Genomic DNA, 144,179 nt, shown 5'->3' on the forward strand with positions numbered 1-144,179 from the left:
AATCTCTCCTCTTTTAGTTTCAAATCATTCCCCTTTGTTGTATCATTATCATTTGATTAATGTAAGGATAATCTTCTCTTAGCGAAGCACAGATTTCCTTTCTTTGAAGTAAACACTCAAAGAGCTTTAGGATTTATACTGCAATGTAAAAGCAGTGAAAGCTTTATTTTTTCAAGATTCATATCTCTTCTTTTAACCACATATAAACTCACACCATGTAGTTATAAACTTTTGGTGAGATGCTGCAGGGAGAGCTTGGAATTGATGTTTCCGAAATTCTGAGCTGTGGGTCTAAAGCCAGGCTGACCTGCTTCAAAGAGGGTTGCAGATGAGGAATTTTGCTTCCCCTCTCTCTGTTTTTGCTGGATGCATTTACTTTTGTCAAATAATCTCAAATGGAATAGGGAGAAAGATGTGCCTTATTTTTCCTTTCCTTTTTCCCCTGTTATCCTGTAACAGATCACTTCAGTTTGTGACTGTACTCACTAACGAATTGAAATTATCTCTGTGAGAATAGGGATAATCAAAGAGTAAAAAGAAGAAACCATAGAGATTACAAGCTGGAGTCTAGGCAGTAAAACATATATGATTCATACATTTTATGAATTTTTAAAGTATAATATACTTGATTGCCATGGAGAAAAAGAGATGCAAAAGGTCTATGGGATCTATGAAGATAGTTTCGCAGCCATTGTTTTTTCAAAGGTCTCCTAACAGTAAAACTTGAAAGGTTTTTTCCAAAACTGTCTGGAATGACTCTGTAAGCCTGTATGTGCAAAATAACCACTTACAGACATTAAAAATAAAAATATTTTAAAAAAATCCACTCTAGCACTTCTGGAGGCCAAAAGACAATTTGGGAATAAATACTGGACCCTTTCTTTACTTGATGCTTTGAATATTATTATTCCTGACTTTTACTACAACTTTAATGTTAACTTTTAGATGTGTTTATCTCTGAAGGTTTTCAGGTCTTGAGAGCTGGCAGGGCTTACCCACTGTTTGATTGTCCAGGGCAGAGTTGACACTTGATAACCCTGTGCTTCCTGTCCTGTTTCTTGGAAGCCCAGTTCACTCTACATCACCTGGCCAGCATCTAAACACTTCTATCTAACATTTATGGGATTTAAAACTATGTTTAATTGAATAAATTCTCACTTAGCTCATATTCTTGAGAGAGGCCAGGTCTGCAAAGTGTTGGTAAGAGCTACCAGGCTGACTCCTGGGGTTGTGTTCCAGCACTGCTCTGAGCTGAAGCAGATCCTTGTGCCTCATTGTCCATGTGCAGCTCCCTTGGGCATTCCTGCCTTCATTCCTGCCTTCAGTGCTGTTGACTGGGCAGTGACACCCAGGACAGTCCCTGGCTCACAACAAGGGCTGATGCATAAGGCACTGGAGCCACCAAGGGCAATCTTCTCCTTCCCAAGCCTACTGTCTCTTCAGGACTTGGCATTGCTTTGATAAACACACACCACCAGCAGCACATAAATCTTCTCTTTCTGTTTTTCTTTTCTTTCTGCAAGTTGCTTTTCTGACATTCTGTTTTCCTCAATCCTGATGGGAACATAAATGTTTAGTAATACATAACCTGATGTAATCTGGCAGAGATGTCCAGTGTCTGGAGTGTTTGGTTCAGATTTAGACATTGTTTCTCCCTCTAAAATGGACTCTTTCATTCCAACAAACAACTGATTCACCCCCCTCACCCCACCCCTGAGCATAGTACAGTGTTGAAGACTGCTTTAATAGAGGAAAAAACTGTTTTGTCATTAAATATAAAGATGAAAGAGAGCAAGCTGCCAAGAATGGTTGTGATCCCTGAGCTGGTGTCATCAGTGAACTTCTAGTTAAGTGATAATGTAAGTACAGAAGCAGCAGTGGGGGCAGTGCCACATAAAATTGATTCAGGTTGCTGGTGGAAATATAGAAGATTGAAACAAGTGCTGAATAAAGCAGATCAATATGTTACCTGACTGCTGAGAGTAATGCATTGTAGAAAATGCTCTGGTTCAATGTTTTCCATGGCAAGGTAGTTGCCTGGAATTCGGTGGGGGAAAAAGTTGCAATTTCCTGTAGAATATGGATTTAGGTAAAACAGGGTAATCAACACATATGCAAGTCTGACTTCCACTGAGGGAATTGTCTACATGTAATAGTTGTGCAATGTTCTCACAGAGGAGTTACAGCACCTTAATGTTTAGTGAACTTGTAGTTCCTTTAGAGCACTGCCTTAATGGCAGAGCTTTTTCCTGCCCTAGTCTGCTCAAATATGGCTGAATATGAATTCCAGTGAGGTTTGGACAGCTAAATTATCCTTAAACTCCATCTGGGCTTAACATGATCCATTGTACATATGTCATGGGCTGCTTCCCTGTGCCTGTCCAGCTGTTGCACAGCTCCTGAGACAGGAGCAGGGAACTGGGAGAAAAGCAAGGGCAGGTTGTGCAATTTTCATTTACTGTGTGCTATAATACCAGAGAAACGTTTGTATTTGAAATCAGAGGTGTTTGGAACAGCAAAAGGATAGAAAAAGAATGAGGGATAATTACACTGAATTTGTGCTTTGTCTTTTATTTAAGAAGTGTTTTAAGTGACTGACAAATACAGTGCTTGGAAACCTTCTTGTATTAACCCACATCTCCACCTGCATCCTTTTCAGCTCCAATGTACTTGGGAAAATGTTATAGGTTTATGGGGATCTTTTTGTTTACTTGATGGGATTTAGGCCCCTTTATATTTCCCTATAAAGTTTTCTTGGACTCAGACAGCAAAGAGAAACTTCTGAAGATCTTTGAATAGATTACTGTAATTATGGAGCAAGGAAGAGAAGATACTTCTGCAGTTCTAATTTTAGTTTCACTAATGGAGATAAGAGGAATGTTATTCCTTTGGATTTGCTCTAATCTGCTTCTTTTTGTGCCTGTCCAGCAGTGCTGGCCATCCAGCTCCAGAGCACTATAACAATCTTAGGTGACTTCATCAAATCTGAGCAACTTTCTTAAGGCTATTTATCATTAAAGCCACTAAAACATGCAAATCTGCAATGGGTTCTGTTAAACTTCTACTTCCTACCTTTGTGTAGGTGTGATTTAAGGGCAAATTGCTGATTACATTTTTTTTAAGGGACAGAATTTACTTGTTCTGAACTCTGCTCCCAAAGAGAAAAAATTCTGAAACACTTGTAAAGAGGCCTTCCTAAGGAAAAGCTCATTTTGCATCATTTCAGTCAAGAAAAATAGAATGAAGAAATCCCTAAACAGCCGACTGGGTACTCAGAATGGCAATATTTAATTAGGAAATCTCTGCAGGTGTTGGTACTTGCCATTCCCACAGTATTCACATTCCAGCTCCTTTGTGAGGATTTACTAATGTTAAAAATAATCTGAAAATAAGAAATACAGCCTCTAGGACGGTATGTGTGGGAAAATCTGAAGGAAGGATTCCATGGGAACTTTGACCAGGCTCTCAGTTGCTCTGCTACCTGTTGATCTCCAGCTTGGCTGAAGTCTGTGTCTGCTCCTGGTCTTGGCTGGTGCTGTGGGAACATAATTTTGTTTCCTTTATAAATAAAATAAGAAGCCTCAACTAAGGATGTTTGCAATATTGGTGTCAGTGTAAGAATGTACTGCAAAAAGCTTTCTGTTAAGTGTACTATGAACATAATAAAAGCACTCTTTATAAAGTGAAACTGTAGCAATGGAAAAAAGGGTCTCATGGAAGGTTTTGCCACCCTAAAAATAGATGCTTTAACTATAAAAGTGGCAACTCATCCTGTTTCATTTGTTCATTATGAAAAATTATTGGTTGTATTGGTCATACCACTTCCAGTGTTTATTTCTGATATATGATTGTGAACTTATTCTACTATGTGAACTAATTCTGTGGAGATGAGAGAATTCATCTTGGGAACAGCTAAATGAAGCAAATTCCCAAGAGCAACCAAGGCATTGTGTCTAATAATGAGCCTGACACAGAAAAGTACTGGCAATGTAATTTGACTATCAATCACTTGTCATCTCTGGAGCATGTGAAGCTTATGGCAGCTGCAGGAACAGCTGTAACCCAGGTCTATTGTCCTTGTGACCATCCCATGTCTTTCTGAAGCCTATTAATGGCATTTTTAGGGCTTGAAAACTGGATGGTGGTAATATAAATCTGAATATTCTAAATGACACTGGCTCATTAGGCAGTGCTTTCTACAATAATATCTAATTTTTGAGAGTTCACTTGGCAAAAGAAAAGACATTTGAAATGGTACAAGTGTTAGAGCTTTACAAATGCAAGCAGCGTTTTCCCATCGAGCACAAAGAGGGAGGAAAATACTCAACAGATGTATCTAATTGCTTCTTCTACTCCATGCACTTCATTCCTTCCAAATGCCTGAGGGAAGACTTGGCCTTTATGTGAGGGTAAGGCAAATAGAATGTTGGGATCCAGGCCTGGACAGCTCCAAACGGACCAATATATTCCATGGGGAGATAAGGAAAGGGAAGAATTTTGTTTCCTTACCTGATTCCACTAACAGCAATATCTGAAGAATGAGATTCCTCACAAAAGTTATCTTGCACTCCTGGATTTTCTGGATTTAGGCTCCACCTTCTTCCTGGCTGAATTTTACTGTTTACTAATTTCTTAACCATTTTTTACCTTATAGATTTTGAAGTCTTTAGAAGAAGAGTTGGATTTCTCCAAGGCACCTGGAAACAAGGCTAGTGGCTGTTTTCCATATGGGATTTTTATTTAATTAAAAGGAAAACCCCCCCAAGTATTGAAGACTTTTGAAAATGAAGAATTTTGGAGGCAAAGAAAGAATTAATTTTAGCTCCAATATAAGCTCCATAGTCCAGTCCCAGGAGCCTTAATCCTGGTTTGCCTCCTTGCTCTTGATTCAGTGAATTGAAGACATTTAATATTTTAACATTTCTTTCTTTATGTATAAGCATCTGCTAAACTTTTTGTAGGGTATTTTTTTCTCTGCATGTCAAACAAAACTTTACAGGCACTGTTCATTTTCCCAAGCTCTAGTCAGTTTAGTGCAGTATTTTGGCTGAAAAGTTCATGTGGTGTCGATGACAAGCTACTGAACCTTAAAGATAGGTGGCAATTCTGAGGATAACTATATTAAACTATATATATAAATTTAAGCTATATATAAATATATGTGTTACCACATATATTCTGCTCAAAGGTTGCTCCTCCAAGCAATTTATTTGCTTCAGATAATTTTTCAATGTGGAGAGCATTGGTTAACACAGGGTTTTTTTTATTTATTATAAATTTATTTTCTTTCCTCTTCCTCTTTTTTTTTTTTTTTAAGGATTTCTGGCTCAAAAATAAAAATCTGAGAACCTGCTGAATATCAAAGGCTCTTTTCTTGCATGCCGCTCCTTTTACATTTATCTGCTCCACCCCACCATTCACTGTGAAAACAAAATGCTCTGTTACACAGCAAGGTACAGTCTGGGCTGAGAGCAAAGCTCTGCTGATGTTATAAACCTTAAAATTTCAACAAGTAGGTATTTGATGTGGAGGGAAAGAGAAAGAAATCAGTGGTGCTTTGGGATTTCCTGCCATTAGTTCTTTGTGTCTCCTGCATCAACACTTTTTTTGAAAGAATCTTTTTGAAACCTGGGCAGATGTGAATGGTGTATCTGACTGATAAATATCATCAAATTAAAGTGAGAGATTGATGGTTATTTGGTACTTGCAGCTGCTGAAGACACCAGAAAGCCAGTGATATTTGGGTAAGCCCACCCATATTTATATGATTTCACACCTCCCACTAACAATGTTGCTTCTGTTTTATAATATTTGTGTTGGTATTTTAACACGTTTATCAAAACAACAATTGTGTGTCCTCTAATGCTGTGGATATCAAAATGCAGAATTATATTTCTGGTCTTCTGCAGTGATTCTAGCCTGTGAAATAATTACAGAGGATTCAGTGTTATGGGTTAGTACTTAATCTTCCAAATTTAGTCTTTCATTTTGAGCAGATAAATGAATTTTAAGGGGCTTAGCCTTCCAAACTGAGATGCTGAACTTCACACGCCAGCAGCAAAGTAACTCTGGTAAAGCTCTAACAACACCTGAAAATAAATATGTATTTATATCTAATAGAGAAAAGTAGAGCATATATTACCTTGTTTAGCTGGGCAGGCAGTCTGGACAAAGGTGATCATAACGGTGACATGTGGCAGTGTCCCAGTTCAGCAGTGGTACCAGTTTATCCCTGTGTGGGTGTGACCAAAGCTGTGCATTCTAAACCCTCTATGCCATTTCCCAGGAACTGTTACCAATGGCCCATTGGCAGCACCTGCCCAGGGCACACCTGACCCCTCAGGCTGAGAGCTGGCTGGGAAAGAAGCCTGGCAGAGGAGCTGGGAGAACTCCCCTCCAGGGAGTCCTTGGCACCTCCACACCCACCTGAGGGCTCAGCTCTGCTCATGGGCCAGCAACGATTCCAAAATCCCCCCTGACTCCCAGAGCCAGATCACCCAGTGTGGAACTCCCCACTCTGGGGGAGGGACTGGGGGCTCCCACTTGGACCTGAAGGGATAGAATCTTGGGGACTGGAGACCTCTGGGACCACTCGTCAGACCCAGAGGAGGAGCAGAACCTTGACAGGAGGAGTCCACCACTCTCGACCAGACTGTGACATCGTCTGCACCAACAGGTTTTTCCCTTCCTTTCTCTGCTGGAATGCTTGTCTCAGTTTTCCCCTTTTTAAACAAAAGGAACAATGCTTGGATGTCTTGTGGACTGCTTGAACATGACACCTGAAGTATATAATAGAGAAGATGAGTACTTCCATCTCACTTATCTTGTGTCATTTATGTTTTTCTTCTGCTACTTGGAGATCTCTTCTTCCTTCTTCTTCCTCATCACCAAAAGCTTGTATTCTCTTTTTCCCCTTCCTTTGTTTCCTTACAGTGAAAAGTGTGGAACAAATTCCAAGTGGTGTGTAGTCTACAGCAGATTTTTGTGATTTTTGACATTGTTTTCCTTCACATTCAGTATTTTTAAAATGACCGTTTTGAGAAACACCTAAATGGATACACGAACTTGCCAGCCCTCCTTATAGACAGCTCTGTGTGTTGATCAGAGCATTTGAATAACACCTTTTCATGTTTCAAAAAACCCTGTAGAGCCCTGACCCTGAAATGAGGTAACTTTTGTGAGTCTCCTGAATGCAGAATGGCTGAGAAAAGGCTCTTCCTTTGGCTCCAGTGTCAGGAGCTGTTACTGCAAACAGATGAAAAGCTCACATTGGCTTATTCTATATCATTTGTGCTACAACTTCTGCTCTGAGTTTGAGTGTCCAATAGAAAATGATCTTTGTGAGCAAAAGTACAATGTCAAATGCATGTTTTATTGCAGTGAAATGGGCTGTTCCTCCCAGAGGTGCTGAACCATCCCTGGCACTGTCATGGGGTATCCATGGAGTGGTCTAGAAGTGCTGTATAGTCCTGTTGGTTCTGTCATCTGCCTTTCAGTTTAATTTCACCCTGATCTTGAGAATTATAAACATTCTACACATTAATTATACACATTAAAAAGTCATGTGTGTTACTTTAATTAGTTAAGTGATTGTAAAAATATGCAGTGTATTTTTACCAAGCAGCTTTACCTACAATAAAGCCTAAAACCATCCCACAAGTTTATGCTGAAAGACACTCAACACTAATTAATTTACTTCTCATGAAATAATTTTACTTCTAAATCCACTGCTATTGCTTAATTTTGAGATTTATTCCTTGGTCACTTATTTCTTCTTGATTAAAATATATCCTGATTACTGGTGAACTGAAAGGCTTTGACTGTTCAAGAACTGACATCACAATGAGTTTTTCAACTTGCAGAATTGCCTGGAGCAGATCTGCTCCTTCAGATTTGTATTTCCCTCTCTATGGTAGCTTGATTATAATATCAAAATGCCCACATCTTTCTTCATGCATATGCTCATTAAAAAAAATAATAGCAAGATTATTCATCAAGGTCCACAAAATAGAAATACTTAAGTTTCATGCAAGATCATGGAAAGTGTGCATTCCACTTCTATAACTACAGAATTCCATGACTCTGACCCTGCCAAAATCCATGTACCTTATTTTACAAACTCAGCTTTGCCTGTGAAAGGAGATGGGATCACCTGCAGTGCATCAACTTGAGGTGTACATGTGGAATATAAAACCCCAAAGCCTCTGCATTTCTGTGTTAATCCTGGAATTTACTGTCATGTAAAATGCTATTCAGCAGGGAATTGATTTACAATGATGTCAAGGAGACAAAAATAAGACTCTTTACTGGAGAAATGTATAAGTAAATATATAAAAACTGAATCTAGATGAACACAAATTAGATATCAGTTGTGCAATTTATTGGTTTCTGCATGGGCTTAACTGGTTGCTGTATATAGTCTGCTGCACTGGAGGTCAGGCAGGTCCTAAACAGCATCTGTCTTTCATGGAATAAATGAATAAATTATGTCTGTTTACCAGAGGATGTTTGGGAATGTTTCCCTTGGCAATCATGCTGTGTTGTAAACCAATATGTTCAAATATCTGGTGGATCTTCCTGTTCTAGGGAAAGGTTTTTAATTTCACTTGGTTGGTTGCTTTCTTTAAAAAGAGTCATTTATGCCAATATCACAATGATATTATTAAGACAAATTAGATTTATAACATTTCTAATTATTGAACTTTACTGAGTGAATAAAGCAGCATGAAATTATTTTCTAATAACTGGCTTTCAACAGTTCTGCATTAAAGCCTAATGAGCTGATCCTCTACCTGAAAATGCTGTGGTTTGCTTTAGATGAGACTAATGTTGAGCTGAAACTGGATTCCATCAGCAGTTCCTGCCTCCTCCTCCTCCTTTCAGAAGGCATTGGTCTTGAAAGTATTTGGGAAAGGTTATTATTTCAGATAAAATAACATAACTTCCTGCACTCAGTGGAGCTCTGATAGAATGCAACCCCTGAGAATCTGCACCTCTATATTTAATTGTCATCCAAATGTTTCAGCCTGAAGAAGAAACTTGGCTCTTTCAAGGAAAAATCATTTTGCTCTGCTTTTGCTGTCACTTGCAGAGAAACCAGTTAAATTCCACCTCCCATGGGAGGGAAATTTGGGCTGCTGGTTGTTCCTGAGCAGAGCTGTGTGATGCAGAAAGGCTTTGGACTGAGAAATGAATGACCCTTTGATGCTGAGGGGTAATAAGCTCATGTCCTTCCTCCATCTCATGCTGACCAGGGCTCATTTTGGATTTTTGGGGTTTTTTTGGGTGTGTTGTTTTTTGCTTATTTTATTTTTAAAGATCACATAAGTCACCTGGCTAATCCTTACCCCAAGGAAATGTAAATTTGAACTGCAATTGTAACACATTTGGGTTCTCAGTCTGGAGAAGTGAGTCTCTTATCCTTCCAGACTCCTGAAATTTTGTTTGGCTGTGGAGTGTGTGAGAGGAAGGTATGAAAAGGAGGGAGAAACAGGAATTTCTTACACTTACATCATTGTTGAAAGTGATGTGATTGTGAGTTTTGTTACCTCAGATGCCTCTTCTGCAAGTAAATACTGGTAACTGAGGACAAAATGTGACCTTCTGCATCCAAGAATTGACAGGGTGTTATAATGAAAATTGTCAGAATCTAAATTTGGCTGTGATAGGGTAATTTGAGCTGGTTTGGGAACTTTTCACTAATTTATTCACAAAATTACCCCTTTATAGTCACACTGAGAGATACCTTTTAACAGATGCAGATACACGGCTAAAAATTGGAAACACACATTGTCAAGTTAAAGGGAGAAGGGAGACAGAAATGCAAAGATTTCTAGTTTTAACTGTATTAATTAAAAGTTATTAGCTGTAAGCGCTTCCAGACAATCAAATCCTTATGTCCCCAACACTGTCTTTTAACTGACAGCACACCGGTTGGAAGGGGTTCTGATCTCTGATATGAAGCCACACTTCAGCCAGGGAGAAATTATTAGCAATAAGCACCTTCAGAAACATTAGAGCCTTATGAAAACCAACATTGCCCAACCACAGGGCCAGCACACAGGTCAGAAGGACTTCTAACCCCTGCTATTGAGGCAACACTTAATAGCAACAAGAGAAAAGAACCTTTCTCACGATAGCTCCAAAATAACATTTATTAATACAGGTCAGTGGCAATGACTATGTGGGTTACTCAGTCGGTGATAACATTGAGCTGCAGGATTGTACAAAACACCCTCAAAGACACCGGCACAACACACATTTCAAGGGCCAACCCAGCAGTATAACCACTCCCACAGCAAACTTAACTAACAGAGGATTACTAAACAGAAACACAACAGTTCAACACCACCAGTAAACACACTCAATAACCCAAAAGAAAAGCAATAGGAAAAATAGAGCCGCTTCCCATTAACACACATAGACCCAGTGAGCTATAGCAAATTATAATTAATAAAGTATAAGAAGATAAAGTAAGAATTCAGTTGCTTACCCCTGTAATGTTGATAGAATGGGGAAGACAGGGTAGCTCTCAGGTTGCCCTCCCAGAGGTGGAAAGTTTTTCTCCCCAAGTTGCAGTTAAACTGCACTTCTTTTTATATCTTTTTTTTTTTTTATTTTCTTCTTCAGGTGGTTGTGTGGCTAATAGTCAATCTACTGGAGGGGTGATGGTAATGCAGATGCCTGAGGCGAGGTAAGCCCTAGAGCAGTCATAGAAGATATCGCAAAGGCGTGCTATTTCTTAACACTCCATCCTTTGTTGATCTTATCAGTTTGCCTTCCTTTGTCTTCTGCGGGGAGCCCCTCCGGGGGGCTGAGGTGTCTCCCTCAACCCATCAGGCCTTATCAGGGGCCATCACCCCACACACGTGAAGAGACAGGAAACACATCTTTGAAATTACTGGGTGTATTTCCTAAACTAGAATAAAAGGACTTCATGTTAATGCAGTGCTGTCTAGTGGGTGACACGGTGTGATATTGCCAGGCAATGATACTGATGTCTAAGAGTAAATGGCTGCCTGTTCTTAAAGAAAAATATTCTTCCTGAAAAATAAGAAGCATTTAAAAATAGTTTTGACAAAGTTAAATGCTGGAAAATAAGGTCTAATCTGGAGACTTTGTGTTTGTTGGATAGCAAAAGGTTAGCAATGCTAGCAATGTATGACCTTATAATATGAAGGTGGTGCTGATGGTGTGGCTGTGCTGCCTCAGATGAGCCTGTGTGCTCATACTGGTGTAAATACTGATATTTTAGTTAACTAAATGCTGATAGTTAACTATATGCTGATATTTTAGTTAACTGCAGTCTCAGCAGGGTCACTGCTTGTTACACTGTGTGTGTATGTGAGGTCTAACTGATAACCCAATGTTAGCAAAGGGAATGTTAACTTTCTTCATTTCATATATAAATATCCCATAACTTAATATGTTTCAATAAATCTGTTTTCCTGCAAAACTAATGAGTGCCTTTGAAGACCTGACACTGTGTGATCTGACACTTTGCTGCTGTCTGATGTACCTCAATCAGTGTGAGGGTGAAGGGCATTTTAATCCTCAACCTTTTAGTCCGTTTCCTCTCCCCACACTCCCATCAGCAGAGGAGTGTTGACCTTAGGGTTAATAAAACTGCTACTCAGCCTTGCAATAAAACATCTCCGATGTTCTAAAAAAGCACTAAATTCCCTCTTGTTAGTGATCTTATTGAAGAATTTTTTGGACAGACCTTGTCTTCCTTGGATTGCTTTGAAGCAGGTGGGGACAGACCTAGACCCCGAGCACATCCCCTCCACTGCTCCCCTCTGCTACCTAGGGGCTCAGTGTCCTTTTCTTATTGATCTCACTCAAATGAAACACTGAAATTAATATTTCCATTTAAATCTGACGAGGAACACAGAAGAAAGTGAGAGAGGTAGATTTCAGTATAATTTACAGAACTGAATAGTAGTTCTCTATTTTTTCCTATTTTTTTCTATTTTTTTTTAAATTATTTTATTTTTGGACTACTCTAACCCTTGGCTCATCCACAATGTTGGGGACCTGGATTCAGCCTCTACTTCTGTCTGAGGACATGTCAACCAGTATCTCTTAACCTTCCAAAGAAGTGTCTTAGCTGACAGACACTTGTTAACACTATTAACAGACACTTGTTAACACTATTCCTCTTTGTATAAGCTACAAAGCTATTAGTCACAGAGCCTTAGGGACAGGGTACTCTTTTGACTTCATTAGGGATTTGAGTTTTATCATCCTAGTGCTGAAAGTTCTTTTGCAGGGGTGGGTGGGGGGACGGTATTAGCATTTCATTTTCCTCTTCCTTCTTTTGGCTTGACTTCATGGGTCTGTGGCAATGAAGAGTTACTGGAGTCCTTACCTTGAAAGTAAAGGTGGGTAATGGGTTTGTTGCAGAACTCATCAGCAGCAAATAATTTGCTTGAATTTTGCCTCTCTTTAGCTGTGATGGGCTCCCTCTCTTTCTGTGGGGTTGAATGCTTCTCAAAGAGCACCTGATGTTCTCTGCCTGATAATCAGCTCTCTTGGTGAGCAGTAATTGGCTGGAGAAGTTGCCTGCTGCCTGGTTAGATCAACATTGCTTTTGCAGTCTGGAGGGGACTAGAACTAAAAGTAGCAATTAAATAATAATTATGAGACATTACCTTTTTGGATGATATCTGCCTGGCTTGCTTCCAGAAAACTGTTTCCTGTAGGTGTATTCACTGTGTGCAGTATGATCCTTTGGGGGCTACTCACATAAATAAAATTGGGGCATGCAGACATAAAAAGAGGGAAAAGAGTGAATGTTAGTTCAATAATAATTTTGAAGTGTGTTCCAAGTCCCTGTAGAATGATGTGTAAGGAACTGATTTGTTCGTAGTACCTGAAATTCATGGATACTTGATATTTGCTCTGAAGTAGCTGATGTACAACAGCAGGATGAGAAGTCCCTGCTTCATGGAAGGTGGATCCCAGGTTAAACAGGATCTTATTTTCCAGAGGCCTCCCACACAAGCTGAAGAAACAGAGATTCCTGAAGTGCTCAGGACCAGTTTGTGTTGGCACACAGGACACAGCTGTCTTGGAGCCCCTGCTCTGACATCTGCAGTCCCCACCATTGTCACCTCTGTTATCATTCACTGCTCCTTTCAGCTGCAGCCCCCAAATGCAGCTGAAAGAAGTAACAGCAGCATCCTCTGGGCTTAGGCAGCTTCTTCAACACACCCACAATTTCTTTCACTGCCCTTGCTAAGGTGACTCCTTGCTCAAAACCCCCCAGAAAACAGCCAAACACCTTTGGAAATCCACACCTGAGAGTTTGAGCTGAACAAGGTACTGAGGGATCTCTGCTGTGGTTTTCACTCTGCTCTCTTCATTGGTGAAGGCTTGGTGGTAAATTACTGCCCAGCTTCCATCTGTACAACCTGTGTTTTTAACAAGTGTAATGTTTTCCCAGCCCATTCATTTCTCTAACTGCACACCGTGGGTCACACCATTCCTGGCAGGTAAATGCACAAATGGAATTGAGCTGCTGTGCCAGTGTGGCCAAGTCCTTCCCTCTCAGGATGCCTTTCCTGAGTGGCAATGATTCCCCCCACAGAGTCATTTTCTCTGACAAATCTGAGTTTTTCACAGGGTACAGCTGTACAAATTGTTTCTGGAGACTTCCTTTTGACAGGGCACTTTTCTAAAATGGGTTGAAATCACAAAAATTCAATACTTGGCCTTTTTCTGGGTAAGCATTTGAGTCTGGCTCAGGGTTGAGCCAGACTGCTGTTGGTCACAGGGCACTTCTGCTGCTGTTGGGAACCTGTAAACAACCCCCTGTATCCCAGTGAGTACCACACTTTCAAGGATGCAGAACTACTTTTGATCTTCTGTAAGTCACACAGAGCTCCTTAAAATCTCATATCCTCTCAACAAATGGTGCTTTTGGGGAAGAGTTACTGTAGAGAAAAGCAAACCATGAACCAGAAAAATGACCAGGAGAAAGACTTTCAGGAAGGATTAGTCTCACAACTAATTTTGTCCTTTAGATACTTTTGTCTTCATTTCTATTTCCAATTAATAGTTATGAATAAAAGGTTTGTCCTTGCATACTATATTAAACCATCATCTGGCTAATATAGTTTTAGCTCACTGCTTTTTCTTTATTCTGTTGTAGATCCATGCTTGGAAAAATCTTGCTATATGCTGTATGCTCATTTTCTCTGTTTTTACCTTCAGAGTCTGCAATTTCCTTTAATCATCACATACGTGTTTGAATCCACTTGGGCAGTGAACTTTTGACTCTGCAGTGAATCTGTCCCAGCAGATTCTGCACTAGGCCCATGATATCATACAGAACTCACTGCTGCATTATTTGGTGGGGCTTTGCAATTATCAGACACTACACAAGCAGACATTCAGCACACCTGTGTCGTGTGTTCTACTTGTTTGAATGTCTTGTGGTACCTTGAATGAGGCAATGAACTAAACCTGTCTGATTTACCAGCCTCAAAACCCAAGTGTATCTTCTGTGTTAGTTCAGTGTCTGACTCAGCACAGTTAGACTCCTGTAGAGGCTCTGTTTAGACACCAATAATTGAGTAATTAGAAAATATGTTTACACAGATGTAAGAATTGCACGAAGGACAATTTGAGGTTTTAAAGACTTGAAGGTGAAGAGAGAGAGAAAACCAAGAAGAAAATGGCAAATATTTTTGCTTGCTGGAGCATCATCCTTGCTATTCTAGAGAAATAAACTCCTTGCTATTCCTGTCTTGCTATTGCTTACGGGCCAGAGCTAATGAAAATTTCATCCCCTCACTGATACTCTACTTTCAGGAGAGTTCCTGAAGATGTAATTTTTAGGGTTTCATGTCAGAATTTGGAAGACTGTTTTTCCTTGGGGCAAAGCTTTTGGGAATGATTCATCAAATCAAGGTATTTTTGGAAGATGTAAGGGCAGGTGCAGCTGAAGGCAAAGTCACATTTTCATGTATTTAGAGGTCTCCTATTCCAAATATGCTCTGGGGTTGTGTTCATTCACCCTCACCTTTAAAAAAGAAAAATCCCAGCCCCAACACTTGCTGTCCTGTGTGCAATTTGCACATGTAGGGGATTATATTAATTCAGAGGGCTCAAAATCTTGATAGGATCAGTTCTGATTTAGTCCTGACACAGCAGCACAGTGATGGATGGCTTAAGGAGCCGCTAGAAAATGTCTTGTCCACTGCTGTTAACGTGAGCCCTTTCCTTGATCAATCTCTGCCAGAATGGTGGATGTGGAACACATCTCTGTTGGCCCTGCAGCAGTGTCCTGACTCAGAGCCTTTATGGTGCATTCCTTATTTGTGCAGCTCCTCAGCGTGCAGAGACATGGCTGTGCAATGTGACATGTTACATTAGCCTGAGTTCTGCACGCAAAGGGGAGAGCAGAGCTGGTGAAGTGATGATAATAAATTGGGAAGGTATAGGACAATGATGGCTATACCACTCTAGGGAAATGTTCTGACCTGAATGTTGCAACAGATATGCTGTGCTGTGTTTCAGAAAAAAAATAGAGAACTGATGACTTTTGGTTCTGCCTTAACTGGAAGAACTAGAAACGGTTGCAGAGTTGTTGAAGAATGGAAAAGTGTCTATAACAAAGGGTTGATTTAAAGGTCTATAGAAGAGGGTTGCAGCATTTTAGCTGTGAATTAAATCAGCTTCTTTTCTGAATATAGACTAGGTGGCTATCTCAATCTAGCTGCTCTGAAAACCTGCAGGAGCAAGGAGGACAGTCACCAGCACAACAGTGGCCAGTCAAAAGCTCTTAAGATGCTTGGTAACCTCTTCAATCACTTGCTCTTTCTCTCTGACTGTGAAAATCTCAGGGTGACAGGAATTCTCTGTATCCCACCATCCCAGTCACTGAATAGGGCAATCTGAAATCCTCAAAACAAAACTCAGGTCTCTGCTTGACAGCCATACAGATCTGAGCACAGCAGAATCATGGTTAGCTGTGACCTACCCGTGTTTGCCTCATGCATGGAAGGAATCAGAGTATCTTATGTTGGAAGAAAGCCATAAGGGTCATTGAATCCAACTCTCTGGGCCTCACAGGACTACCTGAAACTAAAACATATGACTAAGGACACTGTGCAGGCTCTCCATGAACTCTGGAAGGCTGTGACCACTTCCCTGGGACGCCTGTCCCAGTGTCCAGCTCTTCACTCCCAGTGAAGAAGCTTTTCCTAATGTCCAAACTGAATGTTTCTCTGATGCAACTTCATTCCATTCTGTCTCCTGTTGCTGGTCACCTGAGAAAGGAGATCAGGCCCTCCCTCTCCCCTGCCCCTTTTGAGGAAGGTGCAAATAGCAGTGGGGTCACCCCTCAGCCTTCTCTTCTCCAAGTGGAACAAACTAAATTATCTCAGCTGCCTCTTGTAAGTCTTGCCCTTGAGGCCATTTACCCCGTGGTCACTTGACACATTCTCATGGTTTGGTGCCCTTAAAAACTGCCCAGATCTCCCCACAGTGCACTCAAGGTAAGGCCACACAAGGGAAGTGTGAGAAAATCAGCTCCCTCAGCTGACTGTTCCTGCTTTGCCTGATGCACCCCGGGGCATGATTGGCCCTTTTGCCTGCCAGGACACAGTGTCGACTCATATTCAACCAAACCAAACCCCCACATCTCCTTCTGTAGGGCTACTGTCCAGGTCCTTGTCCCCCAGTTTGTTTGCAACAGATATACCACATCCCAGGCAGAAAATCCATCAGTTCCTTTTGTTAAACCTCACATGGTTGGTGGTTGGTGATTGCCCAGCTCTCTTGTCTATCCAGAACTCTCTGTAAGGCCTCTGTGCCCTGAAGGGAATCCACAGCTCCTCTTTTTTTTTGATATCATTAGCAAATGAACTCAGTGTACATTCAAGTCCTGCATCCAGATTATTTGTAAAAATATTAAAGATTGTGGCCCTAAAATTGAGCCCTGTGGAACCCTACAGGCCTGCAGTCTGATGTCACCTCAGTTACTACAACCCCTTGAGACTGACCCAGACAATTCCTCATCCAGTATTTTATCCACTTTCCTATCTGTGTGCTGGACAGCCAGTCCAGAAGGAAACTGTGATAGACAGTATGGAAAGCTCTGGTAAAATATGACAAAACCCACATCCACTGGCTTCTCTTGGTACTTAGATGGGTGATGTTGCCACAGAAGGAAGTTCAGTTGGTTGAGCAGGATTTTCCCTTCATGAAGCCATGCTGGTTTGACCAGTGATTGCATTGTTGCTCAAGTGGTTTTCAATAATTTCTAGAATAACCCTCTCCATGATTTTACCAGGCCTTGAAATGAGATGGACAGGCATATAATTAGCAGGGTCTTCCTGCTTACCCTGCCTGAAAACTGGGACAATGTTTCCCATCTTCCAGTCGACTGGGGCCTCTCCATATGAACCCTTTGAAATAGGCCCATGTTCTTGAACAAGTTTCCTTTGTGGGAGAGAGGCCTTCTCTATTTTTTATTAATCCAAACTATGCATTCCACTGCATATAATTCCTTTGTTGCCAGTTAAGGGGTTTTAATTGCCTTGTGACTCCTGAGTAGGACAGGATGAACTCTCTAATGATCTAAATACCGACAGGAGAAATCAGTTGCAAGGAACGAGGAAAGTGTTTTCCTTTGTATGAATTTTCAACTCTAATTTCTGTTGTAGTCACCTAATAAAATGCAAGTATGCCAGCACAATGCCAAGAGGCACAACTGAAAGCTCAGAAAGTTCTTTTTTGTACTTGATAATACGGAGGAAAACAAATCCAAAATTAAGAGCTGTGCTGTAGACAACAAGGGGAACAAGGTAGTTTATCAGTAGCTGTGGAGGGCAGTGATAAGAGAGATGTTCATTTCTTCAGGTGAATTCCTAATGAGGCTGTGGCTGCTGTTCCTCTTCAAGGGCAGAAAACTGGGGTGAGCAAGTTCTGGTCTCTCTAACAGATAATAGACATTCCAGCATGGAATCAGCAAAGTGATGCAGAAATCCAGACCCTGTTGCTAAAAATTGCCTATAGGATGCTTTATTTGCCATACAGAACATGCAAAGCTCTTGGAATGCATCACATTCCAGCTGTTGCATTCAAGTTGTTTGCTGCCATTATGAAATGTCTCTGTGGCATCTCCTTTCTTACAGCAAACACTGGGGAAAGCGAAAAGAGCACCTTTGTGGACCTGCAGGTTGGGGCTGTTTAAAGGTTTTCTTTCTCTCTTAAAAAGCAATTAGAAGACAAACTGATTTAGAAATTGTGGTGCTTCTGTATACAAGATTTTTTTTTCTCAACAGGATTAGTGGGCAGTAGTTTAGTGTGTGAGGGCCCTAGACCATGAGCTGATAGCAGTTTTATTCCTGTGCATGTCTTTGCTTTATTCATTGCTAACCAAGGTCCTTCTGTGGTTTGGTAGATGTGTCTTAGGACTTAGAACAGCCACACGGGACAGCAGCCTGTGTGTTCTGAGTCACAGGCAAGTATTTTGACCACTGATCATGTCTCCTTTGAAGTGCTGCAGCTCTTTAAGCAGAACTCAAGTTCCTGCAATGTGTGTTCAAAGCCCAGCACTTCCCACTGCAAAGCTGAGCCATTGCACTACTGCAGGATAAAAAAAAAAAAAGCAGAGAGTGTAAGAATCCCTCTTCCCTGCCCCCTTTCCCAAAATCTCCAACTGCTGCAAGAGAACAAGCCATGAGTTTTGTAGTTTTATACTCCTGAGCCACTGCTTTTACTGGTCCTTTAGATAAAGGAGAGATGGGCAATGTTCCTTTCTCAGGGTATAAAATGTCACAAGAGCTGCAATAGTCTAAAAAGCAGGAAATCAAATATGCAACCTGGAAATAATTAGAACCCTCAATTACTTAAACTATAAATTGAAATCAAGTGGCTGCAAGCTGCAGTTGGTTATTTTTAGATCGCTTTGAGGGTTTGATTACTTAAAGTCCCATCACAGCCTCCAGTATTTATCCCAGAAATCTATTTTAAATTTGATCAGAGACTGTACAATCCTCCAGAGATTGTTCTTATGTTATTTAGAAGTTGAGAGGCTGCTCATATTTGAGCTTTGCAGCAGCAGTGTGTGTAATGCCAATAGTAATTCTGGATAAATTCCTCACTGATTCTACACTTCTACCTGTTCCAGTATGCAGTGAGAGCAGGAAACCTTCCAGTGGTGTGAGAGCAAAAGCAGTGAGGCTGCTTTGACTACCTGCAGGATGTAAGGCTTGCAAGAAGATGTAATGAATAGAGAAAGGTGGGGAAGGGAAATCAATGAGAGCTTAAGAGAACTCATGAAGTTATAAGAAGGTGTGCCAGACCTCATGGTGATATCAGGTCTCCTGACATTGAGCACAGGGTGATATAGAAGGTAGAGACATTCATTAGTGTGACAGAACTGCTGATACAGAGCAGTAAATCAGCAATTAAGCAGGCAGCTGAGATAGGTAGTGGGGTCAGAACAGGGGGGATGGCATCAGTAGGAAGCCAGGCCCAAGAATTATGCTGTCAGCAGACTTCATTTTCCTGGGATTTATGAAGAGCCAGGACTGTTAGTATGAGCTAATTGCCTGAAGGTGCATTAGTTGACCATAAAAGTATTAGGTCCTTGAAAGGTGATTTTCAGGGCACATTCAGCTTCCCTCACTTAATGTTTTGAGGAAAACAGCAGTGATATATAAATTTTTATATTCAGATGAATAGTATGTAAAAAAGAAGGTAAGAGTTTCCAAGTATAAGCATTAATAACATGACTTGAGTATCAACCTCTAGATTATTCTTAAAATTATGGTATCATTTTACTTATTCCTGTGCTTAAGCCATCAATATATGCTTGATTTAAATTTTCAAGCTTGTTCCATATCACTGCCTTGAAGATAAACCCTGTTCCAAGTTAATTTGTTTTTATTAGAGACCCAACTTTTGAAGCCTGAACTTCCTGAAACCACCAGGTACTGTGTTAGCCACTGTGGAACTGTTTGTATTGGCCATGTTCTTTTCCCCCCCTCTGTGAACAGGGTAAATACTGGCTTTTTTCTCTGAAAACATGCTTCAGTTTTTTGGTAGACAGCTTGACTGTATTACATTAGAGAAAACTACCAATTCTTCCTGTTGCAGAGAGAGCTTTGGGTTCCTGTTTGATCCTTCCAAGGACTGAAGGGTCAGAGTTCTGTGAATGGTGTTTCCTGTTGGTGGAGGATCAGTGCACAGAACTTGTTTTTATTCAAGTCAATGTGAATTAGTTTTTCAATGAAAAATTTCAGATTCATTATTAATTTTTGCTGTGTATATATGGAAACCAACCATACTATAATAATTCCCCTTTTCATCAACAGGTTTTCTTTGGTATGTTTTGTTGGTTTGGTTTTTTGTTTGTTTCCCAAGTCCTATATTGTGTTTCTTGCTCATGATTCCATTATTCTCTATATTTTTCATTATTTTCATTATTTCTTGTATTATTTTATAGGGACATAGCCTCTATAGAATGTTTTATTGTTACAAATCAAACACATTGCTTATAAAACCAGTGTGTCTCATCATTTTTGGTGCATCCAAGCTGTATCTGGATAGCCTTTAGGATTCAAGAAATTACCCTTTCCTCAGTTTTGTGTGCCATGGAGATATGGATGAAGGTTTTCCCCCCATTTCATGTGCAGAGGAAGAAAAGGAAAGGGTGAATTGCTCGTATGGATACTCTGCATGTCTGGCTGGAGGAGCTCGCCCTCGGATCACTCCTGACCTCTGGATTGCAGGGCAGAGCAAGAGTGGGGTTTGTTTAATTTATTTGTTTGTTTTTGATTGTCAGATAAGTTTGGTAGACACTTAGGAAAGAGATTCCTCTCTGATACAGGGTGAGATTTGCCTCTGAGCCCACTTGAAATGCATCTCATCAAACCACTTCCTTAACCCTGCCCTGGTGGAGTTTTGGTCTCTGTCATTCTCTGCTGTGGCACATAAATTCTGATTTTGCCAAGGATTAACACACTTTGCTCTAACACACTTATGGCATTTAAGGTGAATTATCCTGCTGTAACTTAGTGGCCTGGGATGTTCTGAAGATATACTAGAAACAATAAGTCTTTCTGGCAGTGGGTATCCCTGCCCAGGGCAGGGGGTTGGAGCTGCATGATCTTTATTAAGGTCCCTTCCAAGCCATTCTGTGATTCCATGAAAATCCCATAAAATCACTATCCTCAAACAGTTTTTCTTCTAGAAATAGCCATCAAGTTTATGATTTTTATGGTTTTTCTGTTGCAAGACAGCTCTCTTTTTTTTTTTTTTTCCCAAAGCTGCCATCCTGAGGGCAGCCTTTTCAATTTGGCAGACTCAAAGTACCACTACTCCAAAATTGCCATTTTATCATTAATATCTGCTGAAACCTGTGGTCCAGCTAGGGAGCAGCTGCTCCAATTTTTCCTTTATGTATATTATGGCAATTAAACAGCTGACTTCTGCCATGTGCTTGATTGGGGTTTGACAGATTGGTATTTGCCTGCTTTTGCAAAGCTCAAATGTATGGAAGGGAAGACTTGTGCTGGGTCAGTGATAAAGTTCAGGAAATAAATATTTAAAGAAGTGTTAACCAGATTAGTTTTCCATTGGATTTTACAGAGGCTGGAAAACCAGGAAAAAATCCAAGACCAGAAAGGGGTTGTTTGGGTTCCATGTATAAACTCTGCAGTCAAGTATGTTAATGTCTGTATAATCCATAAGGACTTGTGTAAAAAAAAAAAGATAGAAGATCATTTGGTTTGGTTTTTGTTTGGGGTTTTTTTTTTTTTCTGTAAGCCTCTTGGCTGAAGATGTCTACACTGAATTAGTTCTCCATCTCTGATGTGTTCAAGGCCAGGTTTAATAGGGTTTGAAGCAACCTGGTCTAGTGCAAGGTGCAGGGGGATGGAGTGAGATGGGATTTAAGGTCCCTTTCAACCCAAACTATTTTGGGATTCTATGATTAGTGTGGGCCAATCGCTTAGGCTTAGTTTTCAGTGTTCAGGAAACCAGGAATTGGGTTGTGGTTTTTATCTATCTATCTATCTATCTATCTATCTATCTATCTATCTATCTAGTTAATTAATTAGTTAGTTAGTTTAGTTAGTTTAGTTAGTTAGTTAGTTAGTTAGTTAGTTAGTTAGTTAGTTAGTTAGTTAGTTATGATTGGGAGGAGGTTGGTGGGAAGAGGACAGATTTTCAGGTTTTGGTGTCCGTCTCTGAAGGATATGGAGGAGAAAGTCAGGGGTTTGATTTAGCAAACTCAGAGGTGGAGAATATTTTCTGTTCATGAATCTTCCATAGCTTGTTGTGTTAAGGTCTGTTCAGCAGCATCCTGGAGTTGCTTTAGTCTGATGACAAGAACACTCTTGTTGGGTGGGTGCCTTGAGCAAAATTTTTTTCCAACTTCATCAAGTGCTTTCCACACTCAAAGGTCTGCAATAATCTGGCCTTCTGTTTTCTTTTTCACGCTACATAAGGAGCTGATGTTGAAGAAAATAAGTTCTTTCCAGTTCAAGGGGAAAAAGACAAAGTGTAATGTAATTAATTTTTGTAATTAGAACATATATATATAAAATTTGATATAAAATATTTAAGCTTTTTTTTGGTCTTATTAAGAAAATTGGTTTGGATTTTATATCTCAAAGGTTTGTGAGTTTTGCTATTTAATGAAGGAAACAGACTGTGACATTCTCCTGAAAGGAAAGAGAAAATGTTTGCGCTCTGTAACTTAATATATTCATAAATATAATTAAAGCATAAATGACAGAATAGGAGAGAGAAATGTTTCATGAGAAATCAAAAAAGTAGATGTGATGCAGAAGAAGGTAAACAGCTCTTTGCCCATCTTGTCCAAGTTTCCTCTCAATGGAGTTCTAATATCTGCCATGCAAATCAGATTGAGTCATGGCCTAATTATTTCACTCCAGCTGCTCTTTCTTTCAGCGAGGTCAGAATTTAATAATTTAAGAAGATTATTCCTTTAATTACCATGCACATTCTCAGGGCTTATCAGGAGGCCGACGTGCTCATGACCTGTGGAGCATCTCCAGTGCCTGTCCAGGGCGGCAGAACAAGGGGGCTTGTTCTCTGCCAGATCAGCTGATGTGTCTGCAGATATCTGTGGGAGCAGCATTGACTCTGCTGCTGAGGTCATGAGTTGTGTGACACCCCTGTGGGGTTGCTAAGCAACAGTCAGCAACTTGCATCCCACATTTAGCTGCTTTGATTTTGGATTCTGGATCTATCCTGACACGTTCATATGCAGGGCCTGGGAATGCAGGGGAGTCATTGGGGATGTTCCTCACATGCAGAAATAGTCCCACGCTTTTGCTCCAAGCCCTTTGGAATGTGATGGACTGGAACAGAGCTTTTTGGGCTGGCCAAGCAGAGATACCACTACAGACTATGAAGAAACGGAAGAGAAAATAAGGAGGTATGGAAACAGAAGATGGAGAAATAAAGTGATACAAAGGAACAGAGAAGTCCACTCTAGTCTCTCTTGGATAATGTGCCAGCTGGTCTCACACACACCTATTTTAAAAATCCATATTTATTTAAAGCTGCTGATGCTGTGAGAGAACCCAAAAACAGGACTCCAAGCCAGGTTAATGTGGGATGAGATAAAAAGGTAGATTCTTTAATGTCCAGGCTTAGGGCTTTTAAGAATACATGATGACATCTTTGTGCCCCCTGAACACTGATTTCCATGGTCTTTATACTATGATCCCTCCAATCATTACTTTACACATCTCTCAGTTCAGCCCCAGTCCCACCTCTGTGCTATCCCCCAGGATTTGGGGTTGGGGTAGTTGAGACCCTCTGTCTTCATCAGCTCTTCTTCCTTGGGCTTTTGGAGTTCTTCCAGTGTTCTTAGACTCAAGGTTGTTGGCTTACATTTGGTCTTGTTCTGCAGGCCTTTCTGATAGTCTTCAGCATTCTACCTCGAAGAGAGCCTAAATAACTAAAAGAATTTGAGCTACTAATCTGTGGTAGGGGTTAGGATATATAAACAAGGAACTTAGGCTGACAGAATACTAGCATACTAAAATCTACTTTGCTACAGCTACAAATACTTCTAAAATCTATAAAAATGAAAAATCAGAAGCCTCTTCGGCATCACTGCACAGTATTTGTCCTCCTCTGCACAAACAGCAGGCTAAAAAATGTGCTTTAAATTGCACCACACGCAAGCAGACAATGAGATTCCTGACTATACACCCCATGTTTTACATTCAGCTTTGTTTTGAATTGTATAGTCGCTTCATTATTAGTTCTTTCTCTGTTTAATTCCACATGAATATTAGGCAGTAGTTCATAAATGTTAATTAACTTTACTATTCACCAGTGGGGAATTATTCTGGTTTGATAGACAGGGAGCACAGAGTGGAAATGGATTAGTATAACCTGTGTAGGTGGGAGAGCAGTAAACAGAATTATCCTGATTTTATTTTTTGGTTTTGAACTACCCTGGCAAATGCAGGAGCATGTCAGGGAACTGCTTCCCACAGTGTCTGAGGTCTGTCTGACCAGAGCCACATGAGGTTTTCACCTCTGCAGAGCGGCCAACTCAATGGCCCCAGCGAGATCAACCTCTTTCTTCCAGCTGAAGGCCCAAAACATAATTAATCTGCCCTGTGTGGATATGCTGATTCCAAGCACATAGAGTCGTGGTTGTCTATCACTGATAAACATGACAAGCAACATTTTCTTCTCCACAGACATCAATCTAATAAAGCAAGAGGGTACCATCAGCTCTGCAGGGTGCACTGTGACAAGATGCACCAGGGTTATCAGATGCCAGCCAGGCTCTTTGCTGTGGCTCCACAACACCCCAGGACCAGTGTGGAGTCATCACTGATCAAATCTCAGCTCATTATTACATCCCATCTTTTCTTCAAGCGGATGACTTGCTCTTTCCACATATTCTGCATTCTTAGTTGAGGTCTAACTATTGTTCTGTCCCTCCCCAAGTGCCTCCATACTTTGCTGACAAGCACATATTTGTGTTATCCCAGGAGTGGTTACTGCACACAGCTTTAATTCTGTTGCTTCTGGTGTGAAGTTCTGTCTGTAGAGCTGATGATATTAAAGAGGATGTGTGTGGAATAAAATTGGCTGGATTTCATAAAGTTCCTGTGTGCATTTGCACAAATACCTGAGAGATCACAATGCCTCTGTGGTATTGGTATTTTGCTACAAAAATAAGGACTAGATTCTAATTAATTAACCAATCAATCAATCAAGTAATAAATCAATCATCAATTATTCAATAAATATTCAATTATTTATTTTTAAAAATCTTATTGGTAGCTGCTAGTGAGAAGCTGATGGGTAGAATTTCAGAAGCTCAGTGCTCAAGATTTCATGGCTTTTTTTTCCTGCTTGCATCATATGCCTAATTAGGAGATTGGAGGGTTTGGGAAAATGAAGGCCATGAAGTTCAGTCTCCTCCAAAGCACAACAAAAGAGCTGAATTAGGATGCTGAGAACAGACCTACAGGCTTCAATTAAATGCATCTTAAAAGCTACGTGTGTCTTAAAGGGCTGCCACGAAGGCAGTAAGGTCAAGGTGGAACATCTCACTGAAAGGGAGATGGGGCCAGGCTACAGGAAACATTCTCCAAACAGAATTGGAAAATAACACAGCACTTAAAGGAGGTTACCAGAGAAAATGAGAGAATCTCAGAGCTCAAGCATGATTTGCAGAAAGCCCAGATGAAGAACAGATTGCTGTTAACTACAATTGTTCACAATGCTATCCTGAAGGGCAGAAAAAGCAATAAAGGGCTAAAAGAAAATGCCAATTTTCAGAGATTGAATAAAATCTAAGTTTTTCTGGGTATTCTTCCTCATCTTCCAAGAAAGAGGCGAAACAATAAAGTTCTCTTCTTCTCATGCTGCAGTGCTGAACATGCAATCTTCAGTGGAACTGAAGGGAAAGGAACTCTGAAGGGAAGGCCCAGGGAAAGATAAAATTCAAGGAACTCAATAGTTCTGGAAGACTAAAGTTGTTTGTAGTCATCATTTGCTCATGAAAAGCATTTGGACATCATCTTACCGGACGTCGGAGCAACTTGCACACTGATTTCTGGGGTAAGAGCATATGGAAACATATTTGTCTACTCTTCAAGGCCTGCTGGCCCATGATAATTGATCCTCAAACAGACTTTGTGTCTTAGCAGAGGAGCTGTATCCCCCCTCCCCCACTCCTGAGATTCCCTTGGATTCTGAGAACCCGAAGGATTTAAAAGCAAATTCTGCTTTTAATGATTGAATATACTTGGCAGAATTTTCTGGGATTGTCTCCTTTAGAACCTTGTGAAGATAAAGAGATTTACTCTGGAACACCAAGAATGTGATTAAGAGTCATTGTTATAAATAGGAAATTGAAAAATAATAAAATGGAACATAAGCTAGACAGAATGCAAAGATCAGTAGGCAAAGAAAACTAGAGAAACAGCATTCTTGTTACCTCTTAGCTTAGAAAAGAGCACTCCCACATACCATTCCAATTTACAGCACTCAGTTTTTAATTTAAAACATCCTCCTTCTGGATTTTTCCTGGAAACTGCCTGAGGTGGCTGCTGGGGAGGCTGTAATGCAACTACAAATCCAGTGGGTATTAGCAAAATACAATTAGAAATAAGAGTCAAACTTTGTTCCAAAGCTATGAGATATAGATCTACAGGAGGAAGTCTGGGACAGGAGTAGGAAGACACAACAGCTTTCCTGCACTCGGGTTTTGGACCTTAATCACATGTCCCACCTGCTTTCTAGTCTTTTTTCAGGAAATTGTTGGTCAGAGATCATGGCCACCAAACACCTGCATAATCTTTTGAGGGCAAGTTTTAGTTCATTTGTTAGTCCTGAATCAAGTTTATGCTAATTTGAAAATAATATACATAAAATGGATTTTTAGAAAGTGCAACTCTGCGATAAGTATCCATATATGAAGGTAAAGTGATTAATTTCCATACAAAGGTAAATGATAAATTAATGTGGCTTGGGGAGGGGGAATTTGATGCAGAGAGGCTTATTCTGCAAAATATTCATTGCATGGGAATCATTTGGTCTCCCAAATCAGTAAGTACCATTTAATTCTTTGAATGTTGAAAGTAATATGAAAAAAATTACTTGCTTTTTGTTTAATGGGTAGTTTTGACTGGAAAATGTTTTGTGGCCTCTTCTCATTTTCATTTGTCAAGACCCAGGGATTTGTGTGCCATGAAAAATGGCAAAATTTGGTGGCTGATAGCAGATGATGTGGGTGCCTTTGCTTGGGAAAGCAGGGAAAAGGGGGAGAAAAGAGGCAGTCAGGGGAAGACAAGGGACCAAACAGCCTCAGGTCAGTCCAGGAAACTCTCAAGAGTTTCCCTTTGAGAAGTACAACCAAAACCTTCTTGGATGGCAAAAGGAATCTTGCCATGAACTTCCTAGACACTGAGAAGTTCTGACAATATCTGTAGCCAGTAATTCCAGGATATTTTGATAAATATTGGAATGACAACAAAGTTGGTCTCCATCAGGGATGTCTAACATGGGGCAGCTTTCACATATAATGCTCATTTCAGTCTGTTTGTGTTGCCACAGACATTGGCATCAAACACCAGGTGCTTTCCCTCACCTCTCCCCTCTTGGCATTGGCATTGACTTCCCAAGAGGATAAGTGTTAGGATACCCAGTCCATCCTCTGCAGGACTCAGCAGAGGATTGCCAGGACACAGATTTTTGGGACAAGACAGGTGTTAGTGTGACAGCAAAAATGATGCACAGTGAGCAGCAATATTATTTAGTGCTTGAAAAATTATAACTGTTGTGGGGGGAATAATTCTCTTCAGAGCCCTAAAACCTCCCATGTAGCAGTACTTTATAAGGTAAAGCAACCTGGGAGGACAATCAGTTAACAGAGTTCTGCTTGGCAGAAGCATAAACTCAGGAATATTGTATGGAATTGGCATAACACTTTAGCAGCTAAATAGACTCTTGTCATTGAAAATCTGCAGTGTAAGGGCAGGGTCCACTTTAGAGTTCCCTGACAGCAGCTCACATGTATTTCTACCTTAATAAGGCAAGAATTCACCAAAGATACAGGCAGACATCTGAATGTCTTTGAAAGTAATTGCTCCAGGAAACATACCAATATTCCAGGAAATAAATGTATTCTATATACCATGACTTGACAGAGTCCAAAGCTATCCAGAAAAAATGGAAATAGCCTGAGACATGTTTTGAGTGACGTACGAGTTGGAAGAGCATGTAAAAGGAGTTGATTGAAAGAATCTATCCATTGAATACCCCTCACTTAAGGGCTGCACCACAAGTACTTTGCCTTCTGCCTTTCAGGGGTTTTGTCTTATAAGAGGCCAGTTAATAATTTTAGCTGTTATGAGATTCATCAAAGATTCTCAATTTGCATTTAACGTTAAAGACTCTTCTCTTCCAGCCTTAAAGAAGGCTTGTAATGTACAAGATGAGCATTTTTGCTTATCCCAGATCTCTTGGGCCAAAATGAAACAAAAATGTGTATATATAGCACCTCTGCCTATAATCCTTGCTTTCCTTAAGCAATCATTTGTTACGTCAGCATTATCAGTTGTCTGCAGAAGGACATGGATCACATGTTAGCAGTTTGATTTGGAGTAGTTGCTCTGTATCAAGCAACCCAAATAATTTTTATCCAACTACTGGTGAACTTTACACTTTGATTTTCCAGCATCAAGGAAAACTTAGTGGCCAAACATCATCTGAGAAAAAATCTGAGCTTTTAAAGTTTTTTCCCTAAGTTGCCAATTCTGACATCAACTTCTGATATCAAAGCTTCTGTGAATCAGTTATTTTAGACTTCATTGATTTGTACCACTAAACAACCAGTCAGTTATTCAAGTTTTTTCCCAAAACTCTTTTCCAGGCTATTTTATGTTTTTTGCTTGTTTGTTGTCAGTTCAATCCCTTAAAACTTTGGAATGAATGGCTCTACACTTACCTGTGAGCATACTTGAGTTCTATGCATGGGCCTCATTGTATGTAGAGAGGAAAAGAGAGACACATTAATTAAATATAATAAAGGATTAATATTAACCCAGAAAAAAATGGGTCAAATTTTTGTCTTACTCTGACTCCAGCTTACTAGGATTTTTGACCACTGCATTAGAACTTCTTTTTCTTGTGGTTCAGCAGAGGTTTCCCATCTTCTCTTCTCCATGTTCACACCGAGAGGTGATAACCTGGTGACAAGACAGGAGCTGTCTATGCATTGGAAACAGAGGTCGGCTGGGGAATGGTCTGCCAAAGACCTAATATAGGCATTAAGGCAAGATTAGGTTAATGAGACCATTAGTGTCTTCATTGTTCAGAGTAAATTCAGAGGAAGAATTGTTATGATGCTGCAAATGCCGTCCACAGTTTGTAAATCATTGCAGTGCTCCTGAGTGTCAATGAGGATTTTCATGGCTCTGGGGCGTAGGAACCTGTTGTACAATAAGGCTGAGAATGCTTAGAAAGCTGATGTTGCTCCAGTGCAGATGTTGCTGAGTGAATATCTGGCTGAAATGGCCCCTCCATAAGGTTGAGAGGGCAATGGCATTGTGGTGGGTTGGCACTGTTTTTGTGTCACAGAAGCAAGATAAATTAACCACAGTTGTTCAAGACAACAGTCTGGCCCATGAGAGCAAAAGTCTGTGTGGCATTAGAGGAAAACTGCAGTTTTGAGGCAGGATCCTGAGCAGTGTGTGCATAACACTGAGGAATCAATGGTGCTAATGACTAAATTCTTTCACACTCACAAAGTGGATTTCATTATTAAAGCATCTCTTCTGAGATCAAGGAGATCCAGTCCTACAGTGCTGGATATAACACAGAGCTTCTTCTTGAACTCAAGGGTTTCCAACTGAGAAATCTGGGAGCAGTTGTGATCCTGTAAGGAGACTCAAAATTCATTCCTGTTAAGTCCCGCAAAGGGAATTGAGCACTGAGTCCCCTGGAGAAATAAGTTTTCTGGAGATTTCTGTTTATAGCAGTGCTTTGATGCTCTTTTTAAAACATGATTAAAATTGCTTTTTCAGGATCTGACCTGGAGGATGCTCCTGTAGAAACCTCCTTAAAGTTTGCTGAATTGTCTGCAGGGAGTTACTGAGTACAACAGTGACATATGTCCTGTTCTCCTTCTCCCAATTTGGCGAACTTAATTGCTTCCACATCATTAGTGCGGCCTGTATGGCTGCTTCATTCAGGGATTGTTCAGGCTTCCTTCAGGGATTCTTGTGGGCCTGTTGGAGTGGAGGGTGAGTTGCCTGATACAAATGCATCAGCAGGACTTGCCCCTGCTTCCCAGAACATTAGGATGGGATTGGATGTCCTCTTGCAGTCCTGTCTAGAGCCTGGACCTGCCCCACCAGCTTTGTGAGTCATCTCAAAAAAAAAAAAAAGTAATGCTTAAACCTCCTGTTCAATGCTGTCTGGCACAACACTGCTCTAATTCCTGTGATGTTGTGTTGATAGAACTTTATGCCCAGGATGGCTCAGAATGAAATCCACTGGTAAAATCATATTTTTAAATGTTTTTTTGGGGAAAGTGGAATGCCCACTTAGCAGCATTCAACAGTACCCACTCTGAAGCTGCTGCTCTGTAGCTCAACCACAGGCACGCACAGCTCTGACATGTAGCTTGAGGATGTTTTCTGAGGTCACAGGAGGAGGACATGGCATCTCTTTGGAGAAAAGAATTTAACACTTTCACAGCCTCTCTGGAAGAATTAATCCACCCCTTAGAAGAGGCAAGATGGAATTACATTTTAGTACGTGTAAATTGTCAGTGAGGATGATGCAACAACATGTAGAGGCTGATTTTACATGGAGGAAGTTTAGGAAGGTAGAGTGATTTATGAGGAATAAGGTTTGCATTAGCAGTTGGATGTTATAACTCAAGCAATCCATCAGATTTTACTTTGGTCCATTTATTTTGTACTTGCCTTGCCCAAGGCCTTGTTTCTCATTGCAATAAAAGGTCAACTCCCAGCACTGAGCTAAGCAACAACAGTACAGAAGAGAGTACAAAGACACACAAACCAGAAGAGTCCAGATAAGAGCTGATATTTAACATAGATTTATTTTAAATATAAATATATATAAAATCAATACCTAGGAGTAAGTCTGTTTATCTCTTAAGATCATCTGACTACACCTTGCATGCAGCATGTCATTTTGGGGATGCAAGTTGGCTTGAAAGTTGTGTATACACATCAGCATCTGACTTTGTCAGGTGCCAGAGGTTTCCCTGAAACCTGAGAAGCTGCAAGAATCCTTTCTGAGCCCTCCCTTCAAAAATCATTCCTCAAGCACTAGCTGAGGACAGCAGCCCTTCACAGTGTACTGTACCCATGTCATGCCCATTGGGGTCTGCAAATGAGCACTGTGCAGAGTGTGGTGTACAGGTAGGTCAGGAAGCAATGCCACATGTTTCCAGTGAAGACACTGATCAAGGTTATTATTATTATCAGGGAAGCTGAGCCTGAATGAAAGAAAAATTCAAAGAAGTTTTAAAGGGAAGCAAGTGCAGCGATGGAAAATGTGGTTTATTTTTCACTGGTAGTGCATTAGAGCGGTGCATGGAAAACAAAATGGCTGTGGCTGGACACGGCCAAACACAAGGGGGAATGGCTGTGTCACATTTGCTTGATTTGCAAGTGATTTTCTGCCAAATTAAATTAGAGCTCTAATGTAGCAGACGGAGCTCATTTTCACCTGTTGGTGCAGCTGCCATCTTACCACAGAATGGCTTATTAGAGGAGCAGAAACTGTTGGTTTGCTTGTGGGTTTTTCCCTTCCAGTGCCAGGGTGAGAGTCAGTGACAGAGGAGGGCAGAACAAACAGGTCAGGAGGAATGAAGTGCTGCCAAGTCTCCCTTTCCTGGAGCTGCCACGCTGCTTCTTGCTGTTTGCTGAATGCCCAGCCCTTCTCCCAGAGTGTTCCTTCAAAGTGGCACATGCCACTTTCTTTATGTCTAGTTGAGCTGGTGTGAAACTGCAGAGCCTTTCACTTGCAGCCTTCAAGGGTTCAAACCAGGGTATATTCAGGCAAAAAAAGTGCCTGCCTATAAATTTTAGCTTCCCAGAGAATGCCTACCCTCAGCACACTGCTTCACTTCCACAGTGCCACCATGCCATGAGGAACAAGCCTTTACAGAGGGTTGCTTGTCCCACTCTAAATACATGAGCTGCTTGAACCTGGCAATGTATGGTGTGCATTCAACAACAGAAGTGTATGAATTAAATTGCAAATTAGTGCATATCAACATTTGAGCCCTTTATTTTATTTTAGCAATCTCTGGGTTTTCAAGTTGGTCTCTAAATATTACTCTCCCCACCCTCCCCAACTTCTTGGCTTTATTAGTTAATCCATTGTATGTGCAAAATCCTCATCAGAGAGAATCAAAGTGAAAAACTGAAATTAGTTAATCCATGAATGGGGATGAGCTGAGAAAAAACTACTGTGGAGCTCAAAGAAGAATATAGAAAGTTTCTAAATAGGTATTAATGATATTTATTGACAAACAAAGTAACTGAAAATAAAAAACTTGGTGGATATTTATATGCATGAAAGGGTTGAGTTGAATTTCCGTTCCACAGTTCCCTGATTTGCATATTAAGACATAATTGCTACTCATGATCAGTTATGTTTCGTTTAATCTAGTATGAATAATGGGGCTACAAAACTATGGATTTGAACCATTTTTGGCCATGTTTGGAGAGCAGCATCCCACTGAGAGAAAGCAGCTGATACAGTGGCATTTTTATTGACCTGATGAACAAGTCGTAGTAAAGGAGAAGAAAATAACTCAGAGCACACAACATTTAGGCTGGGAATTAGTCATCAAGACATTCTTCAGGTCAATACCAAACAATATCAGAAGCCATACAGCAATACATAAGAAGAGACTTCTATAACTAGCAGTCCTAGGGCAGAGTTTGCTTCACCTTGAATCACAGACCAGCTGGACCTGCTCTGGGAATAATGTACTGTATTGCAAATGTTTATTTACAGAAAAAGCCATTAAAGAATGGAGAAAATGCTGTTGGAATAATCTCCTTTGGGACTGATTGCTGGTGGCTCCTGGTGCCTCCATATTGTGGTTGCACCCTTGTGAGGTGTGAGCAGCAACCTGTCCATGCCCAGGGCTTGGCAGGATGAAGATGTGCTTGGAGTAATCTGGCTGTGAGTAGTAGAATATTAGTGCTCCTTAAGGGTTGAACCTGTCCTCATCTACATTGCAGTAATGGAATCTGACCTTTTGATGACAGCCTTGATAGAAAATGCCATCCTGTATAATAACTGGTATTACACAAAGTGTCACCAGTGAATGAAAGGACAGCTCTGGTTTTAGTTACCACAGCACCATCACCCAGCCTTGACTGGGCTGTCACATCTCACTGGGACAATGAAAGCTCTAATTTACAATGCTCTCCTGAGAGGAAAACACCTTAAAGCCTGGAGTTGGTCTTGACTGATACCAGATTTTTTCCAAGGGGCTTCTTCATTGTCTTCAATTGGTACTGTCTGGCCCAGGGAGACAGTATGTGCTGAAAAGCTGCTTAGCAGCCTCCTAGACATTTTAATTTCCCTTACAGTGGCATGGGACTATAGGGAAGGAAAGAGCTAAAGTGAGAGCTAAAAGAATATCTTAGAAACCACAGGACAATATGTCAGAGACCAGTGGGTATTTTGGCTGCTAATTGTCTTGGTCAACCTTCCAAGCCTTAATAATTTTTAGAGCATTTTCACCTTCTCTGTTATTTCTCGACATTCACCTGTAGTCAACATTTATTATGAGATCTTTGTTTTGTCTACATTCTTTGCTCGACAGTCTGTAAATGATAAAGGTATTTTTTATACAGACATATAAGCACACACACTGCTTGTCTCCTTTTGGATAATTTATTTCTGAGATGGTTCTTGCAGAAGATGTTCCCTTAAAGAAAAGTCTTGCAGAGGTCAGATGCTATAAAATGGCTTTACCTGTGGAATTTGGCAGAGAGCAGTTGGTTTGCCTTCTTATTTGTTTCCATTGCTGGTAAGAGGTCTGTGTGAGGAACAGGTCTTTTGAAGGATGTGTAGAATAGTTCAAATAGGTATTAATTTTTTGTTGTGCTGGTATGGGGGATATTTTTAGTATAAACTTTCACCCCCTCAAAATCTGCTTTTTTAAATTTCACTCTTCTTCCAACCTTAAATTAGCTCTGAAGGTCTTGTTTCTTCAACAGGCTCTTTTGATGCTTTTAAAGGGCATTCTAACAAGGGTGCACAATGGATTGCACTCTTATTTTGAGAGACTGGCTATGAAAACACATTTTTTCTGCAAACATCAATTTTAACCAGTAGACTCTCAGAGCTGAAAGCCTATTTCTGTTCTCTGGTGTGAGATTTATGTTATTCTCTCAGTACTGAGCAGGTGAAATAGAGTAATGGTGTATTGGAGAAGAATGAGTACTACAGAGCTAAATATTTCCCTGGGCCTGCAGGCTGAGACCACTATCTACAACTGAAAACAAAATATATCACCTTTACAACTGCAGGCAAAACACCCTAAATCTTTTCCCATTGTTTTTCCCCATGGCTCCTGTTGCACAGAAAATCAAGTGCCTGCTCTGATTCAGTCACACTCGTGTGTTTTCTGCACCACATTATTTCCTGTGACTGAGATTTATGTTTTCAAAGCTGTGAGTCAATACAAGGTGATATTTACTCTGGTTTGATGTGATGATGCCACAGTGTTTACAAGATATAAACCTGTCATGTCATCCAGGAATGAGTATGAATAGACAGACTGAGGTCTCTTGGGGCACAGGGGTTGCTAAAGGTCTCATGGACTGTAAATCCAGTGAGGATTTGTATGGCACAGACTGGGATTGGATACCTGGACCTGGGGGCTTGGTTTTGAGGAGTTTCATGCTCAAAAAGACTGTAAGGCAAAGTGGAGTTGGGAGAGGTGAACTCCTGATATCCTGTAGGATCCCTGCTCAGGTACAGAGACTCACAGGTCCCTGCTGATGTTTGACATTTTATAGAAGAGAAGGATATTCTGATGACCACTGGAGACTTCATAATCTTTTGAGTGTCTTAGTACAGGATTATAGAAGTCTTGTATGAAGAGACAGGGTGATAAAATATGTACCATGGTCATGGTAGGCCATAGAAAAGGGTTCAGAGTGTGGGATGTGTCTTTTGTTCTGAAATCCACATCAGTAATTGTCTCTAACCATTTTAGTGTCACAGGCATCACTGGATCACTGATGTACTGACTCTCATGCTGTGCTCTATCCTCTTCTGCTCTTTCCAAAAAGTAATTTAGAGGAAAAAAAAACAACCCAAAAAGATGCAGTCAATCCTGATTGCCTGAGCCTTAAATTTTCAGGAGGTCTGAAAATCTTTCAGTTTAATCAGAAAATTGCAGTTTGAATTCAATAAATTTGTATTTGAGGCTTTGTTTCAGGACTGTGCTCAGCTGGCTTCATTCTGAAACAAAATCATTGGGTGTTGTGAATTGTTTTAGTTTTGACAGAGTTGTACCACCAAGTTTGATAGTTTAGAGATAGTCTGGGACTGCAAATAAGTATTACCTGTTGGAAATGTAGGGTTCTCTGTGCTGAACACTCTGTATTTCAAGAGGTAGAGGAGGGAAGCAAAGAACTCCACGTATTTTCCTGATGGCAACCTAAGCCTCAGAGCCAGAGCCATGCTACAGTGGATTTCTAGACTGGGATCTACGAGGCAAGGCAAAGTGTTCTGCTGAATGAATCAGAGCTGCAAACCAAGGTAGGAACCAAAGCACAGAACTGCTTTGCATTTTATGGTACATTTAAGGTGCTGTGGGAGTCCCCAGGAAATGTGGTGGGTGGGGAATAAGTTGTGGACCAAAACCGGTGGGAATCAGTATCGATAAAGGAAAGCAGAACATTGTAGTTGATCTATTGGAGGTATGTTATTTTTTTCCAAACAAACCTACTTCCATATACATACAAATGTATCTCTACTACAATGGTAGTCTTCATAGAATCATAGAATAGATTGGGTTGGAAAAGACCTCCGAGATCATCAAGTCCAACCCTTGGTCCAACTCCAGTCCCTTTACCAGATCATGGCACTCAGTGCCACGCCCAATCTCAGTTGAAAAACCTCCAGGGATGGGGAATCCACCCCCTCTCTGGGCAGCCCATTCCAATGCCTGAGCACTCTCTCTGCAAAGAATTTTTTTCTGCTCTCCAACTTCAATTTCCCCTGGCAGAGCTTGAGCCCGTGACCCCTTGTCCTATTGCTGAGTGCCTGGGAGAAGAGACCAACCCCCACCTGGCCAGAACTTCCCTTCAGGGAGTTCTAGACAGTGCTGAGGTCACCTCTGAGCCTCCTCTTCTCCAGGCTAAACACCCCCAGCTCCCTCAGCCTCTCCCCACAGCACTTGTGCTCCAGTCCCTTCTCCAGCCTCGTTGCTCTTCTCTGGCCCCGCTCCAGCCCCTCAATCTCTTTCCTGCACTGAGGGGCCCAGAACTGAACACAACACTCAAGGTGTGGCCTCCCCAAGGCAGAGTCCAGGGGAAGGGTCACTGCCCTGGGCCTGCTGGCCATGCTAGTTTTGATCCAGGCCAGAATCCCATTGGCCTTCTTGGCCACCTGGGCACACTGTTGGCTCCTGTTGAGCTTCCTGTCCCTCAGTCCCCCCAGGTCCCTTTCTGCCTGGCTGCTCTCCAGCCACTCTGTGCCCAGCCTGGAGCTCTGCAGGGGTTGGTGTGGCCAAAGGGCAGGACCTGCACTTGGCCTTATTGATCTTCATCCCATTGCAATCAGCCCAACTCTCAAGTCTATCCAGATCCCTCTGTAGAGTCCTCCTGCCTTCCAACAGGTCGACACTCCCTCCCAACTTGGTGTCATCATCTTGTGATACTCCTCTCAAATAATTGGACTGCAAAGCAATAAAGTAGCATATAAAAAGGTTAACTTCAAATTTGCTGCATAGCTTAAGTGAATTTTATTTTTATTATTTCTTTAAGAGCTTCCTAGTGCATGCATGGGTGGAAAACAGGAGAAAAAGAGAGCTCAGGCAGTATTGTGACCTCACATTAGAAATAAATTGCAGCCTGAAGGACTTATGCTTTATAGTGAAATTTTAAAGCCTTTGATAATAAGAATTGTAAAGAAAATGGATTTTACATTGCTGCAGAATACATAATGCTCTGTGTCTATAACCTGTCCTATATTACCGTGGCACGTGCAGGATTTAAACATTCCTAACAGCAGTATCCTCTGGGAGCCCTGCTATTTGTTCAGGGGGAAATTCAAGACTTCCAGCAGGAAGGAATAAGGTTTGTGAGCTGATCTCCCTTCCCCTGGTTGTGGTAAGCAAATCATGCTGGGAGTGTGCTCCGGTTACCCAAGGACTGGGTTGAGATTTAATGTGGTGTGAAAGACACTGAGCGTGGGAGAAAGGGAAGTGAGGAGAGGAAAAAGTTTACGCTCCTGACTTGTCAGCATAATTTTGCCCCTGCAGGAAATTTTTTCCCCTTTTTTTGCTGGCACACGGGGATGCAGAGTGTGTGAGACAGGCGTGTTGCTTGGCAACTGGAGGTGAGCAACCGGTGCAGGAAAACAGCAGCAGGGGAAGAGGGGGAAGCATGAACTGACATGGCCCTTATTGCATTGCTCCTTTTGGAATTGAGGCAGTAAATCTCTTCAGGAAGCTCTTTTCTTGTGCATTTCTTTCCCTGAAGAAGTGCCTTCTCTTGCCTTCCTCACCCAGCTGATGAATTATTGTGGTAAAGTAGGTTGGTCATCCGGAAATCATAAAAATCCAGGATCCCCAGAGTGAATAAAATGCAAAAATGCACTGGAGGAAAATCTGGTTGCTGGAATGAAAATGGTTGAGTTGTTTGGGATGAACTTTGTGAACTCTGGAATGAATTGGGGTGATGAGGGAAGGAGATCCCTCCCATCAAGAAGCGGGATGGTGCACTTTGGAATAAGTCTTTCTTATGGCTGCGGGCATTAGAGGAGATGAACTTTGTTAACCAAGTCCCACGTTAAAAGTCAGGTGTCAGGATCTGGATTTCACAAAATTATTTTCATCAACCTGTTCTGGTTTGGGTTAAGAAGGAAGAGGGATGGTGTGTCATCCTGCCAGATTCTGTGGGCAGAGTAAAAATTTGGCTCACCCCTTAGGAATTTTAGGAGAGAAGACAGGGAAAGTATCTCTTCCAGGCTTTTTATTATCAGATAACTTTAACTGTGGAATCACATCTGAGACCATCCAAACCAGACTCGAAGCAACAAATCCCACCCACTTCCACTTACAACTTTTTTTTTCTGCAGGTGTAAGCAGAAACACTGGGCTTAAATCAGCCTCTCATTTCACAGAATGCCACTGACTGCTTGAAAGGCTCTGAAGAAATAATCATGAAATAAATTCTTACCAATGGGCTCCCTGGGCTGTGCAATCCACGAAGCACAGCCCGTCCAGTGCTGTTTGAAATTCATGTCCTTTCTAAATGCATGTGCTGAAATACAGGTGCTCTCCTGCTAAAAGCAGGAGTGGGAGATGGAAGAGGAGACTGCAGGGAATATTTGTATGCAGAACACTTGGTGCTGACAGAGCTTGTGAGGGGGCACTGAGAGGATTAACAATTAGCTCTGGCTGTGCATGTAGTGGCCATGAAGCAGGATGACCTAATGCTGAGATCAAAACACCTTCCCAGCCTGTGGCATCAGCCTCATTTCTTCCTTTCCTGCTGGAAAATGCCAGAATAAATACTTGTCTTTTTCTAGTGAATCTGAGAAATGTGACAGGTTTGAGCAACATGAGATGTCAGGGGTGCTCCTGAGCTGGAGTACTTCAGCCTTGGCCCCCCAAAGTCCTTGCTGAACTCCAGTGCTCAGGTGGGAACTGAGGAGGGGATGGTTCCTTCTCATGTGGCTTTGTAGATTAAATCTGAAGTGAACTGATACCAAAATGTTACATCAACTAGAGAACAAATTTGGAACATGTATTTTATACAGGGGTCACTGTCAAGCAAAGAGCCAGGTGAGTTTTTTCTCACACTGGATTTAAATTTAGATCCACAAAGATAGGTAGATTCCTAATTCTCCTTGATTCCAGTAGAGATTGAGCATCAATGTGATTGTGATGACCTGAGCCAAAGAACCTTCTGCTGGCAGCTCTGCAGAGGGCACATGGAATCCTTACCTTTGCTATTGGTCACTGGGGGAATTTTGAGACTTCTGGTATTTAAATGCCCAGTAAATGTTCTTACAGTCTCTTCTAAACCACATATCCATGATGTTTGTGGCACAGCTGCCAGTGGCTGTGCCTACATGGACCCTGCCACCAAGGGAGACCTGAGAGAGGCTGAAATACCCCCTCATACTGGGGGTAATGGAGAAGTGCCCCCTGCCATGCAGAAATACTGAATTCGATTGATTTGTTTGGAAAGAATTGTCTTGCCATTGCAAAGATGAGTTGCATGTTATTTTCATAGAACCATAGAAAGGTTTGGGTTAGAAGGGACCTTAAAGATCATCTCATCCCATCCCCTGCCATGGGCAGGGACACCTCCCACTAGCCCAGGCTGCTTCAAGCCCTGTCCAACCTGGTCTTGGACACTTCCAGGGATGGGGCAGCCACAGCTTCTCTGGGCACCTGTGCCAGGGCCTGTCCACCCTCACAGGGAAAAACTTCTTCCTAATATTCAATCACGCCAAACTCTTTCAGTTTGAAGCCATTAACTCTGGGCCATCTCAAAGCTGTGATGTGATATCTAATTTCATCAGTATCTAATGTTGTAAATCTTGGTCGTCAAGGGGTTTTTTTTCCAGATTCACACATAAACAATTTGGATTTAAATTCAACCAGTGTAGTCTCAGAAACAATTTCTGTAAATCAGCTTAATCCCCAGTATGCTCTGTTTAAAAATATAGTTTTTATTCAAGCTGAAGTTGATGTTATTAAAAGATTTAGCTGAGTGATGTCATACACTGCTTTATCTCAACTGCCTTTTTCATTTTAAATAATTAAACATTAAGCAGTTTTCTCAGAGGGCATACTGCCTCTGATAATATCCAGATACATTTTCTTTTTCAGGTTTTAGGATTGTTTGTCTGCAGTTAAATATTTTAACAGTGCGAGTCTCACTGGTATTTTTGTATTTGTGGGTTTTTTTTACTTTCTCTTGACCTTGGTGTGTCCTTAATCTTTGCTGGAGACATTGAATTGCTTGGGGGCTCGTCTCAGCGAAGAACCCCATATACGTGTGATGTCAACTCTGTGCCAGAAGGCCTGGAAGGTGAAGAACACTTACTATATTTTCCTCTGAGAGACTTTCTAAAAAATGTTCATTTCTGATAACACAACATTTCTATTGTTTCTGGGGTTTGAGTTTTGTTGTTTGAGGACGAAGGAGGAAATCTGTGTCAAAATGGGAACGGTGAGAGAAAAGGTGGTGAGGAAGGATTTGAAATTAGTCCCCAATGTATTTATGACTTGCTTAGCAGAAGAGGTTATAAAACACAAAAGGCTTGTGATTAAAACTAAAAAAAAAAAAGATGAAAAGAGATGCAGTAAGAAGCTGCCAGTGTTGTTATTTGAGATTAAGCTGACTGATCAAATAATGAGAGTTAAAAAATGTGATCTGCTCTGTTCATAAACCTGTCTTGGATTAATTAAATCCATCATTTATTTAATACATGTCACATTGTTGTCTTAAGTTTTCTACCTAAAACAAAAGAGTTGTCAGGGAAACTAGAATAATTTGGTTTAAAATCAAAGACATGAATACAAGCTGTAAATCAGTAGATTTTATAAATTCCACGTGAGGGTTGCCTGTGGTCTGTGATCTCAGGCATTGTGGAAATTATCCCCCCTCAGGGATCAGTTATATGGGCAGTATCCATCTTCTCCTTAAGCTTTCTAGGAACACTTTAGGACATTTCATTTTGATTTAGATGAAGGTTGTGCTTATTAATTGTTGTCTCCGTGGTACCAATTCTGCTGAGCTTCTACTGAATAACCAAGTTACTTCCCTTTCACCCTCCAGATGAATCCTGTGATGTGAAACCCTGACTTTGTGCTGAACTGTGTGGAATTCTGGTTTTCAGTATATCATATTGTTGTATTGTGATGGGCTAGTGCCTCAGCATGGGTGGTTAGACCTTCCCACTTGCTCCAAAACAACTTTGGTAAGGACTGCCAGCCTGAAGTCTGCAATTTTAAAGAAATTGTTATTTTAAAGTAAAACCCGTTCTGGTAAACACTTGAGAACCCATCAGTCTTCACCTTGAGAGTGGGTAACACAGGGCACCTGGACATCCAGTGCTGTGGCATCTCCATCCTTGGAGATTTTCCAGGCTGGATATGACCCCAGGCAATGACCTAACTTCACAGTCAGCCCTGCCCTGAGAAACTTGGTCAAACTGTCCTTCAGAGCTCCTGTCCAGCCTATTTATTCCTGTGATGCTGTGAGAGATTTCTGAGTGTCCAGTGTTGTGCCTTTATCCACAGTGGATCTTGGAAAGGAGATGGGTCTTCTGTGCTCTAAATTACGTATCCATTGCCTTTAGTCCTGTGTTGGTGCCTTGAAGAATTTCTGTATGGGATAACACAATGGGTAATTATTGTGATCTTAGTCTTATGTTCTAAATGTATTGAGTTGGTATTTTCCAAATGTAGGGAATTATTGTTGAAATAAATGAATGTTAATAAGTATGAGGATAGTGGAATTTAGACAATGTCTGAAGGATCAAGTAGCTGCAGTGGCTTCCCTTCTGTACCCTTGCACCAGGTCTCAAGAAACTGAGTTTTTCCATGGAAAATTACTACAAGCTGTGGGAAACAGCGTGAGTGAACCCGGGGAGTCTTAGACCTCCCTGCTGGACTTTCTCATTCTGTCTTTATTAGGGGTTTAAATTTTTCAGATTTTAATAGAGTTCATGAACTTTTCAAAGTAATCTGTGCCTTCCTGTATAGGAATATTAATTTCAAACCAAGTTTTATTACAGAGAGAATGAAATTCATGGAGTTTTATGCATTCAGCATAAAACATAATGCCAAGTGGTTGTTTCTACTTTCTCATTGTCAAGTAAAAATCTCTGAAGAGAAGCAAAAAAAATTTCTGCAGAGGAGTGGGATCTCAAGTCCTTGTGATCATGCTTTAATGAGAAGAGAAACCTACTTTAAAGAACTAGTAAAGAAAATATTTATGTGAGCAAAATGTATTGCCACTGCTCTGCTTTAGTGATGGAATCATTTCATATCTGCTCTCAGAAACTCACACAAAGCAGCCATTCCTATAGACAGGAATCAGAAGCACCTCAGTTTTGACCTTCCTCAGAAAATTGCTTTCATGTTTCATATTTGTATCGCACATTGCTGAGCTTTAAACTCTGAACTGCAGCACAAGGTGCTGTTACCTGTGTGAATAACTGCAACTCCTCCAGGAAAAAGGAGCAGCTCGTGGAGATGAAAAACATGTGACAGCTTTTGACAAGAATACAGAGCCAAGATAATCAATGAGTGGCTGCTTAGGGATGTATTAGAGCTACTACAGTGTTTGAACACTGGGCAAGTTCCTATGGTAAAATCACTACAGCAGTTCCATTGGTGTAGTGAACTGGTTGCCACTACAAAAATGCTGTTGAACAGATTCCTAGCAAAAATGTTTAGTGTTGTCTATGACAAGACTCCCACTCTGCTCTCTATATAATGACTTTCATCTCATGCATCTGAGAAAGATGCAGCAAAATGGTGTGGGAAAGGCCTTCATATTTCTCAGATCCTGAAGTCCAGATGTTCTGCTGGAACTGGGTGTGATACCTCACCCAGGAGGTTCCTTAACTCCTGCCTCTCAGCTTTGATCCAAGGCAGAAGGGGCTGGGGGGAGCTATTACAGGACTGTCTGGGATCCCTGAAAATATCTGATGGTCAAAGCACTCTGTTCCCTCAAGAGCTTGGGATGAATGCAACATACAGCAACCATCTGGAGCAAGGTGGGAGAAATTATGAGGAAATGGAAATTCTTCACCTTTTTGGACTTCTTTTAAACTTCAGGACAAAATTGATGGAGACTTCTACTCTAAGGAACTTTTTGTAACTCCAGCTGCTTCCCAAGACCTCAAATTTGTCCCAGCTGCAAAGCACATATGACATGGTTATTAGCTTGATTGGTAGGCAAAACAAGAAGTCTCTGAGACAGATTAATGAACTAAATTATGCTGTTGCAGGGGCTAGTTTAGCACACTTCCTGAGAAATACATTCACTCACCTTCTGGAGAGGACTGTGATGTGAAAAAAATGTATACTTAAATTCCTACCCCTCGGCCACACAAATCCATTTTGAACTTTAATCCTAGTTGAACATTTCTAAACAATAAAATCATTTTTCATTAGGAAGGGTGATCATGGAAAGGAATGTCTTGGTCCTTTGTTTGCCCACTGCAGTTTGAGGAAAGAAATTTTTCATCTATGTCCTTTAGGCAGTGCCATGTTGTGGTGACCATGCTCTGGTGTGAGCTGAGAAGGGAGTCCCAAAGCATAATGTGATCCTCAGGGAAGTCAGTCCCTGTGAAATGCTGGCCTTGGTCTGCAATGTTGCAGTGATGAGAGGGAATTGTTGGAACTATTGCACTGTTAATCTTGTTTGTGGGCAAATAGGGCATATACAAGAATGTGCTGTTAGTATAATTGAAATCCTAGTGATTTAATTCAAGGTTCATTAGTCTAGACAGAGCTGATCCTGATTATTTCTCCTTAATTCTAGGATTCATTTGTGGTCTTTACAGGATTCATTGTGATCAGCAGATTTTTATGTTTGGTGACTTCCTTTCCTTCCCTTTCCCTTTCCCTTTCCCTTTCCCTTTCCCTTTCCCTTTCCCTTTCCCTTTCCCTTTCCCTTTCCCTTTCCCTTTCCCTTTCCCTTTCCCTTTCCCTTTCCCTTTCCCTTTCCCTTTCCCTTTCCCTTTCCCTTTCCCTCCTTCCCTCTTTTCCTCCTTCCTTCCCTCCCTTCCTCCCTCTCTCCTTCCTTCCTTCCGCCCTTCCTTCCTTCTCCCTTTTTCTCTCTCTCTTTTCTTTCTTTCTTTTCTTTCTCTTTCCTTCCTTCCTTCCCGGTACTACTCTACATTTTATCATTACATTACAGTCATTAAAAATCTTCTTTCAGATAGAATTACTGCTTGTTACTGCTGTCTCCACAAAACTATGTTCATAGCATAGGAAGATAACAGAAGTAAACCAGATTCCCCATAGATAACTGGACACTTGGAGAAATTGCTGTCCCAGATAAACCAAGGAAAACAAAGCTATGGACAGGTCAGGAGAAGTTCAGATGAGCAGCCCTGCCAGATGCAGTCTGAGGTCCTGCAAACCCTGCAAAGTGATGGCCTGTTCCCAGCACAGAAAATGCCCAAATCCCCTCAGTTCCCAAGGCCTTGTCCTGCTGTTTTACAATTTACATGGGCCAAACTGCCAGTGTGTTTGCACGATTTCCTTTTCAGTCTGTTTCATTTGTATACTGAGTTTGCTTGAACACATTCCTCACACTCCCAGTGCACGCTTCAATCAACACTCCTTTAGTGTGAACTGAGACCAAAGGACAAAGAAACTTTCTTTCAAATTCAGAGAGAAGGCACCAAGAACAAGGTAATCAAGGCAAGCTTTAATTATTCACAGTGCAACCTAAAGGAACCCATAACACAGTATCACTTGCATGTGGTCTCTAGGAACAAGATTGTTTATATGAATGAGTAACATTTCCTCAGTGCTATTGCTAGACAGGAGAATCCTTGAGCACCTTTGCCTCCTACTCTACTGCTTTCTTCTTTTTCAAGTGGTTTTTCAAGGGATGATGCTCTCCTATGTTTGTATTTAACTGTCATCACCTACCCACACAATGGATCTTCATTTGGCAGGGAAAATACTCTTACCTTGAATGGGGTAGTTTGGGGATGAAGGTCCATTAGACCATGAAATTAGCTCAGTTGGTTAAAACTTGGCTGTAATAATGCCAAGGTCATGGGTTCAATCCCCTGTATGGGCCCTTGACCTAAGAGTTGGACTCGATGATCCTTGTGGGTCCCTTCCAACTCAGAATACTCTGTGAATATATACATATCTGTGGATTGCTACTCCCTGCTCTGCCCCTCAGAGGGTGAAAATTTCCAGGTTTTAGCTGTTTGCTGAAAAAAGTTGCTACAAGATACTAATCTCAGCCCTGTTTCCTTCTCCCCACTCTGCATTTTGCCTTTGGCCTCTTTTCTTTGAACACTACTAAGATATTTGTATCCCAGAAGTATATCATGCTCTGTTAGATAGCTCTTGGAATTAAGAACATACCTTTTAATTAACAATTTCATAATGCTCCTCATTTCTAAGTGGAGAGGAAAATCATAGAATCATTAAGGTTGGAAAAGCCCTCCAAGATCATCCTGTACAGGCTTCAACCAAACACCACCTTGTCAACTCAACCCTATTGCAAAAGTGCCAAAAGTTGTTTTTTGAACACTTCCAGGAATGGGGACTCCTTATCCTAATAAATACTTTAACAGATTGATTTTATTGAAGGAAAAGTGGCTTAACATTAGGACGTTTTCTCCTCACACACCTCTTAAAAAGGGTAGCAAATAGCAGAGCTTTGTCACAGCCTGTTTCACATTAGTGGATTTAGAAATCACAGGATTTCTTTGTACCTGAAGCACTTCTTAACTTTTCAATGAGCTCATGTGTATCAAACCCATATTTTACTGTGGTTCTTAAAGAGAAAAGAAAATGCAGATTTTTTAAGCATGAATACCTCTTAATAAAAGTATGTCATCTGCAATAATTTATTTTTTGTTCTAATTAATTCCTAAAGAGTTATGAAATAGTAGCACAATAAAACCTTTGTAGTTCTGAATTCTTTAAAAAAAAATCACTTCTCCATGATGTAATAGCAAGAAGTACAAAGTGATCTAATAGCCAATCTTCTGTATCAAACTCGCTTTCATTTGTAATCATAAATGCTTCCATTCTTTGCTCTTGAATAATTACAATTTATGTCAAGCTGCCACACCACAAGGAGTTTATCTGCTTGGGATGTTTGATAGCTGAGTTTCTTACCCATGCACCCAAGGCCATTCTACCCTGTTTGTTTGCAAGCACTGAAGGCACTGGGGGAAAAGGAAGCTGTGAAGGAAACAAGGGGTCAATGTTTAGCTGAATTATTTTTGGCTCAAAATGAAAACCAGGATGTTGGCATTGCAGGTACTTTTTCTGGAAAGGGCAGCTGAGTTTTAAATACAGTTTCTTATTAATTTGACTTTTATCATAGAGTGGTTTGCGTTGGTACTTTAAAGCTCATTTTGTTCCAACCCTCCTGCCATGGGCAGGGACACCTTCCACTATCCCACGTTGCTCCAAGCCCTGTCCAACCTGACCTTGGACACTTCCAGGGATGGGGCAGCCACAGCTTCTCAGGGCACCCTGTGCCAGGGCCTCACCATCTTTACAGGGAAGGATTCCTCCCCACTATCCCATCTATCCCTGCCCTCTGGCAGTGGGAAGCCATTCCCCCTTGTCCTGATCCTCCATCCCTTGTCCCAAGCCCCTCTCCAGCTCTTCTGGAGCCCCTTTAGGCACTGGCAGGGGCTCTCAGGTCTCCCTGGAGCCTTCTCTTCTCCAGGTGAACATCCCTTTGACCTTTTAACATGCTATTGACACCCTGTGAGAGGTGAAGTTCTGCCCATGGGAAGTGTCAGAGATGTTGCTTGGAGAGTGAATTGGCCCTTGTGAAAAGTATCATGTTTTCCAGCTTTACTATTTTCAGGACCAAAGTACTTAGCTCAAGTGAGCTTTGTGCCTTTAAGTGACAGATAAACAAGAAATATTTACCTTACAAATTTTAACGTTTTCAGGTTCTGACCTGGACAGAAAATATTTCCATGAAAATCTTCCTTTCATACCCACTACAAATTTTATCTTCTGGTATCTTATCTTTAAAAATTATGTCATTTTGCCAGTCCCATGATCTTTTTAAATGCTGTTGAGTACTTTGCTTCACTGTTTGTGAGGGTTCTGTCCCCTTTGGAAATTCTTCATCAAGTTATGACCAGCTGTGGTGGTACAGAGAGTTGTTGAGGTAGAGTTGGTAAGAGAAAGAAGTGGAAGCCTCAACCAGCAAAATGAAAAATATGGATTTTATTGTGACTTATTAACCTCTCTGAGTTGAGCCATTTTCTCTTCATGTAGGTATTTTACATTTAAACCTTACAGCTCTTGAGGGGTTCCCAAATGTTAGGAAATACAGCTGATGTTTGGGGATGTATTATGTGATGTCTGCCTTTCCTCACTACCAGTCCTATCACGAATTTATTGTACACATGTGCCTGAGTTAATATAAATCTGAAGTCCCACATTTCATGTTACTCAGTTTCACATGGAAGGTTATACCCAGCTGAATTTTGTTCTCCACAAAAAGCGTGGCCAAGCAAATCTGATACTGATAGACTAAACAGAGCAATGGAGGAGCTTTAATTTTAACTCGATGTCTTTCAATACTAAAAAAGCTTTCTTTAGCAGCTCAGTTTTTCTAATGAGCACATAATATTTCTTTGATCATAATCTCTCATATATCCCAAGGCAATCAGGCTCAATGTTCAGCAACAAAGCAAATTTAACATGGTAAAATCAGGACCTAAATCAGGTATATCTGGTGTGTGACCAGTGGGAGAGGGCTGGAAACATGCCACATGTCCTAGCAATGTTTTTAGCATGTGTTAATGTTCAGTGATGTTTAGTTGTTTGTTTGCTGGGAGGACAGCATGGCCCTAATTTATTTATCATAGCTTGGCTGACAATTTCTGGTATGGATTCTTTGCATCTGTTTCTCAGCTTCCCATAAGCAAAGAATTATCTGTCTTAAAAATTAAGCTATCTTTGGGTGCTACCAAACCTCTTCATGCTGTATTTTTCAGTGAGGGAATGGATGGAGTGACACCACCAGGCTATGGTGTTGAAAGAGGTATTTTAGCTGTTATCTGATCAATATGACCACTTGTAAGTCCTCCATGCTGGAGGAGGCTGACACTAATCCCACAGACATGCTGTCCTGCTATTTCTTTTAGCAGAACACCTATTACATTTACTAAAGCAATTTTATTTTGCATGTTATGTGTGAAATAATCAGGTTATAGAGTCAGTATTAAGTGCTGAATTTAGGGCCCAGGTGTTGATGCCTTTTTGATAAAATCTGCATAACAGTTTTAGTGGGTAAAGAGCTGCTTTTGCAGAAAAACCCGATGCTCCTTTCAGAGGGATGGCAGCTAATTCCACTGAGCCATCACAGCCATCAGCAGTGTCTCTACAAAAGACATGTAACCTTGAATGTGGGAGGTGTGCAGCAATATTGAGTATTTACCACATATGGGTGGCATAAATTCTAAGGATTTTGCAAGATTTGTTGTGGGGGTCTGAAGATACAAGATTCAGACTTCTGGGAAAGATCCCTGTCTCGAACAGGACTGGAAGCTGGACATTGTGGGGGCCATTTTAGGAGATGCTGAGCACCTCCCAAGTTAGGGCTGTTCTTTTCCTTTCCCATTAAGGTGCAGCCTTCCAGGAGGTGCAGTGGGTGAGTGATTCCCAACCCATGTCTTGGGTTGAACTGGCAAAACACCAACTGTCCAAGACAGGATGAAAAGGGAAGAAGAGGGAGAGGAAAAAAACCCCTCCAAACTAGGTTTATGCTTAAACTAGCTACATATATTTATACAGAAAAAAGAAAATTAAGAGAAAACTGCAATATAACACACACTTACACAAGTTATGTATAACAAGAAATAACCTCCCACTCCCCAGTTAATACTAAGTCTGTTACTCTAGATTCATAAGCACTCTAAAAGACACCCTGCAAGAAAGAGAAGGTATAACAACAAAATATTTCTACTTCCCTGAACTCAAACAAAAGGCAAGTAGCAGCAGCAGCAGGAGCAAGGCCTAGCACAGCAGAAGAGCTGCAGCATGTCCTTGTGCTGGTTTAGAGGTAAACCGGCAGGAGAAATGAACTCTACACAAAAGAGACTATAAGTCAGAGTTACAATTTTAATACCAATATTACAATAAATACAATGGCACAAGGAGAAATTGGTTTTAACCCACAAAACCCAGCATGACCCACCACCCTGGGGTACAAACCCCACGTCTTCCCCCAAGTCCCAAAAGAGAAAGAAGCAAAAAACCTTGATGGGGGGGAGGGGAAGGGGGAGCCTATATTTATTTTACTTAGGGCTTATGATGCTTATTTTGTTTATGCTTATTCTACTTATGCTCATTTTGTTTATGCCTATTTTACTTATGCTTATTTACCTAGGACTATTGATAATACTTATTTTCTTATTTCACTTATGCTTTTATACTTAGCATGATAAATCAGAAAACCTGTCAAAAGAACTAGATAAGTCCAATTAGACCAGGAAAATTTGCCAAGACTGGTTTGAACCAGTTCTGAGCAAAAGGTAAAAAGTTCACAAGAGGAAGACGCTTTACTTCATCCCCAAAGACACTACCCTGAATTACCAGGAGGAACAGCGAAGGTGCAAGAAGGAGTGGTTTGAGGCAGAAAAAATGGAAATCAGTTCTTGAGACTCATTATAATAACCCTGACCTCTCTAAGAAAATAATGTTTATGCATGAAAGAAAAATAAATATGTATAACTTACTTGCATACAAACCCATTGTTAACTCAATCAGGTGTACATGTTTTGGAGGAGTTATTCCCCATGCGTCCTGGACCAGAATAAACATACTTCTCTATAACCTCAATGGATTATAGGGGTTTTGTTCCGCAAAACAACCTGTTGGTGCAAAGCTTAGTCCCAGTCTGGTCGAGAGTGGTGGTTGAAAGTGATGGTCGCCTCCTGTCAAGGTCCTGCTGCTCCTCTGGATCCAACAAGTGGTCCCTGAGGTCTCCTTACCCCCGTGCTTGTGTACCCTCAGGGAGCACCCAGTCCCTTCCCCAGGACGGGACTCACACAGTGGGTGATTAACTCTGGGAGTCATTAGGTATCCCTGAACAGTTGATGGCCCGTTGGCAGCCATGCCCCCTCAGGCTGGGTGTGAAGGTGCCAATGACTCCCTGGGCAGCTGCTGCTAATGGTCCATTGTTCTTGGGAAATGAATAGAGGGGGGTAGAATACAAAGCTTGGATCTCCCACACACAGTGATAACTGGTCCTACCTGCTGAACTAGGACAGTCCTTCTTTTACTTCAGCCATGGTGGAACTGACCTAACACCTCCCACTGCTGCACTCGCATCTTAGGTTTGCATCATCTGGTATGAAACATTTCCTTGCTTACCCAGTCAGGTGAGAGCTGTCTCCCAATCCACATAGATTCTCTGAGCCTGCTAATTTGAGGCCTAGCTAAAACCACTACAACTTCCACCCCTTATTTCATACCAAATGAGGTCAAACTTATATTCTAAAAGTCTACATCTATTTATTCCCGCACTTAAACAGTTCTTGTTCTTTCCAGGGCCATCTTCCACCCCTCCATATTGTAGTCAATAGTCCATTAGGATGGGGTAGAGTACTTCAGGCAGGAAAAACCAGTTCAGGGAACATATGACCTGGAGTCATATCTAAAAAAGGTAGTAGGTTTAGTTGTTGATTTTAAGTGAGGGTTTGTTTTTAAGTTGAGTTTTCTTAGGGAATTTGGTGCTTCCCTCTTGCTCAGTACCTGACTGCACTGTCTGATGGGCCTGGAATGGGAACTAAATTGCAGTGGAGGAACATTCAGCAAATAATTGAGCTGCAGGAAGAGCTCCTGCCCAGGATCTTGTCTGCAGCTGCAGGTTGCACAACTGGAGCTTTTCAGTCCAGCTGAGTTGCTCGTCTGACACACCTAAATCAAAATAAGACATGAAGCCTCAGGAAGTTTAGCTCAGAACACACTGCTTGGGCAGTGCCCCAGCACCTCTCAGACTGCAAAAGGGCAGCTGAAACGGGTCAGAGCTGGTTGTCCTGGCTCTTGTGAGAAGATGCTGAATTCCCCAAGGTGCTATAAAAGAGCTGTAGATGGAGAGGTGGATTCTCATCTGGTTTGCATTATAGCTTTGGACCAGGAGTTAACCAGAGTGAGATGGAGGTTATCCAGCTCTGAGCCTGGTTTGAGGGGCTATAGGTTAATACACCTCATAGAAGCATGTGAGGAATTCCTGGGAGCTTGTGAGGAATTCCTGGGAGCTTGTGAGGAGCAACTTGCAGCACAGGCAGATAAAATGTCATGTAAACCTGTCCTGGCAGAGACAGGGATGTCACCCTCCCATGGGAATAGACTGGGCACTGCCATACTTTGGAGTTGCACTTGTTATTTGTAGCAGAAATAAACAGATAGAGATTGGTGAATGAACCTTTTGCCCTGTCTTGAAAGCCAAGGTAAAACACAAAGTACTGCCCATGGCTGTGTGTTTGTGCAGTGTTCAAAGGCATGAGATCCTGGCCCAGCCAAGCCCCTCAGGCTGCTCCAGTGACAGTGGGAAATAACAATAAACTGCACTGAGCAGATACAGACATCGGCCTTAGTAACTACAAGTGGTTGCAAAGTTAAAATACATACAGCTAATTGAGGCCTAATGCAGTCATACAAGCTGCAATTTGTTTCCCTTTAAAATTCATGAGGATGTTTGTCAGGGCCTGTGAAGGCAGCACAGGGCTCTGAGCAAGGTCTGGACAGGGTCAGTTTAAATGGAGAACCTTGTCCAGTTGGTCTGAGCTGAGGCTGCTCATGTCACTGCTCCAAAGGGACAAGCTGTCCTGCACTCAGCCATCCCCTGTCCAGCATATGCACTTAGTAGGGATTTTAAGGAAAATTAATTTTCCTGCTCTTTTGTCTCCCCTTTCTTACATCAGTCCCTATAAAACTGTCCCTGGCTCGTTTGAAGACTTAGTCAGTTTTGGCATTTGTACTTACACTGCCAAAATGCTGCTCTGTGCAGAGCTTCAGAGGAACATTGTTCTGACAGCCCATTGAGTTTTACATTTCCAAACTTTCCTGGTTAATGTACCATGGGCTGTGGCCTTCTGCCTCCTCCTCTCCCTCCCTGTGCTGACTCCAGGGCCCTGGGAGCTGCTGCCTGCTGGCACACGTGCCCAGGGAGCGCTCCTTGCAGCTGGCAGCGCCCAGCACAGGAAAGGGCTCATGTTATTTTTGACTCTGCTTTGCCAGAGGAGTTCTGACTATGGCAGAACACAGGGTTAGAAGAGGAAAAGTGGCCTTTGCAGGAGTGGTGCTATCAAGTGATGCTGAAAAAGAGGCAATGAAAAGGTGGCTGGGGCAGAGCACACGAGGGTGAGCTGCTGGTGCAGAGTGGGGTGTTCCAAAGGGCCAGTGCTTTGCCAGCAGTCATTTGCATATTTATATTAATATCAGCTTCTAATGAGGCTACTCCTATAGCAGTAATTTATCTCAGAAAATTTGAAATTGTTTCCTGAAAAGCCAGCAGTAAATAAAAATAACCCTCATCTACTAGTTCGAGTTTCATAATCTTGGAGAAGTGTGTTTCATAAGATAAAGGAATTCAAAGCAGAACACCGAAACACAAAATAAGCATGGCAGAAACCCCTGGAGAAGCCTGCGACTTGCAGAGGAGAAGGATGAGTCGAAAACACAACACACCATAAAACATTGAATGTTAAGTAACACAGAGTATATAAAGAGGGAAGAAACAAACTTTTCAGAGCATATATGGGTAAAATTTTTGTGAAAATGAGAAGCTTAAAAGCAACACAGTGTTTCATGCTGACAGGTTTATAACTTTGAGTGATGAAACTGAGCACAATTTTCCTTCTCCAAGAGAAAAAGTCAGGAGATTGGTTCCTTGGTGTTCTCTAGGCTTGTTTTATTATGTCATTTTCTTCTAAGGTTGCATTTTATTATTTCATTACAGACACTCAAGTCTATGTCTTTTTTCCCCTCTAAGCCCCAATCAATAATCACAGAAATTGTGCTTCAGGGTAATAAAGAGAGTAAGTAACGACAGTCAATCCTATGAGCAGTAGCTGAGGGAGCTGGGGGGGCTCAGCCTGGGGAAAAGGAGGCTCAGGGGGGACTTTCTTACACTCTGCAACTCCCTGACAGGAGCAGAGAGCTGAAGGAGGTCAGACTCTGCTCTCAGGGACAGGACAGGACAAGAAGACATAACCACAAGCCATCATGCCAGATATCTTTGCTGCTAAAGCCATACCCCAGGTCGTTATTTTGTACATTAGTAACAGAAGTGAACCAACACAAATAACCAAGTAATTCCCTGATGAGCCCAGTCCAGCTGTTTCTCTGTGCCTACTGATGATCCCTCAGTGATCCCCCTGCAGACCTCAACCACAAGTAAGTTGTAACAGTCACAACTGAGTTGTGCAAGAACAAATCTTCCCTCCCTGGCTTGTTCCCAGCTTGCACTTTTTTATTTCAGATGGGCTGTTGGACCTGATGGATCACTGGAGGCAGATGTTGGAAGCTCAGTGTCTTCAGTGGCAAGTGGACTGGAATGAGAGACTCATCTACTCTAAGCAGTGTGTTTGAATTGAGGCAGCGTGGATTTAACTCAAATCCAAGTCTAATTTTGCAGTTTTGAAGCAGATCCTGACAGGCAAGTCCTGTCACGATATAGCAGGAGGAATCAGGCTGGGAAAGGTCACTCTCAAGCCCCCAGTCTGAGGCTGGGTCTGGGGAAAGAGCAGCAGTGAAGGTCATGTGCTGCTGCTGTGTGACAGTTGGAGAAGACCAGGTTAAAAACCACCCAGCTCTGTCACTTTTAGGCAAAGTTCATTGCCTACAGTGTGAGCTGGTGCTTCTCTCCAGTGTTTTGATTAATTGTTTTGGTCATTCATTCAGGGAAGTATTTGTAGTGCAGTGCAGTGAACTGAAACAACCCAGAAATAATTCCCTAACACAACCTGACGCTCTGGTTTATATTCAGGGAGAGATTTATTCTTTTGCACATAGGATATCTCCATCAAAACGCCCTTCAGTCATTCCAGGGTGGCTGGTTCCATTCCTGCAATACCAGACAGCTTTATATCCACAAGACAATATTAAGTGCCTCCCTGGCTCAGAACTTGAGTGTGTTGGGGCAGAAATTCTGCCTGTGGAGCTCCGGAGGAGCCCTGTGGGATGCTGCCCAGAGGTGCAGTCCTGGCAGCAGAACTGCAGCAGTTTTTCAGGACTCAGCCCTGGCACAGGGGCTCCCGAGGCACAGCCAGGATTTGGTGCAGTGTGATGATGCCCTGAGCCAGGGCAGAGGGCCTGGCTGTGCTGGCTGTGGCTGATTACTGACTGTGTGTGGGGATGGCTTTCAATCCACAGGGCCACTGGGATGCAAAGGCAGCTGCTGTTTGCATGTGGTGTGGCCAGTAAATGATAGTACCAGTGGGGTCTGGAAAATATTTTTTTAGACTAAAACTAACCTCTTACGCATTTTTTTAAATGTCAAACATTTTTAGGCACTCCCAGGTTGCTTTAGAATAATTATAATGAACAGAAATTGCATGATGTGAAGGAATAAGGCAACGACTTGTTCTATTCAGTTTTATTCCCCTTTTAGCACCAGTTTGGTGAAGTGTGGAGGAAATTCTAGACCCAAATTTAACTTGGACATTTTGGCTATTTTCTACCCACTGTTACTTTGTTAATAATCACCTCTCAGCTACTTATACCCAAAGGCACGTCGGGCAGCGATTCCAATCTGACTAAAGCACCACTGCTGGCAAAACACATTAGTTTTTGCCCTTGTGACAGCGCCTGATCCATCCTGTCCTTCTCTCAGGCACTGTTGGACACATTTAGCACCAGCGTGTACTTATGACTCACAAATAACTCACAGGATTACTTCAGCCTGTTTGATATTCAAAAATAATAACTGAATATTTGCCACTGAGTTTAATGTGAGACCACTTTAAAACCTGGGGAAAAAATGATCAGGTATTAAGACGCAAAATCTTTGAATCACAGAATCACAGACTGGTTTAGGTTGGAAGGAACCTTAAAGCCCATCCCCTGCCATGGGCAGTGACACCTTCCACTAGACCAGGTTGTCCAGCCTGGCCTTGGACACTTCCAGGGATGGGGCAGCCACAGCTTCTCTGGGCAACCTGTGCCAGGACCTCCTCACCCTCACAGGGAAGAATTTCTTCCTAACATCTAATCTAAACCTGCTCCCTGCCAGTGAGAAGTCATTCCTTGTGTCCTGTCACTCCAGGCTCTTGTAAATAGTTGAAGTTCTCGCCCACCAATTCCCACATTTTTAAAATAGGGGTAAATTTTGAATGAATGCACTGGTCTAGTGTGTGGCCAGAAGGATAGAGCAAACCACAGCAATACAGCTCTAAAGATTAATTGGATTTCTGTGACAACAGAGGGAAATTGCCCATTGTCCATTAATTGTCAACAGGAAAGAGGGGTGGAATTATTGACTGGTCTCGATGTGTAGAGGTAGGAATTAGAAGTGGCAATACTTACATCAGCTTCTTAAGAAGACTGAGCTCTGTAGAGGGGCTTATATTATGGTTCACTTTACCTCATTTAATTCCCTTTTGTGCTCTGATTGATTGATTGAACTTCATAGGAAGAAGAGAGAAGTAAGGCAGATTTAGACTGGGCTAAAAAACCAGGAACAACTGAATGTGGGTCAAACCCTCCCTCCCACCTCATTCTTCTTGGTTTTATTTTAAACATCCTGAACAGTGTGAGAAGCTGGGAAAGAAGAGTGAGGAGGGAGTAAAAAGACCCTTTAGAATCTAAAGCCTGGTGCCTTCCTTCCTGCTCTGATGAGCAAGAGTGAAACTGGGTAATTGTGGTGCCTTGGCAGAGTCACAAACTCTGGCTGGCAGCTGCTGCAGCTCACACTTGGCACTGAGTTGATCCATTCAGGTTCCTGGGAAATAAGGATTTTGTGTTGCTGCCTCCTCCTCATGTCTGGCTGTAGGTGTTTAGAGGTAGCTCTGCACTGGTTCACAGACTCTTCATCCCAGTGAAGTGAATCAATCCTGAAGGGGAAGGGTCCAAGACATGAATGTCCAAATGCTTTAGTGCAGCCTCTTTTGCTGCTCCCTGCTGGGTTCAAGGGCGCTGCCAGATGAGGTTGTGCCCGTGGAGGGGTGTTGGCAGGCAGGAGCTGCTGTCCTGTGCTCACTGCCAGGCCACGAGCTTGCTGGCACAACCCTTCCTTCAGGTTCCATCCCCCAAGAGCCAGCCAACAGTGGGAGCTGAGCAGTTGTAATAGTTAATTGGAATGCTATTGAGGTCTGAGCAGAACAAAACAGAAATAATCAGGCTTAAAACAAACAAAAAAAACCCCAAAAGCAACACAGTGTTATTTTAGAATAAAAGCACATGTAGCTGAACTAATACTCCTGACGAGCAAGGACACAGATTTCTCTCAGGGCATCCTGCAGTCCTGTAGGGGAGAAGTGACCTTATTTGCATTTTTCTTGTTCAGTTGCTGTTGGGATTTCTGCAGCATGGCAAGACAAAATTCCTCCAGGAGAACATGGAAATATCACAGCACTAACACAATACCCTTCGAGTAGGTTCCTTTTCCTCAGCCCTCCGTTGCCCCTTGCCCACCCAGCACTGACTTCAGCTGCAACCCCCAGGCCATGGTACGTCATGCCCAGGAACTAAACCTGAAACATAGCTCACATTTTCCACTGTGCTTCAAAAGCATGCAAGTTGCTCCTTCTCCCATTTCCAGAAGAATCTGTGACCTCCCCTGGCTGCTGCTGCCCTTCCTTCCAACCTTCTTTAGAGCAGGAGGTGGCTCTGCCCTCGCAGCGTCCTCGAACTCCCGAGTGCTCCATTCTAAAGTCAGCTTGAGGTTTATAATTTGAGATGCCTCTATCAGGAGCGTTTTCAGTTCTAATCAGATTTTCTAAATTGCTTAGACTCTTGCCCAGCATGAAGTCCTGCTGGAATTTTGCAGTAAGATAATTAAATTCCGAGCCCAGGAGCAGCGGGTCCCTCTGCAGCGTTGTGCGGGTGCAGCTCCACATCTTCTCACCCTGCCAGGGCAGCTGAGACAGGGACCCAGGATTTGTTTTGTAGCAGTGAATCATCTGTCTGTGGAGTATCCTGGTGCTGTTTCACCAGCCCGTTGGCTTCAGCCTGGGGTGGCTCAGAGGTCAGGGACATCAGGTGCTGCAGTTCACACCCCAAAGCATCAGCAGGAGTGCAATTGAGGAACGGTCATTTCAAAATCCAGGTTTTTTCCCCTGATCTGCCATCTTCCCACAGGAAAATTAAAGGAGCAGGATGCCAGGAAGGGCTATTAATTATCCCCCTTTGAACTCCCTGTATAATGTATGCACAAACAGCATAGAAATAGCATGGATTGATTATATACATCACAAGTGGGATACAGCATTTGGATATTTAAAGGATGTTTATATATATATATATATATGACATATTTGGAACTTGCTTCACAATACATAACACACTTTGGGTTTGTCCAATGAAAGACTGCAAAATTCTGAATTTAATGTATAATATAACCTTTATTCTTTTTCCTCTAAACTCTTGGAAACTTACATAACAATCGTGCTTTAATTATGACACCGTTTATAGACATTTAAAATGCATCTTAATTTATAAATATTTTACATTTGGTCCATAGAACAGGTTGCAATTTACTAAATAATACTGTACTCTTTTAAACAGGCTCTGTATATATTTTTGAATATGTATATATTACATATATATTTTTATATAGAGATAGATTTGCCTGGTGTTGGATATTTCCTTATTGCAAAAAGCATATATGATCATACAATAATCTTTTTTTTTCAGGGCAAGTACTACAAAAAAGATACAGCTATTCACAGTTTACACACAGAAGTTCTACAACACTAGTTTGTGCTATGTGATACGTTTGTACAGCTTTTTGCTAAAGAGCAGGTCTGTCAAACATCTGTCATAATTGTTTACAATCAAACATTAAATACTGCATTTTTCTTAGAACAACATGGGACTTGATTACATCAAACAATAAAGAGAAAGTTGGAATTTTTATCCTTAGTCTAATGAAATCCACAATTATGATGTCCATGTAGCATGTGTAATGTTTGTGTAGGATGTACAGGTTCCTCTAAATCCCAAAGACTTACAGGATGTTTGCATCTCAGCTATGGCCATTTAGGATGTAGCTTAGATCTCGTAGTATTTTACAATTGATCTATGAAACAGTTTAGAATCTACTGAACATACTCTGAAATTTTATGATGTAGTTCGAAATACATGTGTATTATATATATATATTATTTCTACATAATGTGCTTGACATTCTGAGAATAATACCTTATTGCAAGAACATGTTTGTCACCTTCAGACAAAAACAACGAAAAACCCAACATTCACAGGTAACATGTTTTTCACGTAGTAGTTCTACATAAATTGTGCTATCTAACATTGTACGGTGCACAAAAAGTTGCTGGAAAGCATGTTCCATTGCACAGTTCTGTCACAGTCGTTTACAATCAACCATCAGCTGCTACACCCTCCCTAATGCTCCGTGTCTGTCAAATAGCTGCCAAACGAGAAATGCCATCCGCGGCCAACGCTGCCATGCCACGCAGGGAAACCTCCCAGGAGCTGCCTGGGCATCCTGGCTGGGTGGCAAAGGCAGGCAGAGCCCAGAGCGGGATGGCATCGTATTGAAATAGCTTTCCCTCGTGCCTCCATCGCCACCAGTCACGTGGAAATCAAAATATAACTGCTCTCAAAGTGCTACCCATCCATAGTTTGTATTTCACTTATTAGGAACTGTTAAAATCCTTTAACAGATTAAAAGGAATTGAATCGGAAATTAGAATTTACTTTGATCTTTAAGCCATTGTTTTGGTTTCTATTTTGGTGGCAATGCAATAATAGCAGAATAATAACAGCAAAATAATAGCTCAAACACTCTGAGCTTTGATTGCAAATACTTTACATTTTACTCCTGGGAATCTTTAAGAGCTCTTGGATAGTACTTTGCTAAAAAAAGTTAAAACTCGTATTTCTGCCTCTAACATCTGCGATTCATGTCATATTGATTCACAAAGATACCTGCTTTTTATAAGAAACAGTATGTGTATTTTTAAAGAAATTTATGACCTCATTTGAAAGTCACCCTGAAAGGCAGAGCACGGCCAGTGAAGAGCCTGGGCTGTGCTGCCAGAAACAGCCCAATTTGCTCTAGGAATGTTTGTAAAGGCTGTGGCTGCTGTTAATTGAAGGAAGTCTCTTCCCCCTCAAATGGCCTCAGCTGGAACAAATTTTAAGGGCAGACTTTTTCACTGGAAATCACTTGTTTACAAAATGTTTCATTCTTTTGTACAAAACAACCCAAACTTAATTTTACTCCTGCAAAGTCAGAAATAACAGTCTTGGGATTCAGTGGTAAGAAACAGTGATAAACTACTAAAAATCAGCAGCACAAAACTTCAAATAGTCGTGCTAAAAGGTAGATTAAAAAGGTCTTGGCACATCAATTTACAAATTCCAAGGTATGCAACTATTATTGTGAAAGGATAAAAACATTAACAGTCTGTGGATTGCCGGAGAACACAAAACACTGTCAACATCTGAGCTCGCAATGGCTGGATCATACCCATGGCGATTCCCTTAGAGCGGAGATGACCTTGTTGCTTTTTTTCTCTTTTTTTTTAAATTTTTTTTCTTTTTTTTTTTTGCCACTAGAGGTAGGTAATTATATTCTCAGACATAAATTTTGTGGTCATACTCAACCGTATTTTTTTGTTTTTCTGGAGGAGGAGTGGTACTTTTCCAATGCAGAAATTTAGATGTAGGCTTCTTTGTTAGCCGAGTTGCTCTGCTGGGCCTGGTCTGGCCCGTTTTCAGGGTGAGTGATGTCTTCACTTGGCTGAATCATCACTTGGATGCGCTGTTTAAAGGACAACAATAAACATGAGGCAGCCAAAAAACTGTTTCTAAGCTTGCTCTTTTTTTTTTTTATTATTATTTTTAAAGATAATCCTAAACACTTCTGTCGAGCCATTAGAACTAGAATTACCAGTGCCTGTCTCCCCAGGGACCAAACCAGCTGCAAGCCACATTTTACTGAACAGAGTTTTAGTCTTCTGAACGTGACAGCAGGAGCTGAAAGGCCTCATGTAGAATGCTGGATGCCAGCAGGCATTAACAAGGGAGCATGCCCAGGGAAAAGAAATGAGGAGGGATGCAGGGAGCCCACCCACCAAGCACAGGGGCTGTGAGTCTGCTCTGGGCAGCACGGACTCCACTGGACTTCAGGCCTGGGGTTCACCTCCCCACAGAGCACAAGGAACCAGAAATACTGGCTGTAGCTTCTCTGAGTGTATCACAGGTAAAGCAGATTTGTATTTCAGACTACTTTGTTCCTATTCTGTCTGTCCTCATCCTTCTGTGCTCTCCATTCTCAAAGTTTCCCTGCCCAGCTCAGGTTCATATCGTGCCCACTCACTGGTGTAGGCTCATCCCATTACCCAGTGCTTGTTTGGTAGTGCTTTCAAAAACATGACCTTAATCCACAGCAAGACTGAGATGAGGAACTTTTACCAAGTTCTTATACAACTCTGCCCAAGCAGCAGCTGTATTTTAGAGCAACAATTTTCCCTTTGCATGAGAATATTTCTGTTAGACCCAAAAAAAGATATACAAAAAGTAGGAGTTAACAACAGGCAGTAGGGAAAAAAAACCACAGAATTTTTTTGTAGAATTCTTTGAAGCTTCACTGAGTTTTAAAATTTGCTGAAGACAAGTATTTGGATCAAGATCCGAGCATTTCATGAGGCATTACTCGTCAATTCTGCTAAAGATCATCTGGCCCTTTGCAAAGATGGTTCTGTCAGCTGATTTTAGAATTTTCCAGAAACACTGACAAATGCATTCTGACAGTGTTTGGTTCCCACAATTATAGAGGCAGAGATGCAAGTTTCAGTACTTGGGTTGAAGAACTGGCTGTTATGCACAGTAAGAGAGGGAAAACTCAAGATGCACCCAGATTAAAAAAAATTAGGTATGCGGATTGTAGGTGGTTCCTGAACAGGGTGTGGGTCAATAACCTTATCAGCATTTCCCACTCCTTTAGCAGCACATTTCTGAGGACTTTAAAACTGGCTTTAGCCTCTCCTACATGAGAAGCCTCATCTCCTTTTAAAAACTGGAATAAGAAAGCAGGCAGAGGCTGAGAGCACAGTTCAATGACAAAAAGGCTTCTAGTGTTCTTCATGAAGTAACTGTTCACAGAAATCCCTTAAATAAAGACTAAGGGGAAGCGTTCCCAAGGTTTTTCACGTCCTTCCTGCCAGCTGCAGCAGGGCAAGGTATGACTCTGAACAGGTGTAGTGCAGAACAGCAGCTCAAGTCTTTGAGCACATCGCAGGGAGATGCTAAACAGGGTCACTGAGCAGACTCAGTCAAAACAAAGAGTTATGTGGGTCAGTCCTAAGAGTCTGATTCCAGTTCCCCAGAGAATCCCCTGCCTTGATTCATGCCAGTATGTCTTGCATTAATTAGGACAAATTTACATATTTTGTAAACTGCTACTTTCTTTCTAGGTGGAAGGAGCTGGAATGCAAAGTGTCTGCAACTGTCAAACTGGAGATAAGAACCACATGTAAGGTGGGCAATTATGTTTAACAACAGATGGCACAGACACTCTCTTGCCTTTTTTCTGGTTGGTACTTGCTTTTATGTTTTTCAGCTTGATGCAAAATAACTGGCCTAAGCAAGGGAAGAAATATCTAACAGCAAATAACTGCCCTGCAACCTTTGGTCAGTGTGCACAGGTCTGAGGATGGTCAGCTGTTGTAGTTTGGGATTATTATGTAAATTCTCTCCCCTGCCACTTAACTGCCCAGGCCAGCGGTTAACAAAAGAAGTAGTTAACTGTTGATGGCTGGGGTGGGGGCAGGTTTGTCTCTTTTGGTTTCTTTTTTTTTTGATTTCTCGGGAGTCTTGGCTCGGCGGAACGGGGGAGTGGGGGCTCGAAGGAGGCAGGCTGCTCTGCTGGTTACTGCTGGGGTTTTTTCCTGGCTGTCTTGCCGCTGCCCACCTCGGACTACTTTTCGTGCCGTGCTGCTGTTGCTGCCTGCCTTGGATTTGCTGCTGGTTGCTCGTACCTTTCTGCTTCTTGGACGGGGAACACATGGGGAAGAGACTGAGTCCATCTGAAAGCCCACTGCTCGTCTGTTTCGCTGGAGAGGGACTGAAACTCACTCTGCAGCCAGCTGTGACAAGGACACTTAAGTATAACCTTTTCTCACGGAGAAAAAACCTGCTGGGTTTTGTTGTTGTTTTGTTTCTTTTGGTTTGTTTTTTTTTCCCTCTCTTGTGGTGTTGGGGAAGTGGGTTGTACTAGTCTGTTTACATATATATATATATTATAGCAGTTATCCTTCTTGTATTAAAATTCCTTTTCTTAAATTTGATAAAGAGTGGTGTGATTATTGTGGAGGAGGCCCCTCCCCTGCTTGTGGGTAAAACATTTTGGTTTTTTCGCCTCAAACCGAGACATCAGCAAAAAGAGACTCACCTGTTTTAAGGAGCCTTTCAGGGTTAGAAACATATATGCCATGTAGCCTGGTATCAGCACCATAGAAGACAAAGCCATGAACCAGCCAACTCCTTGGCCCCACTTTGGGAAAACATAACTTCCCATTGTGAGGGGAGTCATTTGGACAGCACTGAAGATAAACACTCCCTGTAAAATACAGCGGAAAGGAAGATTTGAACAATATTCCCAGAGTGTTCTGACTTCAAGAGTTTTTCTGGAGTTTCCCAAGAAGCTTCTTATCAAAATGAATATTCCATATTAACATTGTATTTTCATATACATAACCTGCACCTCAGATTATCCAGGTATCCTGCTGGGGGTATCCACTGGTACTAGTAAACTCCTTTGGTAACCTGTACAGAGCCAGAGGGTAGGGGAAGCTGTGATCCTGGGAATATCTGCATGCACATGTGCCCTGGGCCATTGAGCAGCAGCACCCATGGGTTGCTTTTGTGTTGTTTTCAAAGTGTGATCAGTTTTCCCAGGGAAGATCCCTATCCTGGGCTACTCCAAATGTCTAAATCAGCCTCCACCAGGGAAACCTGCTAAAGTGACCCAGGAGAGAAGGAAGGTCATTCTTAGCTCAGGCTGACCCTTTGTGCAGACTGTATTCCCAGGGGAGAATGCAGAGATGCAGATTTTATTAGCACATCCTCATTCCTCTGAACTTGACTGGCAGCAAATTCTGCTGAGGACTTTAGGAGAAACCTGATCAGTTTTACAGACAGTGTTGGTCATTTTCCTGCTGCACCACTAAAATAAACTAAATGCATTTCTTATGCTTTCCTGAACACTTGTTTTTAGAAAAATAAAAGCTGCCTTGTCTGGGTGGGGATGGCTCAAGGAACCCTCAACATAAACACATTTCTGTGTCTTTTTAGTGCTCTTTGTTTGCTTTTCCATGGCTACGTGTATGGGACTATCAGAGAAATATCAGTGAGGGGCAAGTATTGTGCCATATGTAATAGTGGCTTCTTGATTAGTTTTTTATTTTGCATCTCAGTTGATTATATTATGTGCAGTAAATTTAATTTTTTTCTTATTATTATTTCATGATATACTCTTTGGGATTAAATGGTCAAAGTTTGTTTTTTACAGTTTTCTATCTCTGCCAATGAAAATCTGGGCTAGTTACCAATTTCAGAAGTCTAATACAAATCTTGGCTTCTTTTTTAGGGCATGAGATTCCTCTAATGACTCTAGTTTTTTGCTTATTGACTTCAATGGAATTTCTGAAATCCTTAAAAAAGGAATGAGGGTCAGAGTTAATATGAACCTGTGGGGGTGGAAATGACAATGCTGTAGGACACAGGCCACTTCATTTACATCATTTGAACCATATAATAAAAGTTTGTTCCTTACTGCCACAATGATAGGAGTGAAAAAGGACCAGCAGAGTTTCCACCAGATGCAGGGTCTGTATCCCACCATCTCTTGGATGTTGTCATAAAATCTATTAACACCTAAATATAGAAATAAGAAACAGTAGAGGAACATATCAGGCAATTCAGTCAACTGGAAGCTCAATGGTTCTGAGACACTGTCATAAATGATGAGATATATTTGGAAGCTCTACACAGATCCCAACCTTACTTTTCACCTATCTGAATGGGAAAAAAATATACAAACTCACAAGCACTAAAAATCACCTGTTCTCTTTCTTTCATATCCTCAGTAAATAATTAGAGACCTGCAAACTTATTCCAATCCAAAGACTGAGGAAGTTTGTAAATGTGAAGGTGAGATGCAAGAAAACCACCCCTGGTTAATTCCAACTCTTATTAGAATGAGAAATTTAGAGTGTATCTTACAAGCTAAATTATGAAAACCCCCCAACCCATTCTAGCATTAACCAGCTTTGCTCTGGTGCACACCATGTACACGCAGAAGTGGATATGAAACCAAGGAGGAGCCCTCCTGCTGCTACTGCCCATGAGCTTCCCAAAGGTCTGTCTATCACAGTATTTGTAACTTTGATTTCTTCATTACTGAGCTGGGGTATTTTTCCATTTGTGTGTGCTGGATTCATCAGCTGTATCTTTTGCCCAAAAAATGGTGTTCCACCCTCTTAGTCCCATTAAAGTCCAGCAGGAAGACCCCAATTTCCCAGCTTTTCAATGAGTTGTGTAACATAAACAGAGGTGGCTTGGTAATTGTAGGAACAGCTAACACAGAACTAAGGTCACATGTACAAATATGCCACAGATCCATTACTATTTATAACCAGTGCCTGCCAGTCCAGGCTTCTGGGTATTTTAGGGCAATTATGCCCTAACTGACCAAGGTGCCCGACTCTCACTGCAAGATCCTGGAGTGACAGAGCCATTTCTGGGCAGGAAACATTTCAAAGCCACAAAGCCCTAAGACATTATGTTGAGAACAACAGCACCAAACACCTCTGAGGAGCAAGGCTTTTCAAGGAAGGGGGATGAGAAAAGAGATAAGATGTCAACTGTTTAATATTCCTGACACAACCACCATCTGATGACTTCCAGGCCTGTAGGCAGGGTGTTTAAGGAGGCAGCAGTACCTTCCACAAGCCAGCTTTGGGTGCCCAGTGGAATTACATGCATAGAAACCAAGGCCAGTTTCAGTTCCACCCTCGGCATGTGCACACACATACCAACAGATCAGAAGGTAAAGTACCCTTATGATGTGCAAAACTCAGGGAAAAAATAAAAAACATGCTGTTTACCATAGCACCAGGATATTGAGATGCATTCAAAGAATACAAGGAACAAGAGACTCATTCCGCTGGCAGAGTAGTAGTCAAAAAGCTTAAACACATAGATTCCACCCTAAAACATATAAGAAGGGAGTGTTAAAATACAGTAAAGGCTCCAATTTCAAGAGAGACTAAAATGTAAGCTACAAAATAATGGTTGTGAATAGGGAAGGGACATATTAGTCTCAATTAATTAAAGTGAAAGTGTTAAAGTTTTAGGAAGCTTGAGGTCAATAATGACAAAAATTAAGATCGCTGCCAGAATCTAATGAACTGGTTTCATTTCACTTTAGTCTTTTTTGCTTAATAATTCAATTCTCCTCAAACAGTTTGCAATCTAGAAGCAATGTCAACATCCCCAGCTGCCACTTTTTGGATTGTAAGAGTGCAGACATGTGCATTTTTTGTCCCCTGAACCCTGGAGCACACGCTGCATCCAGGGACCACAGGCATTTTACACTGCCAGGTCTGTGGCTGCTGCTTTAAATCCAGGCACAGTGGTGAGGGTGGATCCCCGCACTTCACTGCAATTATTCCTGGTTGGATTGGGGAAGGCAGATCCTGTGTGTCAGACACAGCCCCTGGTGCCCCACAGCACATACCTGAGTGATATTGGACAGCCCTATCAGGTAGGAAACGATGCAGACGACAGCAATGAAGATTTCTCGTCGATTGCGCAGCAACTTGGGAAATTCATCCACCAGAGCTGTTATGAATCCTTCCACAGTGCAGAACTGCAAGGGAGGTTGCACATCAAACACAATGCAATGCACAGCAGGATTACGTTTAGGAGAGGAGTTTTCAGTTGTACCCAGCACTGGCCTACAGGTGCATCCATTCAATGATAAATGAAAATTCACTTGACTTCAGTGGGAGCTGTGCTTCTCAAAATCCTGCTTTCTGTCTAAAAAGATCTGTGCAAAAAAATTCTCAGCTTGAAACGCACTTGAAATTCCATACTATGAACTATGGCACTTGGTCTGTGAACAGAAAGTGCTTTTTCTTCTGATAGAGATGATACACCTGCAGCTGAGGGATTTGATCCCTTGATCCTACAAAATCACTTCTTTTGTATGTGATTTTCTCACATACATGGAAGTCAACTGACACAGGAAGTCTAATCAGGTTAGTGCTTCATGGTGAAGGTTAGAGACACGAGATTGAGTCTTACATGTAATAAATCAAATAATTTCTGTATCCCCAGAAAAGGTTTTTGCTGAGAATATGCCTTCCACACTTCAGGACTTTTCTCTCTGTGTGTTCAGATGAATTTATCATTATGGCTGAAATTGTGAAAACCAGAATGTGTGTAAAGTTTTATTAATTTTCAGCAGTGCAATCAGAATTCAACCAATCGTTACAGCTTCTGTAAATTACAGTGTATGAAATGTTTTGCTGACAGACAGAAAGTGCAGAAAGCATGACAGCCTGTAAATATATATTTATTTTAATAATATTAGACTACCTTCCTCAGCTGTTAGTTGCCTAGAGACAAGTTCTTTCAAGAATAATTTTGACCCAATTAATTTCACAGCAGTTTGCCCCCAGGTTGAGCAATAGGTGTTAATGTGAAACCTGAACCTCACCACAAGACAAAGAAACAGAAAATACAAACTTTCAGCTTTCTGTCTTCTCACAGGATTAAATGCCCTCTTGGTTTTTGTGTGGTTTGTTTAACAGTTTGAAGTCAGCTTGGATTTATAGAAGATAATGGATTTTCTGTACTGGATGACTAGTACAGTGCTAAGCCAGTAAATGCCACACTCCTGTGTGCTGTGAAGGCTGTGCTGAGGGCTTGGGGTGCTGGTTTGCCAACTGCAGCTCATTGCCAGTAGGTTAACACATCTTCAAGGAATGGTCACATAAAGATGAACAAACAGCTCAGAAGGCAGGAGGCACCTCCCAAACTCCTCCAAGTTTGTATGGTAGGTGCTGTCCTTGGTTCTGACTGTGTGGTTGTTAGTTCTATTAACATTAATGCTGATTAACAAATGCTTTTTTTGACCCTTTGTTAGTCCTTTCTAAAGGGTTTTATATTGTGCTGTGGGCTTTTTTTTCATGTCACAATAAACACTTTAAATGATTCCATGACTTGATTATTTAATTGTTTCATTTAGGCATTCTGGAGAATATATTGTTTGGATTAGCAAACCTCCCAGGTTGTGCCTTGCCATTCATTTCCAGTTGTCAGATACCTTATTTAACCTTCCTAAAGCCTCAACCAATAAATCCTCACCACTGGAAAGTGATTTCAGAGCACACCACACATGGAACACCCACAGTAATGACCCCACTGCCTACTGAATTTGCTCCAGACATTCCTATGCTTAGAATGAAACGTGTGCTGCATCTTTTTGCCCCAGTGGTATGATCTCTCAGCAATATTTGTGGTATCTAAATCTTGTAAAATATATCCCAGTGTCTCCTAAATAGCTGAACAATGAAAAGGTATTTTTAATATTGTGATTTAACGGTGAATATCACCAAGAAAAGTTCCTTTTGCCTGCACAATAGATTTTCTGCCTATTTTGCATACACTTCTAAACATTTTTAAAAGGGCAAAAGTGTCTTAACATAATTTTTTTTTACTCTCTCAGGGTACTGGCATCTTAATTTTTCCTCAGCACCTCCTATTCTTTGTATGATTATTTTAGAAACCCTTCTGCATGACTTCCACCGCAGAATTTCTAGGGATAGGTCAACCTTGCACCACAGAACTGCAGAAAATGTGTCTTGTTTATTCATTTTCACACCAGTTTTACCTGACTGTCAATGCCGAGCATGAGCAACATGGAGAAGAACAGTATTGCCCACAAAGGAGAGATTGGTAACTGTGTCACTGCTTCAGGATAAGCCAGAAATGCCAGTCCAGGGCCTGGGAGGGGAAACAGGAGAGAAAACATCAGTGCAATGGGTCAGTGCTGTGACTCTTTGGTCCTCTAGGTGACAAGTTGGAGGTTTTTGGGATGGCTCCGACACGGACGTTCCTGACCAAGAGGGCAGAGTATGTACCTTGCTTTTAAAATGAACCAACCAAAAAATCAGGCCCCAAACCAACCAACCAACCAACCAACCAACCAACCAACCAACCAACCAACCAGCCAACCAACCAAGGAGAATTCTAGATGAAGTTCAGAAGCTGCCTTTGCTATACAAAGGTGGCTCTCAGGAGCAGCTTCTGAACTTCATATTGATAGCTGTGATCTTCTGCTTTGCACCATGTAGTTCAGAAGAGAAACAAAGACAGCTCAAAAGTGAAGACATTTTACAGCATATTCCCATTTGTTGTTCCATTCCATTTTTAATCTTAAAATACACATTTTAATGAACTATGTAGTTATGAACAGGCAAACATTTTCATTTGTGTTTCTACTAACTGCTGAGGGGGGCACAGTGTTGGAAAGAGAATATAAATTATTATTTTAAAAGGAGCTCTTTTTGATCTCATAGCATAGCTGGAAAGCAGCTGATGCCAGGTTAACAGGGAAATCTGTAGCAAACTAAATAATCACAGAAATAAAGTTTATGTTCTGCATCTAAGGAGAGTCTCTGATTTTTCAGTTCTCACTAAAAGTCTGTGTGTGACAAGTGCTTGGACACACACAAACCACTGGAGCAAGGACAGACATTAGCACCTGAACTGCTGGTGCAATGAGGATTTTGAAGTAATTATTTGCTAGCAAGGGTAGATATGATTAGAAAGACTTCCAAATGGCAGTGCTAACAGCAAAATAAACTTCAGATAAATATGTTAATTTCACTCTGTTACACATTGCACAGAAATGAATTCCACAGCTTTTAATAATGTCATTTGTTTTACAAAGCTGTATGAAAGATGGCAAAACAATATGACTCACAGTCCTAAAATCAAGCACCAGTTTCTGAGCTTGACAGGAGAAATAGAAAACTTAATTAAAGAGTCAGATTTTCAGATATCCTTTGCAATTAGTGGTCACAGGAGGTTATGGGCATCTTTCAGAAGTCGATTATCTCAGGTGCCTTCAAATGCACTTAGGAGGTTAATAGGATATAAAAATATTGTTGTGTTTGCAGGTGTGGCCTTTCTATAGTTATATCTGTATAAAATACATAATCCCAAAAAGCTTATTTCACACTCCACTAACTTTCCAGAGCATTTTTGATAACGTTTATGCCATCATCATTTTGTGTCTAATTTCTTTGGATGTGCAGTTTATTGAAGATTATTTTTAGGGCTTAAATTCTCTACTTTTCTAACTAATGGAATATTTCAACAACAGGGTATGTTTGCTAGGATATAGTTTGTCCACCAGTGACTTCCAACCAAGCTTTCAGTTATCAGATCCCTCCCTGTGGCCAGAACTGCTAAGTGAGTATCTGGTACACCAGCTGGGTTAGGGCAACCATCTGCTCTGCTGCTTTAAGCTTTTTCATCTGGAAGACAGACAAGAAACTGCAAAGAAGAGCATAATCCTTCCATGGACATCTCACTGCCCTAAATAAAATGACTTTCATAATAAAGGGGACCATAAAAAAGGTGTAGGACAGCTGAGAACTGCATCTGCCTCCAAGGGCTCAGCTTTTGGAAAAGGAACTTAAAACTGAATTTGAAAAGACTGGCTCAAACCCACCTCCCCACCCCCACCCTCTCCATAATGCCCACCATTCCTCCTTTCAGTTTGCTTTTAAACCTTCCACTAGCAGGAGGCTCATAATCTGATGTCACAGCCAAGCAGCGAAGCAGCAAACTGTGCTGCCACCTCCTGTAAACACATTGCCTGCAATGCCAGCGTTCATTGGCATTCCTTGTGCCAGCCCAGGACAAGGGGGGCTGACCACTCCACTCTGAGGGCACCAGGCAGCTGGACATGAAATGACCTTGCTGGTGCTGCCCAGGGAGGTTGGCAACGATGCTCTCCATGTCACAGTCAGACCGAAGGGACAGGGATTGAGGGAGGGATTTGGAACAGTTACAATGTGGATACAACGTACAAACAAACAATAACTGATGGCACTGCACAACTCAGAGCAAAATAAATTGGATACCTGATGCTGCAACATCTGCAATTGGCCTCTTTGTGACATTTGCCATGAATCCAACGATGGAGAAGATGACAAAGCCAGCAAACATGCTTGTGCATGAGTTTATGCAGCACACAATGATGGAGTCCCTGTAATAAAGGTAAAGCAGTTTAAACAGCGGGTAAAGCAAATTTTCATCACTTTTTCCTGTGAAAAGATTTTGCGATTTAGGATTTCACAGTCTGGGTTTCACTTCATGCTGGGTAAAACATACTGTCTCTCCCATTAGTGTAAATGTAGTTATACATCTTAACCCTAGTCAGACATGACATTTAATATTCAAGACTACACTTTATTTCAATGATCTAGTACACAGAAAGACAGAATCCAGCTCCAGCTGAGACAGGCAAGTGCCACTGCCATATGTGCAGTCATCTGCTTACCTGTAAACATTATTGTGGAAAGGGTTGTAACTTCCAAGGGCAATCAGTGAACCAAGACCCAACCCATAGGAGAAGAAAATCTGTGTGGCAGCATCCAGCCAAACCTGATTGCAGGAAATAATTTTTTTTTAAAATCTGTTTCTGCACTTGAGGAGCAGGTCATATGTCTGAAAGGTGAACAGTTAGTAGTGAAACTTTTGTTTACAAGGATGGAATATTTACCTCAGAGTCTGAAAGCTTACTGAAGTTGGGAGTTATATAGAATAAAATGCCTTCCTTTGCTCCAGGCAGGGTTACACCACGGAAGAACAAGATAAGCAGCATAACATAGGGGTAAGTAGCAGAGAAATAAACCACCTGATGTGAAGAAACAAGACATGGTAAGTGTGGAAGGAAAATGTTCTGTGCTTGTTAACACTTCTGAAAACACTGCTCCCTGAAAATAAAAAGCAACTGAAGCTGACTCTTCAAACTGAAGCATTTATCAGTGGAAAAGCTTGGTGTGTGGGGAGGAGTGCCTGCTCTTGAATTCCCTGAAGACCATGTCCAAAGGCTGTTGCCTATTTTTCTGAAGGTGGAATATAGTGGATTAGGGTATTTTCACATGACGGCTCACACTTTTTAATTTTTTTGGTATTTCACAAGGAGAAGTCCCAAAAGCACAAGGATCATGGCATCAGCCCCCTGCTCGTAAAACAACATCTGGCAGTTTACTTTTCCCACTCTCTTCTCATCTATGTTATGATGCACAGGCTCCCACTCTCCTGCCTTTTCAAAAGCCCTGTAAAAAACCACTACAAATTTAGACATCCCTCTTATTAAAATGGTTTGGTCTGAGCTCAGCGAGGCAATGCTCAAATTCAGCTTGAATTGGGTCATGGTTACAACCATCTTGTCAAAATTTGACAACTCATTCTTTCAGAGTCAAAAAATCCTCTGCACCAAACTTGAGGTCTTCTAACTCAACCCTTCAGTTGGGTTAGAACCTTCATGGCCATGGCTTCTCATTTCCCTAAGATTTCTTCCTGCTTTTTTGCCCTGGAGAAAGGTCTGTCAAGAATATAATTTCCTTTAATTCATAGGTAAATTCTATTTTGCACTCAGCAAACAGCCAGACTCCCAGAAGCACAGTGAGCAGGCAACCCTGTGCAACAACCTCCTTCATTTCTCCTTCAGCACGAGGAGAGGAGGGAGCAGCTCCTCCCAACACTTCCTGACGTATCCAAGTCCAGCGGGAGCTGTGCAATAAATGCACATTCCTCACTGAAGCCAAAACATTGACTCCTCACTCTGTTGCTATACCAAGCAGGTATAATATTCATCTGTCAAGAACAAGTAGATGTATTTTTAGCCAATTTTATACCTGGCAAAGCCAAGAAGTCTGTAAGTGAATGCAGCATTTGACTGTGGTCAGTCCTAACTACAGCTCTTTCAAAAACATGGGGCTGTATCACTTCAAGAGAACAGAAATTAAATACTTCAGAGAGAAATGCTGGCAAAACTGTCCCCAGTGCCTCTTACCTCAAGAATTTTTAGAATATTTGACTAAAATATGCATTTTTAATGGAAGGGTGTTTATAGCACTTTTTAATCTTACCTTTCCTGTCCAGCCTACCCCCTTCCAGATACAAAAGTACACCAGAATCCAGGCAATTGCCAGAGTAATTGCCAGTGGCCATCGGATCTGCCCTGGCTTTTCCAATCCATCCGTCATTTGGTGCATGTTGCGTCTGGAACGAGCCAACAGAAGGGAGCATTTGGCAACTGGTTCAGAAGATATTATAGGAAGGACACCAAGCTGATCCCTGCACATGCACAGGAATGAGACAGAGGAAAATGATCATCTTACTCCCAGAATTCCACCACGGCACTTGTCATGTTGGTGGTGTTTGCTAAGGTGTAATTGGAGAAGCAGCGGTCGGTGTTCCAGGGGTTCTCACAGTGTTTCCAAGGAAGAGTCTGTTGAGGAAAGAGAAAGGAAAACCTGAAGTCAGACACTTTTTAAGCAAAGCTTTACCCCAGGTATCTCTGTCTTTACTGGAAATGACAGTTGAGTGGAGAACTAACACACCTGGAGTTCTGCAGAGCACTGAGCTCCCTGGGGGATGTCTCTGCCAAAAAAGTTATTTAACTTTGTATCAATTGAGTGAATCACATGCAAGAATATTTCTTTCTTTCTTTAACATATCAGCCCAAGTGCTCTGGGGTCTGATAACCTCTCAGCATGGGAGTACATTGACACAGCAGAAAGGACCTCCTGCAGGGCTTGGTACCTCTTGTTGCACAAGAATAATAAAGGTGTGATGATTATTGATCAGAGATTTTCAGTTTCCTCTCAGGTCAGGAGATAATGTTTTTAACATCTATTTTCTACGTGTTTCTGTTACATCTCTCAGGAATTCTGAGGAGGAGCAGAGCCTCTTTCCTCACGTTACCATTAAAATGAACCTCATTTACATACAACTTAGATATTCTTCTGATGGCAATTCTTGGAAAATCCTCTTACAGAAATGTTTTATCAGGGTATTGCATGTTTTATATACAAGGATAAGAGGCTTCAAGGGAATTAGAAGTCAGTGTTCATTTAATATGGGCCTGAACACCATTTCCAGACTATGAGTGGCCTTTCACATCAATAACAATTCTGAAGATAACAAAGAAGAAATGGTCATGTCACTCCCAGACAGTAATTAATGCAAATTTGGTCAGGGGACAATTCTTTAAAGCCAAGAACAAGCAAGCATGAACAGTGTTTATAGAAGAGACAATTGAACAATGATGCATTAATTATTGAGACTTATATAAGGATGCTTCCTCAGATGGCCAAACCCCACTAATCAGACCAGACTTACTCAGCTGATGAATCACCCTTGAGGGGAAGGGGGGGGAAGGCAGCTAAAAATAAAGCAAACAGGAAAGAAAAGAAAGCAAAAATAACAACAACAAATGGAGGTTCAGAGCTAATCAAATCACAGGCATTCCATTCCATAGGGATTTCTTTAATAAACCCCTCTGTTATTAAACCACATTGCAATGTTACTATTTCCCAAAGAAATAATGTTTGTGTGGCTGCTATTGAAGTAAAAAAAATATAATTAATTATACACTAGAATGTTTCTTGGGGGAATGACTGGCCTGTAGGCACAAAGTGGTCTTGGTGCTCTTGGTGGCATTGCCAGGGCAAGGAGTCTGAAACCTGAGCATGGCTTGAAGCTGCTGGCAGGGAAGGAGAGGAACAGGCAGAGATGTTGTGATTAAATGGCAGAGGCAGGTCAAAATAAAATGGTACAGCTCAAAGTTAAAGCTGTGACTCTGAACATTAAGATGAGGAAATTAAAACAAATTGACAAGAAAAGAGAAGCCTGTGGCTCCAAAATAACCTATTATTAATATTTCTCACTGACATTCTTGAAAGAGAAAATTATCTTTATGGTTTTCTGTTCTAAATTTCTTTGTGGAGAAAAAAAACAATTGAAAGGGAATTTTTACAAAATAGTTTTTCTTTTAGTAAGAAATAGCTTATCCTACAGATTTCTATGCATGTTGTTTTAACCTCACATATTTATACCAAGACAGATTAGTCAGGTATCTACATCATTTTGCTTCACATTCAATTCCAACCCCCTTCTGACAAACACACTTACAGTGGTAAAGGAATTATATAGGTAGTATATGGCCCATGAAATAATCACAATGTAGTAAATATTTAGCCAAAAGGAAAGGACTGCAGCAGCCAGGCCCACACCTGCAAGGAAAACAAAAAGAAAAAAAATAAGAAACTTTCAGTAATGTCTATACAAGCATCAACAAAAGAGCTGCAGTTCAGATCAACACATGGAGCAGGTGCCATTGCCCAGTTAAAATCTTAGAAGTGCCACTACAAAAAGGTCATTTATTTTGGGGGTGGCTCAGTCACCCATGAATCCAGTGTCAGTGTGCAGTTCTCTGGGTGGTGCAGTCACACCTGATGTTGCTGAGATTTTACCGGCATTTTACTGACATTTTTCACTTCCAGGAAAAAGAGCTGATTCAGCTCATTCTCTGAACCATCAGCCCCACAAAAACTTGTGGCAGATGCACACTATGAGAAGGTGGTACAAGACCAGTTGGGCATGTAGGACACAGATCAAAGTGTTTCATGCTGTTATGTCATCTCAGACTCAAGAAATGGCAGAATTCCACACTGAAAGATGCTTTGTCTTTACTCAACATGGAGACTTCAGGGGTATTTTAAAATATTCAAGTTGGTGACAGTTGTCCCATGACATTAAACAGGAGGAAGTACTTACAATAATCAATATAATGCAAAGCAAGGTCTGTTCTAACCCCTACCAAGAGCAGTAACTTGAGCAGAAATACTTCTCTGTGAGAAACAATTGAACCTCTCTGGGTTTTCCCAAGACTAAATTTCCCAGAACAAAATTCAATCTAAACAAACTTCCAGCTCACCCTGGGCTAATTGTCAGTCCTACTGTGTGAAGTAATTTATAACTCAATGTGCAACTTGCTCCTCTACTGGTCCAGAAATCAGCTCAGGAGTTCTGAAGTGTCAAAGGATTTGAGATTAGAAGGGTGAAAAGCATAGTTTGTGAGGTTTGTAGGTCTATGCAGAATTTAGATCAAACCCCTGAGATTCTGTCAATCAAACCTGAAACCAGCTGAAAGTCTAAGTATGGAGTGAGCTTGTCTTAGGCAATTCAGTATGAAATTACCATCTTTGAGGTGCTTGGCTTTTGAATTTCAATAAAGAACAGGGAATACAAAGCTCTGTGACCTCAACCAAAGGAACAGTTCCACACCTGCTCAGACAACTACTGCTGGATTTAATATGCTATTTTAAACAGTCTTTATATGTTCCTACAAAAAAACCTCAAAAGTTTTTGAAGTTCAAAAATAAGTTTGTTGAGATTCTAATGCCTAACTCTTGCTATTTTGAATGGGGAATGAATAATATCCTGTTTCATGTTTCAAAATTTGTCAGCTACATCTCAGAAAATTAGTAATTTCTGTAGAAAATTATGGTTTCATTTTCTTGCCCTGTCACATCCTTGCCCTGTCACTCTGTGCAACTTCTGCAGCTTGCAAACAAATGAAAAGTAATTCAAATTCATATTTTACCTTTGAACATTGGAGCAAGTTTCCACACTCCAAGGCCTCCTATAGATGTATATTGACCAAGGGAACACTCCAAAAGAAACAGTGGCACTCCAGCAAAAATTAAAGTAAGAAAATAGGGGATCAGGAATGCACCTAAAAATAAAAGAGAAAAAAATCTGTTACAGTGGGGAAAAACACAACTGAGTTTCCACTGCTTCCATACCTGGTATATGTGAAAAGAAACCTGAAGGTTTTTTCTCTTAAATGTAATTTTTCAAAAAAGTTAATGAAAAACACATGTACACTTTCTAAACTAGTACTCTAAGAAATAAGGTGACAAATGTATCTCCTCATCATTTAAATGTTTTCTGTTTAAATAAAAAGCCAAAATCCTAAAGGCTCTGTACTTTGTTGCCTTCATCTATCACAGATAACAGGAAGGCTTTAACCAGCACTGGCTGCTTTCCAGCTGGAGTCAGACTCTTGTGGGGAGCTCAGAGTCAGTATTATGAGCTGTATGCAATCCTCTCAAAAACTCAGTCCAAAAGAGAGGCATGTCAAGGATTGGTTGGAGGGCAACAGGCTTTAGTTCTGCTCTGATTCTTTATGATCTTTTTAATGCAACTGCTGGCTCCAAGTTAGCATAACCTTCAGAGCAGACCTCAAAGCAAGGCACCACACTCCAAAAGGGCTCTGAAAAGAAAGAACCCCCACCCAAATCAAAACCACCTATATGGATGAAAAAGCTATGAAAACCAAGTTCTGGTTTGCTGATAATTTTATGGGGAGTCCTAATATAGAAATATATGGAGGAGACTGAGGGGAGAACTCATTGCAGGTCCAACTTCCTCAGGAGGGGCAGAGGAGGGGCAGGCACTGATCTCTGCTCTGTGGGACCAGGCACAGCACCCAGAAAATGGTCTGGAGTTGTGTCAGGGCAGGGTTAGGTTGGACATTAGAAAAGGTTCTTCTCCCGGAGGGTGGTGGACACTGACCAAGCTCCCCAGGGCAGTGGGCAGAGCCCCAAGGCTGCCAGAGCTCAAAGAGCATTTGGATGATCCTCTCAGGCATGTGGTGTGACTCTTGGGGATGGACCTGTGCAGGGCTGAGGGTAGGACTTGGAGATCCTTGTGTGTCCCTTCAAACTCAGCAAATTCTCTGGTTTTGTAAAATAAGTCAGAGGCTGTAACAAGGCAAAAGCAAACATACCTCCACCATTCTTGCCACAAAGGTATGGAAATCTCCACACATTCCCTAAGCCAATGGCATAACCTACACAGGACATAAGAAAGTCAAATTTCCCTTTCCAAGTGTCTCGGTCTGGAAGATCCGTCTTCTTCTTCTGCACTTTTACTACCAAGGTTTTAGGCTTGTCATTGGTGATGGAAGCATCGACCTCTGTGGAGATCTGTCCGTCTGCCACTTTGGTTCCGTTGGTGGCCATGTCTCTGGGCTTGGCAGACGAGGCTCTGGCGGCAGCCGGGCGGGAGATTTCAGCACCAGTCCACGTGGACAGCAGCTTTGCGGCTCGTGGTCACCCAGCACGGCAGCGACAGTGTCAGCAGGAAGGTCCCCACGGTCCCAGCGCCCAGTGCTGGCCAGCAGGAGAGGTGGGCAGAGTCCTACCAGTGTTGGGGCTGGTCTGTAAGACACAAGTCCACAGCACTCAGGTTCACTTCAGCAGGACTTGGGGCAACCTAAACACACACAGTGAACCAGCTGCCCAAAGAGCTTTGGAACCTGCGTGTCTCATGCAAGGGCTTGACTCTGCCCTTTGGGTTTGTTCATATTGATTGAGTCTGTAGGACTCAGGGCAGAATCAACACAGGCCCCCTAAAATAATCTCCAAAAGCCAGTGATTATTTTTTTTCCCTATAGATCTCTTAATGGGTCTATAGAGAAAAAAAATAGCAGTTGCCTCCTTTAATAGTGGATTAACAGTAAATTTAAAAATTTCTGAACTCCACTCACTTACCTAAAACACCTTTCTCTAAAATGCTCCCAAAGGAATTAAGCAATAAGCCAGATCAGACAACAGGACTTAATCCAAGTAATGATGTCAATTTTTTACCATGTGGTTATAAGTAGCTGTTCATGTAAGACAATTGTTTCACTTCAGCTGAAGTTAATGCACAGTAAGATGACAGACTGCAGGCATCAACCCTCAGTTTGGGTTTCAACACTGCTGTTGCTACGTACCTTTCCAAAATCTAAGTAAAGGAAAAATCAAGGAAGTAAATATGCATTATGAAAAATGACCTGAGATATTTCAGTCAGCTCTGAAGCGTGTGTGGGCCCCACAAACTTCCATAGCCCTGCGTCAACTGGAAAAAACAGTGAGACTCTGCTTTAGCATGTCTACTGTGACCCCATGCATGATCAATTTACTGACTCATTCCTCCTGATAACTCCTTTTATTATATCCCAGTCCAGTCCACAACTAGAAATTGGAACACAGGAAACAATTGCCAGTGTAAAGCTGCACCTTGTGGCAATGTTGGCAAGATTGGTCACGAGGTCATGCAAAAATCAACAGCATTTTTATTTACAGATTTGTGTGAAGGAAGACTTGGATGACTTCTAATTGTAAATGATGTTAAAGAAATATAAAAAGCCATGTAAAGGCTGTGCTTTTCTTCTACTTCTCATTTCAGAACTTTGCATGATTATAATGCTTATTATAAGGACATATCCAACAATAAAAAAGAAAAGGTTTCAATTGGAAGTTGAAGAAGAATCAACTGTAGGTTTGCTGGGGTGAGGAGAGAACAAGGATTGTGCTTGTAACATTCCTCTCTGTTCCACTTCCAGAAGGGACTCAGGGACCGAAAATCCATGTATTTGCTTTCGAATCCTTACAAATCCTTGTGTGTGCAAATATCTCCTCTTTGTAAACGATGGAACCAGTTTTCTGTATTTTGATGCAAGCCTGTCCAAATCTGTGTACCAATAACCACCATTGCTGGCTGTGGTCAGCACTCTGAGCACTCCAGGCCATGCATTTCCTGAGTCAGGAGGAAATATAGATCATCATCGTGTTGGCAAAATATGGCTCCTGTTCTTCTGAGTATGGATTGAGAGCACCTTGAAACATGGAACTCCCCACTGTATGGCCATCGTGGCTGGAGCAGTTTGGCAGCACCATCTACTGATGAACATCCAGAACTGAAAGTGGCCCTACTCAGCCAACACAATTGCCATGGAGGAAAAATCCAAGAGGGGTGTTGAGTACTTTTACAAATAGATGTGTTGTTTACAAACAGATTGGTTGTTTACAAACAGATTGGTTGTTACTGCAATTTACATTTGGGTTGTGCTTTATCATCATCAGACCTTCCAAGCACTGGCAGAGGCTGAGTGTGTTGAGGATGAGTTGAAAAAACCCACCAAAACAACACCAAATCCCTCTCAAATAAACCAACACCACATGAGAGATATATATGTATATCCCTTGTTTGGCTCATAACCAGGGAGAAATTCATCCTCAGAGCTGGCACTGCAGGCAAGGATCTGTGCTGGATCTTAGAGCGGAACAACCAAGCCAAAAGGAACATCGACTGAGTAATAGGGATCCAGCCCCTCAAATCCACAGACAGGTTCTGGAGGTGGGTGCTGGCCAAGCCTGCCCTTGCCCATCCAGTCCTCTGGAGGGTTCTGGGTGTGCACTAAAGCTTCTGCTGAATGCCGTGAAGAATTTAATCAGGTGCAAGACTCCAATACAAAGACAAATCAGAGGGTTAGTTAGAGAATCTTCATGAATCAAGCAGAGAACCTGCTGGAGAAGGAGCCCAGGCCTATTTTACTACCCCTGTAAAGCTGAACATGAGGCTGAAACTTCAAAAGACACCCCAGCACATGTGTCAAGGGGGGATTGGCAGCTGAGGCTTTTTATATGAAGAGATACTGAAAGCAGCAACCTTTGGCAAACACCCCATTGCACACACCACAGGTGTTCAAAGTGTCAGCAGTGGCAAAACAGAGACTCAGCAGAGGCTCCTTTGGAGAAGATGGAGGGGGGTGCTGAGCAACTTCCATCTGTTCTGCCCTACTACTGCTGGTGCCTTTATTCAAATTGGAAACCATGCTGGAGGTTTTACTGGCATTGGGATCAGTGCTGGATTGGAATTGTTTGTGAATATATGTTAATGCAGCAAATCAGCATCAGACAATGAAAAAATACTTCAATACCATAGGTCTGAAAGTAGAGGTTTTTTCATGCTATGAAAAATAATCTTCCCTGAGCCTAATAAATAATAATAAAAAAAAATTCCAACAATAGAAGTAGAGTCTATCCTCTAATGTACACTCTTGATACACAGCAGTACTTTAAACACCATTACTTAGGTATAACAATCTAGAAGGACTGGCAATGCAGCAGTGAAGACACTTGGTACTCGCTCTCTAATCAGATTAGGCAATATCCCACATCACTGGGATTTAAATTTAAAATTGCTCTGACATGGAATGGGACAGAAAGACACTTATGTAAGCTCTGTGGGATGGCCTGGGCAAAAGGAAATACAAATTGTAGTTGTCAGCCAGCAGAGCAGGTACGACACCTGCTGTGCACCATTAGATTTGTGGGAAGGAGAGGGAGAGATCTGTTAAATAAGTCGGTCTTTGCTCCCCCGGTTCCTTCATGCCAGCACTGAGAGTGGTAGGAAGGGCACAGCAGTTTCCCACCACATTCCTCAGTGCACAATAGAGCTTCCTTGACTTCAGTCACTAGGGCTGCTGAGCCAAGAGCAGAAAGCTCTCTAAATCAGGGGTTTGGATACCATGTGGTTGTCCCGCAGCACCACCACACTAGAGAAGAATGGCGTGAGAGAGCCAAGCTCACATAGCAGCCAAGGTAATCAGCACTACCAGGGAAACTGGAACAAAGAGAGTGCCACTTAAGAAAAGCATTTTTCTCCCTCCTGGACTGCATAAAAGTGGATTTGAAGAGTTTAGAACTGGCTGCATGAAATGAAATGAACGGCGATATTACTATCATCTTTCACAAGTTTTCTTGCTTGTGGCAGCATGTAATAGATAAATCTCTATTTGTGCACTACCAGCTTCACAAACATTTCTTTTCATGATCAGGCCAGTAACTAGGACAGTAAAAGGAAATGCATCAGCTGAACTCTTCAGACTGGGGTGCCTGAAGTAGGATGTGGAAAGTGACTTTCAACATATCCATAAAAAGGTTAGTGTTGAGAAAAGCAGAACACTTCACTTGGCTATGGAATTTGTGGATGTCCAAAACTTCTGAAGAGCAGGGACCTTGTACCCTACTGAAAATCCCACCTCTTTGGTTTCAAAGACACCTGTAAGTTATCCACTAAAAGAATTCCTAACTGTACACATTTATGAACCAATCACATACATTACTGGGAACTGCAGAATGAAACCTGGGAAAACACTCTACTTTTTGGCACAGCTTTCTAATCCAGCTCTTCTGATGGGAATGGCAACAGATCCCTGACACACCTTTGCTCCAAGCCTACAAAAAGAAAGCTAACAGGGCAGGTCAGGAGTAGGTTTGAAGGAAGATTCAATGTCAAGGCAAAACTGTTGGTGATTGGTGGCCAAGCAAATATTCATCAGTAGAAGGCATGTTTTGAGCAGCAGGGAAAGCCCACCTCAATTAATTCTCTACCAGCCAAAAACATAAAGAGTTCCAAGGCATCTTTGCCCTTCTCCACACAGGACACACGAAAAATAGGAAAGGCTCAAAGTTGAGGTAGAGGTTACACACCAGAAAGGAGGCATTGGACCAACTTGGAAAAGTTTTGCCATCCCAATGAGGATTATAGCCTGTTCTACTGGATGCTTATGTTTAAGACTTACCTATTGTTTCATTTAGCCTTTATAGACATGCCAGATCTCTTGACCAGTTCCAATAGTGGAGCATAGTTAAGCAGGATGGCAGAAGCAAGTTAATATTTTTTGAAACAAAGTTTGAATTGATGTGGAGAATATGCTCCCATCTGAGTCCAGACCCTCAATGGAAACTGGTGATCCAAAGAATAACACAACAATGACAGAAAGAGAGGAGAAAAGCCTGGCAGAGGGGATCCCATGTTCACATTCCACAGATTGCCAGCTTTTCTAACTTTTTAACTAACCTTTCCCACTGAAAACCTATTAAATGAGATCACATCCTTCCCGGGTTAATGGCTGTACTTCCTTTCTAATCTGGTCTCCAAATCCAAAAAGCATTTTTGCCAGGCAGCTGGAGAAACCAAAATGAGTCCTAGACTTGGAGCAAGGGGCCAGTTTTAAGGTCAGGATAGAAAATGAGATGAAATGAATCCAATTGCACCTTGGCAGCAGCTGGAGGCTCTGCCATAGCAGGGGCTGCTGCATCTGCTGAGCTGCTGGTGCTGCCAAGAGCCAGGTCCCTGAGGAGCCAGTTCCTACTGCAGCTTCTTTGGTGGGGAGGAGAGAGGTGGGGAGCCTGAGGCCAGAGAGCTGTGTCAGCCAGGGAGGAAGTTGCACCTTTTGAGCATCAGCTTTTCCAAGAAAGGAGCCACTGGAGTGGGGAGACAGAGCTTGTATGAAAAAACAGGAGACAAAAGCCTGAAAAGTACCAGCAAACTGGCCAGTATATTTATCTCCATCTCTCCTTGCCCACACAGTTCTTGGCACAATGAGAGGAAAATACAGAAACAAGATGGGAGATGCCAGAGCTATTAAAGAACTATTTATGTTGGAAAAGCCCTCTGAGACCACCATGTTCCCCCCCCAACCCAGCACTGCCAAGCCCACCACTAACCCATGTCCCCAAGTGTCACATCTACATGTATTTTAAATCCCATCAGGGATGGTGACTCAGCCACTGCCCTGGGAGGCCTCTTCCAATGCTTGAGAACCCTTTCAGTTAAGATATTTTTCCTAATACCCAATTTAAACATTCCCTGGTGCAGTCTGAGGCAGCTTCCTCTTGTCCTGTCCCTTGTTACCTGGGAGCAGAGCCGACCTCCACCTGGCCCACCCTCCTACCAGGGAGTTGTAGAAAGTGAGAAGATCCCTCCTGAGCCTCCTTGGAGTGAGGGACCCAAAACTGAACCCAGGACTGGAGGTTCCTCAGCAGTGCCCAGCACAGGGAACAATCACTGCCCTGGTCCTGCTGCCACACTATTGCTGATCCAGCCCAGGTGCCCTTGGCCTTCTTGCCCATCTGGACACACGTTGGCTCAGGCTCAGCTGCTGTTGACCAGCCCTCCCAGGTCCTTTCCTGCCAGACATCTTTCTTTCAGGCTCTAAGCCTCATCTGTTTGCTCCCAGTTCCATCTACCCTTAAGCAAACAAATTTTCTCTCTCTCTACATGGCAGAGTCTGCATGTGAAGGAAAGAAATAAAATAGTTCCCTAAAAATAGTCTGTCTTGCCTCTTCTTAAAGTGTACCAGCATTTCTATAGCACTTACCTGTCTCTCATGGGATGCACAAATTGTCACAAGAATCCAAGGAAGGTATAAGGAAAAGATATATGGCTTGAAGGCACTCACAGCACCACAAAGAAGGAAAATCAGCCACTTTGTAATTTTCCCATCTTCATGTGCAAGAATAATTAATCACTTCAAGAAATAAGGATGAAAACCACAAGCCACACAACATCACCTGAACTGTTCTTATTTCTGTGCCACACAGAGATTCCTGATTTGATACCTGTGAGATTTCAAGGTCAAACCACAAGTATTTACTCCTCAAGTCCAGCTTTAGTTCAGTGATGAGATTTACATCCATCTTCTGTAGAGCACAGAGCTCTCCTGATGTGAAATTCACTCTTGATATAAGAGGTACAAAGATCTAACCTGAAGAAAGAGCTTGTCTGTTACACAGTGTTGGTATCAGGGCATATTGTGGTCAGATCATTGAATAAATATTTTTCTCTTAATCCTAAAAAAAACCCCCTTTCATATTTTTTGGAAAGAATTTACTAGAGAATGTATATCCAATTAAAAGAGATTCTGTATTCATTCAGAAAAATACAGAATAAAATAAAAAAAAGAGAGAGAAACGAAAAAGAAAGGCAAGATGCAGAATCATGAAAAGTGCGGGCCACATAGCAAGGTTATCTTTGAAAGACAAGGAATTTTATTCTCCTTGCTGCCATCAGAGCAAGGATACAGCAACATGCACATATACCACAAGTGTGAAATTATCCTGACAATCTTGGGAGTCTGCTCGAAGGCCATTTCAAACACTGCAATATTTTCTTATAAGCGTGTAGTGATTTTCCCATGTGAACCCTGTAAAATCTTTGTTAAAAATAGACAATAGATGATGGAGGGAGATATAAGAAGAGAGAAGCTTTTTCTACTCATGACAGAATTACATGAAGACTCTAAGTTATAGTCAGGCTTTTACACTGACACTACTTCCCCATCAATCCCAGAAGCTTTAACAAGCCCGTGGGTAGTCATGCGTTGAGTATATTCTTGCTCACATTAGCACAATCTGCCCCTACTACTCTATATTTACGCGTCACATAACTTTAGGCCAAACTTTGAACAGATTTCTAGCAATTTACAGCAAAACCAAATGGCTCTTACAGTGTGGGGTACCTGCTTGTTTGGTAATTCCTACCTTATGGAATGGCGTTTGCTATGTTGTTTCCACTGTTGCATTTCTTTGCCATAAAGTCTCTATCACAATTTCTACTATTAGATTCTATACTGATAACTGCAGTACATCATAATTACCATCTGCTGCAACCACACATTCACTTCCAGCTTCCTCACAGTTAATGAGATGTGTTTTAGAGAAGCAAAGACAGCATTCTTGTTCTTATTTGAACTCCTGGCCATCTGAAGTTTAATAGAGCAGGGTAATGATATGAATTACTGCTGTATAAAAATCTTTGTTTCCCCATTTTTCTTCGCATTGGTTTGGTATCAACCTTTAGTCCTGATTGGTGTTAATAAGCATGTATGTTAAGAGCTCACACTGATTTTCAGTGTGGAAAAGGGAACCTGGAGAGGCTCAGAAAGGCCATGACTGGGGACAGTCAGCATTCAGGTTGATGCTACAACAGGCTCCAGTATTCCTTTGCTGATGCCCAGGAAATACCAGCTGACACACCAGGTCCATCCTGGGCATAGAAACAAGCCAAATATGCATTTGCAATGGATTTACTGTCCTGTACTGAACCTGCACCAAAATCAATCCCTGTTCTGACTTACAGGTACTGCCACTCACATGATTTTCTTCCCTGACATAGCCCTTCTCCCATCCTCCCCTCTCCCCTCTGCCTGGGAGCACACGAGGCTGGCAGACAGCCTGCCCATTCCCTCTTCCCCACTGCCCCCTGTTTTGAACCTTTATTTGGTATTTGTGGAGCAGTTGCCCCGATAGTTTCTGCCTTGGCCACAGCAGATCCAGGGAGCTGCTGCAGGCAGGAGTTGGGCAGTTCTGACTTCCTGCCTTGGGGGCATTGAGCTTCTGCTGGCTCAGGGAGTTGCACAAAGCCCAGTCCTTGGAGACACACCAATGCAGGAAGCCAGGACAGAAAAAGGGAGCAGCAAGTACTCAGAAAGGCAAAGTAATTTGCCCAAGCACTAGGCTGGTGCAGAATTCAGAGCAGAGTTCCTTTGCGTGCCAGTACAATCCCCTAACCTTCAATAATAATATTGCTACACTTTTCTCTTCTATACATGGCTCTTTTTATTTCCAGCATGCACAAATGACTAACTATGAAAGACTTTTTGCCTCGTGGAACCAAATAAAGGCACATAAAGGCTCCAGCAAAGATCACGGTCACTCTCTACACAGGAAAAGAAAAAAAACCTCAATGCAAGAAACTTGAAGTGCTGCTCGTTACTTAATTTTTAGCAATCTGCTAAGTTGCATGTCATTTCTCTTCCTAAAGAAAAGAATGCCCTGATATGCCATATCTGCTAGGAAAAAGGGATGGAGAAGGTGATCCTGCTGACCTAAAAGTGGTCTGCCAGACCCCTCAGCTCAGTCCAAATCTGCCAAAGCCAGGCCTGGGCAGTCAGCACATCAGGGTTACTAATGGTGTTAGAAGGCTATGAAAACTGGCACACTGCCTAATTTATTGGGAGCTGCTATGTCCCTGAAAGAAAGTATTTCCTGCAGTGAAAACATGATGTGAAAACATGACACCAAACACTCTGTATGTGCTGCTGGATTCTCCTGGGATCTGGGTTTGTTTGAGGCCTGTAAGTATCTCCCATCTGTCACTGTTACAGATTTTATTCTTTAAGTGTTATTGTTTTGGGCAACAGGAGGTAGACCCACGTTGAACCACACGTCAGAATACATCACCAAGAGCATCATTCCAGTCTGAATTTCCTGTATTTACAGCAGGCACTGACTACTGATCACCAACCTGTGAGTGACTCCTGTTGTGTATCACTCCTTACACTCCACTACATGGAACCCATTGTTGGAGGGGGAGCAGCAGCCAAGACAACACTACATATTGTGAGCTGTATGTCCTCACTTGGCTTTCAAGGCCAAAAGTCACAGAATCTGACCCAAACACCCAGAATTTCACCAGATGCTCAGTGTTCCTCAACCTGCAATTTCCCATGTAATTCCTAGTACTCAATCAGGCCAAATTTAGACCAGGTACAGCCTTAAAAGTGATCTTTAATCTGAAAAGTCTGCTGTTAACTCTCACTCGTTACATCTTCACCATGGGGGATATAGAGGTTGAAGGGAGAAATGACAGTGTTTACAGTTCTTTCTATTAGCCTTAAAAAAATTACACAGGTTTCAATTTCATGTTTGAGTATCAAACCAAAAGGACTAGAAAAACAATTTCTGTAAAATGCTGCTGAAGAAAAATTAAAGCTACAAAGTTTCAAAAGCATCAAGAAAAACAACAGAGTTTGGGCCACAAAACTACAGCATGATTTTTGCTGAATGTCTCCCTTGTGCTCCTCCTGCCACTTCTAGTTCTTCTGATTTTGGGGATATTTGAGGTTCTCTTAAATCTGAAAACACTGCCCAAAAGTGCCATGGCCAAGTTACTGTTCATGGGCTGACATTTTGGCACATCTGAGGTCAGATTTTTTCTGTGTGACTGGACAAGTCACTTTGGCTGACATCCTGAGTGGGATGTTGTCTACACCTTGGAGCTCCACCCAACCGGCAGGACCCACGAAGCTCCACCATCACAATGAGGGCTACAAACACGTTCTGACAAACAGAATGGCTCACTGTTTTCGAGGCTGGGCACGTCACCTGCACACGAGTCAAGCTTCCTTTTCTATCACATTATTGCAATTCATTACTCCCCAAGTCCCAAGCCCTTATCCCATTTTAGCCTAACACAGCCCTGCACTTCCCCAAGCCTGGTGGAGAGGAGTCAGATATTTCCTAGTTTACAAGCCTTTGGACTGACAACAGCAGCTGCCAACACTGCTAATTCCAAGTGATTCTAATTTTGGTGCTGCCTCTACATTTTAGCTTGTGGCTTATTTTAAATAGCCCTGTTTTCTGAATAAGAAAAGACTTTACATTTGTGATTCTTACATGCAGTTATCATATACTGCAAACCAAACAAAAAAAGGCTGCAGGCACATGCACATGTTAATGCAGTTAAGACTCTTGGCAGGAGAAACTGGAAGAAAAAGGCCATTTTGGAGGGGGTGCAAAAGAGGGAAGAAAAGCCCTGAATCTGAGGTCACCCTTTTCAGATATAGCTCCAAGCTAAAGCCACATTTTCTATTTTCTTTGATCCTCAAACTTCAATCCAAACCTTCAAGTTTAAACGGGATTTAGTTCTGAACTAAAAAGCAGTTTAAATGGAAACAAGAAATTCTGTCCCCTCCCCTGCTGCCAAACCATGAATTTGAAGCTGCAATATCAAGGTGTCTGGCAAATCTCTAAAACTTCCTGGCTTGAAGTGATAAGGACAAACAATCAGGGAACTCACTCTGAAGGCAGGAGATAAATACAACAATTTGTTTTCATTTTGGTTAAAAAAATAGGAAATGTAATAATAGCAAAAAAAGCTTAAGATACATTTGAGCCTTTTGCAAGAGGTGAAGATAAATTTGAGCCTTTTGCAAGAGGTCACTGCAGGAAAAGAAGTGACTGCAGGAAAAGAAGTGACTGCCGGTTTTAAGTGATGGCTCAATTGCATTACAATACCAGCAGGGGAAGGTTTCACGCCTGTCCCAGAGAATTTCCAGCCTATATTAAAAGCCTGTCTCAAGACAAGCAACAGGGGCAAAGCCTGTACTAAAAGGCTGGCACTGCTCTGAGCAGAACACAAGTGCATTGATGGTGTTTTGGAGATGAATCCCAGCCCCAGTTCCTGAAACAACTCAGCAGCTCCTCAGATCAATTCTCTGTAACTAATTACCCTTTAAGAGGGGCAAACCTTCTCTTATATTCACATCCACTCAGAGTAGCAAGTGTTCTCCTTGGCAATGAGGGTCATATTTGGACTTAAGGTGCCAGAGCTGAGGTTCTGGTGCTGTCCCTACTCACCTTTCCTGTGCACCTGCCTGGTATGGCAGACCCTGGGTGGGGGAACTTGGGATGCCCTGCTGGAGAGATCCCTTGCTCTAGGAGAGTCTTATCTGCGTGATGTGGCATTTTATTTATAAGATTAAAAGTGTACCTGGGTGTTTTTTACTTTCTGACTACGGTGATGATTTTAAATAGCTTGCAGTATAGGTTTATTTTGAATATATTGAAGTATCATACAAAGATTTCCAGTATGCAGGACATGCACTGTAAACCAACCTCTACAGTTTTGGTTTTACCTGTCTTTAGCTTTCTAGCTACTGAGAAACCTCAAAGCATTCTGCTTTGGTCAAAATAAAGAGATTGAACAATATCCTCAGGCATCCCCTGTATACCCAATAATGATTCTTCTTGTTTGAGTCCATTACAAGTGGTAGCTCTCACAAAAAATCTGTAATCTCAAATATAAGAGAAAATATCCACTTAGCTTACTGCAGTAGAAACAGAGGCTAAAAATTTTCTGCCTCATGAAGGAATTGATTTGTGGTTTGTTTGTTTTTTTATTTTCAGCAAACTTACCAGAAGATATCCATGTACCAGCAGCGATATTGCTCAAAACTGGAAGCAGTTGGAAGGGTCATGAAGCCAGAAAGAACCAACTGGTGGTTTGTGTCATGAATCAAAACCTGCTTCTTTTATCAAATAGAAAGATAAGGCACCATCTGGTGAACATCAAGGCTTCAAAGAGAACACAAGACAATCTGGAACCACAGATTAATGCTGCAACCTGAAAACCACTGTCATTTTTCCCCTCAAATTCTAGTTTTTGACAGTCCTGGAAGACCTGCCAGGGATGCTGATGTCACACTGGCCCAGGACTTAACTGGGATAATTAAACTGAGCAGGAGACCAGACCAACAAGCAGAAGAAGTAGAAAAGCTGCAAGTCCCAGATAAAAGACATAATTTGGGTAAGTTCGGTGCCAGGTATCTTCTTGACAAGGGCCAGGCAAGTGTTTAGAGAGATAGCAGAGGTGCTTGAGCAGCCCTGTCAGTGATATGTCAGGTCTTGTCAAAAAGCAAGTGTTAAAACTTCAGTTTCAACCCATTGACCATTTCTCTTATAGGAGGGCAGCTGTTCATTCAAAGGCAGAAATTTAATTATTTACTATCAAGCACTACAAGACAATTTTCTTTCAGCTCAAGGGGCATATTTTTCAGTATGAAGTCCAAGCTGAAGTCTTAGAAAGCAAACACCATCCTCAAGGAGGCAAAGAGAGGGTTACCAGCCCCTCACACCAATTCTTTGAATAATAAACTACCTGAACACCTGACTTTTTTTCCCCCTGGAGAAGACTACATTAAGCTTGCCCATTTTCTAAAGGCACACAGTTCATTAGGAAGAAGTTTAAGAAGGTGAACACATCTCTTGCCTTGTTCTCAAAATGGATGAGCCTGCACCGATCTGCAGGAGGCAGAGCTTTATTTTCGCCTGCCTGACCTGATATAGCACATCAGGAAACGTTTTTCCAGATCCACACTTGGGGATTTGAACACTCATACTGATACCAATTTAATCTCATTGGACTGTGTAGGAGAAAAAAAAAACAAACCCCCCACAACAATCCAGTTATTTAGTTATATCAGATAAAACCTTATTTGCTGCAGCAAATAATTTCACATGGCTTTTTTTTTCCCTTTCCTTTTTGGAAACTGCTTTTTCTTCTCTTCAGACTTTTACAGCCTTCCAATTGCAAGGCTTGTGGCACTTGCCAGGGGTGAAGGAATCTAATTTGCTAATTCAATCATCATTTGCAAACTAATGACTGTAAGCATATATAAAACCAGCATTAAAGTATCTGAGACACCAGCTATGTTGGTGAATACATTCTCAGAGTAAATAAAAGCATTTTTCAACTGAGGCATTTAAAACCTGGGCATATTTCTGGTTCAAGAATTAAGTCTCTTCCTGGACAACAGCTCTGTTATTAATGAAATTAGCAGTAATAAAAACACAGCTCAAGCCTCTCCCAGGCTGGGCTGCTTCAGGAACTCCAGCTGGAGCCCAACTTTTGGGTTAAGGCAGCCATCACTCAAGCCCCTCCTCAAAACAGGAAGAATAATAAGACATCTACTACTCAGCAGTGGAGTCTACTCCATATTCACCCAAGAAACCACATTTTTAGTGTTTATTTTTGAAATTGCTCAAGCTCCCTGCATTCCAACACAGATAAGTCTTTTTATGGACATGTGTGGATGAGGTATCCATACAAGAAATAATAATAAAAAACAACACTAACACAAAACCCCCAATCAGACTCAAAAGCAACTGTAGCATTCATTTCTCTGTTTTAACACTCCTTTGGGTCAGATCTGTAATTGATATTTCAGCCATTATCAGCAAAAATTCAGTTTCCCTCAGCACATCTGGAAATGTTAGTCTTGACCAGCTGTAAAACGTGCCTGTCACCAAGTTCTGCCCTGAGCCAGCAGGAAAAACCAGGTATACACACCCTCCAGAGCACAGTTCTGGCATCCAAGTATTACAAATGACCCCTAATTTGTGTCCAGATTAGTTTATTGTGCCAGAATTTCTCAAGTAGAGTTCTGAGAAAAATGTCCTCAGGCAATCACAGATACAATAAATATTCTTTCTTAATTTATTTGAGAAAACAGCTTGAAAATTAGGACGGTCATTTTGTTGTTTTGGGGAGTTTTTTGCCAATCAAGAAAATGTGTCTTCTCAGCTGCTTGTGGATAATAGATGAGGAATGTTATTCATCTGGAGGCTTCCAGTCTCCCCATGTTACTTAAGCTGGATCAGCATCTACCCCTCTGCTGCCACACCATAGTGCATGTTCTGCTCCACACTTTTCCCTGCAAAGGTTTCACTTAATCCTCCCACAGGGGCTCCTCAGGATCAAGGCATTTTACTTCAATTAGTGTCTCAGTACTGCCCAGACAACCCATCAAAGCAGGAGCAGGTTTCTAGGTAAACACATGGAACAGATCTTAGAAAAACATGTATTTTTGCACTGGAACAAATTAGGAAAATATTGATTTTGCATGATACTTGTGAGTTTTCTCCCCAGCAACAATTCCCTCCTGCTAGAATGTTACATGTAACAGCTTCCAAACATCAAAAATCAATACAGGACCATTTATCTGTTTTACAGCAAATAGATACTCAGAAAAGTGAAATGGCCACAACCATCTAATGGGAACTGATTAACCTGGAATTGGAACCTAGTCCTCTTCATGGAGACCATATCTCACTCTATAGCACAAAGATTTCCACATCACTCATTCTCTGGAATTAGAGGATCAGGTGGTTGAACGGCTGTGAACACTTCGAAGTGCAACCTCTTCCCTTCAGAGGTTCAGCACAGCAGTCAGTGATGGATAACCTTCAAGTTTTCAAAGGTCACCATGGACCAAAAAAGAATAGCTGGCATGACATCCGTCCTCTTCCTCTCTCAAAATCAGAGTGTAATCCGCAGTACCCAAAAGATCTGCCTTACCAATTCCCATCTGTTGGAATGAACCCTCTGGTAGTGATTGGGTATCCAGATCCTTGGAGAGCTTTCAGCATCTGGAGGCTGATTATCTGTGGTGTGAACAGCTTCCCTCTTTGCCTGTGGCGTTTGATCAAAAGAGGGACAGTAACAAACTAAACATCAAAAGAGTGTGTAGCAAAACCTTTGCAGAGAATAAACCTGGAAGAATCCTGAAGGACAAGGTCAGCAAATCTGAGCTCCTGAAGAGGTTTCAAATGCAAAGTAGAAAGAGCCTCCATTTATTATCATAGAATCATAGAATGGATTGGGCTGGAAAAGACCTCCGAGATCATCAAGTCCAACCCCTGGTCCAACTCCAGTCCATTTACCAGATCATGGCACTCAGTGCCACGGCCAATCTCAGTTGAAAAACCTCCAGGGATGGGGAATCCACCCCCTCTCTGGGCAGCCCATTCCAATGACTGAGCACTCTCCCTGGAAAGAATTTTTTTCTGCTCTCCAACTTCAATTTCCCCTGGCAGAGCTTGAGCCCATCATGCCCCCTTGTCCTATTGCTGAGTGCCTGGGAGAAGAGACCAACCCCCACCTGGCCACAACTTCCCTTCAGGTACTTCTAGACAGTGCTGAAGTCACCTCTGAGCCTCCTCTTCTCCAGGCTAAACACCCCCAGCTCCCTCAGCCTCTCCCCATAGGACTTATGCTCCAGTCCCTTCACCGGCGTTGCTCTTCTCTGGACCTGCTCCAGCACCTCAATATCCTTTCTGAACTGTTACAATCATCAATTCTGCTTTTCTACCATTTGTTTAGTGGAGGTAATTGAAAGTGTTTCAGAGTAAACTGAAGATAGGATGGTACCACTTCAAACTACTTCACTGTGGTTAGGCACAGGCAAGGAAAATCCATAGTGCTGGGTTGTAAAGAATCCACATATCATATAACAAATGAGCACGAGCCACAGCAAGTGTTTTTCTCCATAAGCAAAGCAGTGCAGCACCAAGGCAGTTAAAAGGCTCTGGAAGTGCCGGCTCAGCTCCTGCACACAGCCTGGTTGAATAAGCTCATCAACTAACCCACTGTAGCATTTCTAGTACCCGAGCCCTTTGCTGAGCCCAGCTGATTTGCTTGGCACGATTGGCACTGGTAATTTCAACACCATTTGCACTGCCACAGCGTGTGGCTCCTGTTGCCCTCAATTAATATTTGTCAGTTTATCATCACAGTGCCACGGCTCAGAATACTTTAGTGAGGCAGTGGAGTGGTACCCAGCTGAAAAATGACATTAATATACTGAGCAGAAGGAAAAGTAACCTTCCCAACCTGTGTTCCTGGAGTGGGCAAAGACGAACCATTTAACCTTTGCTCAGGGAGATCTGAGGGTGCTGTTGGTGACATCACCGTGCCCACTCACAGACCTCCCCACTGTCCAAACCCTCACTTTTGCATTTCCACTTTCCTCAGAAGGAAGGGAGAAAGGGGAAAGAGAGTTGACTCTGCTAAAGGCAAAGGAAAACACTCCTCTAGTCTCACAAGCTGTGATTATGCACCATGTTTTTATCTAAATTTCTTAAGTCTATCTTATGCTTTCTCCTGCTTCAAGTACTGAAATTTCTCTGAATTACTCTTCTCCTAAGAGCAGGCTGCCTTTCCAAGCAGTAGTCACATAAAGAAAAAGAGATACAAATATTTTTCTCCTCCCTTCTGTCCCTTACACCATATAGAAACAGCATATTATGGGATGATTGCTGAACCAGCTCCTATAGGACCAAAGATTACAGTGACCACCACAATGGATCACTGATATCAACTACCAAGATATAATATTTGGGCAATGAGACCCCCCAAAACCTAAAAATCCCAGCCTATTCTTAATCACCAAGCAGACCTGCTTGCTTTCTGTTCAATATTTAGTTCCTGGGTTGGTTTTGACTGTACTACATAAGCTGGACAAGTATTCCACACATTTTGTCCTGCTTCTTAAATTCCTCATTTAAGACTATTATGGTGGGACCCACTTGTTTCAAAACTATTGCTCAGATCCATAGGTAGGAACCCTTTGTTGTCACCTGGTAAGACAGCAGATAGCCCCAGGAAAGAGCTTTCTCTCTCAATTCCATTATAAAACTAAAGAAGCAATGCTGAAAAATGAAGTAAAATTTCTGCTCAGAATGGGCTTTATATTTAACCTACAATTATATTGAGTGTGCCATAAAAGTGGATGTACTGCTGTAATTATATGCCACAAAAAGGGCTACTTAAAATCTGAAATGAATGTATTGTTTCATTGCCTCACTGTTTTAGAGTATTTCCTTTTAAAAATGACTCCTACCTTCAGACCAAGGAAAATGTTAAAGGTGACAGGATGTCTCTGTGTCCTGAATAACCCTCATAAAATTGCACTTTTGGGTCCTACAAAGCCAAGAGCGGCTTAATCGCCTGCAATTGCAATTTCAGCCACTGCAAATCATATACAGCTTTCCCATGAAAGCATTAAAGAGCTAAGACTTAATTAGCATCCCTGATTAAATAGCAATTCATACAGCCATTATATCTTCCATCCAGGGAGCGCAGATCTCTGGAGCAGCAGCAAGGGAAAAAACACACATACCTCCTTCTCCCAGTCAAAAAATTCACCACCACCCACTTTTTTCAAGCTTTATCATGGGAAATGTTCATTATTTATGATGCAAAGGCAACTGCCAGACACACTTTGAGCAATCCTAGGCAAGCATGACCTCTGTAAGAGATCACAGACCTCAGCAGAAATCATGGCAATGACAACACCATGAGCAGCTCAGAGAGGAGCACCAGCCCAGAGCATGAACAGCCTCCCACAGGCAGTCACGTTTCCACAGCCTGCAGCACTGGGGGCTGGGCACGGGGCTTTCTCACAACACAGAAACCCCACATTGTTGAGACAAGTCCCAAGAACAAGCCTTTCCAAAACTCCTTGCACAGCTCCTTTTCTTCCCTGCTTCCACTTCATACTTCTGAAACACATCACAGTAGAAGATTAGTAGAAGGCTGGTGAAGGGACTGGTGCACAAGTGCTGTGGGGAGAGGCTGAGGGAGCTGGGGGTGTTTAGCCTGGAGAAGAGGAGGCTCAGAGGTGACCTCAGCACTGTCTGGAACTGCCTGAAGGGAAGTTCTGGCCAGGTGGGGGTTGGTCTCTTCTCCCAGGCACTCAGCAATAGGACAAGGGGGCACGATGGGCTCAAGCTCTGCCAGGGGAAACTGAAGTTGAAGAGCAGAAAAAAATTCTTTCCAGGGAGAGTGCTCAGGCATTGGAATGGGCTGCCCAGAGAGGGGGTGGATTCCCCATCCCTGGAGATTTTTCAACTGAGCTTGGCTGTGGCACTGAGTGCCATGATCTGGTAAAGGGACTGGAGTTGGACCAAGGGTTGGACTTGATGATCTCGGAGGTCTTTTCCAACCCAACTGATTCTATGATTCTATGATTAACTCCTTTGTGGGACAGCTGGGATTGCAATTCTTCTCCTTGCTGCTTGGGAATCCTGAAGTGTTGGGGAAAAGTGAGCAAGAGCAATACTGAGAGGCAGAGTACATACCCCTAGAGATACCCTCTCTGTGTTTGGGCAGCACAGCCCCTGGAGCTGCCAGAGGAGACTACATGCTGTACTAAGAGCTTGGGTTTTGTGCTGCAGGAAATCCCTTCTTTTCCAAATTCCCTTATTTTCCAAATTCCAAGCCTGCATATGCTTATTTACCTATTGGTTCTTTTCAAAAGGGGCCACTTTATCCCCATTTCTTGCTGGAATTGGGAAGATTTCCAAGCAAAGAGGAGCAGCACCTGAGTGTGGTAGTAGATAATGCAACAGAAAACAACTACTGTCCATACAGCTCAGACTGACCATGCTCTCCAGGCTGGAAGATCATGCCAGTCCCTTGGGAAGCCTGAGAACATGCTTGTTTTAATATGCCATGCCAAGCAGGAAAAATTTACAAGCAGCAGTGGTGAGACAACAGTAACAACAACAACAACAAAGAATTATGGAAAGGGAACTAAAGTAAATTACGAGTTCATGTGACCATCAAAAACCAGTGACATTTTATCAGGACTAGAGATACACAGGTGCAAAATCAGCAACATGGACCCTCTGCTATAGCATGGACCATCAGAGTCTTTTTAAAGAATAAAGACAGATTTTTGGCTTTTAATGAGAAAGCACAGGACCGACAACTGACTTGTAAGTGATGTGCTGGACAGTACCTAACTGCTCCAGGAGAGCACATTGAGATTTTGGGATTTTATCTCTTAGACAATGGAAAATTGTACTGCAGCATATTCCTTCAGTCATCCAAATGGGAAATCCTAGGTAAGTGAAATAAGTCTGAAATAAGGATAAATAAACTGTCATATAACAAGGCTCATTATATTAGCTAGATGGACAGAACAATGACAAATGGGATATAAGAGAAGAGGGAGTTACTGTATTTAATGTTAGAAATGTCATTTGGATCCTGCTCATTGCTAATGTGCCTTCTGGGGCTTGTGAAGTCCTGCTCCATTGGCCTTCAGAAAGCCAGAGGTCAAATTTACATATAAAAATTGGAATACTTGTTCATATTTGAACATTCCCTACTTAGCGGTAAAAATAACATTATTCTTGACTAAACTTTCTGGAAAAATGTGTTCTTTGCAGCACAGTTTAGCACTCCATCACATGCACTACACACACACCTGTGCCACTTCCACCATTCCTCATTTCTGTCTCTTACTCACAATCTTCTTTACAGAGATCTTGGAGCAGCACACATTCTGCTATTTTCATCCATCATCTCTCACACTTACCACCTACAAAATATTATACAGATATTGGATACCAATATTTAAAATATTGCTTGTTTCCTGATGCTCAACACAAGCAAAGTTCATCTTTGGCTCTCATTTCTTCAGCTTAATGAATGGCACTGGTTCCAGCTGAGGAAGTGAACAACCAAGATTTTTAGAAGAAGGTCTTCCCAGTCCCAAAGATTACTGAGCATGCAAAACAACTTCGAGATGAGTCTGAAGCAGTTTCAGCTGTTTGCACTGTAATATGTGACTGCTCAATTGAAGAAAGAAGATTGGAACAACATATGGTACCAATTACCTCTGTCCTCCTGTAACCAACACTTTTTCTTTCCAGATCCAATTTATCTGTGCTGCTTGGCAGATCCACTGGTTCCCTCTCTCCTCCTGAGGAAAACTACCCCATGCACACACTATTTATATGCCAGGCAAATGATTTCTGCAGCCATATTTTCACACTAAGCCCAGTCTTGTGTCCCATCCAAAAGGTGTCATAATTTGTGACTGTGGAAGATGCCTTGGTACTTTCTGAAAAGTAAATCCAGACTCCTGGCAAAATTTCAGCTTTGGTAATTGCATTCAGTCTATCTTTTTCTAACACACAGCTGATGAATTCTACCCCAGATGTGACTGGTAGCATATCCCAGGTTCCAGGAAGATGCTAAACCAAAGAAGAAACTTAATAACGATCAAAATGACTATAAGCCTTATTTCTCATGGATCTGCTCTACAGGTATTTTTATGTTCTTTTTTTCAGCTCCCAGAATCCCATCACAATGGCTGGACTCAATAGAAACCACAGGAATAAATCTCTGAGGACACTTGCTCTTTGAAATGCTGGTCAGAAACCCAGGGAGAATACAAACGGCACTTAAACCTCATTTCCCTCAGCCTGGTAGTGTTACTTCCCACTGAAGCTTCCAATCCTTCGCTGAAAAGACGGCCCACAAGCATAGGGGTTATGGTGCAAAACACTGGCTTCTGACAAACAGATCTAAAGGGAAGAAAGCAAAAGTTCTATGTATCTGCAATAATGAGTTTGGGTTAATTTCCCTCCTCCCATATTTAGGAGCTAAAGTAAAAACAAAAAAAAATTTGATTTGCGAAAGCCAATTGCTAAACAGCTTCTTCTAGAAAAAAACAAACAAAAACAAACCAAAACACCACACAGGAAAACCTCTATAGAAAGTCCCACAAATGATCAACATCTTTTTATCCTTGGGTTATGTCTTAGGGTCAATTTACTCAAACAAACAGTTTGCAAATTAGTTCAACACGCTGTGAAAAGCACTTTAAAAACCCAAACCAGCACTATCATGAGGTACCATGTTTATTGCATGTTAATGCAATAACCTTGCTGAGTTTATCAACTCCCATAAAAAGCCTCGAAGAGGTGAATTTTGCAGCCCAGCTCTGCAGGCTCACCCAAGAGGGGAAAGGGAAGAGGTGCTCTGAATAGCTCATCACTTGTCACCACCCCCAGGCTGAACTCTTGTCACAGCGCCAGGCACTGCCAGGTACTCAGCAATTTGTTGAGGAGAATGCTGGATGCTCAATAGCTCTCCTGAGATAATTTGCCATACTTTTTGAAAACAACTTTCTAGGCCATCTAGCTGGGAATGTCACCTTCCAAATGGGAAGAAAATACCTGCTGCCTTCTCCAGCTCTGAGAGAACAGAGCTTTCTGTAGTCAGCATTACTTTTATTAACTATAGACAACAGTGATGGCACAGGCAAAGGGAATTTTTTCATAACTTAGTACTTGATGAGAACTACATATTATCCCTCTTTAAATGTAGTTCTGTGCTCTTTTTTCTTTATACTAAAATAGGTAAGATTTGCTTTAACCTAGTGAGATTTAAACACACACTTGAAATTAAGGTAACACCCAAGAAGGTTAATATAGCTGAGGAACAGGAGAAAAACATTCAGGAAAGCAAAGAGATGTGGTTCCAAGAGAGACCTGCAAGGGAGGACATGGTTCCATTTATTTCCCTCCTTAAAAATTCTACCACTAAAAACCAAAACAAAATAAAACAGCTGAGATATTACCAACTGGTTCAAGGCTTTCAGCAGCAATTAAGTGAGAGAACCCAAGCAAGCACTGAACTTTTCTGGTTTCTCTAACTAGGGACACTGAGAGAAATATTCAAAAGATAATCTTACTTCAATAATTTTTAAAGTGAAATAAAACAAGAGGTTATATTCAGTACCAACATTTCTGGGCAAAGTGCTGAGCCTAATGCAAGACCATGGGCCAGCAGCACAGCCTCACTTCAGAGCTCCTACAGAACAGCTGCAGGACTAAGGAACACAGCAGAAAAATCCCTTGCAGTCCCTCCACTGTCCCCAGCACCTGGCTGGCAGGGGAAGGGAGAGGAGTAGAGCAGGCAGAACATCTCCTTACCTGCCACAGGGAATCCCGTCCCAAGGCAGTTCTTCACTCACAAGAGGCTGTGATAAAACATTGTGACCAAACCACCACTCTACCCCATGAACAGTGGGTTTGCAGAACTCAGAACTGATGCTTTTGCTTTACAAAATTATTTTCCCATTTACCAATGAAAGGAAACTGCACAGACAATTTTCCAGTGAGTTGTTCACCTATCGAGACGGAACCAGCGCTGTCCACATTTCCCCATAGCAGCATTTGGCTTTAGGAAGGTTCCCCAAGCCTTTTGTTTTGAGATTTCCAACTGGGAACACTGTGGTCTTAAAGAGCTGCAGTAATTTTAAGAGGAGCTATAACTGTTCCTTGGGCTTCAGTCCCACAAGTGCCTTCATCCATCCATCTTGTGAGCCCTTTCCCTCACACAGAGAGCTCGAGGAAAGTTCCAAAAGATTGGAAGCAAAGTTCTGTTCCCATAATACAGGCCTCAGAAGTCTCAGCTGAAGGAAGACAGTTCACAAAATCTTCCAGCCTCAGAAACAGGAGGCTGAAGACCCAGAAGCTCCTTTTGGGAATACAGAATTAACCTTGGAAGGGAAGCATTCAAAAGATTAAGAACTGTCCCAAAACAAATACTGACCTATATAATATAATAGGTTTTGTTTACTGAGGCATGAGCAGATACTACTTCACTGATTTAAGTGAATAGGCTCAGTGCCAAAGCTATCAATGGAATTATATCTGCTTATGCTGCTGGGAAGTTCTCTGCACAGCATTCAGTGAGGTGTAAAATGAGGACTTAATGTTACTTGCTTGGACTCATTTCAAAAGCAATTGCTGCACCTGTTCATACCAACACACAGTAAGTTCTTTTATTTTTACCAGAACTCAACACCACAAAACCTCGACTGAAATAACAAAGCCATGTTTTATATTACTGTACACTTCTTTATTCTTTACTGATCACCTCCTTTCTAAAATGCATTCATATTCCTAAAGAAAGAAATATAAAAAATCTGTTTCTGCCTATAAGACAATAAGCAATTCCCTGCATCTGCTCTCCACAAGAGCAGAAATCTTCCTGTTTTGCACAATACTGAATATGAGCAGCACATCTCAGCTCCCCTGGAGCCATATCTTCCAAGTATTACCCAGGAAATAGGGACTCTTAAACAATAATTACCAGAAGTTAATTCTATATCCCTCTGAGTGTAATAAAATAACAACTGGCAAAACAAGTGTGATTTTTTCACAGAAAAATATCAGTTCTTATCTGCCTAGCACAGACTGAGGGAAGTGTTCTCCCCTGTGATTTAGCGCTAAGCCAATCTAAAGCAGTCATGATGGACTTACTCCAAATACACTGCCAGACTGCAGGGATTGTGCAAACGGAGGCCTTGGCTCTGCTAAGCACTGAATATCCTTGTTTTCCACTGGGAGCTCATGTTACTTTGAAGGAAAAGGGTATTTGGTTAAATGGAGAGAATTTTATCAAACAAACAGCACACCACGTTACAAAGTTATTGCACCAAGGAGAGAAATCTTCATCTCTCTATAGCCATAAAAAAATGCATTCAATGAACAACTTGGAAGAAGCAGAGAAATGCCACCTGAGTGACACATATTTAATTTATTGATTTCTTAACATTTCTCTCCAAAGTCAGTAAAATGTATAGTTTGTATAATATTGTAAAATAAGTAATTTGTAAAACAGCAAAAATCAGGTCACACAGTGCACCTGTATGGGCTTGATGACCTCCAGAGCTTCTTCCCAATCTAAATATTCTGTGACTGTGTCCCCTGCATTTTGATGATGTCCACCACACCTCTGAGGGTGGCATGTTGCTTGGAGACCGTGGGGAAGAAGCAGCAAGTGGACTGCAGCCTCTCCAGTGTAATTGCTCATACTGAGGCAACTGCTGTGGATAAAGCTTTACGTCAAGGAAGGCAGAATAAATGCTCCTGCCTTTTCTAATATTTGTTTTGTTGTGGTTGTGTATGTTTGGGTTTGTCGTTGTTTTGTTTGTTTGGGGTTTTGTGTGGTCGGGTTATTGGTTTTGTGGTGGGTTGGTTTGTTTTAAATAGATTTCAAATACTGTTTCCTTCTTGTGTGAACATTCACAGAAGGGCCTCCCACGAGCAGAGGATGCATTCAAATATGCCCAGTTTTAGACTTCCATCATTCCCATCTTCAAACCCCGTGACCTTTCCCATGTCTCCCTGGTGTTAAAGGGACACACCAGCACAGGTATCAAACTCTCACAATACCCTTGTGGGTAACTACACTCAGGGCAAGGCTGGTGCATGGTTTTAGAAGGGAAAAATTTTACTTGCTTGTCACCCTTCAGAAAGGCCAATGGACATTTTTACACTCTGTTCTGTTTTTTTCAGGTTTGTTCAGAAAAAAAGAAAGCTTGTGCAATGGATGTCAGTAAATTACCATCTACCTCAATGAAAGACAAGGATGAAACTGAGGAAAGGTGGGTTTAGGCTATGAAAGCATTTGTGAGTATCGAGTTGGAAATTAAGTAGCCAGAAAAAAACCATTTTTTAAAATTGTATGATGTTTCCAATTCATTCACAGTATTTGGGAATGTCAAATATTTATAAAATCATTAAGAAAGTGTTGATAAAATCACCATCGGATTATATTAAATAGCATGGTTGAATTTTTTAAAGGAGACAAAAACACACGTGTGCATTTCAGTGGCATTGAGGTGTCTATCTTCCTTAGACTTCTAAGAAAAAATATATGCTGAATGATTAATGTCTACTTTGGTTCTGAAACACTAGATCTAATTATGTTCTGGTCTAATGGCTGGTGCAGATTAGGAAAGAAAAGATGTAGATGGGAGCAGGAAAGGGGTTACATCTGCCAATCACATCCACAAATAGCACGACCATTTTTAAGATCCACTGGACCAAATCCTGAAGCCTTTTGTTAGCAAAGAAATTCCCATTACCTGAGAATGTTCCACACAAGACAGCACTCCATACCTTGCATAATTCAGCTACTGAGTACAAACCCACTGTTTCTAACTCTTCCAGAATTCAATTTTTATTATGCACAACATACTCCAATGCATCCAACAGCTCTTTTTTAGGGCTTATCACAGCAAGATGACAAGGTGTCAGCTTTGAGCTACCCTTGAAGATTCCCCCTCCCTGTAAAGATGCCAGTCTGAGATTCCACAATGTTCTGTTCTATCACATGTCAGCAGCTATAAACAACAGCCTGAAGGGTGATTTTCCCCCACTCCTGTAAACAAAGGAAGTCTTTATTCCTGTAGTAGTAGATCTCGCACCAAAACTGTGAATCTTGACTGCTACATGACAGAGATAACTCCTGCTCCTGCTAAGCAGAGCTCCCTGGAAATAAACCAGGATGTCGGAGACATTTATTTGCAAGACAGTTTAGACACTCTCAAACATAGCTCATTCAGTGCTATATTATGCATTTCAGAGTCCTCTGCACATCCAGCCAGTGATGGAATTTCACCTCTGATTTTAAGGCATCTGTCATCATTATACAAACAAAATATAAAGAGCCTTGTGTTAAATTGAATGGAGATTATTTTACTTTGCTCTTCTAGAACAGGAAATATTTTGTGGAAGCAACAGTGACAATAGATGGCTGGGATTCAATTAATATTATAAGAAAAATAAATAGAAGCGGCATTCTTTTGTGATACACATCCCAGAGAGAACAGTAACCAATTTCATCTTTCCTGGTGAAAATAAGGACCCTCCCACACAAAAAGTCACAGCAGCCCAGCTGTCACTCAGTCAATATTTTACGCTTCCCATTAGCATTTCTAAATGCACAGAACTGCATTGTCCACCACTGTAAGTGTACCAAGGCCAGTGGAGTTATGGCTTTCTGCAAAGATCCCTGAACTTTCTCATTTCTCTCTCTTCCAGCTCCCCAGTTTCCACTACAAGAGCTTCCTGCTGAAAAAGCAACACTCATTTCTAGTGGCTGTGTGCAAATCTTCCGTTTGAAGGCAGGAACATCATGGGCAAACACTGTTGTACATCAAACATTTTAGTGAAGAATACAGAGTAAATCCTGTTGCAAACAGAGAACTACACAATTACATCAAACACAAACACAGCAAATGTCTTCAAAAAATAATAAATAAACAAAGCAGTGCGATCTTAACTATCCTAGCCCAGTAGAGGGGCCAAGTTAAAGTGGCAAACCAACAGAAAGGCTCCCAACGTGCTTCCCACAGAAACCATCTCAGCATAATCACTGGGGATATGAGCACAGCAGAATGTGTGCCACCCATGTCAACCTTCTCACACCAGGCATTTTCTGTGGAAGTGCATGAACACAGGGCTGAAGAACAAAACTCTCTGCAGACAGACATGTACTTTGCTTTCAGACACAAGATAGGCTGGCACATGTGCCAGATGCTCAGCACAATAATCTCTTGTGACCCAATGTTGGGCCTTAAACAACAATTCTTGGGGTTTTGTTGTTTGCCTGGGTTTTGTTGGTTTTTTGTTTGTTTGTTTTGGGTTTTTTGTTTGGTGGTTGTTATTATTTTTAATGGTTACAGCATTCTGCAGATTTTTTTTCCGCTTGCTTATACCCCTAATCCAGAAGCAAACGAGCAACAATGACCAGACTGAGGAACTGCAAGCAGAGGTTCTTACCTGCTGCTATTCAAAACTCTTCAGCTGCAAACTCTCCTGTCTGACCTAACTCTTTCAAGGACCTGGGGCCAACCCTGGGGAAAGCTGAATTATTTGGGGCAGATCTGCTTGTTACCACACAGCCAAAAAGCAGCAGACCAAGTGGAACGAAATTGGTGCACAAATAACAAAAAAAAAGTCCACATTTATGTTCCTTGGCCATTCTTTGATCCCAGAGGATCCAGGCAGGGGCAACTCCTGCAGCACCAAGCAGCAACCATTTCAGCACTGCTGCTGCCACTGCTGCCAGAAGCCTCCTGTGTGCAGCAAAGGCAGGCAGGGAGTGTGGCCTTGATAGTTTCCATCTGCTTTCCAAGGAGGACATCAGAGGATGCTGCTAGGCTCTCTTCATTGTGCCCATTCCTTTGTAGTGTTAATTACTTTCAAGTCGTTCTATCCACGAGGGAAGTACAGCTGACATATCTTTGTGTAGTTAGTGTTATTTTCCCTCTTTCTGTGCTTCATTTATGAACAGCTTAGCTGACCTCACTCTGCATATCTTTGTCACCCCTGGAAGAAAAATGCCTATAAATCTTCACACTTATATATTCCTTGTTTTGCTGGATGTTTATCAGTGCTATTTGTCATTCGGGTGATTCTTAGGTTAGCTGTTTCCTAACGTAGACAGCCTTGATTGTGAACACATCAATGTCATCAATGCTCACACATGTTGTGGCCAAAAGCAAACAGCAACAGCTTCGGAAGGAGCAGAAATACAATATGTTTCAAGGCAACATCTATGTCACCTTTAAAGAAGGCAGATTATTTCCCTGCCCCTCCATCTCACCTCTAACATCAGGACACCAATAAATGAAAATAATGCATCCCTAGCCACAACACACATGGCTTTTAGATACCAGGTACAGAGACATTCACAGATTTACCTGCCATAGCTTAGGCACCTCTCAGCAATTCTCTTTTTAACCACTTGAAGTAAATAACAAAATAAGCAGCTCTGCTCTTGCAATGTAATTCTACTGAGATTTTCTACAACTTCAAACATAGTGGCAAAAGGAAAATATAGAGGCCTTGTGAAAGAAAAACAATCTCCTACAAGGTTTACTCAGAAAGAATGTGTTCCTCAGAAATAAAACAGCTTTTGTGTTACTCAGAAGACAAGGCAGCAAGTTCTTACATGAAGAACAAAAGAAGAAACTCAGTAGAGTTGCTTTTCTAATAATGTCAGTGCTGGCACAGACATAGTCTGCAAATAACAGTTTTGTTGGGTGTTTTTACACTAGACTATAAAAAATTATCTTGGAAAATTGTTAACATATTTAAGGGCCCATCTAAGCATTTCCTAAATGCATATTTGTCCATTACTAAACCTCTTTGGCTAAGATATACACTCTTTTAAAATAAAGATATTTGATAATTTACATTTGAAACTTCCTCACCTCCAAGATAGTGCCTTCATAAACTATCCATTTACTTTCACGAAATCTTCACATAGACAGCAGTAGCATATAATGCTGCAGCTCAATTTTCAATATAAAAATTATAAAGCTGTAATAAATTCCACCAGTCACAGTTAAAACCCCTTTTGTGGGAGAAATCACACTGAGACAAATCAAAATGTTCCGTGGCCTCTCTAAATTGCTTTTGAACAATGTCCTTGAGCACCTCTAATTCTTTATTATTGATATGAAACCCAATTTTCACTGAGACTACCCCAGCAGTACATCATCAGTCTGTAAACCTGTCAAGTCCCTTGGAGCCCCTTGGCAACGGCTTTTGTCAATCTAACACCTCCTTGGAAACTCTTGTGGAAAATCAAAATCACCCTCACTGGAAATGGATACACTTGGAGTAGCTGAATGCAAATGGGGAAAAACAATCTTCTTCACAGTCCTCCCAGTGTTGCTGTGAAGCAAAACCATCATTCTTCCCTTCCAGACACCCATGAAGATGAACTTCCACCTTCTAGCACGTGTGTCCAGGGACTGCCAAGCATTGCTGTCTCCTCTGGAAGGCAGCTGGAAAAGGGAGTTCTGAATGATAAACCACAAAGAGTCCCATTTGCTCATGTTTGAAATCCAACAAAACCCTTCCTGTGCTCCTTAAGGGACCAAGATGCCAGGGCCAGATTGACAAGGAAAAATTGTTCTTGATCTGTTCAAGTCACTGACCTTTCCAAGGCAAACACTTGTCCCACTTTCCTGCTGTTTTCTCCAGAAATATTTATTCTTATTCCTTTCTCCACAACACATGCTGATTATTGGAACTTTATGGTATTCAATCCAGCAACCACCTCATATGCCAGAGCTTTGTGGGTTTGGGGAGGTGGCAGCAGCTGCATTTCTTCTCACACCTGAGTTCCTAAAACTTAGTCACCTACAGGGTGTTAATTGCTCCTTTAGAACCACTCCATTCCTGCAGCTTCAGTGCAGGGTACAAGGTGGATTTGCAGGATGTTGTACACTAGACCTTAGCAATCAGCAGCAGTTTTCAGGTTCAGTGGAGTTCAGCCAAGAGAAGTCACCTCAGAGATCACATGAAAGGTGTTACATTTCGTACCTTAGATGGTTTGCCATGGAGTGGAAGCACCAGATTACCTGTCTGTCACATATCTTTGTTATCTGGCCCCTCAAACTCTACCTTATCAGAAGAGTGTCAGTGGGGAAGATGCCCTACTCTAAACACAGTGCCTGCATTTATCCAATTTAGCACCATTTTGATAGTGAAAATTCCCTGGTGCAATGCAGGGAATCAACACTCCAAAACACCACAGGCATTTCGGGCCAGGCTGCTGTGGGAAGTTACAGACATTTCTACTTGTGCAAATACATCAAAGAAGAGTATTCTTTAAAATGGTGATGTACCAGGCCAGTACCAGATAGTCCAAGGACAAACAAGTCCTTGGATTGACAGGAGGCTGAACATGAGCCAGCAATGTGCCCAGGTGGCCAAGAAGGCCAATGGGATCCTGGCCTGGATCCAAACCAGCGTGGCCAGCAGGCCCAGGGCAGTGACCCTTCCCCTGCACTCTGCCTTGGGGAGGCCACACCTTGAGTGTTGTGTTCAGTTCTGGGCCCCTCAGTTCAGGAAAGAGATTGAGGGGCTGGAGTGGGGCCAGAGAAGAGCAACAAGGCTGGAGAAGGGACTGGAGCACAAGTGCTGTGGGGACAGGCTGAGGGAGCTGGGGGTGTTTAGCATGAAGAGAAGGTTCTGAGGTGACCTCATCATTCTCTACAACTAACTACCTGAAGGGATGTTGTAGCCAGGTGGGGATTGGTCTCTTCTCTCAGGCAACCAACAGTAGGACAAAGAGGGCATGGGCTTAAGCTCTGCCAGGGGAGGTTTAGTTTGGATATCAGGAAGAAATTCTTTACAGAGAGAGTGGTCAGGCATTGGAATGGCCTGCCCAGAGAGGGGGTGGATTCTCTGACCCTGGAGGTTTTCAAGGTGAGACTGGACATGGCAGTGAGTGCCATGATCTAGTAATCAAAGTGGGATTGGATTAAGGGTTGGACTTGATGATCTTGGAGGTCTCTTCCAACCCAACTGATACTATGATTCTATGATTCTAAGTGACAATCTGTAACTGTGCCAGTGCTACACGTTCGTTCAGAACGATGTCACCACCTTGTTATGGTGACAAACCATTTCCAGCTGGGTGCAGAGAGCATAGGCAAAAAAAAGCTACAACTGACATTCAGTTCCAGTCTGTTCTCTTTTATCCCAACTGAAGCACTTTCTAATCCAAGCAATCATCTTAAACACTGTCAAGTGACAGCAGAAGCATAAGTGACAGAGGAGAAGGTGAGAACTGTAGAGTATGAACACACACAGATACAGGAACACAAATACATGGTGTGATGTGTGTGTAGTTATGCACATACACATACATGCAAACCTGAGAAGCCTGCAGACACTGCAGAGAGAGATGCCTGGACACCTGGAAGAAGGTCTTGGTCTTCCTGGACACAACAGCTGCCCAGGAAAGGACCACAGGCCACGTGAGGCACTGCTCCAACCAGGTGCAGCCAGAAGGCTGAGCCAAACTAGAGGAGGATGGATACCACTAGAGTAAGGTTCCACTCAGGCAGGACTCTTCCTGATCCTAAAGCAATGCCCAAGCTCACTGATTAGTTCATTCACTGAATTCAACATATGTTTTGTCTCTAAAAAAACTAAGGGTTTCACCCACAAATTATTACAGAAACCCAGAAAACACTGAAGTGTTACCAAAAATATCAAAACCCAAGGGCTTTAAACATACCAAAGTGTAGTGCCATTAGTGCCTTACTGGGTTTAAGTGCTCTAAAATGCAACTGTGTGGACATTACAAATCAGATGGCTTGGTTATAAACCAGGATATTTCAGTTTGTCTTGGCTGTACAAAAAACCACAGAAGAACTCCAGAGAAGCTGATCCTATACAGTGTTTTGAATTGGCAATAAAACTGGATACTCTGCTGGGACATGGTTGGATCTAAACCCCAAAATAGGAGTCAAGAATAAATTCAGTGACTATCTGAGCACCACATTTGAGATGACCCATAGTGATGAACAAAGTCACACTAACCTGTGAATGATGCCCAGAGGGCACAGCAGCCTAGCATTTCTAAATATGTCCTCTCAGACACATTTCTGACAAATAGTACCTCAGATACATTTTAAGGTACCAACCTGTCCCTCAAGATAAGTATCTTCTTAGAGCTGGCAGAGAAAACTTTACTAACTTGAAGTTCTGCTGCTTTTAAGGCAGATTCACACAACACTCAGGGATTCAAACAGCACGAGGTAGGTATGAGACAATATCCATAATTTCCAAAAGCCTTGTAAGGTCAATAATTACACAGTATCTTCTCTAACAGGTGGCCATTGGCAGCAATCCTGCTGAAGGCAAGCAAGAGTTTCTGGCATCACCCTTCCCAGGGGGATAACATTACAAGGACAGTTTTAATTTGCATTACCTCATCTGCATTTAATCATCCTGAGCAGCAGTGGACCCAGCTGCCTTCCACCACACAGAACACTGATGGAGCTTTGCTGGTTTATGCTGGTGAGGATCTGGGATATATGGACAATAACCAAAGTATCTTTGTCCTTTCATGACCCAGAAACTTAGACTGCAGAATTATAGCAAAGCCAGACCTGCTTCATTCATTTTTTATGAAAGAATCCCAACCTTGCCAAGAAACCAGAATCAAGTGTGGTCCTGCTCACACAGAAGTTCTCCAAATTAACCAGTGCATGTTTTACCTTCCTCCAGATGGTGAAATGGCCAATACTGCTCTCATCCTCCTGGCTGTCAGTGAATGTGATATTTCCTAATCAGAGCATTTTGCACAGCTATGCCACTAATTAAATTCATCCTTGACAAGCTGGAACAAAAAGGAACTTTTCAGCAGCACACCAAAAAGAGCAATGGGGCACTGTGACACTGTGCAGGTGACAAGCCACCGTAAGAAACATCATAAAAGTCAAAGTTCAGTTTCCTAAGGCCTTCTATTGCCACTGCTAACTCAGGGCAGTCACCTGTAGTGCCTCAGTTCCAATACTGCATTAACTCTGCTTTAGCACAACAGTGAGGACACTGTCAGCTCAACAAGGAAAGGCTGTGAACCCAACAATGCCCTCAAGGAGCTCTGACCCTTCTTCTCCCCTCACACACAAAAGCCAACTTTTTTCCAATTACTAGAATCTATCTGGATTAAGTACAGCTGATAAGCTGCTCTCCCTCACGAGGTGAAACACACAGCACAAAGCACAACATTTCTAAGGAATTCCAGAAATCTTGCAATCAATATGCAGCACAGATCTCTGCACTCCAGCAGTTACATTATCTTGTGTGGCACATGCACCGTTCCCATGGCAACCAGCATCCTTCATCCAACTCACTTATTACGGCTATTTGAGGCTTTCAGAATCTCTGGTGTCCAAGCCATGGCTCAGAGCTACTTTGCGCTAATAAGCCTCGAGAATAAATACAAGAAGGAAAGAAGAAAATACAGCAAACTCTGTTTTGATAATCTATAAGCAACATGGAAATCCAGAAGTGGCATGGGAAATACAATTCAATCAGCTGAGGGGAAGAGGCTCTTATATAACCATCTTCATTAAGTGAGACAAATACAGTGCAAGTTCACTACAGCCTTTTAATCTCAGAAAAATTAGGAATCTGTCCAGTAAGTTTGTTGATGGAGAACAGCTTTGTAATAGGTATGAGGAAATAAAATCTTACTGTACATCTCTTGTATATTAATGTCTTCATAATTGATAACACAGAGATCTTTATTTTTATAAAAGACTGAGTTTATAACCATCAGCAGCAGAGTTCAAGAAAATAATTTGACTTTGACCTTTTTATGAAGTCCGATATTAAGTTTTAAAGGGCTATTATCAAAATCTATAATCTTTATAGTAGAATCTACGTTTGGTTTCTATAAATTGTCCCTAGATACCTTAAGCAAGCTGTCTCTATCAGTAACACCACTTTTCCCTTTTCCTTTTTTTTTGGCATTTAAGCATTTCCACATCAAAGCATTACAGCAACCTCATTATGCTTTGCACAGCTTAATACAAAGTTTCTCTTAGTCACCAACGAGGGAATTTCAGGCAGAAAATAAATAACCTAATTTATTAAAACGACCCTTGACAAATCATCCCTAAGTTGCTAGCTAGGGGTTTTAGCCCTGGGAAATACACATGGGTCAGTAGGAACAGAAATGCTTTGAAGTTGGAGGGTTTGAATGCTCTTAAATAGAAATGTTAAAATAAATAAAGAAGGCCCTACACTAGAAAATGTCCTTACAATTGACAAAGGAGACTGAGAGGCTGCTGAATCCAGCTGATGTTTGGCTTAATTGTGCTCTGCACCTGTTGGGAAAGAACAGTAATTCTTTGAGTGTCTTGGACACCATCTATCAGCTGTGTTGGCCACATCCAGTGTCAGGTCAGCTGGACCCCTTGCTGTTGAAGGTAAGCAAGGTCAAAAGCAAGGTCGGTGACTCGAACAGACCCACCAGGGAGATGAACGGATCCAGCTGTGCCCCTCTCACAACCCCCCCATCCATTGTCAGAGCAGCCAGGCAGCAGCAAAGCCCAGTTTCCCATGGTTTCTACGAGTAGTGCAACATCAGGGCTCACAAAGCTCACTGAAGTAGGAGCCCTTCTACCATGCACTCCTGCCACACTCCAGCCCAAAGCAAACACTGCATCCCAAACTGGAGCCCAGGAGGACCCCTGGCAGGTCCTGCTCTCTCGGCTGGAGAGCTGACATCACACTTGAAGTAAGATTTTTTTGAGCATAAGAAATAAATATTTTAATATTAGGCTGGACAGAAAATCAGACTAAAAACCCCCAGACCTTCTACTATTGATACAGCATTGAGGAAAAGCAAGGGAAACATGACCTGCTTGCAGTCACTGGCCTGTGGTGCAGTTCACAACCTGAAAGCCTCCTGACCTGCTCGTGACAGTTCCTGTGCCAGCAGGTGTGACCTTCTGCTTCACCCACTCCAGGCTCAACATCAGCCCCCAGGCTGATGATTCCTGTCCAAACAGGTGAACTCAAGACAGTGAAGAAATGCATGATCGCTGTCCCAGAATGTAACTTCCGTAAGATTTAAGTGTCTCTACACTGGAGGCTGCTATTTGGCTGTGGGACAGATTTTGAATTCTGCTTGTGTTTGACAGCCAGTGAAATCAATGGAATTAAATTCAAGTAATTTGTACCACTTAAGCCCACAAAGAAGCTTAACATATTTAATCATATAGGTTCCTGCTATTAAATAGTTTGCAAGAGGAAAAAGCATGGAATTTTCCATCTAGGCCTTCCCTTTGGTGCCTGCATAACAAGTGTGCACAGCTCTAATTTTCTTGCTCATGAGATTGAAAATCTCTGTTTCCACAGTGAGGAAATGGAGAGATGACCCAAGAGTGCTCAAACTGCTCTTCCTTTTCATGTGCTTCAGCTCAGGGGTGGTTGTTTCCTTCCAGTTTGAGTGCAGGTTCTGCGTCAGCCTCCTGTACGTGACCAGCAAGGGATGCTAAGACGGGACTGTGAGGTGAAGCAAAGCAGCACATGCAGCTGAGGAAGATGACATTGTGTTACCCTGAAACCCATCTGCTAAGCTAAAGAGGATCCATAACCCATGAGCAGTAAGATCCTTGAGGAATGATATTTTTTTCAGCAATGTTAAAGCCCTGTTCAAATAATCCCAGTTAATTTTAATTTCGGAAGGTTATATAGTCCTCAGAATTTTCTCTAATTGCATATTCCTCAGAATAGACTCCTCTGGTTGCTCTGTAATCAAATCGTAATTAAAGCATCTGTGTCATTTTATCTATCCCTTCCTGCTATTTGTAGCAGTTACAGAAGGCAACAGAGATGCAGCATGCAAAAATTTCAGCACCAAGGCTCATCATCAGGCCAATAATAGGGATTTGTGCTCGTGTGACTGTCTGAGTGTCTCCTTAGGCTTTCATTAGCCTTTAAAAACAATCGAGGAAGAGAAGAATACTAAACAGTGCCCCCCTTGTTGTAGCCACAACTGGAGGCCATGTTGTATTCCTGTGATGCTTGTTTTTAAAACAGCTGCCTCATTTCATCTCAGCTTCTCTGAGAAAACAGTCCTGTAGGGAAACAGTTGTAGCCTGAAATTCAGAGACAATATCACCTTGGTAGAGGAAAGTATTTTCTCTTTGAGCACTGTGCCAGTTGTGACACCAAGAACCCGCTGCATTTCAGCCAGGAAAAAAAAAAACAAACAAAAGCAGCCAACAAGCCAACTGATTCATTGCTCTCTGTCCCACAGAATCCCTAAAGGAACTAACCCTGGGACTCAGATTGGTTTGGGGGTGGTACATGCCCTTCACTGACAAGAGCATATTATAACTCACATTTCAGAAGAAAACTGTTTGCACAAACTCTGCAAAGTTTCCCCCTCCCACACTCACTACTCTGAAGTGATGGAAACGCTGAACAAACTTCTCTGGGAAAAGAGTTTGCATGTTGAGCTCTGTTTAATCTGTTTTTCTTCAGAAAGAGGAGGAGGGTGGGAAATCATAATTCCTTGCACAAGCAGAGTTCAAGATCACACTGGGAGCACTTCCTTACAAATTTTTAGTTTGTATTGAAAGGGATGCATTGATGGGTAACTGAAAGCATCTATTTTTCAAAATAAAATTTTGTGATGTATTTGTTCACCACTGACATAACTTTTTCTTCCTTTGTTCTATATTAGATTTTTGTCTTGGTACACAATTTTAAAATTGGCATAAATGGCACTGATTTTTTACTGCATGTTTTGCATTGAACATTAAAATAACTGTTATTTTACACAGAAAAGATTCAATTTTTCAATAAGGATTACACCAAAAAAGAGTTTCAGACTAAAATCAGCACTAAGTTTGCTCTCAACATATTACATGTTTAAAAATAGAAAGATCAAAACTGTAATAAACCCAAAGTTTTCCAGCCTAAGGTTTTATTGGTATCAAGGTATTAATGGTTTTTAAATAACTTCTGTTCTTGCACAATAAATTCCTTCAGGAATTATTGTGGTTTTGGAATAATGGATGTATTCTGTGACTATGTTTGTCTTAAATAGAAGCCTTTTCCTATCTAATAGATGTTAGCTATCACATCTGGATTGACTTTATTGTTGGGTTGTTTTTGTGCTTTGTTTTTGTGGGCTGTTTTTATCCTGTGTTAATGTTTTTGATTTCCCTAAGCAGACAACAGTGGCACATCGGAATTGCTACAGAGAAGTCAAACACAGGACTTGTAAGACACCGAAGCGATTACTGAAAGCATTGCATCAATCACAGCTGAAGGCAGAGGATTTGTACCTGTTAGACCTCGTGGGTTCGCTGCACCCACGGGGCCCTTTTGTACCAGAGCTGTCATTAAGTGAGTACAAAGCAGAGAGTGGCATTTTCTGCACATTGAAGTCTGATCAGAGCAGCACCATGGAACTGTTGGAATGTTAATGCAGTGGTTTGGGTCCTTCTCCTTGGGGAACAGCCAGAGCGTGACCTCCCAGACCTCCCAGGCTGATGTTCCAGGCACAGCAGTGCGACTGAGGCAGCGTTTAGTCCTCGCTTTACAGATTACATCAGCTCTGCTGAGGACTTGGGGCAGCATCTTCTGTGCTCACAAGCTGCACGTTGGCCACATCTTGAACAATTGAAATGATTGAAAAATGCATTTGTGCAAAAATTAAATAACAACAAAAAACCCAAACAAAAAAACCCCAACAACCCAACAACAGCAAAAAAAAAACCAAAACAAAACCCTGAGGGTCTCTTGGAGAGAAATAATTTGTTGTTCATGCTACACCGTGAGACTTTTCTTCTTCAAGTGCCTTTATAAAAGAAAGGAGGGCAGAATATACATACAAAAATACACTTTCATTATTTTACTTCCTAGTGTATAAGGGACAAATCCTGTCTGTGTTCTGGAAGGTATTTTTCCATCAGTACAGGAGGTCCAGTGTAGATGAATTTATTTATCACACTACCCTTCAATCTGATTGAACAAAACACACTTCGAATATCCAACTGTCATTGTTGCCCCCATAAAAGGCTCACAAATGTGTCCTGCAAAAGTTTCAGGTTTTACAGGTATTATTTTCTCCTTAAAAATCTACATTAAAAAATAGAAGTAAGTCTAATAATCCAGTTGGTAGTTCATTCTATTCTCACACAGAGCTTAGGACGGAAGCAGAATTTGGGGCTGAAATGCTGGCTGTCCTCACACTGCCAGTCACAGGACGTGCTTCTGGAAGCAGGGGAACAAAACATCTCAGTCGCTAGAAGTCCTGAAGCATTTCAGTTGTGGTTTGTTTAAGCCAGATACCAGATAATTCACCCATGATCTGAGCACAGCTTAGTCTTGCAGTGGATAACAAAAGTCTAAAGATCGCGTTTCCTACTTCTGTTGGTACAACAAGAGACTTCATTGCCTTGTCCATTGTTTTACTGAGCCTCTGCAAGGACTGACCTTGTGTGTTAAGTGAGCTCTGTCACAACTCTGAACGTTCACCATTTGGCCATGTCTCCTCTGTCGTCGCCTGGGCAAATTGGTCAGAACTGCAGCACCAACCTTCCTCTCCAAGCATTCAGAAAGGCTTTGAGGTGCACTGCTTTCTGCACTTTATATAACCAAATGTGTCACCACATTAAAAGCACAACCATGCAAATGTCACGGATGACCATCTAACGTTCAGTGAAAAGACACAGATATATCCTCAAGTCCAAATTCATTTCTTGTCTCCAATGTTCAAGGCAAGCACGAGTTAGAAGAAATCATGGTACGTAGAAAAATCCTAAGATAACTTGAAAAGAAATTGTCACCAAGGATTCTCTTCAGAGATAATATTTTTTTCCAAATCACTTGTTCGTAGTTGAGTCATCCCAGAAAGAATCTAAAGCTTGTAGAAATTTGTCACTGCATACAGGATGATGAGTGCAGAATTCTTACCAATTATTTAGAAATTTCCTTTTTGCATCTGTACCTTGGATTGCACTTACATGGTGAATAGATTCAAACATATAAAACCATCTTCTCCCACCGCCTTCCTACTGGTTCCCAGTCCTCATGTTCAATTACCACTCTGTTATACTTAATAGTGCCATCAATGCTGCCGTACTTTAGCAATAATAGAAGCACTACCTCAGCAGTCAGTTTGTTCAGTAAACACATTAACCACCACCTCGTCCATGCTCACAAATCATTGTTTACTTTTGAAATACATTTTCACAACCCACAATACCCATGAATCAAGTGAGATTGGTTTATGCAGCCTCTGAATGTTGTGAGACAGACTCAGCTTTTAACTTTACCAAACAAAACTACATGCTCAACAAGGCAGATGTGAAAACTGCTTCATTTCTCCCTTTTCCACACACATACGAAACACTAAGATTTACACACCTGAAATACACACAGCCCTGTCTAGAATATTTCAAACTCACTGGGTATGAAGAAATTCACAATAATAAAACTATTTATCAGGAAAACAACCGCCTGAAATTCAAGCAGATCCATACTCATATGGACACACACAAAAGTAAAGTATTAAAACTAACAGTCCATGCTGATCACCACCAAATGGCTACATTTGTACCTTTAACCTCAGAACAAACCAAACGCATCAATTCTATAAACTCGAAATATTTTAAACTCTCTTACAAGGACTTCCCTGTGATGGCAGTGTTGCTATTAAAATACTTAAGCTTATCAACGGTTAAATGGTGTTACCTAATTAGAAAAATAAACAGATTCTGAGCTGTCTTCAGTACCATTCAATACCATTCTTAATATGGCATCAGTGTGACAATTTCTGACTCATTTCATCCATTAACCATTAGAGATGAAATTTATTTTGGCATCTGAAACAGCTTATATTTTCTCTTTGCCCCCTGCCCTGCCTAAAGCAGATACACACACATCAAATGCTGAAGTGTCTTTGAAATTCAAGTCACTTTCGCACCTGCACACGAATTTAATAAGCCCAAGCTTTAAATCACTGCTCTCCATATCCAGAGCTCCACATTTAAAATATAAGTTGCCAACTTCCTCAGATTTTGAAAAGACCAGGAGCAGCCACTGTCCCTTTAATGTTCCAGCTCGTCTCCAAAAGGAATGTCTTTTTACTAGAGCTCAGTGTGATTCATTGGAATTTGCCAGGCAGGTCAGGAAATCCCCTGAAGCAGAGGAAGAATATTAAAGAGATGGGACATGTATATCAAATCTCATTACTGTTCTCTTATGAGAATCAATCAAGTGAAAGGATGTGATGATGTCATTATGACATCATTGACTTTGGGATTAGAAATTCATGGCTACTTAGCAACCAAAACTGTCCAGAAGTAAGAGATCCAGTGAAAGATGTTATCATCTGACCCACTTACTGATAAATATTTGTTAATTCTTGTTCAAGACTTCAAAAAATATAACTTAAGAACATCTATGTTTCAAGTACAGAATATTAGAAGTAAAACTTCCCCAAACCTTTTTTATTAATACCCAAGTATATTTTTAACCCATAACAGCTAATATGCACGTGTCGTTACAGTCATCTTTTTTCTCACTGTCCCATAGATCTAAACCCTAAAAACGCACAAAGAGAAACCTTGTGCTAAACATACTTTGTTATTTTAAGAACTACAAGCTCTATAAGAAACTCAGACCTAGTACAGGCAAGGGAGACTAATATAATTGGCATAAAAAGGCAAGCTTAGAATGCGTGCTTATTTCATTAAAGTAAGCTGGAAATATCCAGTTGATGAGCTGCGGTATCTGTCAGAAAATCCAGCCAAAATAAAAAAGAAAGAGCTTTGTGCATGAAAAAAGAATTGGTCACGCTACTTCTGTGGCTATTTCTGGGACCTGAAAGGGTTTGATGCCCGGAATCTATGCCTGACCTGATTTTCTTTAAAGTTCACTCGTCTCTGTTGAAAATAGAGTTTAAACGAATCCTAAAGCAACCGAGCAGAGCCCACAGATGAACTGAAATTATAACTAAAGCTTTAAATCCATTCCCAACAAGCCATAAACAGAGCGCTAGGCTGACACTTCGTGTTTTCACATCCGCGCCGTGCTAGGGACGAACCGAGCATAGGGACACAATTAACGCCAAACGAAAGAAAATAAACCACTCCACCTTCTGGGATTAACTTTTATTATTAAGGCGAGGCTGTTCCAGGTTTGAGTTGAGCGGAGAGCCCCGCGCTCCCGGGAGCGCCGGCAGCCCCCGCAGCTCCCGCTCTGCCGCACCGCCAGCGGTGTCTCCGCCCGTGTGGAGAGGCACAGGGACCGGGGCGGGCTTCGCAGCCCCCAGCGCTGCTGCCCGTGCCCCTGGGCGTCGTGTCCCCGCCAGTCCCGCTCTCCCGCACCGCCACCAGCGCGGCGGCAACAGGCGGCCCCTTCCCGGCGATTCCCGGAGGATTCACCTCCGCCGCCCCCGGCCCCACCGCGCTCTGCTCCTCGCCCCGCTTCGCTCCCCGCAGGGCTCCGCCGCCCTCTGAGGAGATGCTGTCTCAGGCTCCATCCCCGGGGCAGCTGCGTCCCCCGCCAGCATCCCAAAAGCATCCCGGCGGCATCCCGACGGGAAGGGCGCGGGGCACCGCCGTGTCCCCCCGCGGGGCAGGGGAGAGCCGCCCGCCCTCCTCGGGGGCACGGGAAGGGCAGAAGTTCGCGTTCCCAGGCGCACTGCCTACCTGCCGCCGCGGCGGAGGAGGAAGAGGAGCTGGAGGTGCCGCTGCCGCCGCCGCCCGTCCCGAGCCACCGGTGCTGCCCTCCCCGAGCGATATTAATGTTCATTTAAAGCTCGGCGCCCGCCGCTCCGCCGTGCCCTCCCCGCTCGGCAGCGCCCGCGCGGGCTGGGGGCCGGGCCCGCACCGCCCCCGCCCGCCCCCTGCCCGCCTCTCGAGAGCCGCGGGCCCCTCGGGGCCGGCAGTGCCCCCGGGGACGGAGCAGGCTGAGACACTTCAGAGCCAAGTCACCCCTTCTCCCCCATCCCCCTCCGGGCAGACTCGAGGGTCGTGCCGTGCAGATCCCATCCAGGGATTGGTTCCCCTGAACTGGTTCAGCCTCAGTCCGATTTAACCAAAGTTGAACGAAGTAATTGAGAGCAGCAAGTCTGGTGAGCTGCTGGAACCTGGCAGCTCTGACCCTCTTACCAAGTGGGAAGTTGTTTCAACAGGGATGCCTAGCACTGTTTTGAAATGTCAAAGCACAGATACATTCCCAAGCTTCTCCGAAAATGTCTTAAGTGTAGGGAAAGAAGTGGTCAGAATCTCCCCATTGCTGGGATCCTGCTCAGTCTGGTGTTCCCTCAGTGTAAGATCTGTGTCACTGGCCATCCCTCTCCTGGCAGTTTGTTCCTGGCCCAGCCAAGAGCAGGTGGGTTCCCTGCAGTGGGGCATGTCAGAGCAGCACTGCCACATCCCAGGGCTGGCAGAGCAGGTGCTCTCCTGTGCCATTCCCTGTTCCCCAAGGACAGCCACAGCCCAGATACACAGTGAAGGTTAACAGCTAGAAGAAGCAAGGCTATCTCCTTTGACTTCCCAGGTGACACTCTGAAATGGCTGACTGGCAGTGACAGTGGCCAGAGGATTGAAGCCAGAGAACACCTTCTAGAGAAAGTCTCAGGGTCAGCTGGCTCCTCTCACAGCAGGAAAAAAATAGCCATCAACACAGTGGAAGAATCAATCCCCCGTCTTGTCCTGTATGGCTCACTGCATTAAAACACAGTCTCTGTAGTTTACAAGATGAAGTGTCATTCACAAGCTCTACTAAGATCTTTGTCTTAGGATACACCAAATCAGTAACAAAACCAGCAACATGCATTGCACTGTCAGCACCTGTTGAGCCAGCAAGACCTGGCATCCTCCTTTTCCTCCCAAGCAGGCCTGGAGAGGTTTTTGATTATCAATTAGCCCATCAGTGGATTACAAATCCACCTCAAATATTTGTCTATTTTAGTAACGTCTTCATCGCTCAATGTGAATTTAAGGATGATGTGTGAACTAATGTTTAATACATGATAATCATACAGCAATAGAAACATAAACACTGATGTTTATTACCAGGACATATGGATCAACAAGATACATCTCATAAAATGGGCTAATTACTATTTTGAAGCCCAGCTAATTCTGCAGAGGTTGCTGGATTGCTCAAAATCTTCAATGGCTTGCTTTTAAGTTTTAATGGAGAAAATATTTTAGCAGAGTTTAACACTGTTGCCCATTAATTACAAGGAGTACTTATGCTGAGAATGATAATTGAATTGTCCTGTAATCTACCATAATAATCAGGAATTTTCCTTGTCCATGTGGCTTGAAAAGGTAATAGCTAATGATATTCTAGCTGACTTATACAGTGGCAATGAATAACTAGTGCTCTGGCACCTCTATCATTACTTCAGTGTTACAGATTTTGCTACTGATTATCCCTTGATTGTCCCTTGTATTCATCATAGTCCCATTGTCCTTGTGTTTTGGCTAAGTGTTGGTTCTGATTGACTTGGCTTTTTTAAAATAGAGGATATATTCAGTTGTTTAGACCTGCTCTCAGGGTAGCACTAGTTGACTGTTCTGTCCACGTGAGGCTGGATGTTAACCAGGAGAGACCTTTGTGTGGGCTTGGATGTGCCATGAGCACTGGTGACAATGCAGTGGGGTTGGCTGCCTTTTGCCTCCATGACAATTTGCTCGAGAAAGGTCAAAACTACCCCCTGAAGAGGTGAACTGGGCATCCAGAGCCACAGGGAGAAGGTTTTGTGCCACTTCTCACATTTTTGATGCAGTATTTTAGTCCAGAAGTGTTTCTTTATGCTGGAAAGCTCTGATTTTGAAGAATAAGTTGACATTAAGGGAATACATTCTGTGAGGGAATTAAGGAAATAAATTACATCAATATCGAACAATGTACAGAATAAAACACTAGTACAGTCATTCCTGAATTGCTGCTCATGAGCTGCTGGTCAGGGTGTGTGATCTGCACTCCAGCAGTGCACCTGTAGATTTCAAGACAGTAGATTTCAAGATCCCCTGATTCCCTCTAGGTGTGGTCCATGACAGATTTGGAATATTAAAATTACCCTGATGCTTTGATATTAGAGAACAAGTCTTAAGAGAAGCAGCTGAGGGAGCTGGGGTTGTTTAGCCTGGAGAAAAGGAGGTCCAGGGGAGATTTTATCACTCTCTACAACTACCTGAATGTAGTTAGGTGGGTATCAGTCTCTTTTCCCAAGTGACAAGTGATAGGACAAGAGGAAACAGCCTCAAGTTGTCCCAGGGGATGCCTAGAACGGTATTATGTGTTTTGGGGGCAATGTCATAATCTCTAAATATTTAAGCTTTAACTGCTAGGAGAGCTGTGACATGGCCCAGTGGAAAGATTTGTTTAAAATTGGATGTCATGCTTCAGTTCACTGACTTGAAAAAGTTCTGCTGCTGCTCCATTGAAACTCAGAGCTGTGGGGTGCAGCAGTTATACCAACTTACAAAGCATGGAGAAATGTCCAGACTATCTTTAACCTAAAAGTCATGAGACTAAAGCAGAGATTTCAGCACAGGCTGCAGAGCCTTGTGATGCTCTCGGTGCTTACCCAGCTCTTGCTACCCACAAGTGAAGACTCCTGTCTGTCCATTGTACATCTTGAGTATCTGATTTGTAATCAGCTGAGTTGTATGCTGCAGAGTTCCTCAAAAACATCTAAGAAAAAGGAGCTCCTGCCTAAAGAAGCTCCTGTGAAAGAGGAAAACTACGGTTTCCCCCGAGTTTCCCACAGATTATTTATAAATGTGCCAGGCTTTGCCTGCTGTGCTGGCAAGCTGGTGACTCAGAAGCACATATCTTGGGGAATCTGTTGGATGTGTGGTGCCTGGAGGCACAGGCCTGGCTTCCTGGGGTGTAAGTGGGTGCTGACTCCCCTCAAGGACATTATTGGGTGGGCATGGGCTTGGCTGCATGTGCTAATGTCTGGGAGAAACAAGGGGGTAAGTCTGGAGCACCCCACTGTCAAGTCAGTTCTGATTCCTGATTCCATGTGGGACAAGGTTGCTAATGGGACTGGACTGTCCCTTGCAGGAATTCAGTGTAACCTGGCTAACCTGGGGAGTCTGGAGGGTTCACTTGGCAAGAAATGGCACTGAGGATTTGTGTTGGCAATCTAAGGGCACTATTAGGGCTTTGAGGGCTGAAACCCCAAAAGTCATAGTTCAGTTGAGGAAACTGAAAAATGGATGTGAGCTGGAAGTTGTTCTCTTCAGGCCTGAGGGAAGATGACAGTTGCACTGATACGTACAAAGCAACTCAGTACTTGTTTTGGCAGGTTTAAGACCTATTGCTGTCTCCATGTTTGCACCAATTTTAATACTGCTAAATTTTGCAAGCTACAGAGTTGTATTTGTAATGCTATTCCAGATGACATGATAAACAGACTGTTGCTCTGATCATTCTATTTATCAACTGCTTAAGCAATTCCAGCGTCCCAGGGAAGTGGGCACAGCAGCAAGCCTGCCAGAGTTCAGGCAGTGTTTGGATTATACCCTTAGGTACATGATGTGACTCTTGGGAATGGTCCTGTGCAGTGTTAAGTGTTGGATTCCTGTGGGTCCCTTGAACTCCGCAGATTCTGTGATTCTCTGATTTCCAAAAGGTAGCTGATTCTTCTGCCTAAAGAAAAACATCCCCATGGTCACTGTGCGTTGTTTTGGGGTTTTTGCCTTTTGTTCTTTGGATATTGCTGGTTTTGATGGAGAGCAGATAGGAATTTATTCAGAGCAGATAAATACCATGTGCTGACTAACACAGCATATTCAAGCCCCATATCCCACAGTAGCAGTTAGCCTTTGCTGCTAATAATTTACTAAACTGTCAACCCTTGTCGTCATGACTGGTTGTAAGACACCAGACCTCAATTTAATTTGTGCTCCTCATGTCTGATCTTCTCCAAGCATAAAGTCCAGAAGCTAGGAAAATAAAAGCTCTTGTTGCCATTTTTGAGGAAGTTGCTGTCCAAGCTTCAAATGCACTTCTGACCTGCCAGGTCAACACAGGGCAATTAATGGGCACTGTTTTTGCAGGATCCTTGAGCATGAATAGCAATGCTGAGACTGATCAGCATCACCTCAGCTATTAAGGTGACAGTAAGGGATACAGCAAAAGGAGTTAACAAGGAAAGCAGTGAACTGTTTTTTTAGAACTGGTTGCCCAATCTCCTCCAAGCAGTGCTATGGACATTGCTTTCTTAAGTATGTCCATCATCAGTAATCTCTGTGTTGTGAATGTTGTCTTTGGGATGACCAAAGGCAGCTTCTGCAAGCTTAGGCAGTTTGGAGCCTGATCCAAAGTACCTTGAACTCAGTGGGGAAAAGTTTCTTGTTGACTTTGACAATGGTGTTTGGAACAGGTCCCTGATAATAATTGCACTGGAGCCAAGCCATGGTGATTGCTATTAGAGCTATGATTTGGCCTTGACACATGATGAAAAGTAATCCAAGGATTATTATAGCACTTATTTTTGCATTTCTATGGCATTAAAAGGCATTCATGACATTTCATTATATTTTTTCATCTCAAAGAAATAAAGTTGGCTTGAAGTGTGTTTTAAAAAATAGCTTACATCTGTCTTGGCTCTCAAGAGCAGTTATTGGACTTTGATAACATCTGGAAGGGAAAGAAAACTATTGCATGCAAGGAAAGTGCTAAGTATAGCAGGGACAAAGGATTTGAACCTCTCATCAGAGCATTCAACCATGGGAGAAAAGAGATTATAGGGGTCTTGTATGGCTGAGGAAGTAGGAAAAGCCAGTTTCATCAGGGACAATAGCTGGGAAGATGGTGGCAGTGCCAACGTTTTCTGTCATCCAAAAAAGTTCTCAAAATTTCCTCCTTCAACACTCTCTGCTTCAAATCAGCAGGGATCCTAGCTCCTAGAATTAAGGCTGATTTTACAGTTTATTGATGTTAGCTGAGGAAATTATTTTTAACATGCAATTAATATTCTTTTCATACTTCAAACCATGCCAAATTAATCTGGAGCAAGCCATGATTTTTTTTTTCTTCCAACCAGAAGTGTGTTGGGTTCATTTTGGAACCAAGAGGACCTCGTTGTCTAAGAAGGCACCTTCTCACACCAAAATAGATATCATGTAACTATGCTGCATGACCACAATTCTCATGGCCCTGTAGCACACAAATCCTGCAGAGAGAAGCTGCTTCCTGGACTGTAAGGGTGGAGCACAGAGGGGACTCACTCCCCTGAGTCATGGGAAAAAGAGAGCAGTTCCCCATATATTTTTAAAAAACTTTTAAACTGCTTCTTAAGTGATCAGTGAACAGCACAAAGGAATAGGTGAGACCTTAGACCTTTTTTCTCCACACAAGACACATTGCTTGAAATACATAGTTTTCTCATTGCAGGGACTTGTGCCAGGATTTGGGTCTGTGCATACCCTTCTAGTTTGAAGTAAATTATTTTTATTTTCATTTTTTCATAAAGCTTTTAGATATTGAAAACTTGATAAATCCAAAGGCCTTTGTACTCAATTCATTGATCATTTCCCTCTCGGGGGATACTGGATCTCATCTGTGGGAATTGTGCTCAGGAATGCACTAAGTCAGTTGAGTGAGTTCTTTTATATCACTTAGTTGAGTCTTATCAGCATGTTCCTCCTGTTTGTGCAACAGATACCATACTGTGTTGAGGCAGTGGGGTTTGAGGGGCAGAATAGTAGGATATCTATCTATCTATCTATCTATCTATCTATCTATCTATCTATCTATCTATCTATCTATCCATCCATCCGTCTGTCTATCTATATCTCTATATCATCTACATCTATATATATTTATAACTACCCTATATCTATATCTATATCTATATCTATACCTATATCTATATCTATCATCCCTATCCCTATCCCTATATCTATCTATATCTATATCATCTCTATTTATATCTATATTTATATTTACATATCTATCTATCTATCTATCTATCTATCTATCTATCTATATCTTGGTGGTGTGAATGAAGTTTGCTTTCTCGCTCATGCAGAGAGGAATTTAAAGCCTTGGAAGGAAAGCTGGATAAGCACAAGGTCCATCCTTCACCTGCTCTTGAGCAACTTAAAAGGATGCAAGAAGCAACGTTGTATTTTCCTGTGTCAAGAAGCATGTTCCTCCCTAGGAGATGAAACCAAACCTCTTCTCATTCCTGTGACACTTCTACCTATTCAAGCCCTCAGTTTATAGCGTGCCTTGAAGATGAAGGTAATAGTTGTTCAATACAGGACTGACAAACCTAACTCCAGATTTCACACCTCAAGATGTTAGATATCATTACAAAACAAAGAAATCGAGTTAGTCTTTTAAAGCATCAAATGCATAATGTTTTGGGTTTCTTTTAAGATACAGTAAGGCAGGTGATACAAAAGCTTATAAACTCTGAGGCTAAATAAAGGAGTTTGTGTTTCATACTAGCTGCTGAAAGAAGGAGAGTTTCTCTAATACATACCTATGCACAGGACCTGATTTTCTGAGACAAGGAGGTTTCCTAGGGACAAAATTAGAGGGACTATGGCATGGTTTGGTGGAGCTGTGAGAATAAGAGAAGTGAGAAGGAAAATTTCTCTTACCAGCTCAGAGCAGACATCCTAGAAAGTGCAAGATAACTGAAAACAGAACAAGAAATGGACCCTCAGTTGAATTCTGTGTTATTCAGCCAAACAAAACTTTGTTCTTTCCCTACAAAGAAAGACTATTTTGAGGTAGTTTCATCCTCCACTTAGCTCCTAACAAGCAACCAACTTAACCTAATCAATCATAAAAAACTTTTAAAAGGAACTTTGTAAAGGGAGCCCTCAAATCAGTGACAAGGCAACTTCTTTTTCACCAAAAGCCACATGTGGTGTGTTATCTGAACTTGTTGAGGTGAAGAACTGAGTAACATTCAAAGCAGTGCTAGACATTCATATGACTGCTAAAACATTCAGTTTTAAAACAAACAGAAATGTATCTGTTTTAAAAGATATTAAAATTATCAGAGATTTCATTTGGGATTTATTTGGAATTATCAGGATGAAATCTTGCACAGTGAAAGTTCTACTGTCTTCTTTTGGTAGTTGGATATATTATTTCTGGAGCTGGGATACCCTCAACCATATGTCAGGCATTAACATTGGTCTAAAAATACAAATATTAAAACCTTAACAGTGATTTTGTATGTAGAGCCATTTAATGGACTTAGTGCCGTTTTAGGAGCCTGCCAGCATTTTTTGTTTTCTTCTGGCACTGTGACTATAACCAGTGGTGTGTTTGCAATGTCTTTTCAGGGTAGTTAGGCAAATTAATTTGCCCTAGCTCAGTAGCACACTATTTTCAGTATTTTGATGTTTCTTTTTATTTCCCTTTCTCTAGTGTGCTTTTTTCTCCAGCAGAATGTTCAAATAACTTTTATAGTCACCTGAAGACTCTGGATTCCCACCAGCCCCCTGTTTCAGTGGTGCTATGGCTTTGCAGTCTGGTAGCATGTCCTTTTAAATTACCTGAATGCCTTGGGGTTTTGTCTCTAAACTGATTTGGCTTTTTCCTCCAGTCTCCAAACCTAAGGCAACAAACCTCAGAAGGCAACGGGGACCAGTCCCCTGGGGGCAACACCAGCCTGTGGCTACTTCAGTGCTGGGGGCATTGCTATGGAAGGTTCAGATAAAGCAAAACTAGAGCCTGGCTGTTCTGGTGCAAGTGTTTGTTGTTCTTTCCCCAGGAGGGGGAACATTAAGCCCCAGTGTTCTGGCTGTACCTCACTACATTCTGCCTGCCCTGTGTTTTCCTTGCAGCTATAATTGCTCCTGGTGTCCTACTGTAATGGTTTTGGCTGAGATAGGGTTAATTTTCTTCACAGTATGTGGAAATATGCTCTCTTTTGGATTTGTGATCAAAACAGTTATGATTACATGAGGATGTTTTAGCTGCTGGAGAATAGTACTTGTATCAAGGCCTTCTGTGTTTCTTACCACATCAGCAAGGGGACTGGGGGTGCACAAGGAGCTGGGAGGGTACACAGCCAGGACAGCTGAGCCCAAGTGACCCAAGGAATGTTCCATTCCATTCCATTCCATTCCATTCTGTTCCATTCCACATGATGTCATGCTCAGCAATAAAAACTGGAGGAAAGGAGAAGGTGAGGTGGAAGACATTTTGAGTTACAGCATTTGCCCTCTCAAGTACCAATTGCTCAAGATGAAGCCCTGCTTTCCTGGATGACTAAACACTTGCCTCCCAATGGGATACAGGGAATGAATTCCTTGCCTTGCTTTGGCTATGCACACAGCTGTTGCTTTACCTCCAAATGTCTATATCAACCCATGAGTTCTCTCCCTTCAGACTGATAAGCTACACTGATCCCAGTTTGCAGGGTTGGAATGCACAGCAAAGTCACAGTTCTGAGTAAGGGAGGATTGTTTGTCTTCCACTGTCACTTAGGAACTTGCTGCTTGATTTGTAGTAAATAGTAGCTACAGAGAAGATTGTGTTGTGGGTTTTTTTCTCTCCTATGGGTGTGATCCCTGTGTAAGGAAGTCCCATCAAGCAGGACTACCTGAAGCACAACAGCGATAAGAGCAGACACTGCCACTTCATGCAGCTTACGAGAATGTCTGTTCACTTAACGTGACTTTGAATTTCAGGTCTGATTTATGTGAGAAAATTCTACAAGGGAGGAAGTGAACAGCAGCAGCTGGAAATACTTTTTGATTACACACTGATTAATTTCCTGGGGAGAGGGTAAGGCACTGTCTTTTTGCAAAAATGTGACAGGATTTTTGTCCTCTTCTGAAGTTTCCAAAGCTGTACCTTTGCAAAGACATTCAAGTCCCCCATAATGAATTTCCAGTTTCAGTTTGTTTTGGGTCCTAACTCTAACCCTGACTGAGAGATTCGAAGCCCACTAAACATTTTATGAATATCTTGACCATTCTACTGATGTTCTTTTGGGTTGGCCATGGGTGCCTGATAAATGGGAGACCCTTTGCAAAAACAGTCCTAAAATCAATTTTAGCAGACAGAATAGGATGGAGAGGTGAAAAGCAATTAAGAAGCTAAAAGAGAAGTGATTTTCATTGGGAGAATTAACAGATATTGATATTTCTGTGTTGATTTGGATTCTAATAATGATGGTGGTTGTATGATTCCACTAGCACAGATTTTGCTAGTTTATGAATGTCTGTATAAAATTATTAAAAAATAATTTTGAATGTTGAAAAAAACCCAAACAAACTCCATATGTGCACACAATCAGACACATATTCCAGCAGGAGTTAAAGTCAAAAGCACATTGGAAGACAATACTGTTTTTCTACGTGTGGTAAGAAAATCAATTTTTAAAAGTATCTTCAGTCCTTACCCTATAATTTCCTGGTCTTCACAGACTCCAGTCTTGTAACAGAGGCTGGAAAAGCAGCAGCAGCTATTTGGAAAAGGGAATCTCTTCCCCATGCCATTTCATCACTCCCTCATCCTAACTCAAGAAGATAGAGATACAAAAAGAGCAAGAAAGCAAGCAAGGCGTGTGAGTAATTCTTCCAAAGTGGCACTGTTATCTTCATCTAGGGCAAGAGTACTTTTGAATTAAATTTTAAGGCAGACATGTGTGTGTCTGTGCAGACTTTGTGGAACATGAACTGTCTGTCTTGTCTGTCTTTCAGCTACACAACTGGCTTACCATCATTCTTCCCAGTGCTTCTCTTTAGAGTTCACCAGCTTTGTGTTTTTGAGAGACTGCCTGGGGGAAAGACACAGCCTCATGATCTGGAGAAGGGCCTATATCCAGCTGCTTCACAACCAAACAGTGGCTTCCCCTAATCCCTCTTCCATGGAATTAGATGTCTTCAGCTCTTCTGCCTTTTCCAGGGTGGTCAGTGCCACTCAGCTGCCACAGAGAATCCTCATCCTCTTAATCCAGTAGGCTTCTGGAAGGGAATAATGGTGTAAACCTCACCTTGTTTAAGTAGTCTTAAAATACCTCCAAACTCACCCATACAGAAACTTTTTGAGTGTGTCCTCTGACCTTCATTATCTGCCCATTGTGCAACTGCATCAGCCTCACCCACAACAATCTGTGTTAGAATCCAAACACCACCCATACTACACATTTTGTGTGGGTATCACAGCAGCTGAGTGTGTGGGGAAACAATTGTTTTAAGGTATAAAAAAAGTCATGAAACATTAACTATCACCATCAGTGAGTAAAAGTAGCCAGTTCTTCCCAGCCCTGTTTCACCTTTCTCTCTTCATACACACATCAGGCAGCACTGGCACTTGTGGGGTGTTTTTTCACTGGGACACTGCTGGTTGACATTCCCTCTGTTATTATTAACAATCTTACAGTCATTTGATAATCACCAAACCAGGTTCCCATGACAGCAGTGAAAATGCCTGGGTATTTATTCATTGCCACAGTGCAGGCTGGGCAGCTTTCCTGGCCCTCTGGCTTCCCCAGCACGGGACACCTGGGCAGCAGCCATGGATTGCATGTCAGATCCATGTGGAAAGAGGTTCCAGGAGGCTGTTCAAGGTGAGGAGTGGCATCACTTTCCAGCAGCCTCAGCTGTCCATTGCCACATAACCCTGAGTGGGCCTCAAGCAATGCAGTTGGTACCTCCATAGCTGACCTCTCCACCAGCCCCGTGCCATGGGACACTCTGGGACTGCTCAGCCTTGCTTGGCAGCTTCTCCACTTGCTTGCATTGCACTTAATGTAATTTCCCCTTAAAAGCCTCTACTTACTCCTCTTTATAAACCATTAACCAACTTCAAGCAGTAATGGGCATTTATTCTAATTCTTGCCAGAGAAGCAGCAGTGGGGCACTGGCTGTAACACAAATTGGGTTTATTAGTGAGATAGAAAGCAAGCTGAGATTGGTAAAAGGGATTTGTGATTTCAAGTGTCTATCCTCAACAAATGGGATAAGGATTGCTTTCAAGGAAATAATGAGCAACAGCGCTCTGAAAACCTGCTTAGTCTTTCAAACTGAGCACCCAAAATTACTGTCTTTTGAAGGTTTTCCATGTTGTTTGAGAAAGAGCAAAAAAGGCTTTTTCTGTGTGACGTATGGCTGTAGAATATCCATTTATGTGTTTCTTGAAGAAGGGCTGCTGTTTGATGTCCTCCAAAAAGCTCAGATTCAAGGTAGTTGTTAGGAATTACTGGGGAAGTCAGAGTACACCTTATTAAAAGTTACTTACAGTAGGAAAAGAGAAGTGTTTCACCATAATAAAGAAATTACCAATGTAAAGATTACTTCTGTCTTGCTCTGATAAGAACATTTAAACCAAACATCCTGCAGGTAAGTAGAAAACTAAGATGACAACATTAACTACCTATTCATATAAAGAAAAAGGAAACACAACTTGAACACAAAAATATGTTTGAAATTCCAAAGTGCTCTCCAGTCTTGATGAGCTGGCACAAAATTCTCATGAGACTGGTTTGTTTGAAAACTGATAACTAAGATAAAAATGCAGGTAGTTGTGGCTTTGAAAGTCAAATGGTTTGGGATTCATCCTATCCCCCAGACAGAACACATGGTATATCTTATACTGTAATTGTTTGTGTCCTTACCTGCAGACAGGAATAGACATAAGTCTTGTAAACCCAAATCTTTAACTTCAAAAACTCAGTCATTTCCTTGGGAGGATGAGTGAAGGGAGTGGAGGTAGGACAGCTGTTTCTGCAAATGCCTTCTTGCTTCCTCTGGAAGCACAGAAAGGATTCAAGGTGATCATAAATTATATTACACTGGATAGTTTGTGCTATCCAGTGATGTTTGGCGCTCAGAATAACTTTGGCTCTTTTTAAACTTTCTTGTTTTGATGGTATCTTAATTCTCTAGCGACTTCCCTCCATTTCTCTGCTTATTTCTATCTTCATCAGTCATACAAGTATGGTTTGGCAAAGGCATGTACTTTCTGAAAAGGTTAAATGTTGTTAAGCACTTGTTCCTCTTGGTTACTGTCTGCAGGAGTTTATTTCCACTTTCTAAAAAGAGTGTTCAATGTGTTTCTGATGGATGATGTCTAATACCAGCTATAGAGAAGTCTTGTATCATAATAATGACAAATATTATCCACCTTTCCCTAAAATCAAATAAATTAACCAGCTCCACATTTTCTTGAGACTAACCTGGAAACTGAACTTTACTTTGGGTAGGAAGTAGGATCAGAAAGAGACTACAGAAGTACTTGTTTTGAAGAGGAATTTTCCCAGAGCACAAGTACTAACTAAATCTCCACTTCAGTGTTCCTTGGCTTCAGAGGTGGCAGCATTAGACACAGAATGCCATTCTGAGACAGCAGTGCCTGCAGTATCCCTGCCCTGGAGGGCTCTTGGTAAAGCATGTTCTGCTCAGAGACACAATTCACAGTCCTGGGCTGAGTTTGCCACTCTTAGGAATGGTAGCCAATTGCTGTCTTAGTTTTACCTCTAGCTTTAGGCTTGCTAAGATGTCATTTAGGATAACACCAGCTTTTGTACAGAAGGGCACACTTCCCCACCTGCCAGTGTTCTGCTGTGGAAAATGTCTGCCAAGACATAGGTGGTGACAGTTCCTTAAACTAAGGTAGTAGCAACTCTTCATCTCATTGGTAAGAGGTGTCAGTGAGGGAGCTCTTCAGTTCTTAGTGTGTTTTATATTCCTGTGAGCTCTCCTGAAGGTGGGGAAGGAGGGAGATGTGGATGCCCTGGAAACCTTTGCAATTATCAGCAGTGACTGCTAAGCAGTCAATATTTCTGCTTGTGTTTTAGACTTCTTTTTACACTAGACTATTTCAAGTGTTAAATAGTTTTCATGATAGGAGAATCAAAGAACTCTTTTAATTTATTTTCATATGTAATTATTTTGTAGAAAATATCCTGAGATCAGGCAGTCATTTTGGATGATTGAAAATATAAGTTTTGTTAGAGTTTTTGATGGAAGAAATCACCCACTTTTATCTAAGGCTGTAGAATACCCTTCCTTAGGGAAAACTGTCCTGAGGGTGGATCCACTCAGGAGCTCTGTGAAAAGAAGGGACAGTCCCCACTAAACCAGTGGGTGAACTCACATTATCCTGTTGCTTCCACTACCACTAAGCAGTGCAGCTGCAATGTGGATCCTTTGCTTCATCTCCCTTTGTTTTGCTGACCTATAGATTGGTTGTCTTTAGTTAAGGAATTTGGAACTGGAGATATTTGGTTGTTAAAAATATTTCTGTTTCCCCTTTCCTGACCTCAGCAGCTGCACACACAAATGCACTCATACATGCATGTGTGATGGAAAAACAAATGTGAGAACATGGTAGTTTGAAAATAAAAACTTTGTCAAGCTTGGTATTTTTTTTTTACTGGATGTCAGAATTTTGTGAACTCCTCTCCAGATGCCTGGCCATTTGGAGACATGATATAAACAAGCTGGCAGGTAAGAAATGTTTTAAATCAAGTAAATGGCTTGAAGAGCAGACTGCAAGAACAGTACCGGTAAAAACCAAGAAATGCTGATCTGAGAGCTGGAAGCAAAAGCACAGGAATATTTAAATACTTAGCATCACTGTATTAAGAAAATACATGTGGAGGAGGAGGCACAAAATCGCAAGATATAATAATAAAGAGTGATTATAGGGCCCTGCCAGGCGCTGCCTTTTGAGACAATAGCAATCATAAGCGTTACAACTGAAGATGCTCTAATACTGCAAAGGCCATGTCAGTATTTGCTGTACATTGTATTCCACATCTGCAGAGATGGCCTGGAATCTGTCCTGCCCATGGCACTTGGACAGCATTCCTGAAGCAAAACAGAAGTGCCCAGGAGCCTGCAAGCTCTGAGTTATTCAGGAGGATGGTGTTCTGACTGCACTGAGTGTTGGAATGGTGCTTCTTGTTCAGATGCTTTGGCATCATGTGGCTCCTCTGGAGAGTTCATTCCCATTGAAGCCTCTCCTGGGAAAAGGTAGAGCAGTGCAATTAGGGAACACAAACAGGCTCAACAAATACAATTGTTGGGGGTGTTTTGTCGCAGAACTGGTGAGGATGTTCTGGTTTTTAGGTTTGGGAGATATGGGAAACTAAAATTGGAGTTTTTCAAAGCTATCTTAAAAGGCCAGATAGGCATCTACTGTTCAAATTAATGGAATTATTCAAAGCAGATTATGTAGCTTTCTGTCTTGGAAGTTTTCACTAGAGGAGATCACAGAGATAGGAAAGTTAGCAGTGCTTCATCCATCTCTTTCAGTGTGCAATCAAGTGTCTAATAGTCTGTCATTTCAAATTCATTACAAAATACCATTTTTAATCTAACTAGTAAACTACTCCTCAATAACGTGGGTTGAACCCCACTGTAAAAGGGGAATATCTGCTTTAGTGCAAGCAAGGCAAGTTTGGAAATATTGTCTTTCAAAAGGACACATTCCCAAAACACACTGGTTTTTTTGAGGTGTCAGTCAAATGATTTTGTCTCTCTCCAGCCTCAAGAGATCCATGAGAGCAAATGTGAATTCTGTGCATACAGCAAGGCCTCAGAGTTCCTCGTGGGTCCTGAGGGTTCTGAGGGTGAATCTAAATGAGACTTGGGCCAATTGTAAGATACAGAATTAATAACTGCAGGTAGTAGAATACAGAACTAAGCAAAATCTCACCTGCTCCAACTGGGTGTACTGATATTGAAAAGAAAGAGAAAATTAGTGAATAATTTCTCTCCATGTTGTTATTGAGGAAATACTGCCCAGAGCCCTTTAATATAAGACTTATGATAAGAGGATTGGTTGTCTATACATTGCTAGGACTGGAAATGCAGTTCTAAGCTCTAAGTAATGAGATATTAGAAATCCTATTAGAGATCTTATGGTTAAACATTAAATAGAACTCTGATGGCACTGTTAAACAGACAGCTGCTACAAAGTCACTGAGAAAATTTCAGTGGCAGACCCATCTCCAAGCCCACCAGCTTGAAATCATCAAGAAGAAGTGTGGAGCTAAAGCAATGTAACTTTGAAAGGAAGAGCAGGTGGAGTATCAGACACAAAGTGATGGATGTTCACCAGAGAGAGCAAAAAAAGCTACTTTAGTGTTATTTTGGGAATCACTTCATATGGCAGCCAGGTTTACCCTTGAGCTGCACGTTGCCCACCAGCCCCTCCTTGCTGGTGAGAACGAGATCCAGCACAGCCCCTCTCCTTGTTGGCTCCTCTCTCACTTGGAGAACGAAATTACTGTCAATGCATTCCAGGAACCCTCTGGATTGTGCTGTGTGTTCCCCCAAGAGATACTGGGGTGGTTGAGGTCTCTCTCCCGTGAAGATCAGGGCTTGTGAAGGTGAGGCTGCTCCTACACATATCACTTGGTCTTCCTGAACAGATGTCCCGGAGCAGACCTCCACTATAACATCACCTGTCCCTGCCCTTCCTTTAATCCTGGCCCACAAGCTCTTGGTGGGCTCTTCATCCATGCACAGGTGAGCTCCATGTGCTCCAGCTGGTCACTGACCCAGAGGGTGCCACCCTCTCCTTGTCTCCCCTGCCTGTCTTTCCTAAAGAACCTGCATCCTTCCATTCCAGCACTCCAGTCGCAGGAGGCACAGAAAATAGAGTTTTACTGTGAAATGTTTTGAAACATACACATGGTTTTAATATCTGCTATCAGATGATAAATATCTAGTTTTAATTTTCTGCTGGCCTTCTTATGACAGAAAACTGGGTTTAGTGGTAGGTTGGTAAAAGTTTTTAAGCAAAACCAACAACTTCAGAGCTCATTTTCTTTTCCAAATGTAGCCTCTTGCTGTCAGTATTGTCCACAGTTCTGCAGGGAAATGTACACTCATACTTTTAGAGGAATAAACCTGATTATCTTCAATTTCCTTAGATTGTCAGCATTCACAGATAATGAATAACTTGCTGCCTACCTAAGGTTACTATTAAAAGTATTTAAAGCTTTATGGAATGAGCAGGAGGAGGTGAGAGAACTAGAGTTCTGATGTATTGATTTTGTCTCTGATGATCACTTTGGAACACTTAAGTCACCCTGAGGGTCCATAGAGGGAACCAGCCCAAAACTTCTGAGCAAAAGCTTCAGTGAGAGCACAGTCTTGGCTGAGAGGTCCCTTCCTTCACCAGTCAAGGCCGCCTTGCATTTCCAATTTTCACACCATCTCTATCTGTTTGGGTGAGTTACAGGCCTGTTATCACCTCTGGCTCTGCTTCTACCTCATGTTCTTATTGGGGAGTTGAGTGAGGTAATAGCAGGAAGGCGTTTGACTGTAGCTCTGCCTGCTCATGCACAGCAGCTCATTTGGAGAGAAGAGGATAATATAGGAAGGAATATGATGATTTATTCTGTGCAATTCTGCTCTTAGCTGGGAGTCTCTGGCTGCTCCTGGGCAGCTCTGCCTCTCAGAGCAGGCTTTAGCTATCAGGATGATCAAGTCCAGCAGCTCCTCAGACTCTGTTTCTAGGCAGTGTTCAGATTTAACAGAACCCTTACCTTTCATGCAGCCCTGCAATATTCCATGTAGGAGACTCCATTTCCCCAGGGGCTTGTCTGGGGTGCAGGTGGAGAGCAGCAATGTGGAAGGGTTTGATGTCTGGACAGGAGCTCAAGCAGGAGCAAAAACAGGCAGGAAGAACAAGCAGATCTTGACAGAGATTCCCTGCTGTGTCTGCATAGAAGCCCAGAAAAAATAAATGTAGATCTTTTTAAAGTATGGAGAGCCCCAACCAAAGCTGAGAAGTGCCCTATATTTGGGGTTTTTTTCATGTTTAGTCACAAATTTTCTGATTACAGCTGGAGAGTCAATTGTGCTCAAAGTCCTGTGACTCCAAATTCAGCTATAGATGGTTCCACTGTTGGCAAAATTGCCAGTTGACTTTTATAATAACATTTGTCTCAGCCCTGCCCTGTGGCTGAGACTGCCACAGGACGTCAGGCTCTGCAAGGGCTCTGCTGTATCTGTTTTTAGTCTTCTTTCTGACCCTTTCCTAGCCTGTTTAAGTTTTTCCCAAATAAAAGTTATCAACATGTTTTACAGATGTTAATGTATTATTTTGTAACACTGATAATTTTTGCTAAATTCAATTGTTGTTCAGACTGCAAAAGTCTGTGCCTACTGAAAAAGTTTGACAAAACCAGCCCTTTTCTTGAGTAATGTCCAGATGAAAGAAGCAAAGAGTGTGGAAGTGCCATTTTTTACAGAAATATTCTATGCTTACAATTATTAGCAGATGAGGCCTAGACATATGAATAAGGCAAGGCATGCTGAGAGACTTATTACCTTTTGTTAGGCCAGATGGAAAGGGGTCAAAGGATGTTTCTGTTTCAGACCTGGATCAGGAACATTCATGCCTCAAAACTTGACTTGTTTACCAATAATGTATAATTGGTATAATAAAATTTGTCACTGTTTGCTCCTTCCCTTCCTGCCTCAATTTTTATTTCACAGTTTACAATTGGCTGCTTTGAATTTTTACTGGTTTTAAGTTAAATCAGAAGACAACAGGCATTTTAAAAAAGCCAAATTCAGAATATGATTTTCAAAATTTGAGGATTTTTTTTTTCCAATTAAGAAACATAACTGAAGTTTTGAAATCTTATTATCCTTCTGAGCCAGGATCCAAGCGCTGCTCCTTTCACTTCATTACCTGATTTTTTAGTGGGAGAATCTTGAAGACTCTTTGATGAATTTTTACTGGGATTTGAGGCCACACTAGTAGTCCAAGCTGTTCTTCTGGAAGGAATATTCTTACTCAGAAGGATCAGAGCAGCCCCAGATGAGCACCAGGAGGGTAGAGTGAACAGCTGGGCCACACAGGGTGTTTTTCTGCCAAGGCTTCAGGTAAAGACCTTTGTACAAAGTGGTCCAAGTTCACCTGTAACATTGTTCCTAGGAAAAAGTGAGCCTGGCCCCTTGATAGAGAACACGAAGATGGAAGAAAGCTGGAGAAGCTTTGAAAAAAGCAGAGCTGTCAGGCCTGTTTGTTTAGTTCAGTAATGCTTTCTTAAACTTGCCACTTGAAGAGAGAGTGTGCCATGTTGTGTAAGGAAGAGGTGACCCAGTGGTGGGGTGCTGTGCTGCAAAGGGAGAGACACTGCACTGTGATGAAAGGATGCTTTTGCCATGGTAGGGGATTGTTTATGTGGTGGTGGGATGAGAGACACACTATTTGCTTAATAGTGGGGTGCTGCTTGGGTAGGGATCCAACTGCTTTGGCAATGGGGGGAAACTGCAGAGCACCAGCAATGTTTGAGAAGCCCCAGCTGCCAAATTGTTGTTGTTCTTCCCATTCTCTTCACTGAGGCATGGAGAGAGGCAGCCTAACCTTTTGTTCCAGTTGCATTTTTTACATTTTATCTTGGTTTTGTGTTAAGTTTCACAAACTCTTGACATCTGGAGTCACAGCAGTCCTTGGCCCTGAAGCACAGTTTCCATTACAACCTAGACTCCCCTCTTTAGCTTTTTTTTTGCACAATAATACAACACCCTACTCCTGCATCCCTCTGTGCAATAGCTTAGGCTCAGGAAGCCACAGCCACTTTATGTTCTGTGGACTTCTCTGGTCCTTTCATTTACTCTGCCATTTGCTGAATGGGTTGACAATGCCTTAATGTTATCAACTACTTCCTGACTTTTCAAGAACTTGATTTAGAAATTACCTTAATGTATATGACTGCACAGAAAGCCCCAAGGAAGGGATTTCTATTTTACCCCAGTTGCTGTGAGTGCATCCCATTCCTTAGGCTCGACCCAGCTAAATTCTGCAAGCCTGCATTGCACAGACTGGGAAACTGAGACACAGGCATGGCAAAGGCTGCACCAGAGTCCCTGTCTCTGAGTTTTTTGGTCCCATTCTTGCAGCCACCTCTCCTTTTCTAGGGACATCAGGTCTCATTAGGGTTCTGCTTTGATAAGAATGGCAGAATCAGCATATCCCTGCAGGAGTTCTCCAGCAACCGTAATATCAGCTCTCTCTTAAGTTTTTAATTATTTTTAATATTATAAAATGTAAGGAACCTTTACTACTGTCTTAAAATAACCTCTTCACTTTAAATATACGTTTTAGGATTTCTAAGCACAGAAAATTAGGCTTAAGGAGGCAGCATCGTATGAATTTGCACAGGCTAAACTGATTAAGCCATTGCAAGCCTAAAGACCTGGAAAGAGGAAAGGGTGGACTTGTAGAAGTTTAAGCACGTTGGTGGGTGAAAAAGTTCTGGGCACAGCTGGCAAGGCAGGGGAAGAAACTGTTTGTCACCAAGCATATAAGGCCATGCTATAGCATCTTCTGTATAGAGACAGCTCTACATTAACCTGCTGCAGCTGCCAAAACATGAGGGGGATGGCAGTAGCCAGGGGCTGCCAGGCTGTGAGTGCAGGGCAGGGAGCTCTGTGTGTGTACCCCAGGGACCTCCTCAGCCAGGAAGGTCAGATCTCATGGATGTACCTGCAGTCCACAAAGATCTGTGGATCTGAGAGCCAAAGATCCAGGAAAAGACTGCTGGTCATGCTTGAAACAGAAGTCCTCCTTCCTGTCCTTTTGAACCTTCAGAGTGTTAAAGCAGATTATTCAAAGAAGAGGAAAGTGAGTAAAGCAGTTTTGTTAAATGAGAAGGTGTGAATTTCTGATTCTTGGGATTCTGTTGTCCTGTTCACTGCCATGGTGTGATACAGGGAAAGACTTGGCCATGAGTATGAGGGGAATGAATCACTCCTACCCACTCATTCCTCTGGAAGCAATAGGCCTCTGTTCCCTTGACATTGGCATGCACTGATGCAGGACATCACTCACATTAGAGTCACATTTTAATATAAATCCAGCGGTTTGACTGCCCTGAATTTTAACAGCAGGAGCTCTTGTTTGTGGGACTGATGAATGGACACACATAAATTACATCTATTCTAATTACAGGGCAGAAATCCACAGGTCAGGCAATACAGTTCTCCCAGACGGAGAGAGAGGCAGCCAGAGTAAGGTAGAGCAGATGAGAGCAAAGAGCAAATATGCACTCAGCTGGTAGCACTGAGGATACAGATATCTTCAAAGGATAGACCACTAGTTATGATCCCCCACAAATACAACTGATGAAATCTCACTGTTTCTTTTTCTCCTTTTTTTTTTCTCTACAGCTGCATTTTGTGAATGGTTCTGAATTAAGTTTTGTCACTAGCACTAGGTTCTCCTAATTAAAAACATAGGATCATTTACACTGGAAAAGACTTAAGATCATCGAGTCCAACTGTTAACCCAGCATTGCCAAGTTCACTAAAACATGTCTTCAAGTGCCACCTCTTCTAGCTCCAGGGTTGGTGACCCCACCACTGCCCTGGGCAGCCTGTGCCAGGGCTTGAGTACTCTTTTGGTATAGAAATGATCCCTAATATCGAACCTAAACCTCTCCTGGTGCAACTTGAGGCCAATTTCTCTTGTCATGTCACTTCTTATCTGGGAGCAGAGCCCAAACCACCCATGGCTCTCCCGTCAGGGAGTTGTAGAGAGTGAGAAGGTCCCCCCTGAGCCTCCTTTTCCCCAGGCTGAGCCCCCCCAGCTCCCTCAGCTGTTCCTCATCACACTGGTGCTCCAGCCCCTTCCCCAGCTCCATTCCCTTCTCTGGATGTGCTCCAGCCCCTTCCCCAGCTCCATTCCCTTCTCTGGATGTGCTCCAACCCCTCAAGGCCTTTCTTGTAATGAGGGACCCAGAACTGCCCCCAGGACTGGAGGTGCCTCAGCAGTGCCAGCACAGGGAACAGTCACTGCCCTTGTCCTGCTGCCACACTATGCCTGACCCAAACCAGGAGCAGCCAGTTTGTCCAGGAGAATGCTGTGAAAATGGTGTCAAGGGTCCAAAAACCAATCCCCCCCCGAAACCCCCAAACATTTTCCTGTGTGTCAGGAAGCACAAGTGTTACCATGTGACTAGAATAGGACTGCTGGCACTTTGATTGACCATGGGCTATTTGAGAATTATTTCTGTCAGTCTGGCAGACCAGGAAATAGTGAGTATCAACTCATGAAATCTAAAACTCCCTAGGAGATTATCATACTAGCCCCTCTGGTCCTGTGAATTTAATAGAATTTTCTGGCCAGTGACAAGAGCATAATTCAATACAGCAGGATTCTCACATCTGAGTAGTGGAATGAAAGATGTGAAAAGATTTACTGACCTCAATGTCTTCAAAATTATACTATGCATACTCCTTGGAAAAAAAAAGGGACTAAAAGAATCCTTATGTTATTTAACTAAAATTTCAAAATAAGTAATAACTTGAGTTTGCCATATTTCATTTTTGTTAGTAGAGGAAGAGCTAAACACAGAAACTGTTTCATTGCATTTTTATATTGGTTTTTATTTTGCTTTTGTCATTCTTTGGCTGTTTGGAAAAGTCATCATGTTTTCCCTCCCTAATGAAATTCAGGTGAGCTAAGACCAGTCCATTATTCATTAGCACATAAATAGCTGCCCTTTCCCCCCCATTTGCTTAGGTTTTATGTGCAGAGATTCCCTCCCAAACTGGCAGTGACAGAAATTAAACCATAGATGCAGTTGAAAGCACTCTTTGCCAACAGAGTGAATATATTGTCTTTTCAATCTGCTTTTGTGCCTATTGGTTATGATCTGTTCATATCACAGATTCACCAGACAGATGCTCTGACATCAAATCACTTGAGTGAGCAGAAACAACAAGAAGAACCCAAACACAATGAAACAGTCAGGCCTGGAGTGCTAGTCCTGATTTTGCTAACTGAAAAAAAACAACTGCAAACCAAAATTTTCTCTAATTGTGTCATTATAATTTATAAATATTCTGAAATTGCATCTTCTAGTGATCATCTTTGGTTTGAGGTTGTAGTATTTTCTGGGTTTGTAGGGTGATGAGTTACACACATATTTTCAGAAATAAAGACAGATGGCCTACAAATGAGGGATAAACTAACCTGCTAAACAACATGACATGAAATTTAGCGTTTAAATTCCCATCTGGAATGCCTTTACACTCAAATAGTCTTGCGGGGTTTGGGTGTGGATTTACTTCAAGTGCTGCCCTTTTCTGAGCCTGCAGTGTAATTCTGGGTCCCTGGCAATGGGCTGGGGTGTGCACTTGGCTGCTCAACCTCTCCATGAACCTCAGGGACCACAGAAGGCAGCAATTACAGCGCCTCACAGGGTGCTCATTGCTTGAGGCTTTGAGACTTTATTATTGCTGCAGAACAGCCGTTTCCTGAAAGCATCCTAATGTTGTTATCACACTCAGATTTCTCCTGAAAACAGCCCTGATATTGTTATCACACTCAGATTTCTCCTGAAAACAGCCATGATATTGTTATCACACTCAGATTTCTTCTCAAAACAGCCCTGATATTGTTATCACATTTGGATTTTGGCACTCCCTGAGATTTCATGACTTACTATCCCCTTTCCCTTTGCTGCCAGCAATTGAGATGCCCATTAAAATAACACAAATCCTGGTGACTTTTCTCATAAATCCATTATCCTCTCTGCTAATCCAATCATCATCTCTATTGACATATGCACTTTGCTCCAAATGGCTTAATGGAAATCACAGATAAATAGTCAACATGCCAGCTGCTGAGTGATTCTGGAATATGCCAACGGTAACATGAAAAAGAAACCCACCAAAAACCCAACAAACCAATCACCCCACTCCCCCCATTTCTTAAAGGAAATGCAAAGTATTTACAGTATTTATAGATACAACATTTCAAAGTATTATCATCTGACAACCTCTCCTTATCACTACTAATATTCGAGGCTTTGTTTCTCTAGATTTCAAACTTTAAACCACCACTGTATATATAAAAATTATATTTTTTGGCAATGCAGCACATTCAGGCTTCTTCTTGCTATTTTTCCATAGCAGTGGTGGCATTCCCTAAGCTATTTGCTGGCATAAGGACTGACTACTTGGGAAAAACACCCCAGTGTGCTGTAGTTACCATGCTGGCATGTGGCAGGGCCACTTGTGTGCACAGAGCACATAATGCCTGGTTTGGCCAGATGTTGCTATATTGAAATCAAAAATAACCCAGTAAGCACAGCAGACTAAAATCCATTTAGCATTATCCACCAGCAAAACTCCCAAATCCACCAGCATTTAGCTCAAAAAAAAAGTCTTTTAATACCTGCTTTGCTTTAATTAGGTTGGACTTGTGTTTGCCTTTGGGATTTACTGTGGGAGATGTTTGCACATAACCAATGGGTGGCTTTTTATATGGTCAGATGTTGCACAGAATCATAGAATCATAGAATCGTAGAATCGATTGGGTTGGAAAAGACCTCCAAGATCATCAAGTCCAACCCTTGGTCCAACTCCAGTCCCTTTACCAGATCATGGCACTCAGTGCCACAGCCAATCTCAGCTTAAAAACCTCCAGGGATGGGGAATCCACCCCCTCTCTGGGCAGCCCATTCCAATGCCTGAGCACTCTCTCTGTAAAGAATTTTTTTCTGCTCTCCAACTTCAATTTCCCCTGACAGAGCTTGAGCCCATCGTGCCCCCTTGTCCTATTGCTGAGTGCCTGGGAGAAGAGACCAACCCCCACCTGGCCACAACTTCCCTTCAGGCAGTTCTAGACAGTGCTGAGGTCACCTCTGAGCCTCCTCTTCTCCAGGCTAAACACCCCCAGCTCCCTCAGCCTCTCCCCACAGCACTTGTGCTCCAGTCCCTTCTCCAGCCTCGTTGTTCTTCTCTGGCCCCGCTCCAGCCCCTCAATCTCTTTCCTGAACTGAGGGGCCCAGAACTGAACACAACACTCAAGGTGTGGCCTCCCCAACACAGAGTCCAGGGGAAGGATCACAGTATTAAAAATCAGCTCAAACATGTCTGTTAGGACATTGTATCTACATTAAATTGTAAATTAACAAAGTTCTTTATAGGGGGAGCCCCTTATACCAAGCTGGGCTGTGGACTGACGGTCAGAAGAGCTCAGGCACAGCAGACATCAGAAGGCTTGATCAGAAGGCTCACAACTTAGGGAGTCTATTCAAGATAGATTAACAGACAGCTCTTCACAGCTCATAGTAGAAGAAGTTAGTTCCTAGAAGTTCCTATTGCATCATCTTACATCATAATAGATCTAGATCTAACGCAGTAATATGCACACCTTTTATGCACTCACATCCAACATGCCATCACATAATTGGTTAACCAATTTACCTTGCATACACCACAGCCTCTCATTGGTAACAAGCCGCCACACATACTCCAGGTAGCTCTGTTCTCTTTAAGGTAGAACTCCAAAGAGCTTTCCTTAAGGGATGCACTCACACTCACCCCTACAGTTCTTCAAGGAGAGTTCTTTTATGTTTTGAAATTGAATTTAGTAATTGGCTTAATAGCTAAGATTTTACCATCAATATCACAGGATCAGTCAGCATTGTAACTATAAAAATTACACTTTTAATGCATTTTTGGCATAGCTGTACCTTTATTTAAGTAATTCACACATATTTTCATCATACTTAGAAATGTACGAGGGGTTTTGTGCCTGCCAGGCTCTCCTTAGTGTTCTTTCAAGCCATGAGCCTGTTTTCACTGGACTCAGTGAATTGCCAAGGAAGGGTAAGAGGACACATCTCCTGTCTCACACGACTGGCCCTAGAAAGAGACAATTTACACATATCTTTTTCTTAATTCCATGACTAGTGAAGAGTGTCAGAAATCCAGCTCCTGGTTCTGATGTCTACTTTTCACTATAAGGCTCTCGAATGGTCCTGAGTATATTTTGTTCTCATTCTACCTCCCCACCCCTTGGATGCTGTTTCCCACACAGCAGCTGGTGAAGGACACAGCTGTATTGTCTTTATGAGGACACAATTCCCCAGGGCCAAATCTTTCCCACATTGATTGTTAAGGAAGCCTTGTCCTTAGGCTTCCTATCATGTCTAATTCGTGGATGAATAAATTAACAGAACACACTACACACAGAGATCACTTTCTGGAGTCAGCTCTGCTCTCAGGTTACTATGCTGGTGCAAAACAACCTGTTAAACATCCTGGCCCCGTTACCTCTGAGAGAAACCACTATGTCATTTTTCTGTGGAGCTCCTACACAGTCAGATCTTTGCTCCATGTAACACTTTCACACACTGCATAATGCCTGCTGAGCTTTCAGAGCCCTTGTTTACTCTCGTGAGGGATAACTGTGATTTTTGCATCCATTTCAAGAGCATAATTTGTGAATATCAAAGCAGTGCTAACTACTGTGATTTAGATTCTCCCCGAGTTAGATTCACTGACTTCAAGGAAAATGTGTCAAGTTACAGCAGATGAGCTCTCTGCTCTGTTTAATCAGAAATTTTCTGAGAAATTGTTACTTAAAGGTGAACATGTCTCTATGCAGAGAGACAGTGAAAAACCTGCTTACATCTTTACTTATGGCCTTGAATTCTTCTCTTGAAGGTATGACTTGCATTCCTAGTCCACCTCTCTCTCACTGTTTTAAGGGGAAGATTTTTCCCCCTAAAAATGAACTAAATGATGCGAGCAGGGCATTGACATTGGCTTGTTCCTGGGGTATTCAGTCCCCTCTTCTACACACTTTGTTTCCTTTCCATTATTATAATAATGGTGTGAAACTCTTTTAGTTAATCCACAGAGGTTGTCTAAAGATGTGGAAGAGCCTCACAAAGAGCTACTTAAAACACATTGTGTCCTTAAATCTAAATAATGGTCACTGTTGCTACACTCTGAAGAGTAGAAGTAATTCCAGCTGCTTACATAATGCCACGTTCAGCTCTTTCAGTTGGTGTCAGAAGGACCTAAAAGTTAAATAAGACACATTTTCATTTAAATCACAATTTATCCAAGTCTGCCATAGGAATAAAGCTTATATGAATTTAAAATCAGAGACTTGGTGGTTGGTTTCTTTGTAGATGCAACAGAAGCTTCACTCACTGTGTAAGTGCTCACACTTCGAGCCAATGTGACCTCCAAAGGATGGAAGTGAAAATGGCAAGTTAAGATGAGTAATTTCTATCC

At 42.0% G+C, this 144,179-nt stretch overlaps 1 protein-coding gene across 2 annotated transcripts; it reads right to left on the reverse strand.

Moving 5' to 3' along the window:
* Window positions 1–57,523: 57,523 nt before the first annotated feature.
* On the reverse strand, window positions 57,524–118,081 carry SLC6A1 (solute carrier family 6 member 1). Of its 2 annotated transcripts, none has more exons than XM_071550483.1 (15): window positions 117,870–118,081; window positions 77,052–77,484; window positions 75,864–75,995; window positions 74,390–74,490; window positions 72,595–72,704; window positions 72,343–72,475; window positions 70,968–71,102; window positions 70,746–70,849; window positions 70,327–70,451; window positions 68,064–68,176; window positions 65,904–66,035; window positions 65,272–65,374; window positions 63,939–64,039; window positions 62,556–62,723; window positions 57,524–59,924 (listed from the first exon to the last, which is right to left on the reverse strand). In XM_071550483.1, the coding sequence occupies exons 2-15, from the start codon at window positions 77,284–77,286 to the stop codon at window positions 59,820–59,822; spliced, it is 1,797 nt and encodes a 598-aa protein (XP_071406584.1). In that variant the 5' UTR covers window positions 77,287–77,484; window positions 117,870–118,081; the 3' UTR covers window positions 57,524–59,819. The 2 variants fall into 2 exon arrangements, with proteins under 2 accessions (XP_071406584.1, XP_071406585.1); XM_071550484.1 differs by lacking the exon at window positions 117,870–118,081 and adding an exon at window positions 116,141–116,308.
* Window positions 118,082–144,179: the final 26,098 nt, after the last annotated feature.

The sequence above is a fragment of the Pithys albifrons genome, chromosome 3, assembly GCF_047495875.1.
Source record: "Pithys albifrons albifrons isolate INPA30051 chromosome 3, PitAlb_v1, whole genome shotgun sequence".
Taxonomy (NCBI): Eukaryota; Metazoa; Chordata; class Aves; order Passeriformes; family Thamnophilidae; genus Pithys; species Pithys albifrons.

Bases quoted from the DNA above. Each gene is read 5' to 3' on its own strand.
- SLC6A1 (XM_071550483.1), bottom strand. From the start codon at position 77,286: ATGGCCACCAACGGAACCAAAGTGGCAGACGGACAGATCTCCACAGAG. The intron at 72,705-74,389 runs GTAAGTGTGTTT...TTTCCTCAACAG, and splicing joins TATATAATTCCTTTACCACT to ACTCTTCCTTGGAAACACTG. The intron at 70,452-70,745 runs GTAAGCAGATGA...CCTTTATTACAG, and splicing joins TTCCACAATAATGTTTACAG to GGACTCCATCATTGTGTGCT.